Source organism: Patella vulgata, chromosome 2 (assembly GCF_932274485.2).
Source record: "Patella vulgata chromosome 2, xgPatVulg1.2, whole genome shotgun sequence".
Taxonomy (NCBI): Eukaryota; Metazoa; Mollusca; class Gastropoda; family Patellidae; genus Patella; species Patella vulgata.
In genome coordinates, this window is record NC_065880.2 from 68,789,885 (window position 1) to 68,907,239 (window position 117,355).

The 117,355-nt window shown below is 36.2% G+C and overlaps 2 protein-coding genes, 1 long non-coding RNA gene and 1 other non-coding gene across 4 annotated transcripts; all 4 read left to right on the forward strand.

Annotated features, from left to right (window-relative positions):
- The first annotated feature begins 19,320 nt into the window (after window positions 1–19,320).
- LOC130010933 (protein dachsous-like) lies at window positions 19,321–28,596 on the forward strand. The gene is made up of 4 exons (XM_056099192.1): window positions 19,321–19,328; window positions 19,972–20,053; window positions 21,848–22,351; window positions 28,588–28,596. Exons 1-4 carry the CDS (start codon window positions 19,321–19,323, stop codon window positions 28,594–28,596), a joined length of 603 nt encoding a protein of 200 aa, XP_055955167.1.
- Window positions 28,597–34,316: 5,720 nt separating this feature from the next.
- Window positions 34,317–37,166, forward strand: LOC126812573 (uncharacterized). The gene is made up of 3 exons (XR_008786070.1): window positions 34,317–34,351; window positions 36,561–36,633; window positions 37,004–37,166. It is a non-coding gene; the product is annotated as an uncharacterized LOC126812573 (transcript).
- Window positions 37,167–37,176: 10 nt separating this feature from the next.
- On the forward strand, window positions 37,177–65,506 carry LOC126811545 (cadherin-23; the record flags this gene model as incomplete). The annotated part of the gene is made up of 10 exons (XM_050537231.2): window positions 37,177–37,461; window positions 41,382–41,523; window positions 48,548–48,837; window positions 52,345–52,572; window positions 58,995–59,083; window positions 60,703–60,789; window positions 61,640–61,708; window positions 63,170–63,236; window positions 64,243–64,367; window positions 65,455–65,506. Coding segments are annotated over 10 exons (1,434 nt in total), but the record flags the coding sequence as incomplete, so codon positions are not given.
- An 8,450-nt stretch (window positions 65,507–73,956) lies between these two features.
- Window positions 73,957–80,652, forward strand: LOC126810362 (uncharacterized). Its single transcript, XR_007675184.2, has 3 exons — window positions 73,957–74,728; window positions 78,917–79,048; window positions 80,098–80,652. It is a non-coding gene; the product is annotated as an uncharacterized LOC126810362 (long non-coding RNA).
- The last annotated feature ends 36,703 nt before the right edge of the window (window positions 80,653–117,355 follow it).

Genomic DNA, 117,355 nt, shown 5'->3' on the forward strand with positions numbered 1-117,355 from the left:
ACGACAGTGATTTAAGGTATTAAAAACGGTGAAAGTATTGTTCGTCTCCAAACAGTATTGTTTACATTGTAAACGTTCATAACCTCGTTTGTCACTTAATTAGTTTTTCTACAATATTCTACTATGCACTGGTTAATTGTGCGTAAAAATTTCGCGAGTCATGACGTAAGGTTATGTAAACAATGTGGAGCTCTGTTTAAACCGGAATGACATTGTTACGCAGGTAGGCATTGGTTGTTAATCGGACTATTGGACAGTCATAATTTGGAACAGAAATTTGCTTTCATTACGGCAGTGCTAGAGCGGGATTAGATCTAATCAAACGAAACACGACGAGGCGTATGGCACATTCGCCAGTACAGCTCACAACATTATTCACGGATAGTTTTGAAACAGTCATTGTTTACACTTATATAAACTGTTTCGTTAATTTATTCCGGGGTTATAAAATTGCGAAATCGTAATGTCGTTATGTGTAATAGATAGAGATTTAACTTAATCGCCAAACATTGATTTTTTAGTATCACCGCTTTCTACCAGACATTCACGTGTCTTTTCTTTTTACCTTTTATTTCATTATGTTTACGAAGTATTGTACAATTTGCTATGCGCTTCATTATGTGTTACATTATTTCGCTTGCCCTGTAAATAATGATTCCTAAACACATACGCTACTGAAAAGTTTGGAAAAGTAGGGCTCCATTACCGATTACGATTGCACACCTAGTGGGTCATGTCATTGTGAATTAATCTTTAAACTATGACATAACTTCCTGGTAGATAACGTACAACAGGGTTGTTAGCATACACCAAACAAAATAACAAGACAAAATAGCAAGAATACAGCAATTAAAGATATTTTTCCTCGACAACAATAGTCAGGAAAATATACCCAAAATATATTATATCTTTCCCGAATTCAGTCGAAAAATTAAAAACATAGGCGTCATTGTATACTAAGTCTGTAAACATTAAGTTGTTAAATCCCCGTGGGCTTAAAATGTAATTTTTAATATTCGTGGTCGTTACAGATATTTCATATCAGATAAAATAGGGTTAATTATTTATACTTGTAGGAACCCTCAGTGTTGCATTTATAGGAAGGAAATGAAACGAAATGGGCTTTAACGTTTTTATTCTTTGCCTTTGCACAAACCAGTGTTCTGATCTTTTACCGGCACGCCGTCCTTCATGACAACGGAGACACGACGCTGGAAAATCCCCAGATAGTTTCTTGGTCAACACCGGGATCGAACCCCCTGTATAGTGAGCCAACGCCTTATCCACTGTATCCTTGTGGCTTTCAATTTTGTCAACTGCATTCAACTGAACTTTATTGATATTCAGCGCTTTGACTTTTAAATTTGGTATGAAGCATTGGGGCCATAAGTCGATGAGCCCCATCGATTTTAATCATTTTTCAAATTTAGTGTAAAGCATTAGGACCATAAGCCCTATCGATTGCCTGTTCATTCGTTAACAGTTTTCCTTTTTAACAAATGCCAGAGTATTTCTGGAGATATTTTTTCTAAATCAAATTTGGTGTTAAGTATTGGACCAGCGGTTGCTTCTCATCATGGAGACACTATCATAAGGTTTCGGGAAAACTGTAGATCTGGGGATATTATCATAATATGTCGTCAAGATCTCGACAATATTAACGAGAGATCTCGAGAAAATTTACATAGGATGTTAATGTCTCGACATAGAACTATCTCAGGAATATTATCAGTGGATCCCGTAAACATTAAACTCAGATTTCGAGAAAATTACCAGGTGATCTCGGGATTTCGAGAAAGTATCACAGGATCACAGGATCTCGAGACATTCTACACAATTTTGCATGACCCCTATACGCTTCCGTACAAGGCAACAGTTAACTAGCAGCATTTTTATTTTTCCACAGCAACACATCAAATTAGAATTAATAAATTATCTGCAGTCCAATCAGATTGAGCAATCGGTATTTTTCAAGATACACTACCTATGATACGGAAGCGTATAGGGGTCATGCAAAATTTTGTACAAGGTCTCGAGATCCTGCGATCCTGTGATACTTTCTCGAAATCCCGTTATCACCTGGTGAATTTCTCGAGATCTCAATTTAATGTTCTTGAAAGCCCCTGATAATTTTCCTGAGATATTGACATCCTGTACAAAATTTTGCATGACCCCTATACGCTTCCGTACTATGATCTTTATTCTAAAATGTTGATCGGTTAAAGGCCCGTTCTCACGGTGCGACTTGTAGTAACTACTTGTAGTATCTACATGTAGTATCTACATGTAGATTACAAAATTGTATATAAATGAGTTGATACGACTTGGAATCTCGCGATAATCTCGTCTTGTTTTAGCATAATGGCGTCATCAAGCGACGAAGAGACGCTGGCTATTATTGCCCTACATTTGATAAATAAGAACAAAAAAGAAAAAGAGAAAACCCAAATCCGTCTGGGTTAGACCCACTGCCGGCGCGTACAGTTCCCTATTACGTGAAATTGCTCAGCTTTGCTGAGCGGCTCTTGATGGGTGCGCTTCGCGTCCATGTTTACCAACAACAAAGTGAGAGAACTCGTGTTTGTACTAATACTCGACGTCTCTGATTGGTCAATATTATACGATCTGTTGACTGAAATAGGGAAGTTTCTATTTCGCTCAACTCGCTTTCAACTGGTTGGGAGCTTGTAAAAGTTGGTACGACTAGGGTGTTCTCACGCTGCATCTCGGGTCGATACTACAAGTAGTTACTACAAGTCGCACCGTGAGAATGAGCCTTAAGGAAATGTTAGAATTGTATCAAGTTTCTTAATGCAAGATGTATGAATAATGCAATTCAATATTTCCTTGATAAATTTGAATCATTTCAGAATAGTGGCTATTTACTATTATGTTCAGCATAATATCATTTTCTTTAACCGTGCTGTATTAGTGGCTATTTCAGAATAGTGGCTATTTACTATTATGTTCAGCATAACATCGTTTGCTAATTTAACCGTGCTATATTTTATTTTCAAGAAATATTATATATCATCCATAAATAATTCTTATCTTTGTTCTCTACAAATACTTTGCAAAACCCATTGGATATTTTAGTTTATGTTTGTATGTTGTTGTTTTTTATATACAGAATTAACAAATAGAATGGAAATGTATCTATTTTTGATTGTAGCTGTTTTACCTGGTAAGTATTTTTACTATCTATTGTTCTTTAGTGAATCTCTTATCAAATTCTCGAATTTCAAATTATGAACAGCTTTAGTTAAACGTACGTTGAATTCCAGCTTTTGCGAAATCATTTTTCTATTGCGGTGGCAGTGGTTGTGTGATAGCCGAATCATAGCGGCTAGCTCTATGTTAATACGTCATATAAGTCATGGACCTTATATAAAATAAAGAGGGAATGGCGAGATGTCCACTTGCGACTTGACCTTTAAGAATTAAAAATAAAACATGACATTTTTTTGCAAATCCACGATCTCGAATATATGACAATCATTCCATGACATACGAAGGAACGTGGCCCACATTGCTTTCTTGTTTCGTAATATCATAATGACTTACTAAAACCTTGTCTTAAATTATGTATGCACAGTTTGACATAATTTGACTACGGAGCTACATGTTAATGCTCAATTTGGCGCGGTTTGCTGTAAATACTATTAGCCACTAAACACAATTTAAGATAAATCTGCCGATATATAAATGTTTTAATTGTCACTTTAGTAGTGTTTTTTTTTAAGAAACTTAACGAAAACTGTCGCTAAATATTTTACACTAAGTAGGTCAGTGCTTGGATTTTATGTAATTAGGAGAGTCTAAGGTTATTTTTGATATGATATTTCTGCTAACTGTAGTGAGTCGTCCGTTTCTTCATTACATCGTCTTACTATAAATACCAACCAGGTCACATGGTGTTCATAAGGAGCTTATTCTGTCTAATATTCCTACATTTATTGTTAACATAAAACTGGACAATTATTATGTTGCTAACGACCATCTTGCATTCTTTGTCGTTTGTAATCACAACGTTTCTTTTAATCGTGGCTGTGGGATATCTTGCACAACTTGTTGATATTCATAGCAAAATCTTCCATTTATTTGAAACCAGTCTGTTTAAGAAAGGTCAGTCTCTGTAAATATTGCGGTTCTTTACACTGTCGTTAAATATATTGGAAGGGTACTCAGCCTCTCCACCCTCTCCCTCTTTTTAAAAGGGAGGTGTGATTAATCATGCAGAGATGGGAATAATCATATAACAGATAATTTATACCATGTTGAGATGTCAATACTCATAATAAATCATTTATACTATGTTGAGATGTCACTAATCATAACAAATAATTTATATCATGTTGTGATGTCCATAATCATTACAAATAATTTATATCATGTTGTGATGTCCATAATCATTACAAATAATTTATAACATGTTGTGATGTCCATAATCATTACAAATAATTTATAACATGTGATGATGTCCATAATCATTACAAATAATTTATAACATGTTGTGATGTCCATAATCATTACAAATAATTTATAACATGTTGTGATGTCCATAATCATTACAAATAATAACATGTTGAGATGTCAATAGTTATAACAAATAATCTATACCACGGTGAGCAATACAGGATTTAAGTTTATTCTAATAATATAAAAAATTATTAAATTGTGAATTCAGATTGTCTAGTTAAACAATACAAATACGGTTGTTTTTAACAATTTAAAGATTGTCATTCTGGTTGAAGTCTGGTTCCATATTTATTATTTGAACCAAAAGTATTATTAATTCCTAATATCATTCTAATATTTCAGGTATTACCGGAAATGTCATAAAAACTTTGACTCCGACAGTGTACGAAAATGCAACACTAGGTAAACAATATATCTTTTACATAGTTCACTGGGTTGTCTTATATTCAACGGTACTACAAGGGTCCACTAGCTATGTGAACTTCAGATAAAAACTGACACCAGGTGTTCTAGAAATAAGCGTTTCCTACCTCGTACATGACATCCATCACAACGTATACCTCGTTGGAGGAAAGGTTTATATCGTGATTACAGAAGTTGGTAACCAAGACAGTTCTACAGTCAGCCATATTCTGTGTTTCCATATTGGGATGTAATTTTTCAAGCCGATTGTGTATCTAATCATTGGCTTGAAAAGATCCACTGGTAGTTGGAATTCGAAGAAGTGTGGATGCAATACGCCCTTGTCTAGGAACTAAATGAAATGAAACTTACCGTGTCTCAAAATGACAGAATTATTGTCGCAAATCAGTTTCAATGTTACTATATTGTTAAACATGGGTATAACTTACAAATTTTATCTTTGTAGGAACGGTGGTTTCACAAATAACAACCGATGATGGGGATACGGTGGTAGCCAATGATGACAGCACAAGAAAAAATGTGAATATTAGTCATAGAACAGAAAGCAATCGCAATCAAACAGTATGGGACATTAAGTTAAACATTCCCTTAGATTATGAAGCGGTAAGCTCCATATTATGCTTTGCTTTTAACTAGTTACTATATTGTATGTTTATTATTGCTGTTATTATAACACCATTATGACAGATCTATTCGACCAACACGTGTGTTTGTGGTTACCAAATGTATTTGTCATCATGGTGTTATTGGGTGTCGTGCACGAGATAGAGTAAACATACTCTTTACGAGACATGCAATGAGCACACGTGCTCACCTAGTGAAGTAATATTACACAAATGGACTTAGTTATCTTTAGAATCCATGGTCGTTATTTACACATATTATTATCTCGTTAACCTGGAGGCCCCGTACTCGAGCCTCATTTTCCGGGGTGGTTTCCCCTGTCAAGGGTGTAGAGCGGAGTGCCTTGCAAGGGACAGCTTATGGGACCAATGGGGTGCACACAATAGAATTCTTAACAGTTGGAATTTGATATAAGAGTAGGCCGTAGCACCGCTGTCCTGGTAAATTTTTCCTCATAGCATACTGTATGACGTATGCCCGTCTTCATTATCCCAGTCGGTGCATGCATAACAGTAGGACGCTAGACCGATGTCATTTCATTTCACTCATTTAGAGGAAGCCTTTTTTCATTTAATTCTAACGTACTATCATAGGTTCGCCGTTCCTTAAGATCCACTCTATGTCCCACTATGTGAATTTAGGGGGTTGGGTGGCCGAATGGTTAACGCGTGCGCGTTGAATCATACGGTCTGTCATTGAGTCATGTGGCATGGTTTCGATTTCCCACTTGTAAGTGACAAGGAGTAGGGTCGCCTGTTCAACCTCGTGGGTTTTCTCCGGGTCCTCCGGTTTTTCCTCCCACTGTTAAAGACCCATACGCGAAAAGCAAATTAATGTGAATTAAATGGAACTATATTCTTAGTCTCGAAATGACCTACTTTGTGTCGAGTGGACGTTACCCCTCCCTCCCTCCCTCTCTCTCTCCTCTCTCTCTCTCTCTCTCTCTCTCTCAGTTTAATTACGTAAATTTATGTTTTAGGGACCACCAGTTCTGAGACTTTATTTCAAAATTACTGCACTCAACTTGGTAAGTACCGCTTCTATAACGCCACTGATTTTAGTTTACTGTTACCACAAAATTTCCGTAATTTAAGCAGCTTTTCGGATAAGAATTGATTGTAAATATATTAAATCGACAAGAGGGCCTAACACCATTCTAGCTTCTACTTTTACTGCGGGGTCCTAAAATATTAGGTGGCCTTGAATTTGTCACATATCAGACATATTATAGAATATTAATATCATGTGCACACTGGTTTTCTACATACCCTTTATTCTATAATGATTATAATGTCAGGACCACTGATCTGGTGTCGTGCACGAGGCAAGACATTCGTATTCTTCTAGAAAGACCAATGACCTTCCAATTTGACGCGTTTACGCTGCTGAGATTTTTTTTGTGTGTGTGGTGCATTATTACTCATCTTATCGTAAGACCTATAGTATTCCAGCAATATTCGCTCGAAAATCTGCTATTGACCGCATCAATGAATTTTCGATGAGTGACAGAGGGACCATGATGGATCTTTGCAACTGGTAGCTAACATCATGTTTCACAAGTTACAAACTGTATGACCTACTCGATTGGGGCATCAGATATGCTACGTGCCAATTATTGTGGATAAATTTCGATTAGGGAAATCCTGCTGAAATTCGCAAATTGTGCGAATGCTGTATTGATCATAGGAAATATTAGCATCGCCATTGGCTATTTCAGAAATGCTAAAAACAACAGCTTGTGTTAAATGTTTGGCAACCGAAACATTTAACACAAGCTGTTTGTGTGCACACAATTATAAATCTATAATTTATAGATTTTATTGATTTTTTTTTTATCAGGAATCATACAAAACAGTTTTAGTATTTATCACTGATATTAATGATGTCCATCCTCAATTTTTAAACCGTCCATATCTAACAAATGTAGCGGAGGTAAGTCATGCCTTTTATTATTCTTCTGATGTAATTATTAATATATATCACATAAGTACAAATGCATTAAAATGTTTCGGTTATTAAATTAGATATATAGCATTTCAAATTAATATGAAATTCTGCTCTCCTATACCGAGTTACATATTTACTAGGCATTACTTCCCCTTATTTCTATTTAAGACCAAATAGCTCTTTATTCAGTGTTCTTAATTCTTAGTTCTTAATTCATAGTCCTTAAATCTTATTTCTTCATTTGCTGTCGTATTTCGAAATTTGTACACTAAAATTAACATTTGTATCTTAAATTCAACATTTGTTTTACAAATCAGACATTTGTCATATCAGATTTGTAAAATGTATTTTAATTGTACATATAAAGATAAAATTTATTTTAGAAAATTAAAAATTAGCCTACATTTATATTTCATCAGAGAAATACAACGAAAAACAATAACATTTCTCCAAAAACATTTCTCGAAATCCATGGAACCGGAATATCATGACCATATGAGCGGAAATCAACCTGGCATACAATACGTCACCATACAATAATGGGGAATCGAGCAAGCGTCTACACAATATGCTCGATGACCACGACACTAGTGAAACCATGTGCGTGTGCGTAGTATGGCTAATCGGATCGGGCCTTCAAGAAAGAAAATAAATTGAAAGTAGTCTGTTTTCAGAAATTAGGTTTTGTCTGATAGCATCATATTTGTTTTCTCAATCGAAAGAGTGTTTAATCTCTTCTAAATCATGCAATCATGAATGTACCAGGGAATAAGGAAAATATTGGAAGAGGGATAAATAAATAAATACTTTCCGCTCATGCATTACACGATAACCCGTATTTTAGCTTTTAAATACCCGCCCCCCCCCACCCACTAACTTTATAGTATTTACCGTCATCCAACTGTACTACCTTTTCCAAGCTATGTCAATTTTAATGTGCCAGAATATAATTTACATTTCTGAAAAGGTAAATGAGACTTCTTTTCAGTGGTATTCTGTGTGATAGCTGGAATATCGTAGTATGACCCGTATTTTGACATTTAAGACCCCACCACCCCCTCTAAATCAATTAATAGAGTTTAATAGTGTACAACTTTTCAAGTTATTTTCTGGCACATTTATATTTATATACCTTGAAAAGAGATCAAAGTTCCACGATGCTAAACTTTATTAGGTGAGGGGAGGGGCGGTATATTTAAAGTTTAAAAAAAATGATCTTAATAAAAAAAATATCGGTATCTGTTCATATACAGCTGAAAGTATGTTTATTGTTTGCTGCAAAATGTAAATTATTTTCTTGCACATTTGTAATTACATATCTTGAAAAAAGAAAAAAATTGAAATGGCACTAACATGTATTAAATGAGGAGGGGGGGGGGCTGTTTAACGTCAAAATACGGGCCATGGCCCAAAATACAAGATATCGGGATGCATACCATTAAAAAGGTCCGAATACATTTTCAAAATTGTAAAATATTTTCTGATATATTCATATTTACGTATCTTGTTAAAGCAGATATAATTTGGATCGTCTGAACTCTATTTAGTGAGGGGATTGGGTATTTAAAATTCAAATTACGCGTCTTAATACGAAATTCCAGTTATCGTAAAATGCTTCACCGGAAAGTATTTGTCTATCGCTCTTTGAATATACGAGTATTAGCTATTTTACTGGCACATTCATGATTACATGATTTAGAAGAGATAAAGCCCTCTTTCGTTTGTCCAAAGAAATATGTCGCTATCAAATAATAACCTAATTACTAAAAATAGACTACTTTCAATTTATTTTATTTAATGCTAGATCAGATTAACAATATATTATAATATATATAACACGCACGCGATTTCAGATTTCACTAAAGTCACGGTCATTGAGCGATATTTCTTATTGTATATATTGTATGTTTGACCGATTCTCCTTTATTGTATGGTGACTTATTGTATGCCTGGTTGATTTCCGCTGTCGTCATATGAATTTCCAGAAATGTTTTGGGGGAATTGTTTTGCAAGATTTGTATTTGGAGATTAGTATTTAGAAATATGTTGTTCGAGATTTGTTTTTCGTTGTATGTCTATGATGAAATGTAAATGTAGATTATTTTTTTGATTTACTAAAATAAATTTTGTCTTTATATTAAAATAAAATTAAATTAAACAAAAATACATTTTACAAATCTGATATGACAAATGTCTAATTTGTAAAACAAATAATTATTTTAAGATATAAATTTTAGTGCACAATGTCGAAATACGACAACAGATGAAGAAATAAGATTTCAGGACTATGAATTAAGAACTAAGAATTAAGAACACCGAATAAAGAGCTGTTTGGTCGTTCATATATGTCATGATAGTACGAATTGAATTGAAGAAGTATGCTTGAATTTATATTGTCTGCTAAATTTTGGCCACGTCATGGTTTTTGGACGGCTGGGTCTGAAAGTAAACAGACGTGAATAAGGGAAGTCGCTTTTTAAAAAATGCGACAGGGTCTATAGATTCCGTTTCAATATTTTTGGTTGTGACATGTTGAGCTCTTTGTAGATATAGAGAAAACATTGGAGCCAAGTCGGAGGGGGTTACTAGCATGATTCCAACCACATAACAAGAGTTATTTTCCTTCATCTTTTCTTTCCTTTAAGAAACGGGTTCACAAAGAAAAGCAACAAATATCGTATACTTTCTACGATTGATTATTAAAACGGGCATGCAGTCCATCAAAAAAAAAAACACGAATAGCAATCATAATTTTAAATTCTCCTGCGAAGTCGTCATCACTACTAGCGTGATCAGCCATATTACTCCGTTTTTTTTATGTAGGCCCCTATATATCGTCGTATATTTGATTATTAAAATATGGAAAAAAGGGTATTCCTTTTACACTATTCTTGTAGGATACACAAATTGGTACTGTCTTGAATACATCTATTGATGCAAACGATCCGGATCAGGGGGCTGGTGGTCAGGTTAAACTTAGTTTGTTGGTAAGTCATGTTCAAACAATATACATCTATACACCTATCAATGATAATTATGTCTACAAATGTTCAATTTATATATAAAATTTACCCCAAATCAGAACGTTCTGAAATCCAAACTATACCATTGTTTGTAAACCTTTTTATTTTATTTTATTACTAGCAGGATACCCAGTTTCGCTCGTGGACCGATTCGCCCGGGGCCTCAATTCGCTGAGTGCCCCAATTCGCCCGGTGCCCAAATTCGACAGCCTGAAACATTCACGAGGTCATGTTGGTTAATTTGATATAACATATGCACTGGCCCGTCGCCACAATTCTCCGCGGGTCCAAATTCGATGGCCTAAAATATATTCACGGGGTCATGCTGGCTAATTTGATATCACATATGTGTAGTCCCGGGGCCCAAATTCGATGGCCTAAAACATTCACGGGGTCATGCTGGTTAATTTGATATCACATATGTGGGGGTAGAGCGCGGCGACGAAGCATGAATGGCTTAAAACATTCACAGTGTCCTGTGGTTAATTTGATGAGCGAATATACACACATGTACATACTTTGATTTTATTTATATAGATATTTATTGTTTATTGTTTATTATGTCTATTCTATGATGGGGTAGTTAAAATTGGTGGCCATTGTGATAATGTGATTCGTAGACCGCTATTGGGAGCTTATTTATTTTATTATTTTATTTTTAGAATGATGACCATTGTGATAAATTCCGATTGGTTGGAGTACATGACGTGGTACTTGATGGAAGCTTAGATTTTGAGGATACCAGTTTTTATGAATGTACTATTCTTGCCGAGGTATGTATCAAGATAAATAAAATTAATTTATTCAACTTTTTGAAGACAAGTATACAAGGTGGGGTGTCACATCAATTCTGTTTCGCTACCCAATGAAATATTGTTTATAGACATTTTTATTCTTACTTTTTATTCAATATGCTATTTGTAAACGAAAATATTTTTTAAAAAAAAATAAAACTGTACGAATTAAATCCTTAGTCTTATCCATTTTATATTTAGGATGGTGGTGGGTTAAACACAACAGCGCCGTTGTATATTACGATCACAGATGTACAAGATAGGCCTCCTTTCTTTAATGGCGTACCTTATAGTTGGTCGGTCGAAGAAAATGAATCAACGGTAAGATACGATGATTACGTCATATCCGCTTTAATTTTGCTGTTTAATCGGTTGAGTTACAAAACAGAGATATATGACGCCAACAATAGGGCGCATATCCTTTGTATACGCTGTAAATGCCACACATTATTTACTTTATTATAGGCCTAAATGGTACAAATTTCCTAGGAAATATTTTGTAACTCGTTTATCAGCCATTTGTGAAAAGAATGTCCCATTAACATTAAATAGAAACTTTAAACTCAATATCAAAATTTCAAAAACTGGCTAATGAACTAAGAAGATTATTTGTATTACACGTAAAGCATGAAAGTAGATTTATTTTGGTGAGTGTTTCTCATCTGGTTTTATTCTGTTATCTTTAATATTAATATAGGGCTATGTCATTGGTACTGTAAAAGCTGTTGATGGAGATAGAGGCTTACCCAACCAAGTAAACTATACCATTATTAGCGGTAACAGATTTCGATATCCTACCATTAGTTAAAACAAAAAAATAACCTGTAAAAAAGTCAAGCACCATAGCAATTCTACTGTGCGTTTCAAATAAACAAAAAATTTGAATCGTGCAAAAAGTATTCCATACATAAATGTGCATGCTGTACCCGGGATTAGGGCCGCATGCTATATGCAAGAACAACGCCCAGCCCACCCGTTTTCGATTTCTACATATATACGCACCTGAGAACATTGAATGGAGTGTGGTTGTTCGTCTTCATAACTGATATGACTGGGCGGGGAACTTTTTAAAGCTGCCCCTCTCTTCATATAAATGGATGAAAAAGTCCAAGACATGGTACCCGACATTCTGCAGATAAACGCCATCAAATTATTACGATTTCTAAACCTACACATGATCTGTGATTATCTGGAGCATAAGAAATAAATCTCTCCGTGGTCGTTATAATATAACACCCAAATCTCCAAACCTTGAGTGTGTTAAATATAAATTTGAAAGGGGGGGGGGGGGGCGTGAGATGAAGAGTCTTTTTATAGCGCAGATGGATCAAATTTTGGGGTCGCATATTCTCAGAGGATTTCTTTTTCGCAAGATTTTGTTACAAAAATAATATTTCAATTTCAGATAACTGCCATGGTATATTTATTTTAAACGATACTAATGGTAATATATCAATAGCCCATAAACCTGATAGAGATACAGGAGCCATTGCTAATAATAATGGCGTGTGTACCCTTTCAATTAAGGTAATATAGTAATACCTTTTAATATTATTAACTGCTTGCAAATAATGTATTTTATCCTATTCTGTACCTTAGAAATCGTGCATTTCTAAAGCTGCCAAAATCCAGTTACTTACTTCTAGGGGTTTCATCAATATATATGCACTTCAAGTACAGTTCCAGTAAGCCCATTTGAAATTAAAATAATATTTATCTAAATGTACCTTAAACAATCTCTTTAGATCATGTTTGAATGCATTGAAATGATCTTTACTAGGTGCATTTTAGTGAATCCGACTTGTTCATTATGCGTAGAAGGCTATTAGAATCCTTTATTATGTGCCTGTACAACTAATATATGACGATAAGTTTCTAGATTTCTCGTAACCTTCAAGCACCAGCTGCGTAACATAGTAGTCACATTTAGTGTGGTAAGTGATTGTCGCGGTTATCAAGTTACTCATACACCATTAAGCAAAATTATTTATCTCGTGATCAGCTAATATCACCACTTTGGTTCATCCGATACTATTACTCTACATCAGTTGATGATATTACTCTAGATCAGCGAATACCACCGTGCACTTTGCTTCAGCCTATACTATCACTCTAAATCAGTTGATAATATCACTTTCGATCGGCTGATACCACAACTTTGGTTCATCCGATCCTATTGATACTGTTCCTTTGATCAGTTTATGTTGTTACTCTAGATCAGTTGATGCGCTTACTTTGGTTCAACTTATTTATACGGTCACTCTAGATCAGTTAATGCTGTTACTCTAGATCAGTTGATGCTCTTACTTTGGTTAAACTTATTTATACGGTCACTCTAGATCAGTTAATGCTGTTACTCTAGATCAGTTGATGCTCTTACTTTGCTTCATCTTATATTACCCAAAATAACCTGTTATATAATATATTTCCAATTTGTAATATTATTATGGATGTATTTGTCAGGCACAAGAGATATCGTCTAAAACCATCAACAATACGAACACAGAAACAGTGACTATTAGAATTGCAGATAAAAATGACAACGGACCAACATTCGACAATGCAGCTTATAACGCAGAGATAAGAGAGAATATGCCAGAACAGATTCCAATAAATTTTGTAAACCCAACACAAATGACAGTTAAGGATATTGACCAGGTATTGAATTTTCATAAGAATATATCTTTAATGACAGCCGACGGAGGAGCTGACAAGGAAAGCTGTCTAGTCGTTCGGATGGGACGAAAAACCGAGGTCCCGTGTACACATTGGCGTGCACGTAAAAGATCCCTTGGCAGTTGGAATTCGATATAAGAGTAGGCTAAATTTCCCTTACAGCACACTGTATGGCGTATGCCCGTCTTCATTAGCCCAGGTTAGGAGCAGAACAGTAGGACGTTAAACTCCATTTCATTTCATTTTTTTCATTTTAATGACAGCCTCCTTTCAAATGACTAAGAGGAATAAATAATATTTATTTTTTTGTAATTCAAGGGAATCTTTAAAATCTAGTTGTACGAGTACTTAAAGATGCATTATGTAAGATTGGATAACGAGCTGATTGTTCTTGCTGTAACAGTTTAAAATAGCTGATGCAAAATAAAAATATATTGACAATTTCAGTCAATTTTCTTTATTAAGAGCAAATTTATGAAGGTTTGAAGTTTTGACAAGATATGACAGATTGTAAAGTCTCGGTTTTCAGTCCTTTTATTGTCCGGCGTCTATTTTAACGTTAACTAATTGTATGGCGCGGATGGTATAATCAGTTCAAAATATCAGCTGTCCGAGGGGCTAGAGAGTTGATTATGGGTTTAGCATGTAAATAGATATCTAAATAATTATGCATACATTTGAAGCCCGAAAAAAACGTGCAATATCCAAATGTAGCTGTTACATAATGCATCTTTAAATGTCTAAATGATAGTTTATCTAACATTTGAAGTCAGAAAAGAAAGAAATGCAATAGCAAAATTTAGCTCTGGCATATTTCATCTTTAACTGAAAGGTGCGATATTGTACAAATTTTATAATTGTTGACATATTTAATTACAGGGTAACAACAGTCGATTTAATTTAACACTAGCAAATTACGGCCAATATTTTGAGGTTGAGCCGTCAACAGTATTTAGCAATACACAGGTATTCATTAGGGTGAAAAATTCTTCCATCTTGGATTATGAAACTAGATCATACATAACATTAAAGGTTAGCTTTATTTTTGTATTACGATTTTAGTTTAAAGGTTAAAGGTACGTTCCTTTCAAACCAATGTTCATTTACATAACCATGTATTTGAGGTTATACCCAAGTTATGGAATAAATATTTTTCCTTATCAAAACAATCAAAAGTACATAGCTTACTGGGTATGCATAATGCATATAAGTAAAGTAGGATATTAAGCCTCACTTCAATTAAAAAGGTGATTATACCCCTGCATATTTGTAACGCTTGAACTACTGCTCGATAAAATCCTTATACGGCATTTAGTAATTGAACATATAATATATAAAAACACAAATTTATATAGAAAACAATCACTGAGTTTATTTCACACTACGTTTCAACAAGTTCCTTTTGTCTTTCTTACTTGAGAACGACAAGGGGAACTTGTTGAAACGTAGTGTGAAATAAACACTGTGATTGTTTTGCATGTAAATTTGTGTTTTTATATTACTCTCGATATTTATACCATTTTGGCAGACGCAAGTCAAATATTACATAGCCGTCTTCTTCCAGGATCATTTTCGTTTACATCGCTCTTTACATTCTGAGCATGTTTATTAGTCATGATCAAAATGTGGATCGGCACGTTCGTTCGTTTCTGGGGTTTTACGTCCACTTCCACCTAAGGTGATATCGTAGACAAGGATGTTTCCTAAGAAACTTACTGGAGGAAGCCGTATGGATTATGCTTTGGTCCAGTTTAATTTGAGACACAGTGTCTTAGCAGGGAATGCCCAAGTTAAAAATCTCATCGAAAGGAGCGGAGAAAGTTTTGGGGTAGAAAAGGGGTGGCGAGCGGGCGCAGTCTGGTCCGCTTGGCCATAAATGTTTCGATCGTTGTTTTGGGTGGGTAGGGGTAGGTAGGACTGTCAGCCGGGCCCAAGGGCCCCGCCGCCTGTCCGACCTAGGTTCAGGGGTGCAGCGATGCTTCCGGACCAGAACCAAGACAAAAAACGGCCCCCCACAGGATACCCGACATCCCTTCACTTAGGGACGTCCGACTAGCAGTAGCCCTCGGGATGATCACTTATGGATCCCGTCCGTTGGGTCTTGGGGTTGGCCCCCAAATCTTCACAGAGTAGAACACTCTTTTCGTCTCTGCGGGGTCACATCATCATATCAATGATACCGATCTCACACACGAATTCGTAGATTAACTCATAGATTTCGTGTTTGCTTACTTTTGGAAAAAGTAAGTTCGGAACACTGAGAGCCGTGTTAAGGGAACTCAGTTTATCCGTGAGAGGTTTCCTTTCAGCTGAGAGGCGAGCACAGTCTACTAGAATATGGGTAGGAGACACGTCTGAGCCACAGCTGCACCTTATAGGCTTAAATGTGCGATATCTGAGTGTTTCTTTCACCTTCAGCTTTGTTATTAACCGGCAGATTTTCCTGCTGGGATCTGGATCGGCACTACTGCGTAGCCAATTTGTATAATATGTAGTCTTAAAGACCACTTAAGATCAAAAATCTATATTTCATGTAAGTATAGCCCATGGTTACTGTATCAACTTTACGGGAAGTTCACACCAATCTGATTAAAATTAAGTCCGCTGTTAACGTTTAAGTATCCGACACGCCAAAACGCTTTTCGATTTTTCAATTACGACCTTAATCGGGTTGATTGGCTGGTGACGTCACAGGCACTACACATAGGATATACATTATCTATACAATATCTCACCGTATGTACAATATAGCACTATCAATACACACGGCAACTGGACAAGCGTCTATTGACGTCCAATTATCACGTGACTGGCCTAATCATAATCACCGAATTATCGTCTTTCATTGGTATAGATTAGACATTTGTGATTGGAATATTTTAGAGTGAATTTAAAATGCCATATCATGCCGTAGATCAAATTAAGCTGCCTTTGTCTAAATAGGCCACGTGTCAAATGAAGATGACTCAAGAAATTAGCGCATTTACCGGTAATTTGGATAACCCCATAATACTTGATATCCCAAACTTAAGTACAGAAATACAAATGGTGCCAGTCATTTGTCGATATATTCATTATTAGCTATATATAATAATAATAACCATTTCTATACATAAAGAACAACTACAGTGAATATGGAATTTTCCGATGACTATGCATAACATGTACAATAGATCGCACTCATTTCTCTGCCAATCAACGCTTGGTATCTTATTATCATGTACCGTTCCATGTACTACGGGTGTAGTAAATGAGGTTAAACTTCGCCGCGAAAATTGCACGGGATCATTCGTGGAGTTCCTGGTGCCGTTTGGTGAGTGATTAAACTGTCAATGCTGACGTTGTTGTTGTTTATTACAAATTTAACGTCCAATACATAATGCATGATATTATGGACAGGTTGATTTGATTAAGTTATTTACTTAAATAAAAAATAGAAGTTAGGTAAAAACACTAAATAATAAAAAGTTCTTGTATATCTAAACGTCACTTTAAAACAGATTTAAAATAATTAAAAGTTCTTGTATATCTAAAAATTACTTTAAAACACGGTTTTAAAAATGGCTTGAAAATCGTTGTCGTGGGAAGAGAGGGCGGGTCATCTTCTCACTTTGTCATAATGAAAGTTAAAATAGGAGATGCAATTGTAAAATACTTTTATTATAAAGAAGATAACCGATGTTAGACATTATAACCTAATCGTATCAAAAACGTTAATCCATCCATCAATTAAATGTTGTTTAAACGCCAATCAACAAACAATACGAGGCTACTTGATTAAAAAAACACCGGTGAGCAATAATTATTGGGTATATAGTATTTTTAAACAACTTATTAGTAAAACTTAATTTATTTTATACAATTAATGTGTGTGTGTATGATTCTACCAATAGTTCGTTCGTGAGGTATTACATACACGTTCCACTGAGAGTGATGTCTTTGATCTGGCCGGCGTAAAAAAAAGATAATTACCTAATCAACATTCTTAATCCCACTAACACTCACTGCTAACACCAACTTGAAATTAATTTATGACCCATGCCTGTATAACTTTTATAGTCGGATTGATTAATTAATGACAGATATTAACGACACTACACTTTATGTGGAAAAGCTAAAACCACATAACTGGACCCGTATATTTTTTACATATTAAAAGTGTTCGTCCAATAAGTTCCATATTGTAAAAAATTAATTAAGAGTTCAGGACTTCAAAGTTTAAAAGTTGTAGGCACTCTAAATTGGATCTTAAATTAAAATGAATTACAAAACAAATTATTCCGTAGTCAATTGTTTTATTTAATTAGAGGGATTAAGGAATCCTTCAGGCGTTAAAGAATACACACGCCGGCTGTATATAGGTAATTAAGGAATAAACATTCCGAATATGCATTCGGTCACTGTGACGTCACTGGCGCCTGAGGGGATTAAGAGTGTTTTCGATAATTGGCAAAGCCGTTTTTACGGAAGGTCTATTTTTACGACTTTGAATGAAGATAACTGAATTAATTTCAACCAGATTGGCGTGAACTTGCCGTAAAGTGGATATAGTAACCATTGGCTACACGTGTCTCAAATCTTTCGGGACCATCTTATGTGCACTTTAAGTATTCATTTTATGGTTTTGTTGTTTATTGACCCATTTCTTTTATACAATATCCATATTCATTATTGTATTAAGCAGAGGTGCCATTCATGCATGTTCCCCATCCCTTTCAAATTTTGAATAAAATATTATTTTAGAAAAAAATGGTCAAATTTACTGATAATATTACTTCTTGTGTTATTTATTGTGAGTTGACTTACTACAATAGTACTATTTTGTTTGTTAAAGTTAGTGGCACGAGAGATCTACACAACGGACAAAAAAAGTAGTACGGCAACAATTAACATGACTATTATAAATGTCAACGATCACGACCCGGTTTTTATATCAAGTACACCAGATTTATACATCCCTGAAAATAGCCCCAATGGGACTTATATTTCTACGATAGAGGTATGTTATTAAAAAAAAATCTTCAAAATCATAATAATTTGTCTGGCTGATAATTTTAACGAGTTTCAGTATTCACCAAGGATATTATACCATTGTGAAAGATAGTTTTAAAGTTATTTTCTTAGCTATAAATTAGACTAAATATCGGCAACGTTACCTTTTTGTGATCACTTCGTTTTATTTAGGCTCGGACGTCACAGCTATTGGTGACCGTGTGTTCGTTGTTTGATAACCTATGTTTGAAATTGTTTGTATTTTTACAGGCCACAGACGAGGACTTTGGCCCAGTTAGATATTCATTATCTGGAAATGTGTAAGTCAATTACAACAACTTGTATTTTATGAAATAATGATAATGGCAATGTAAATTTCGGCTTCCATTCAAGTGGGGGAAAAGGAAGCAAATTATGCGTTAGTTATTCTTTTAGAAATCACACTGTGCATTACATTGCGTTTGTCAAAAATATCCCCCCCCCCCCTCCTACCCTTTGTTTGTGCTGTCCGTTAGAACGTCTTTGAAATGGCCTCATCCGAATCTGGTTTCCTTTATTTACCGTCACCAGTAAAATGTTTGGCATTAGAGTATTATGGATTTATTTGTATAACAGACTGTTTAACGAAAAGATGTACTACTCTACATGTCTAGACCTTGGCAGACCAGGGTGGCGTCCTTACTACGCTGCTACAGCGACGGGAAATGGTCTCAGAGGGCGTCAAGATCGCCATAAGCGTGGTAAAAGCATGGTAAAAGCATGGTGGAAACGCCAGAAATCGTGCTGTAGTCTCTATGTTCGCCAATAATCGCCGAGCCATGGCGTTTATTTTGAGCATGTTAAAAACAAACGCCAAGGTTCTGCGATCTGCCCTGGAAAGCTGTGAGAAAGCGACTTTTTTCAAGTTTGTAATTTTATGGGACATTTTCTCGTCGCCGTACGGTCACAGCAGCGCAGTAAGGACGCCAACCCGGTCTGCCGGGGACATAATAGATACAATTTATATTTTGTAGTTTTCGAATAGATGAAACCAGTGGAAATTTAACAGTTTTAAAGTCATTGGACAGGGAAAAGAAGTCACAATATTTTTTAACAGTAGAGGCTGTGGATACTGGAGGACGAAGAACAACTAAGTTTATTACAATCAATATTAACGACACAAATGATAATACTCCTTTATTTCAAAGAAATGAATATGAAGGTTTCGTTAATGAAAATAAGAACTTCACTCGTAATGTTCAAATTACAGTAAGTGGCTGAGTCGTCTACCGGTAATACTCGCACAATAAATGAACAATTTATTATTGCAGAGCTTTAACCACATCATTTTGAAAGCTAAATACATAATTACCGTTGTTTTCCAATATCTAGATTTTCATATTATGCTTATCCCAAAGATATATAGTTTCTATTTACAACTTTATATTCCTTCTAGTTTGAAAATGTCTTTCAATCTATGATTAGATATTTAGGACCTAGTTTTCAACAGATAAAAAAAAACGCGCCATTTTATTCTTCCGGAACATATAATATCACTTTTCATTTGAGTAGTTCAAGTACACTCTGAATGATTCTAATTTTACTTAGGCTACTGACCTTGATCTAGAAAATACACCCAACAGTAGAATCACATACAGTATAGAATCTTCAGAACCTAAAGGACTTACAGCCAATTTTACATTGGATCCAAATGATGGGACATTGTATCTTGCACAGTATTTGGATTATGAAAGTATTAAATTCAAAACGAGCGGCACGATAAAATTAAACGCAGTGGCCAAGGACAACGGAATTCCAACAAATTTGTCAAGTAACACTACAATAATTCTATACGTAACGGTAAGTTGACATTTATAAATTTTATCATTATAAATTATATGGTCCATATAGTTCATTCTACGCGGATGTTTTTTTTATCATTTTGTTGTTTGTGAATTAGTCATTTTTAATTACTTTCGCATTGTCTTCTGAGAAATGTTTTATGTGTGTTTTTTGTTACATTAGAAATCGGACTTTAAAATATTCATTGTTTCCTAAATATAGGATATCAGTATCCCTTATTTTCACGGTAAAGATAACAATATCGATTGAAATGGGCCAAAACTGAATTCTTATTCGTGTTTCTAATTTCGAATAGTATTGATTAATATTGAGTTAGGGGTTCAACTCCTTTAGTTTGCTTTTTGTTGTTTTTTCACTTAGGATGAAAACGAAGATGCACCAACATTTAACCAGTCATCTTATATAGTATCGATATCAGAAAATGCGAAAATAGGTAAACATTTGGCTTAAAGTATCCTCACCTCATATTGTAATCATACAATCTCATGCTAAAACTTTAGGAAAAGCATGGTTTGGGATTTAATGTCTTGTAATATGAATTTTACCCGTGCAACAATACAATTGCTAGAACCCCAACTGTCACGTGATCTTTTTGTCACTGCTAATTTGGTACCTTGCATGATTTTTCGTCCAATCCGAACGATTAGCGGCAGTGAAATATGGAAAGCAGACTCGAGAAATCTTTTCGGAATTTGAAATCTCTAAATTATGATTATGAGTGCAGTCTGTAAATAAAACTGTCGATTGAAAATTTAATAGAACTCACTATAATACATTAGTGTTGTTTATGACAAAGTATATTCATTAGTCCCGAGGACAACGAATATTTTTCCTGGACAAAACAGCTCCTTATTTGTATGCTCTGTCAACGTCCTTACGGAAATCCTTATGTCTTAGGTTGAGGGGGGGGGGGGGGTCACCTTGTATTTCAAATATACAGAATCGATAATCGATAAGTGGTGGACAGAGACAGTATTTCCGATAAGACACAGTGTAGACTGGACATGAGAATGGTTACTATTTTGCCAAGACAAATATTTATTGTAGTCATGCAACGACAATATAATCTGGAAGGATCGAGACTATATATTTATTTTAACTATCCGTCATTTTATAGATGGTGATCTGATAACAGTGAAAGCTGAGGACCTTGATGCTAGTTCACCAAATAAAGATGTGTTTTACATCATCAAAAGTGGTGGATCAGACAAATTTTCTATAAACAGTAGTAGTGGTGAGATTAGGGTAGCTGGGTCTTTAGATAGAGAAACAGAAACACATTATGGTCTGGTAATTGAAGGTGTTGATAGAGGAACACCAGCTCTAACTGGTACCACTACTGTTTCTGTACAAGTCACTGATATTAATGATGAATCTCCCACCATTAATCCTTCTTCTGATCGAGTTTCAATAAATGAAACTAATCAACTTGGTCTTCTTTACACCATTAAAGCCAATGATAGTGATTCCAAGGCTAATCTGAGTTATACCTTGTCAGATTGCTATGGTTACAATGAACGACAGGAACGGATTAATTCAACTTATTTACAGGTAAACTACTTTGTCCGGAGTTCTTTTTTTTTACAATTCAAACATTGTTGTTTATTTGACATATGTGACCATTTTGATGCAGTTTTACAATTCATGAAGTTATATATAGATTCCCGTTGACTGTATTTACCACTGAATCACTGATATGGAAATAAAGGCCATGTTAATACGGAAGCTGTTCATGTCGGGTCCAGTGTTTATCATTGATGGTCATGTGTACGTATAATGTTTATAAATAATGATCATGACGTATAATGTTTATCAATGTTGGTCATGTGTACGTATAATGTTTATCAATGTTGGTCATGTGTACGTATAGTGTTTATCAATGATGATCCTCCCCTGCTCCATATCAAAACCCATAACACTTCTAGTGGTATGCAGTGTCGAACAGCCTTTAATTATATATCAACTATATACATTATATACAAGCAACATTAATAACTTACAATGATTACTATCTTACACCACTACACAGACATAACTCTATGTCCTACACCGTACCTTATATACAAACATTATTATAATCTACAATCATTACTCTATATCTTACATCACTACTCAGACATAACTCTATGTCTCACAACCTTCCTCCATCACCGACAGCCCCGCCAACCAGAAAAAAACCTAAAAATACCCATTGGGAAAAATAGGAAATCTGTGTCCGCCTTCAAGCAATAACTGTCTCCGGAGCTATACGCGGACGTGTACAGTTAAATATTTAACAGTATAAAATTGCAATTCCATTACAAATTGATAAATAAAATATCAGAATTATCCCAATAATTATATATTATATCTCACAACGCACAGTACATCAGATTACTCAGTTGTAAAAATAAAAACGTCTGTTGAATCTGGCGACTTCGACCTGAATGACTCCGTAAGTCTATTTACTGACAAATAGTACTTCATACCCCATATATCACTACGCATATGGAGAGAAATTATTTCCCTCCTAATTCAGTTCCCTCAACCGCAGGAAAATATATTTCTCTTCCTCCCCTGCTCCATATCAAAATCCATAACACTTCTAGTGGTATGCAGTGTCGAACCGCCTGAATATCAAAGAAAGGCCCAGTATCATAAATCACAATTTAAATTACAGATTCGCCTTATAAACCCAAACTCAAAGACACGCTTAAACGTTGTTTCAAATCGTCCTTGACATAACCATCTTTAGCATTTTCAGATTTCCATCTCCCATGACGTTTGAACAAACGATCAGGAATACCCCTATTTGCACATGCTGTCGCGCCTCCCGCACGCAAACTATGTAACCCATATTTTGAACAATCTTTTACCCCTTGAAACGCTTCTTTAAACAATTCTAATAATCTAGTATAACTAAGTGCTCTATTAATACTCTTAATACAATAACCCGTTGAACACCTACACAAAGCCTGAAATAAATACATGTCTTCATCTTTATTTATCCCAGCCCAATCCAAATAGCGCTCTAAATTCTTAACAGGGCATAATTTGTTGCCCGTTCGTGCTATTACAACCCATGCACCATCTCTATAAATATCAGTCTTACTTTTCTCAAGAAAAATAGACAAATGAGTGTCGTCAAAGCTTAAATCCGAAGTAGATAGGTTTAATAGTTCGGCACTACTAAGAAAACCAATGTACGCCAACAAACAAGCACAAATTATTCTTTGTTTATACGCACACCCGGAAACAAATGTTTTATCATACATACATTCTAAATGTTCTGCGGTAACAGGAAGCTTTTTATTAACAGGTTTCGCTAAACGACGTTTCCCAGCTTGTAACACATTAATCACTAATTGAGAATTTGTAGGACATGTCAAATTAGCTAACGAATGAGCCCACTTTAAACTATATAAAGCATGAATCACCGGACTTGCACTATTCTTTTCTTGTATCAAAGATGTTAAATATAACGCAACATGTAAAGGATTAGCAGGTAAAACATTCCCTTGCACATTATTACATCGAAACCAATTCTTCCGGGCTAAATAACCTCGATAATATTTCACAGTTGTAGATTTCGGTTAATAACTCCGGTAATACATTCACAGATGACGATAAACTTACTGCTTAGTCGTCTAACTCTGTCCCATAAGCAGTTCTAAAAATATTTAAAAACCAGCAATAATTAAAATTATAACATGACAATAGTGACATACAAAATATAATATTATTATATGTGATTGGCATCAAAATTACTTTATCGACCACATCAATAAACAGAAAAATCTCAGTTATACTATAAATATCACATCACATAATCAACCATTAGTTATCTCAACTAATCCAAAGTCACCTCGACTTATCTCTAGCTTTCTCAAGCTACAATTACCGTATCTAACTACGACAGTCAATTCTTAATGCCAACATCCGAAACGTTAAATCTTTCGTGACAAATATGCTATCATAATGCAACGAGGACTTATAAAACTTTTTTTCCCCGTGGTAAATCAACCCAATCTTTAAAAACTCGCCGATTTCCATAACTGAATAATTACTGTACCATAAGCTTTACATTCAACCACATATTTCAGGACACGTGATATCAAACACACGGGTGGTACAATAAAACAATTTCTACCCTGCCATGATAAAGAAAATGCATCTATTCCTGGGGAATTTGGACTCCAATATCTAGAATAAAATACATCACACTTATGATTATGTTCTGATGCAAATACATCAATTTCGTAAGGTCCCCATATATTACTAATATATTTAAAAATCCCATCTCCAACGGCCCAATCATCATAATCAACAATTCAACTTAGACAATCTGCTCTAAAATTCCCTGTTCTAGGTATCCATTCTATCTCTAGAATAATTCCGTTTGCTAAACAAATGCCAAATATCTCAAATGCAATACATTGCAATTCTGTCTTCATACTACCTTTCTGAACAATAGAAATCACACTCTGATTATCTGAAAACCATTTCAACCTTTTGTTTTTTAAGATATGTGCTATAGATTTAAGAATACGTCGAACGGCTTCTAGTTCTCTCCAGGTAGAGCTCTTAACCGCTTCCTCAGCAGTCCAAAAACCATGAACAACATCCCGAAAAGCTTGTACACAATAGCCCCCACCCTTCATTACTAGCATCTGAGTACACTATTCGTTCACAGCCAGGCTGAAAATTTAAAACTTTAGAATTAATTTTACTTATATTTTCCTTCCAGAAAAATAACTGTTGAATACTCTGTTCCGAAATACATACTTTAGAATCCCAACTAGATCCATTTAAAATATCAATAGACAATGATCGTGTCATGATTTGGGAAATACTTCCAAGAACAATAGACATAGATATAATCTGACCAACAACACTCCCTATCTTTTTCACAGCTACTGCCTTATTCAATATACATTCACGCTGAATTTGACCAATACATCGCAAAACTTTATCTAATCGTCTTTGTGGAATTCTCAAATTCGCATTTTCAGAATTTATCACCACTCCTAACCAGAGTACCTCTTGTACAGGCTCCCAAGTTGACATCTCATTTTTAGGAACAAACCCACTAGCTAAAAGATCTTTCTTAACACCTTGACTAACCTTATGTGCCATATTATAATCGTCATGTACACCAAAACCATCATCGATATACATAACTATATATTTACCTTCACTTCTCCATTTCTTAACCAGAACTCTGCATAATTTAGTAAATATATAAGGTGCTGTACTTAAACCAAACGGCAGCACCAAGAACTTATATTCATCACCCATGAGAAACCTAAAAACTGAGTGTGTGCATCACAAATCTCTACATGACGATAAGCAGCATGTATATCATATTTGAACATCCAAGACTTTTCCTTAACATATAACAATGCTGTACGAATATCCTCATATTTAACCGTCTGCTTGCCGACAAATTTATTAACCTCTCTCAAATCTAAAATTAATCTTTTCTTGCCATTGCTCTGAATAGACACTGATAGTGGATTAACAACTCTTGAGAGAACTTGACATCTACTCACCAGACCCCTTACCTCTAAATCTTTAATAGCCCCTTCTACAAAATCTGAATTGTCTAAGGCAGATCTATTATTTTTTTAAGAACTTAAAATCTGGAACATTATTAAAAGGAATCTTATAACCATTTTTAATAACATCTAATATATACGAATTACAATTAATATCTTTCCAGAATTTTACATTTTTTCGTAACCGGCCTTTAACTAAAATGTTAGCTTGACCCTCCTCGTATTCGAAATAATCATGCGTAAATCTTTCGACGACCGGCTGATCTAGATTACAATCATTAATATCATGAAAATACTCATCTTTTATACAAGTTGAAATCTCATCACTGTGTTGACTTAACGGTTGTGGTGTTGTTGTAAGAGTTAGTATGGGGACAGTCTCTTCTGTAATGATTAAATTCTCCACAGTTGAAACAAGACCCTCTGTTTTGTTGGGGACGAAAAGAATAGTTCCTACCCCCACCACCGGTTGCAGGAACACAAGGAGCCAAGTTAGATGAACTTGCTGTCACCGAACTGCCATTGTTATCATACAATCTCCTTCTCTTCGGAACGGAAGATCTACCTTTTAACTCCTTCCTCTTCTTCAACGCTCTCTGTTCAGTTCTACTAATCCTTCTCTCATCTTCCGAATCACTGGCCAAGGGATTAGCTACATACTGGTTGACAGTCTCCCAGCCACCTGCAGACGAATCAGCTATTTTAATCAATTTATTTCTTTCATTTAGTTTACTCAAAACCCCAACTAGTCAACCATCTACAATCTCTCTGTCGTCATTATTAACTGCATTTATAATATGTTGTATCTTATCTACCAGTTCTACGTTAAAACCAAATTGAATCTTATTTCCCTTAAACTTCCAGTCATGATCTTGATCTGTCTTGATCTTCTTCACGTCAGATGAGAATTTCTGCACAACCCCTTGTAATTCTGCCCGTAACATATCAAACCTCTTTTCTGTCTCGATTCTTTGATTTTTCACTTCATTTAAAATGTCAGCTAGAGATACAGTAGACTGATTGTTGTGTTGATTCATTAGGATATCGTAGATAAACACCTATCAGTCGTAACATACACGTAATGACAACAAAACAGTGTTCAGTTGTAAAAACGTCTGTAGAATCTGGCGACTTCGACCTGAATGACTCCGTAAGTCTATTTACTGACAAATAGTACTTCATACCCCATATATCACTACGCAAATGGAGAGAAATTATTTCCCTCCTAATTCGGTTCCCTCAACCGCAGGAAAATGTATTGTACGTATAATGTTTATCAATAGAGACTTTTGGCAAGCGTAAATTTCTGGTCCGTATCGCGTATCCGTATGGATTTTGCGTTTGACGTCATCAATGTGTGTGTATTTCTCATACGTGATACGGCACACGGATATGGCAGCTCGTATCGGACAGCTTTCACACGGAAAAGGTCCGTATAACATTGTCGTCTTTTTTGCTACTTTTAGACGCTGAAATGTTGTATCATAGCGTTTTTATGAATCTTTGTGTATTCTAGAACACGAAGGTGTATATATGATGTGATTTTAACCACGATGGTTGATCTACGTGCTAAATTTAGGGAGGCGGAACCTTGCAAATATGAAAATGGTTTTATTCTGTGGTAAAGGGGGTATAATCTTCCTGAAATAATACATTAGTGAAACAAAAATTACAGTCGAGTCGAAGTCGAAGATTTTTAATAAGATTCGACATTATTATTTTTTTTTTAATAACTCAGCGACTGTCCAGCGATTTCACTCCCTCTGGGAAATTGTAGGCTAGCACTTGACTAGTACTGATGGTGATCTTGATAGATATCTGCCATCATGCTGTAATAGAGCCAAGCTGCCAAAACTACGATACGGATACGTGATACGGATGGGAAAATTCCGCCAAAAGTCTTTAATGATGATCAATGATGATCATGTGTACGTATAATGGTTATCCATAAAAAATATATTTCGTGTTAACCTTGACTTCTGATTTAAATTCAGGACTTACTGGAATTACATGAAACAACCGGAAACATAGAATTAAAGAGAGATTTAGACAGAGAGACAATACAACAAATAATATTAAATATAAAAGTTACTGATGTTAATGGCCCCGGGGTACAGACAGCTACAGGTACGTCATACAGGTTTATCCAATGAAATTGATAGTTGATGGCCTTGTCTTAGTCTGACATTGGCCCTGATTGTAATTTATTATATGAACTGTAATAATTGATGTCTTAATTTCGTTATGTAGGAACTGTAATAATTGATGTATTAGACATTAATGACAACAAACCAACCTTTAGTGATAACACTTTAACAACGAACGTTGCTGAAAACATGCCTGTAGGAATTCCACTCGTATTTGCTACAGAATTACAGATAAGAGACAAAGACAAGGTATAGTTAGTTTTACTGCGACACATATTGTCTTTGCAAAATGAGAAAAGTTTGAATCAAAAATAAGGGGGTGTGGGTGGTCATAAGATTTGTTATTGAGTCTATTGGCATGGTTTCGATCCCATATGTGACCATTTTTCCCACCTCTAAAGCGAATTATTGAAATAAAATTGAACCCTATGTTAGTCCCGAAATAACCTAGTTTGTATCGAGTGCGCGTTAGAAGCCCCCCACATTTCATTATTGGAAAATGTATAATAAAACAAAAGCGCATTTGGTCCCTTTTCCTTTCTAGAAGTTCCACAACTCAGTTAACCCGTCATTTTCTTCCTCCTCTAGAATTGGCTTGGTTTAACATACTTCTGTTATAGGGCCAATTTATATGTTCTAAATGGGGAAACAGTGAACAAGTCAGGTAGATTGTTTACTTTCTTTTAAACTTGTTGGAGGCGTAAATTCTGATTGCCGGGGTGACCGCGTTCCGTTAGTTCTTTTTGTTCATGGGTGTTTTAAAGACACGTTCTTATAAAATCTATTCTATTAATAGGATCAGAACAGTTACTTTTCTCTGCGTATAACAGAAAGTGAGGATATTTTTGAAGTAGTTCCAACAACAGCAAGATCCTCAGCTACAGTCTTAATTAAAATCAAAAACAATACCAAACTTGATTATGAAAAATATAAAAATTTTACAGTTAAGGTAGGTTTGAAGTAATATTCTGGATATATTTATACTTTTAAGTTCCATTTTCCACGGTTTTGTCGTGTGATTTATTTTAAGTATATTGAAAAACACGTGGTGCCACTTCCTATTTGATGTTACAGGGTGTTGTATTTCCATATGGGCAAGTCATGTATCGAACCATTAGGTATTGCATGTTGGTATAGAAATTTAGCCTCCGTTTTCGGCGCAGTTTAAGATGGATTTATATATACTCTTCAAAAAAGTAATGGATATTGAAATCCAAATACCTATGCATGTTGTGATATGATAAATAGTCATGGACACTTGACATGCTTTGAGAGTATGTTCACAGATGAAGATCTTATCGCCCCAACAGAACCACTGAGCTGCAAGTGCGACATACAATAGCGCCATACACGTGGGAGGGGGTTCATTGTCAAATTTGACACTTCAAGGAAGGGTTGATGAAAACTGCCGCGTGCTGGTTTATCCTATCCATGTTTGCTTTCCTATCGGTTCTTGCATAAGATATACTGTTTAACGTATCTTTGCTTTAGTGTTTTACGTTTAATTTGCAATGAGACGTCTTCAACATGATGAACGTCTACGTGCTATTGGCATGCTTCAAATAGGTTCTACACAGCGAGCAGTAGCCACATACTTAATGTGTCACAGTCTGTGATCAGCAGACTGTGAAACCGGTACCAACAAACACACAATGCTAATGATCGACCTCGTTCAGGTCGTCCTAGAGCCACTACACAAGCTCAGGATCGATACATTCGTACACAGGTCCTGTGAAATCGAGGACAGACGGCCAATCAGCTTTCTGTAAACTTGCACCAAGTTACAGGAATTCGAGTTACACCCCAAACGATTAGAAATCGGCTACATGCAGCCCATTTTCATGCGCGCCGACGGCGTGTTGTGCCTCCATTAACTCGCCAGCACATGGCAAAAAGGCGTCAATGGTGTAGGCAGCGTAGAAAATTGGGTAATCGTCGATGGGCGTGTGTATTGTTCTCAGATGAGTCCAGATTTGCTCTGGATTTCACCAATAGGCGTGCTCGCGTTTGGAGACGTGTAAATGAGCGTCGCAAGCTAACGTTAACGTCGGACAGCATCACAGATTCGGACGTGGGTCTGTTGTGGTGTGGGGAGGAATCACCATGACTGGCAGAATGGACTTGCATATTGTTCAAGGAAGAGTCACTGGTGTGTAATACCGTGACCACAGCCTGGCACCGATAATTCTGCCCGTGCAGGTCGACCGCGCTTGTGTCGTGAATGACTACCTCCAGCGCCATCATATAGTCCATATGCCTTGGTCAGCCATGATTCCTGACCTTTCCCCTAGAGAGCATACCTGGGAAATGATCGGGGATGTGTTCGTCAACGTCAACCGACAACACTGCAAGAATTGGCCGTGGCACTGCAAGCGGAATGGGTCAAATGGCCCCAAATCGTGATTGGACGGTTGATTAGGAGCATGCCACGACGAATTGCTGAATGTCTGAGGATTGGTGGAGCAATTACTCATTATTAAAACAAAAATCAAAAACGTCCATTTTCACTTTTGACAGTGTATCTCTTTGAGAGTGAAATGGGGCCACCCATATGAATTGTTTATGTTCATGTGTAGGCAATTGGCCCGTTATTAACATACACTGGTTACCTCTAATAAAAACAGCAGTGCATTTCCGCAGTTTTGTATTGTTTCTAAATATCCCAACTTTTTTAAGAGTATATATTCAGAAAATAATATTTGTTTGTTATATTCGGTCTTAAAATTATTTGTTGTTTTAATTGCGTTATTATTTTAGGTTGAAGCCACAGAAACAGTAACGGGTGATAGAAATAATTCTGTTACAATCAATGTAGAAGTAGAAGATGCTAATGATAATGATCCTGTTTTTACTAATAATAGTTATAATGCTCAAATACACGAAGATGCTCTTATTAACACAACAATTATAACAGTAAACGTAAGTCTTCGGAATCTTTAGACTCGCCGTCCGGTCTTGAAATGTTCTCTTTTATTTTCGTCGTGCCTTTGGTCAGTCTTCTAAAATCTCTTGTTAACACTCTTTCGATCTTGTTTAAACTTTATATACATTATGCACTTTGCTTAGCTTGCCGAATTGTGTCTACGCTCTAGTGCCAAAGTGTATGACTATCCGATCTGCATGTAATGTATGGGAATTGTTCAGATTAGTGAAATGAAATAGACTATCGAATTTAACAATATATGTTATTAATTTTGGTCCCAGGCTTCCGGCACAAAATTTCCGTTAATAACTGCTGGATTCAGCGCCTTTGAGTTAAACCTAAACTACTGCTGAGGGCACCTTCCCTCAAGGCAGTATTTATAGGTTATTAATTTCCTATATAAGTATGGCATTGGATTGGTACTGGATTCCTGAAAAACACCCATGGAGCGCCCACTTGACAAAACTGTAAAGTTGTCACAAGCTGGCAGCCTGTCTGCTCGAGTGACGAAAGGAACGCTTATTATGTGTTAATCTGATGGCTAATGGACAGCACCTAATAGACAAGCTGAAAATGGATTTTCCATCAATCAAGTCATGTGAAAAGCAAGGTGATTAAAATCAAATTTTGTAGCATGGGTTAGTTTTCTTCCTATTGAGATGTTTGGTGGTCTTTGGAGCAAACTTAGTTTGAATATGTTTTTAGTCCAAATAGTTTGTACCTGGAAAGGCATCTTTAAATGGTGACAATATAACTTGTTTTATAGGCCACAGATGCAGATTCTGGTAACTATGGTAACATAATGTACGGTTTACAAGGCGGGGAAGATAGGTAAGTGTTTATTCCATGTTGAGACCCTTTAAAGGTGCAATATGTAAGAGCTTACTGCAGGTCTTCTCTTGGGTTTCAAATTATTATTTATACATTTACTCAAATACTCAAATAGACTATCAGATTTTCGCAATTTTTAATGGATTGAAGCCCGATCGTCATTTATAATTCAATATAAAAATGGATAAACTTTGTATATTATCGCAACAAAAGTAGCAATGAAAATCGAGACTAGCTTTTCTTATTTAAACTTCAAACACTGATGACCTCGGTCAGACTACTGTAATTTGAATGAAGTGTTCATTATCTATTTTGAAACTTTTATAGCCAGAACTGTCAAAATATCAAATTAAGTAGGAATAAAAAGAGGCCCATCAATTTTTTTAGTACAGATTTTAGGTGGCGTTGGCTTGCTTTGACCATATCCCTTTTATATCATTTGTTACGATGCCGAATGGGGACAACTTTTCAACCCATCATATCTTTGTAAATACTGAAAGGAATTAAACCATTTTTAAGAATCCCTCAACTTTTAAAGGCATGTTTCTGTCTTAAACTGAATTAGACTGGCGTCATGACCAATCACTTGTATTGTGTACGAAATAGCGCGATTATCCAGCGTACTGTTCCACATAACATATTAAGGGAAACGATAAATACAAACAGCCTTATGAAAGTATTTTCTTTTTTCCTGAGTAGGTTTGGCATATGGCAAACTGGTGAAGTATATGTGAAACGAAATGATTTAGACAGAGAGAAAAAAGATGTATATTACCTCACTGTTTTAGCTGTGGATGAAAATGGTTCTGGTAGACGTCAAACGGCACCATTACAAATTAATATTAAAGATGTTAATGATAATGCACCAATATTTAAAAGAGTTTCGTATGAAGGATTACTTATAGAAGGAGAGGCTGGTTTCGAAAGACCTGTTCATGTTGAGGTATATTAAATTTAATGTTGAAACTTAGACAAGTAACTCTCGACCTTCTCTACTTCAAATTCCGGGTTTTTTATCATTCGGTATCAGAATAAAAATATTTTTGAAGCTTTTGAAAATTTTGAAAATTACTGCATTCTAAGCGGAATTATGGGTATTAATTTAAAGGGACAATAACACTCTTGCTGGCTTGACAGCTCCAGAAAATAAATAATAGCCTTATTCTAAGTATTAGATGTTTAAGTATCCTACCTGTTGTGTAAATTATCCATTAAATCCTATTTTACTTGTCCAGAGGGTTCGAAAATATTTTTAAATCAAGTCACATTTGAAAAGCTTTACGTTAGGCTTTCAAATCATTTAGTTGAATTTTTCCAATTTTTTTAAATTAGGTGTGTTAAGATGAAATTTGTATCATCAATTAATTGGAATATTGTAAAATAGTACAATTTGTTGACCAGAATAAAGATTGGGACATATTATTCAGTTACAACAAGAGTGGTATTGGGCCTTTAAAGAATAGTGTAGTCTTGATTATCCATTTATAAATCAAATTATTAAATGGCGATCGTATTTGAATCCGTTCAAAATCACAACCATCCGATAAGTATTGTCATGTGAATAAAATGAAATGAAATCAAATGGGGTTTAACATCCTATTACCATGTGAATAAATGTCTAATTAATAATTTATATAATATTTGAGGCCAAAAGAAAGATCTGCAATAGACAAATTTAGCTCTTACATAATGCGTCTTTAAGTGTTCAAATCAAAATGTGAACAAATGTTGTATTGAACTTTAAGTGTTCAAATCAAAATGTGAACAAATGTTGTATTGAACTTGTTTAAAAGTTATGCTCAAAATATGTCTATTTTCAAATTTATATAAACTAAAGTACATGAGTTGTTCATTGTTTTTAAAGGCTGAAGATGGTGATGAAGCCGGTACTAATAATAGTATTATAACATACCACATCAACAATAACAACAATCCTTTAATAAACAATTTTACACTGGATTCAATAACAGGAGAATTAACATTAATTGGAACAATAGATTATGAAAAACTTAATAAAACATCGAAGGGTAAAATAATTCTAGAAATTGTAGCTAAAGATCAGGGTTTACTACAGAGGACATCCAATGTTTCTACTGTATCAATCACAGTCACAGTAAGTATTTTACATGTCTACTTTCATTTTATACACCCATATTATATGTTAGGTTATAATTATTGTTGTCAACCCTGACCGTCCGTTGTTCTGTTGACAACAAGTTAGAGCTTTTGATAAATTTTATTTTCACGCGTATTCGAATTGTTCGGATAATCCTGCAGAGAAACACTATCGCACAACGATTTCAAATTGCCACCCTTGTCAAATTTGCTTTTGCCCAAAAGCTCTCTAACATGGTGTTTCATAAAGATATTGTCTGCTGCGGGTTTAAAACACGTTCTATATGAAAGTTTACTTACGTGAAGCGTTTTCACTTGGGTCCTGCGCACAAGGAAGACGCGAAAATAAAAGCTCAAAATGAAAAATTGTTTTGAATCTTTTTTTCTCATTTATAAAGAGGGGTTCGTATGTCCGCTTTAGATAGGGTTGGGACAAAAAGTATTTATTCATTAAATCTCCCAAACACATTACATTTTATGAGGCGAAATGGGCAAATTTCATGAATTTGGTTGGGGCAGGTGTGAAAATTGAGTTTTTGGGTTGGGGCAGCGGCCATTTTCAAAATTGCGGTAAAAATTATTTTTTGCCGTTATTTTCGCTATAACTTGCGATTATCACGAACATAAGAACGAAAATAGGCGTGTCATATGTCTTTTTATTCGTTTTCCTGGGTGCTGAGTTCAAAAAGTGATGTTTCGGCAAATTCCAATAATTTTATAATTTATTTTATAATTGTTTGCTATAGTATTTGTATTATTATTCAATACTGTCGTCACTTCTTGATTGGTCTTCTGCGATTTTGAAATGATAATAAAGATGTGATAATATTTTAAATGAAAATTTACGCGAGATTGTTTTCATTTCCTAGCACTTTTGCCGCTATATTGGAACCAAGTTTGCAGCCTAGGGTGACAACGAAAACATAAATTTTGTCTGATACACGGGTCCAGGTGGTATATCTGGAGGTTAGGTGCACTGACTATGCCCACCAATTTTGAACAAAATCGTATGATTCTCTAAGGGTGTCAGCCATTTTGGACTTTTTCCTTTACAAAAATGAAGGCCTAGCAGGACATTGTACTTCCCGATTTCGGAGTGCCAATTAGTGTCCATTCTCGATATCTACGGGGTCGATTTACTAAATTATTTTTTTTTCAAAACATCTCTAGGGCCAACCGTTCAAAAGTTGTAGCCACTTGAAGTTCTCAGCAACCTCATCCCCAGGAATCTGAAAATTGCTATAAACGAGGCTAGAGTCAAACAGAAACGCCAGAAACGTTCTAAAATACTTTCTATAGATTTTTAGAACGTTTCTGGAGTCTTTGTGTGACTCTAGCCTCGTTTATAGCAATTTTCAACCACCAAAACCTACAAAAAAACAAATTAATGGCATGAAAACCGAATAATTGAGAAAACATGTTTAGTTAGACATTTTGGCCGCCATATTGGATCCAAGATGGCGGACAAATATCGGAAGGTGTGAAAACTTTTATTTTTGAAATCGCCACCTCTCAAAACCTATAAAAAAAACATATTATCCGTCATGGAAAAGGAATAATGACGAACAAAGTGCCAAATTTGCCATTTTCGGTGCCATTTTGCCGCCATATTGGATCTGAGATAGCGGCCACTTATCTAATTGTACCGGACTGCCGGAACATACTTTTTTGAGCTGACAGCACACCCGAAATCCCATAAAAAAACTTATTTCATGGCATGAAATACGGTTAAATGAGAAAAAGGGGTAAAATTAGACATTTTGGCCGCCATATTGGATCCAAGATGGCGGCCAGTTATCGGATTGTGCCGAAACATCATTTTGTAAACGTAGCACCCCAAAAACCTGCAAAAAGACATTTGACACGCCTATCTTTGCAAGTTATATTGATAATATAATAACTGAAAAAATAGCTTTTTGCAGCCATTTTGGCCGCCATTTTGAAAATGGCCGCTGCCCCAACCCAAAAACTCAGTTTTCACCACTATTTCGACTAAAATCATAAAATGTGGTCTATTTCGCCTCAAAAAATGAAATGCGTTTGTAGCCGATGTCGATTGTCCCAACCCTACTTTAGATGCGTGTCGTTATTTCGACAAGGATTAGAGTCACCTGATAAATATTTGACCCATGAGCGCAAATTGTCTGTATACTTTTTTTTAAAAATATGTTGTTATATGGTAAAGAATGTTTTCTGTGAATTGACAGGACTCCAATGACAATACACCGTTATTTAATAGCAGCCAGTATTATGGAAGTATAGCTGAAAATTCAACTGCAGGTAAAGACTTGTATATAAACCATGACAGACACACATCCCACCACTCAAACAATACAAATTTATTCCTAAACAGAATAAAAACAAGGAATGCACAGAATTCATTTAAAATCAATACAATGGAAATTTGTGACAAAACATTATGTGCAGGCCTTTAATGAGCATTACATAAAACAAAAAAAGCGAATGCAAAAAATCGTTTAAAATAATAAAAAAAAAATAATATGACAATGATATAATGGAAATAATAGTGGACATAAAATAGTTCGATTCATTTTGTTCAACTGGGCCCCTTTCGCTTATCTAGTTCGTGTCCAAATGAATTAATAGTAAGTATGGCGTTGGGTACACATTAAACCTTCTTTATTTTCAGAGACACTTGTTACAATAGTATCAGCAACAGATTCTGATGGCAGTTCACCTAATAACGAAGTCTTCTATCTGATAGAAACCGGAGGTTCTGATAATTTCAGAATGGAGAGCACCACGGGGAAAATTAAAGTTGGTCCGGGAGCCCAACTAGATAAAGAAAACCTACCAAATTCAACATTTTATCTGACGGTGCTGGCTGTCGATCGTGGAAATCCACAACCGAAATCCAGTTCAGCTACTGTGATGATTCGGCTGACGGATGTGAATGACGAATCTCCAGAATTTCTTCATGACGGAGAGAGTGTAACTGTTCCAGAAAATAAAACAATTGGTCTTTCCATTTTTGCATTCAATGCGACTGATTCAGACACAGATCCGTCACTTTATTATGAAATATTGTGGGATCAATGTAAAATATACGACGAGAAAGATAAAGTTGTTCCTAGAAATAAAGTTGAGGTAAGTTATGGTTTATTAAGCTTTATGCGAGATTTACATGTATTTAGTGTAATACACTGTTAAAACTAAATGTAAAATTACAGTGAAAAATATGTAATTTCTTTAACATAACGCTGTAAAAACACCACTGCATGTTTTTATACTATAAATTTACTATATTAGTGAGGTAACTTGGGATTACTGTAAAAAAAAATTGCTAAATTAACAATAAAAGTGTAGTTTTACAAGTTAGAACTGTATTTTTATTACATGTAACCCGTATTGATACAACTATGTTGGTTAAAAGTACATGTATGCGTACGTACGAAAATTAAATGGTAGCTGGTAGGGTTAGTCTGTGGTTCAGATTGTACATGTATGTTGTACTTTAACGGTTTTTATTGGTAATAACGCTGTAAAAACACCACTGCATGTTTTTATACTATAAATTTACTATATTAGTGAGGTAACTTGGGATTACTGTAAAAAAAAATTGCTAAATTAACAATAAAAGTGTAGTTTTACAAGTTAGAACTGTATTTTTATTACATGTAACCCGTATTGATACAACTATGTTGGTTAAAAGTACATGTATGCGTACGTACGAAAATTAAATGGTAGCTGGTAGGGTGAGTCTGTCGTTCAGATTGTACATGTATGTTGTACTTTAACTGTTTTTATGGGTAATTCTTCTATTCAAACATGTTAATTACAGGAAACGTGTAATTGTACATCTCTTTAGAACTTTAACATTGATAGACCTTTTAAGGCTTCATTACTTTTCGTCTATACTATAGTCCACTTATGAGGGGATCACGGTGGCTAAGTGGGTAAGACGCTGGCTTGCTAGCCTGGAGGTCGGGTGTTCAATCCCTGCATTTGCCGATAAAGTTCATCCAGATTGTCTGGTGTGGTTCCCCCTTGTCAGTGATGCAGGACGAAACTCTGAGTTTCCGTGTACACGGAAACGATCCCTATTAAACTGTTAAAATTCTATGTACATTTACAGTTATAAGTATACTTAAAATACAGTGTCCGGTTTGTAATATCACATAGTTTGTTAACTTACATTTAAAACGATGTAAATGCATATGAATACAAAGCTTATGTAATGAAATGAAATGAAATGGGGTTTAACGTCCTACTGTTCTGCTCCTATACTGGGCTAATGAAGACGGGCATACGACATACAGTGTGCTATGAGGGAAATTTTGCCCGGGCAGCGGCACTATCGCCTACTCTTATATCGAATTCCAACTGCCAGGGGATCTTTTACGTGCATCCAATATATACACGGGACCTCGGTTTTTCGTCCCATCCGAAGGACTAGACAGCTATCTTTGTCAGGCCCTCCGTTCTGTACCACTGACAAGGGGAAACCACGTCGGAAAATCATGATGAAGCTTATGTAAAATTACATCAAACTTAATGCAGAAATACAACCATATGTGAGTTTACATTATGTGAGCTGTATATTAACAGAAATTAACAGAATTGCCATTTGAATTATTATTTTACAGCAAATTGTAAATGAACTTTCAAATAGTGGCCACACTGGTTATTCCCTCTTTAGCCACATGTAAGATTACATCAAACGTAATGTAAAAATACAACCATATGTCACTTTACATTATTTGAGCTGTATATTAACAGAAATGTCATCTGAAATACTTTTTTTACAACAAATTGTAAATCTACTGTCAAAGAGTGTTCAAATCGGTTATTCCCCTTCGACCACATATCGAATTTTGTGCAAAATATTTACTGTTATATCAGTCAGATTAGTCTATTTTAGAGAAATAGGTTATTCAAAATCTGAATGCACCCATCTGGCGTATGGAGACAGTGATATGCCAAACATAGGTTGTGTGGGACATTTTGCTCCGTGCCATGCCTCCCACTCTTTCCGTAAGAAGCAGAACAGTAGGACGTTAAACCCCATTTCATTTAATTTCTTTCCATTATCGAATGATGTTTTACTTGCTCGGCTCAACGGTCAGCAAAACTTTATGTGTTGGCCAAGATCTAACCTAAGTCTACTTAGCCGAGTGGGGACAATCACATTCAAAGTATATTTCAAGTAAATATATACTGAGCGCCATGGAAAACGCATCACTTAGTTTTTCGTATAACAAAATGATCCTGTAAACAAATCTTATTTATTTTGCTTCTTATTGTGAACAATATTCAAATGGGAACACATCAATAACAACACATTTATACACTTATGGATGGTTAATCTGTAATCAAGGGTACAAAGTCAGAGGGGTCAAAACCAAAAGTACGACACATATGTCAGTAGCGCGTGTGTCCTCCACGGGCCATCATCACGGTAGGCTACATTACACTTCCCCCACCCCATCAATTCGTTTCGAAGACGCATCAGTCTGCAAGACGTTTCCCTAGACGTCTCCACACACGTTGATGGCACTTACTGGTCCTTGTCTTCCGACGACTGCTGCACCTGTTCGAGTCGCTGGGCGGAATCTGTCACGCAGATGAGTGACCCGGATGTAGCGGTCTTGAGCCTGGGTTGTAACGCGTTGTGGACCAGGACGTTGACGGTCACGTATTGATCCAGTAACTCGAACACGTTCCACCAACCTTACAATAGTGGACTGATGACAATTGAAGTGTCTGGCAATAGCAGGTGTAGACATGCCAGCCCTGGACATTCCCATGGCTTTATTCCGTTGATTTTCAGTAAGTCTCGGCATCTATAGCTCGATTCCTTCACACGTCCAACAACAAATTACGACAGATTTACGTTTCACAGTTCATGTACTGCACATTAAGTTGAAAACATGCTTTTAAAGGGCTCACACACAATGCTGCACGTGAATATTTGGTTTTTCATGTGCATCTCGTGCAATTTTTTTTGTGCACACGGGCCGATATTTTTTGCGTTTGGGAGCATTGTGTGAAACAATAGTTCATAGTATTGCATAATATTATACATACAAAACCACCTAGTAATAAAATATTTGGGAAAACAAAGTGATGCGTTTTCCATGGCGCTCAGTAAATACATTTCAAATTGTATTTTTAGCGTAAAATGACTGGCAGAAAGTTGCCAGTAAAATCACTGTATTATAACACTGACTTGTAAATGTACCCCTAAATGGTAGATTTATATTTACAAACCCCAGGTAAATTTAGAGTAAGTGTAAAATAACTTTGAGGTAAATTTACAACCACAATATAAATTTACAGTGAGTGTAAGATAACTTTGAGGTAAATTTACAACCACAGTGAAAATTTACAGTGAACGTAAATTTACATCACTTTCTATTTACAAGAATAGTTTATTTAACACTCACTGTAAATTTACATGCTGTTTGTAAATCTAAATCTACCACTTAGGTGTAAATTTACAAGTCAGTGTTTATATACAGTCCATTTACTGGCAATGATAGATGCGCGCGCATTAGTCACATTCGATCATTTGTTTGATAATTAGTATAGAATTCTACGCCAAGATTATGATTTCTGACATAAAGGTTGCTGATTCAAGAGCCGAATTACTGTGCGTCGAGTTCATGTGTCCTTGGGTAATAAACTTCGTCCCTGTGTTCCAGTCTACCCAGCTGTACATGGGTATCCCTAGGATGGAGTATGCAACTACACGAAGAAAATGAAAATGTTAAGCTCTTTGGGCAGCATAGTGGGCTCTTACTAAGATTTAAAGAGTGGGGGGGGGGGTAAAGGGAGGTAATCAGACTTTATCTGCATCCTCGGGATGGCTTCGGACTTATCGTCTAGTAATCTAAACTGGGTGACCAGGAGAAAACCCACGATGTTAGGTGTTATCTGGTGAAAGATGGTTCGGGTTAAAAATCTCTCTGATCGAAACGTCCTACATTCAGTAAAAGGATCATGCGCATAAATGGGTGAATTGCATAGGGCTATAATATTTGATTTGATTTTTTTCTTGTTGACAGCACTGGTTTAAAATGGAGAATACGACTGGGAGTATAGTAGTTAATTCTAGTTTAGATAGAGAAACTGCTGAAAGAGTGATTCTAGTTCTGTATACTGAAGATAAAAATAACCAGGTCCCTAATACAAATCAAACTGCTACTGGTATGTATACAATAATTTAGTATAATTCCGAGTAGCAATGTTCTTATGTTGTAGGAATACTACTGTCAGGAAATTGGACTAGAATTTCTAGGGTTTAAACCCCCTTGAAAAAGATCTATCTCGGTTAGTTGTGCTTGGCTCTGTGCTCGCTGACACTGCACGGACTATGCAATGGTTAGTTCTAAAGTAATTAAAGTATTTTCCCATGGTAAACCTAATTCATTCCATTAGATTGTTATCGCATGGAACTGTATGCCTCAAATAGAAAGCAGGGGAGACTACTATTATAGTGTAGATTCAGGGGCGTAAAATGGCCATGTCTTTACCAATGGCAATATACTTACTTCGCTAAGAATCTGCCTTCTCTGTTTGTGTACGAGCAATAGCTATTCTGAAATTAAATACGCTAACTTTTTTACGATTTTAGCACCACGGAGTATATACCCAAGTTCGTACACGCATGAAGAGAATGGGCGATGATCGTCATAATTTAAAAGGTCCCCATGCCCTTACCAATGACTTACTTTTTATATAATTAAACTATTTTAAAACCGTCTCGTACCATTCGATATCCGCTGCTTTTCTATTAAATAATTATTTTGGAATATAAACTAAATATTCCTGTCATTAACTATCTCAAAATAATCCTCACAAACTGCACGACTTATCCTGTATAATATTGCTGTGTATGCTATTTACAGACACTTACGATCCATAAATTAAATTGTGTCTAGCAAATAAGTGTTTGAACGATTCATTAATGATAATAACTTTATAATTACACTTTGTGATTTCTTAACAAATTTTGAATTAAGTGGCCCTAGATACATGTTTAACATTCAGTTAGGAAAAAACCCGACTTACTACATTTTTCATGATTGTGTTGGATATTTATGGCTATTAAATTGTCATCTGCAACAGCTATTGAAGTTTGTTTTTTTAGTTTTATTTAACGTTGTTATCCCACGCCGTCAGGGAGAGATATTGAAATGAGCCGTCTCGACTTTGTTTCTTGAGCATATATTATATATAGACCGTTCAAGATATACATTAACTGTGCCGATTGCTAATTTGTAAAGTCTCAGTAGAACAGTTTTTGTGTTTTGTGAACTGGACCAAACCGGGTACCGAATGAAACCACGACACCGGGCAGCCCATTGCCATTGTGTATTTGTTTTTCTTGCATCCTTTTCTACATGTTTCAGGTACCCTAACTATAATTCTATCAGATGTTAATGATGAAGATCCAGTTGTAACGGAAGGTTCAGATGTGGTATTAAATATATCAGAGAGCACGAGTATATCAACAGAACTAACCACATTTACAGCTACAGATAAAGATAAAGAACAAACAGTTAAATTTACATTGTTAAATACAACATTCTTTACTATAACTAATAATGGTAAGAATATTAACATGGCGACTGTCAATACCCACACGAGGGATTTTTAATCCACCGCAAATTATACCATATTATGAAAGACGAATATCTAGTCCAAGCGGGGAATCGAAACCACGCCACTTGACTCATTCACACAATGACAGACCTTGTGATACAACGCGCACGCGTTAACCATTCGGATCCCCCCCCCCCCCAAAAAAAAAGTTTTATAAAACTAGTGTGAGTCATGATCGGCTATAGGCTACATGAAATATAAATGTAGGCACATTGAAGGAAAATACCATTTATCTGAAATTTAGTAAAACGGCCAAGTAAAAATTAAGTGGCCCATGTAGTATTCAAAAATAGGGGTCAAAACATTATAGGCGTACAAAAGGATTCAAGTTAGGGCATTAGTCCTTAATTTATATAAAACATTAAAAAAAAACAAAAAAAAACTGAATACAAAGAAGCAATAGGAAAACATACGACTAGTCCAGACTGCGGTCGTCTGCTGAATGACGTTAAGCCGGTAGTTTGCCACTTGACGCTTTAAGTTAATGTAAATTATACCAACAATAAAAAGGGCGACAATCCAGATAAGACAACGCTAAAAGGGTTTAAACTAACAATTCAGCAAGAGACAGGTATTCTTCAACTGTTTAATTGCACAAAATACAACAAGTCAGACACCTGTAAGAGATACAAACAGGATATATTGAAGAAATGGAACTATCGAAATATATTTGAGTAAAAGTGTATAATAAGGGCGATAATCCAAATCGAAATCCGGAAACCGTTTAAATTGTAACAATTAAGGAACAGATAGGTATTATTCAATTATACCATTGCACAGAATGCATTCTATTAAAATGCGTAATTGTGTCCCGCCCTATATGGTTACATATTGTCCAGTGTGTGACAGTTGGAATTAGACGATGTATGGCAAGATTCCTTCATCATTATCCTGGTTGGTGACGATACCTATGACTTAACCGCATCTCATCTTTCTGAAGATTTCTTGCAAACCTCTTAACAGATTGGTCTTTTAATTCGAATGTTCATTAAGTTGTCATATACAACTGGCGGTAGTTTTTTCTTTAATGTGCATAGAAGTTATATCTCATATCAGCCTCTCATGGCACTCTGATGGCGTTGATGAAATATTACAAAGAACACGGAAATCAATTTTTATTCTTTTTACAATTACAAATGTTTATGGTACAGTTTGTAGCATTCAGTATACCGAAATAGAAGGTGTACTTATCGGTATATTTAAATCGAACTCAGAATTTCCTTTTCAATTATTTCTCGGGAACAACCCGCTTAACGCAGTAGGTCAAATCCTTCTCTTAACACACCGAAAACCTTCCAGGTTCACTGTGAGAAATATCGGAATACATTGCCTTTTGATTCAAATTTCCATTGACTTTTAGACTAGCAACTAGTAGATCCTCACCGGAATTTGCATTCGCATCTATTTTCGTTATTGGGCGGAAATTATCGAGCAATTATCAAATTATTTTTTTACTTTAAATGAAAGGATCCATACAATTTAAGGACGATTAAAACTATGGCGTTGTGTAATGTCGGATTTAAATCTTTTCTCGTGTCGTACTCGGACGATCAAACGGTTCGAGGTGATAGAATGTCCATCTTTTAATGCCTTCAATTCATATTTAATGGAAAGAAGTACATGTCTTTAGTCACGCATCGCAATAATTTGAGATCCAACGACGTCGCATTATTTTCAGCAAGCGACATTTCGATAACTAAATACTTTTAAGGGCTCCAAATGTAAGAGACAATAAATGAAATGAAATGAGGTTTAACGTCTTACTTTTCAACTAATGAAGACAATGATGTATTGTGTCATGGGAAAAATTTTGCCCGAACAGCGGCGCTACGGCCTACACTTATTTCGAATTCCGACTGGCAAGGGTTCTTTTACGTGGACGAAATGTGTACATGGGACTTCGGTTTTCCCACCATCCGGACTATTATACGCTGTCCCGTGCAAACCCCTCCGTCCTACATCACTGTCAATGGGAAACCACGCCGGAAAATCCCGATGATCTATCTCGGTCAATACCGGGTTCGAACACGGGATTTCTAGGTTAGCGAGCCAACATTGTACTCACCGAGTCACTGCGACTTCCATCACGGACTATAATATAATTATATATTCTGCTATCCCCTATCTGCCCCTACCCCTATAATGCGAAGATTATCCTGAGGATTTTTTCTACCCGTACCTGTTATGCTGAAAATAGTACAATGCGTTTTTTTTTTCTATCCTGTATGTAGGTAAAATAACTCTAGCAAAAGTAATGGACAGAGAAAAAAAGTCACGGCATGATTTTGAAGTTATTGCTACTGATAGTGGAATACCACAAAGAAGTTCTTTGGTGTCGGTCCACGTTAATGTTTTAGATTATAATGATAATCCGCCAATTTTTAATATGACAAAGAAGACATTCAGTGTTCCAGAGAATGCTACAAACATGACAAGTATAGTCAATGCCACTGTTTCTGATGATGATATTGGTGCCAACGCAAATATAACCTTCAGACTTTTGGAAGAGATTGATGTGTTTAGAATTGACTATCTCACAGTAAGTTATATTTGGAAGGGGTTGGTGGTATTTAATTATTTTGTACCTGTAGGTCCTGGAAGGGGTGTGGTGGTGGTGTGTGTGTGTGTGTGGGGGGGGGTATATGTTTTGTACACCCAGGTAGGTTATTCTTTTAGTGCTTATTCGGATGTCTTCAATGAGGTTAGTCCACTGGGGCGTAGGAAAGTGGGACTTTGAGGTCGCAAATTTAAACATTTTAAAATCATTGTTCTTCGGGCCTATTATTTAGTATGTCTTTACAAAACTGCAGCTAAAACAAGTTGTTTGACCAATAAATGTAGCTGTAACGGTTTTGAGAAAAAGTGGAGTGGTGTGGAGTGATTTCCTATTAATGGACTGATAGCCCAATTGGTGTAGAAAAGTAAAACCTTAAACCCCAATTCATTTGTAATAATTCTTACAATATTCATAGTTTTAATGCTGTCACTTATATTTGAGCAGAAATATAAATCTGAAAAAAGAGCATAATTATTGATTAACCTGGGCTAATGAAGACGGGCATACGCCATACAGTGTGCTATGAGGAAAATTTTGCCCGGGCAGCTGCGCTACGGCCTACTCTTATATCGAATACCAACTCCCAAGGGATCTATTACGTGCACGCCAATGTGTACACGGGACCTCGGTTTTTCGTCCCATCCGAACGACTAGACAGCTGTCCTTGTCAGTCCCTCCGTCCTGCATCTCTGACAAGGGGAAACCACGCCGGAAAATCTGGATGAACTTTCTCGGCCAATGCAGGGATCGAACACCCGACCTCCAGGCTAGCGGGATTATAGGCGGAATCCAAAGGAATAAGTGCGTCCCTTCACAATCATTTTGCACCCTGTTATCTATAAGCATTATAGGGTGTCGTGCGTGAAGCAGGATAAGCTTAGGAATGTTGTTGGTGCTATTATTTATATATAAATGAAAAGTACCCGAAGACACCCCTTCATACTTTTACCACTCGTATAATTGATTTGTTTCTTTTGAATTATTGTTTCTTTTTATTTCAATATTCATTTCAGGGAGAAATATTTGTTAATCGACCACTGGATAGAGAAGAAAAAGACAATTATATAGTTCGTATAGAAGCTAGAGATAATCCTATTAAAGAATCAGAGAAAAGCAATAAAGCTACCCAATCAATCACTGTACAGGTTACTGATATTAATGACAATGCTCCAATATTCAAACATATACAATACACTGTTCTCATTCCTGAAACTAAGAACATAGGTGACGTGATTAGAGATGTAAAACCGGAAAATATTATAGCCGATGATGAGGATGCTGCAGAAAACGCAATAGTCATTTATAGTCTTGACAATTCAACAAATTTCAACATATCCTCTAAATCTGGAGAACTCATAGTTTCCTCCTCACTAAGGGGAAGGTCTGGTATATATAATCTCACCGTGTTTGCAATTGATCAAGGTCCTGGTAATCTTCATTCTAACACAAGTCTGGTAATTGAAGTACAAGATGAAAATATAAATCCACCAGTATTCAGCGATTCTGGACCAATACCAAATATCAAAGAGGTTAGTTATCTATTCCTGACGTTAAGCTCTTATCATGAACTATCCCTGTGCTTAAAATATAAATTAAAAGCATATTCACTGTATAAAGCCGTAATTTTATTTTACTGTATATATTGAGGTCGCGTTCCTGCGTGTAGGTAGAGATAGGCTGAAAATATTAACAACTCGTTACGATTTTTGTCATTATAGAATTTGTTCTTTAATTTTTCTTGTCTTGTTTTTTAGTGTTTGAATATAGGTGACAAAATATATGTGTTTAAAGCAATGGATGCCGATAAGGAATTATCTACAAATGGCAAAGTTCAATATAGTTTCGACAATGAAACTTTAACTGACGACTGGAAATATTTCCATATAGACGTAAATAGTGGAGTCATGGTTCTAGCCAAAAAAGTCGACCGTGAAACAAAAGCTGAATTTAAGGTAAATTGGACCATGCTCTTTCAAATATGAAATGAAATAAAATTGGGTTTAACGTCCTACTGTTCTGCCCCGACTGGGCTCATAAAGACGGGCTTTCATATTATGACGTACTATACATTTTGTTCTGTTCGTATAACGACAGTAGGAGGGGGGGGGGTGTTGGATGGTCGAGTGGTTAGCACGTGCGTGCTGTATCATAAGGCCTGTCCAACCACGTGGGTTTTCTCCGGGTCCTCCGGTTTCCTCCCACTGCTAAAGACCCCTACGCGCAAGCGAATTATTGAAATAAAATCAAACCATATGTTAGTCCCGAAATGACCTAGTTTGTGCCGAGTGGACGTTAAACCCCATCTCTCTCTCTCTCTCTCTCTCTCTCTCTCTCTCTCTCTCTCTCCTGTTTGTCAGTTGCCCGCGCTTGTCTTTATAAATAGCTTTTCGGTACCCTACTAGAATTCATAAATGTATATCTTTTTCAGATACGAGTTATTGCTTATGATTTAGGCTTACCTAATAGATTACAGGTGAAAACTGACCTTCTTACTATTAAAGTTCAAGATGTCAACGACAATCCTCCTACTTTCAACTCCAGTTCCCGAGCTGATAGAACTTTCAAAGTCCGGGAAAATGAAGAAAACCGCGCGGATCCCATCGGATGGATTCAAGCGGTTGACCCAGATGAAAATTCAACAATTGATTATACATTGGAAGGTATCCGACATTGCATTGTAATTTAATATCGTAACTGTTTACAAAGACTTTACAAAGAATTCAACTTGGCTATTAAAACTTGCAGTAAATTCTGGTTAATGAGTTTGTTGTGATAGGTGTGCTATGAAATCAAAAGAGGAACATAATATCGACACTTTTCCTCACAAGTTGTAGATTCGGGCATAAGGGTATATTCAAGAAATGGCTTGGGTGTGAATAAAGAGTCAAAAATTTGCAATTAACGAAAAATAATTTAGCCTCTAATGGTGGTGACAAAATACGCCCATCGGTCTAAAATTAATATTAAAAATCAGCCTTACTTTAATTATGAATTTAACATCTTCTCTAGATAGCCAATGGAAGGAGTATTTTATAATGGAAACCGTAGGTGAGAGGGGTAAGATAACAGCAGTTAAAGCATTGGATAGAGAAAAGGCTTCCACAATTACACTGATTGTAAAGGCAAATGATACCTCAGTCATTGGTTGTGGTTCTGAAGATCGTTACAATATATCTAAAACGAGCGTCTTTATAAACGTTCTGGACGAGAACGACAATGCACCCACTTTCACCAAAGATGAGGTATCTAAAGGTTTCCGTAGCACCAGCGACTTTGGAACTCTTGTGCTGGATCTGAAGGTAAGAAGAACATGGTTTAGGAATCAGTAAGTGTGTTCAAATTAAAACCGGAAATATTTTCAGATGTTCAAACTTCAAAATACAATGTACAAATAAGATTATTACAATAAATAGAGAGAGAGAGAGAGAGAGAGAGAGAGAGAGTTTAACGTCCACTCGACACAAACTAGGTCATTTCGGGACTTACGTGTGGTTTAATTTTATTTCAAAAATTCGCTTGCGCGTAGGGGTCTTTAGCAGTGGGAGGAAAGCGGAGGAACCGGAGAAAACCCACGAGGTTGGACAGGCGAACCTACTCCGTGTCACGTACAACCGGGGATTCGAAACCACGCCAGTCGACTCAATGACAGACTGTATGATACAGCGCGCGCACGCTAACCATTCAGCCATCCAACCCCCCCAATAAATAGAGTAGTCACTACTACTGTCAATGAAGTACAAACTACTTACCACCAAAACTGTTTCTTACCCTTTTCCATCTAGTATCTTTTGCTATTAGGTTATTTGAAAATCGACCCACGTCTAAATTGTACCTTTCTATGCGCCTCTCTGGTCAGTTGTTTTGGGACTAATTGTTCCGATAACCAGTTGTTTCGGATCGCCTTGATTTTCTAAAATATTAAGCGGGGGTTGGGTGGCCGAATGGTGTAACACGTCCGCGTTAGATCATGAGGTCTATCATTGAGTCAAGTGGCGTGGTCTCGATTACCCGCTTGTACGTGACAAAGGGTAGGGTCCTCTGTCCAACCCCGGTTTCTTCCCACAACTAAAGACCCTACGCGCAAGCGAATCATTGAAATAAAATTAGACCATAAGTTAGTCCCAAAATAAACCCCAATTCGTTTTCTTTTTCTAAAATATTAAGCAGTAGGAAGCGAAAATATTTTGTACAGATAAAGCTGTTGGCGAAGGAAGACATTTCATTTATATTCATAAGAATTAAACCAAATTGATTACAGAAACGAGAGCAATCTCTACATCTGTTTTCAGTTGTGATTTTGTTTTTATGAAAGTAATTCTCTACATAAATCTTTACGCAAAAATACGAATGAGACTTTCAAGAACATAAATGTGTATAAACCACTATACCTGCTAATACACATATATCCGTATTTTTTTAATTATTAAATTGACCCCAGATCGCGTTCTTTATGGAAAACCATACAGCTCTTTATTCAATGTTATTAATTCTTAGTTCTTAATGCATAGTCAATAATTCTTATTTCTTCATTTGTTGTCGTATTCCGACATTTGTATACTAAAATTAACATTTGTATCTTAAAGTCAATATTAGTTTTACAAATCAGATATTTGTCATAAAAGATTTGTGAATTGTGTTTTGGTTTAATTTAATTTTAGTTATATAAAGATAAAATTTATTTTAGAAAATAAAAAAATTAGCCTACATTTACATTTCATCAGAGACATTCAACGAAATACAAATCTCGAACAACAAATTTCCAAACACAAATATCCAAATACAAATTTTGAAAAACGTTTCTCGAAATACATTTCTCCAAATTCATCGAACCGGAACATTATCACGACATGAGCGGATACAAAATGACATACAATAAGTCACCATACTATAATGGGGAATCGAATGTGTATATACATTAAGCAAAATCGCTCGACGACCGTGACTGTAGTGAAACCAGTAGTATGGTTAACCGGACCGAAAAAGAAAATAAATTGAAAGTAGTCTATTTTCAGAAATTAGGTTATTGTCTGGTAGCGACATATTTTTTTTGTTTAGGCGAATGGGTGTTTTATCTCTTCTAAATCATGTAATCATGAATGTGCCAGGGAATAAGTAACATATTGAAAGTGAGATATAAAATACTTTCCGGTCATGCATTACACGATAAATCGTATTTTAACTTTTAAATACCCCCCTCCCCCATACACACACATTAACTTGACCAATATATGCAGAAACATATCTCTACGGATTAGCCATAACACAATTAAACAACTTACAAATCTTTTTAGTTAGTTTTTTTATAAGCCTACATTTCAGTGTGGGCGTATTATGTCGTCAACCAGTCCGTTGGCTTGTGAACGTGATAGAAGCTACAGTTTTTGTCGGATTCTTTTCAGATTTGGTGTGAAGCATTGTGGTCATGTGATCATCGTTCCGCGACCTTCCGTGTAAGAATTATCCCCACCCCCTTTGCGAAAAAATTTGGTGTGAAGCATTGTAGTCATGAGAGGACGAATTCGATATTCAGCGTTCCACGATCTTCCGATACAGGCTTTAGTGTTTAACGGATTTTTTTCAAATTTGGTGTGATGGGAGGACGAACCCTTCCGAGTTATCCCCCTTTGTAGAAATATCAAATCAAGTCAACAAGTTTAGTTTTCTTTTCGGATAAGCTGCTGCCGCGAGATAGTTGCTCTCTGAGTGTTTTTCCACGCTACGTGGCTATCTTTCATTTTATCGGGTGGGTATTTCAAAATAGGTATTTCGAAACGTATTGTCATAATTTATTGGAAAACTTTATGTGTTCGTTTAACTTGCCCCATTTATGTACGCTCACTTTATATATGAGTGCGTGTGTCTGCCGTCAAGTGTCCGTCGAGTGACGGTCTGTCGCCCGTTCGCTGTTTCTTGTAAACACGTACTCGATTACAGAACAGATTTATTTTTCAAATTTCATGGGATAGTTATCCAAATTCAGAATTTCCAACATATGAAAACATCGGAACGCGATAATTTGTTTATAAGGAAGCAACCTGTCGAATTTCAATTTTTTGAAACTTCAATTTGACAGAGTTATCTTTCCGATCATATTTTTGCTCGTGAACTCGACACACGGAAGAACTCTGTCAAAATTCGAACTTTTAACACGAAATACAGAATTATTATTAAAACTTGGTTGATATTGTTCATAACTCCATTTATGTTTAAATTCATCCAGAATGAGATACCGAAAACTGTTATCTATGGAATTGTAGGGTAATTTTATTCCTAGTACAAAGGACTTGGCGATTAGTGAGGTAAAAAGACAAGAAAAGGATATTTAAAGATACACACACTACATGTATACACATGCTAACAACTAGCCGTGACCGATACCCCACCTCACCCTCAAAAGGAGCAAAGTTAAAAAAGATATATAAAATTATAATTCAGTGTGTTATCATCTTACAGATTTGAAACTCCCCAGAAAAGGTGGTACTGAAAAAGGTTTACTGAGCAGTAATTTGGGCATAAAATTAAGAATAATGGAATTATGGATACATATTCAGTAAAGATCACATGACATCACATCTTCATGTGATAAATACGATAAAAGATCGCTTGCACAATTATAACATTTTAGAGTTAAAACCTTTCTGAAGAAAATCCAAATTATCAAATTACATTTAATGAAATTCGACAAACAATTGCAAGCTGTCCTGTTTCTGATTGATAAAAATTTGAAACCTAAAAGTCACATAATCTGCGATGGGTTCTATATTATCTCATTTTAAAGATCAGATTTATCTATTGTAATTTTATAGGAACTCGTAATAGATGAAGATTTACCTATCAACAGTTATCATCAATATAAAGTAGTAGGGGAGTTGACTATTGATACGAATGTCCAGGCTTTTACATCTCCACCAGTTAATCTATCAACAAATGGAACGATAACAACCAACCTCAAGTTTGAAACCAGTACTGTTGGTCAAGTATCATTTACTGTTATGGCTTATGATATGGCAGGAAATGACACCATTGATGTCTTGGTATGTATGGAAACAGGGAGCCATTAAATTCTTACATCCGGTGGCCCACGCATGAAGTTCCTTCTATTAATTATTGTCTTTCTCTCTCCATTTTCTCCCCTTTTACATGGCAGGTTGTGTTGACTTTTTGGTCTAGAATCGAAGAAGAGGGTTTGCCTTTATTTGGAGAGTTGCGTGGTTGAAATGTAGGGAGGATTGTTGCATGTTTACTAGTAGGTAGAAAACGTTCAACCCAACGTAAAGGTGGGGAAATCTTAGAGCAGTTCAAAAAGAAGAGAAATATCAATGGGTAAAATTAATCGTAAATGAAATGAAATGAAATGGAGTTTTATGGCACGTCAGTTGAAACAGGGCTATGTTGCCCCAAACATATGGTGACTTTAACGAGACAAATTAAAAGAATATCACCGACATTTATATATGTAAATAAAAACAAATATCATAGAAAATATAATTAAAACAACTATTAAATCTTTTACATATACAAATATTTAAAACGTAACGCATGATAAAATATATACAAATAAAATTTATTATAAAATTTTGTCTCCTTTAAAAATGTTAGCAATTTATCATATAGCTCCGGTTGAGCAAATAGCTGACGTACTGACTGGCAAAGGTAATATTTAGATCTAATATACGTGAGAAGATTGCACTCAATCAAGATGTGTTTTCCTGTCAAAGGAACATGACTGTGAACACATTCTGGTTGGGGCTCTCGCTTCAAACTGAAAATGTGAGTTAAAAAGGTATGACCAATGCGGGAGCGAAACAAAACAACTTCATCCCTCCTGCTGGTTCTATAGGAGATTGGCCAGTCTCCCAAGAGAGGCTTGATGTGATGAAGTTTATTTGTTGTAAGATCCCAAGACCGTTGCCAGCGGTCATATATAAAAAAAAGTTGAAGGAAGATTTAAAATCGGTGAAAGGTAAAAGAAATTGTGGTATGGGAAGATCTAAAGCAGACTTGGAAGCTAAGTCTGATTGATCATTCCCTTTAATATCAACATGACTGGGGAGCCGGCAAAGGACGGTGTCCTTACCGTTAAACTCGTGTGATAGTAGCAGACGAAAAATGTCTGCTACTAAAGGGTGTACAAGCTGTTCATTGTTTATTTACTGTAAAGAGGACAAAGGATCAGTGAATATAATGTGTTTTAAAAATAAAAAGGATTGAATGAACTCCAAGGCCTGAAAGATGACCTGGAACTGAGCAGTAAATATGGAAGCAGCAGATGGAAGTCTGACAGAAATGATTCCAGATGGCGTGACGGTAGCCGAAGCTACCCGATCACCATCTTTGGAACAATCTGTGTAAATGGGTGCATAATCACCATATTTAGATCTTAACTCTCGAAAGGGAGACTGAAACACCGTGGAACTAGTATCTTTATTTGTGTTTTTCGTTAGATCTAAATCGATCTTGGCAGGCGATATAGTCCAGGGTGGAGTACTAAATAAAGGGGTATTCGCAATACTGTCATGACTGATGCCACCCTCTGACAAAAGGGGATGGATGCGAATACCGAATGATTAAATAACGTTAGTTTTCAGTAAATACAGATGTTCATGATATGGTCTAAATATGATATTAAATGATATATGATTAGGCAGAGATGCAATTTTTGTAGCATCCTGCAGTGACAGTTTATCACGTCTGTCGTGCAATAAGGGCTCATGAGCCTTGAGGTACAAACTGTGCACTGGAGATGTACGGAATGCTCCTAAACTGCTCCTAAGGCTTGGTGTCAAGCTCTTTGAGATGAGACTCGCGGACCGACCCATACACAATGCACCCATAATCGAGTTTTGATCTTATTAATGCTCGATATACAAGACCTCACGGTCTGCTCCCCAGTCAGTGTTTGATAAGACTCTCAATATTTTGAGAGCTTTCAGACATTTCTTCTTGAGTGTTTTATATGAGGGATGAATGATAATTTCTTAACAAATATCAAACCCACGAATTTCGTCTTATCTACAACTGGAATGGGATTACCACCCAGTGTAAGTTCCGGATCGGTATGTAAACCTCTTCTTTGACAGTCTTAGATTTCGAAAATCGAAATCCATTGTCAGTTGTCCATCGTTGAATAGAATTCAAGAAAAGCGTTCCTTAAACGACCTATCTTCTAAGAAATTGGAATTAAAGATAAGCAAGCGACCTCTGAAACCTAGGTTATGGAGGTCACGCATAATACCATATTTCCATGTGGCATCGTAGGCTTTCTCAAGATAAAAGAAAATGGCAACTAAGTATTGTTTCTCAATGAAAGCGTCCCTGACGAACGTTTCAAATCTAACGAGGTGACCAAGAGTGCTCTTTGGGGGCCGAAATCCACATTGAAATGGGTTTATTGGACTCGAGGTACCAATAAGCCTTCAATTGATCAATCTCCCCATGGGTTTGCAAATTCAGCTGGTTAAAGCGATCGGACGATAATTGGTAGGGTTCGTAGGATCTTTACCCGGTTTAGGGATGGGAATTATTGTGGCTTCGTGCCACGAAGTTGGGAATTTCCCATCAACCCAAATCAATTTATAAAGATCTAATAATATTAAGAGAGTAGGAAAAGGTGATGTTTTAAAATCTGGTAGTGAATTTCATCTGGACCAGTTGTAGTATCCCGGGCTCTCTTAAAAGAGTCACGGAGTTCAGCAATAGAAAACTTGTCATTATAACATTCATCATTATGGGACTTGAAATTAAGTCGCCTTTTCTCCGGTTGTTGTTGTTTAATGCCCCGAAAGGCATCCGAGGAGAAATTGGTTGATGAATTGAATGAGAAAGTACTGGCCAGAGAATAAGCGATTTCATGAAATGTTCTTAGGATGGAATTTTTAACATTTAGATGGTTTACTGATAATGCACTAATTTTACCTTTAATTCTACGAATCCTATCCCATACCGTTTTGGAAGTGGTACGGGAAGTGATCCTAAGACATAACCCTGCCATGAAGACTTCTTTGCTTGGCGTATGGCTCTACGGGCCTTCGCCTGGACCATTTGGTATGCTGCAATATTCTCCATGGAAAGGTGATACTCAAGGTGTCTTAAAATACGATAACGCTCTCGTAGAGCGGATTTGCAATCGTTATTATACCATGGTTTATTGAAACGTTTCTGTTTAGTCGTAGTCCGTGGAATCGCCTGCTCTGCTACATCTTGAAGAATTGAAGTGAATAAGAGAAAAGACACAAAGATTCAAAAAGAGCCCAATCAGCCTTATGCAACTTCCACCTCTGCAGTCGTTCGACCGGAGAGGGACCATTATTATCAATCAAGATAGGAAAGTGGTCACTACCACATAGATCTTTATTTACTCTCCATGTAAAATCCTGAAACAGGACCGGAGAGCAAATCGCGAGATCAAGAGAAGAAAACGAAGCTGTGGCAGGATGTAGATAAGTAGGCGAGACATTATTTAATAAGCACAAATTATTAATGTTAATGTAGTCAGCTATTTGATTACCTGTGATATTGTAACAGTGTAAATCTTCGGTAATAAATACCCACTGGAATTATCCGTTAAACTGTTTAATACCGGAAAACATAAAACATCAGCACGTCCGACAGGCAGAATGACTGTCCTAGAAACGAGATAAAACCTAGAATATTGAATGAATGTACAATTCAGTATTTAAAGAAGCTAGTATCTAAGAATTAAATTAAATATACACAATTAGCAAATGTGGGTAACAACATTAAAGACAATAATTACAAATAATAGAAAAAAAGGCTGTCCACCATCAGTTACCAAGTTACAAGATTAATGGCTTCAGGTATTAAAATAAATCTATTGAAATTTAAATAAATTATTAAAACAACACAATGGACATTAAATGAATAAATGAATTCATAAAGGAGCGAATGAATAAATACACGAATTATATCCCCATTACAATATTATCATCAGGACTACCCCAGAGTGAATGATGACCATTGAAATCTCCCATAATGATAAAATAGAGAGGTAGTTGCGCGATCAGGTCATCAAGATCCCTGGGGTTTAGATTTAAACTTGATGGTAAGTACAGAGAGCACAGAGTAACGGGGATATATATGTAAAGTCACCCTTGCAGCCACAGCCTATAAAGGTGTGGTTAGGGGAACTTGACTATGGGACATCTCCATTAAGAATAATGGAAACACCACCACGTGCTCTACCATCATTATTAGCAAAATGATGATAGGCAACAAAATGTTTATATAATAATTTATTAGAAGTTTTAAGAAATGTTTCTTGTAAGCAAATAGCTAATGGATTGAATGTTTGTATTAGGATTTGGAATTCATTAAAATATGGCTTAATACCACGACAGTTCCACTGAATTATGGAATATGCCATCGTCAGAGATGTTTAACAGGACTTCTTGACTGTTATTTGGGATTGGGGCGTGAATCTCCACAACAAAATCCATTATATTGTCCTGATTACCGAACCTGTTATAGGTCTGGACAGGGTCATCTTCAGCCTTCCTGCTAGGGAAGTATACAAGTTTTGAACCGGCCTTCGATTTAAGGGGTTTTTTTGGTGGTACAGTGGGTGGCGTTCCACCATTTGAAGGAGTTTCTGGCACAATCCCCTCTGCTGCCTCGGGCACTGTAGACGAGAGTAGTGAATTCTGGTTTCTTTGGTATTTGAGGTTTTGGGGAAGATGATCCTATTCTTTTCTGTTTTTATCTGTTGCACCTCTTTCTTTTTTTCCACAAAGAACATTCTCTTGAATAAGCAAAATGTGGTCCTTTGCAATTTTCACGGTGATGTTTTAGTTTGCATGTTTTGCTTTCGTGGCCATCTTGGCCACACCATGTACAAATCGGTTTACTCTTACATAAATTTTTACTGTGCCCAAAGCGTTGACATTGAAAGCAACGCAATGGGTTAGGTGTGTAAGGAGATAAATCCAGTTTTGATGGTTTTGGGCAATTCTGGCTTGTTGAATGTCAGGATATAGGTGTTGGTTTCGATGATATTACCATTACGCTTGATGGAAATATGTTTAACCATACTTACACCTTGTGAGGAGAGTTCGCTGAGCATCTCTTCCCCATTGCTGCCTTCTAAATCCTGAGACCTAATAACACCCCTAGAAAAATTTAGACTATTATGGTGTGTTACTTTAATTGGTATGTTCGCTAAAAGGATCGATTTTAATAATGACAACGAATATTGCTCTTCCGTGCATTCAACCGAGAGGGTACCACTTCTCATCGTCTTAACCCTTAGCAATTAAGAAAGGTGATTGCTTACTTAATGCGGTTTCATTGCTTCTTTCAACCTATACCACGTTCGTGAAGATTTTGTTGATAATTCGCAAATTTTATCTGTCGGCCCGCGTTTCGGCGGGCAAAGTCTTTTAATTTGGGAAGCCCTATTGTTTTTTTTAATTAATCACTGACTGCTCTCCAATCACCAAGGATTGCAACATCCGTACAGGCTACGCCGAACGAGAACATCCAGTTATATACTCAGACGAAGTTTAGAGGATATCTTTCACTTCATCCAATTGACCCAAGCCGCTTCCAAGAAGATGCTGCTCAAGGACACAAAGGTTTAACTGTATTAAACTAATAAAACAGTAGGGATGGGAAAATTTATCCTCTCTTCAGCTAACACGAACAAGGCCTATTGATTAGGGTGAGCCACTCTGACCCCCCTCTAGATGAACCATTGGCCAAAGTAATGTGTTGCAGAGAAAGGGCTTGCAAACCAAATCCCCACGCAATTACCAGGATTTCACTCTCCACCGACACGGGTCGCATCGCACGGCAAACACGTTGCCCCATTACAGGAATCCTTTTAGTCGCCTTTCACGACACGCAGGACATACGAAGGGTATATGGGTGGTCTTGATCTGGGATCAAATGGGATTTGGTTAACACGTTGATAGTGTAAATGGAAACCTAGTCTGACCCTATTATTCTAGAAGATGTTCACATGTGTATCCGTGCAGAGAAAGTGTATATGGAAAACGAATTTGGTCCATATTATTTTTTAAGTTTTTAAGTCAGTTGTATTCCCTTCATAACTTTGACCTTAGCCAGCTTGAATGACCTTTTCTGAGAAGAGGTCTGACACTGAGTGTAAATGGTTGCATCCCAAGAACAATTCTGACACGGATAGTGTAAATGTGTACAACTCTAGAACGGTTCTTGTACTGATGGTGAAATGGGTAGAACTTGTTGAATTGTATGGATTCGGTAGATTTTTATCGGGGACCAGAGTAAGTGGGGTATATGCATAAATGTCAATTAAGAGAGCAATCTATCTTCAAATTTAAAACAAAAATATGATATGCCATACAACATAATTTTAACTTTGTTACACTAGCCCAGTCGAAGGAAAAAAGTAGTGCACTAAACTCCATTTCATTCCATTTCTGTACAAAAAAGTCTAATATTCTATTAACATTTACAGATTTATATTATTGGTGATAAACAAGTACTGAAGATAACTCTATTTAAACTTCCAGAAGAAGTTCGATTACTTCAAGATGAACTAATAAGGTAATAACTAACCCATTACATACCAAACAGACAGTTACGTTTGGATTCATTAATTATTCGCGTGTGTCATCAGCAAATGGCTGCCGTAGTGAATAGTGACAATAGTGAGTTGCATGTCCTACCAGATTGATATTTAAAGTTTCTCAGAAAAGTACATTGAACATATGCAACCAAACGTAACTATTGTTGGAATTTATGTTTGCGTTTTTGTTGGGTTTTTAGACAAATACTTACAAAACCGAAAAACTTATAATTTATGTGATGCCCTTTCAGTTTTCTACAAAATAAACATAAGGTCCAATATTTCAGTAATAGACAATAATGTCCATTATTTATGTAATATACAACAATATGTAGTTTTATAAGGTTTTAATCAAATTATATATACACTGATTCTTGCGTCCCACAAGGTCTGCACAATTAGACCCTGGAACAATTTATTGGAAAATAATTATTAAAACCTCACAATCTTTTATTGTATTTCAATCGGATTCCCTTTTAGACCCTCCGTCCTGCACTACTGACAAGGGGAAACCACGTCGGAAAATCCCGATGAACTTTCTCGGCCAACACCGGGAGCGAACCCGCGACCTCCAGGCTAGTTAGCCAACGTCCAGCCAACGTCCTGCCCACTTAGCCAACTGGAAATAGGAAAGCTATTGTTATTCATTGTCAGAATTAAAAAATAAATTAGGAAATTAAATAATCACATATTTTACAGTTGTATTAGATATTCAAAAGTGTGTTTAAAGTATAGTTGTGTAGATGACGATAACTACCATTATTATTTTTTTATGTCACCCTAGATGTAATTTTATGTGGTGATCCTAGGCCATGCCACTTACGATGTCACCTATCCGCCGACACCGCACTAAAAAACATATAGGACACTACGGTCCGAATGTGTGACACAATTCTGGTCTCCCTCAGCCGGAAGTATGCCTTTCTACGAACGCCCAATGGTGTCCTGATACACGTAGTCTAGCCCGGGGCTTTTTCAAAGGGGTTAAATGAATAAGTCATAGACTGACCCCTAGATATTACGAGGTACTATGAAACACCACGTACTAATATAGACCTGCGTGCCTAATTTTCTAAGAATTAGCTCATGGGGAGACAGACTCTCTCGTGACTTATTGTGGGAGCACCAGGCATTCTGAGGTGCATGACACCTAATTAACGCAAATTCGTATGTCCACACCAGGCAGCCCCCGGCTACACTGTAGCCTTAAACATCGGTCATCACCCTCGGCTTTGCTCAATTTTGTTTAAAACACATTATCTCCCCGGCCCTAATCCACACCCTGAGTCGTGAGGGTGGGCCTCATAAAGTGGAATAGCCTAGGGCTTGTGTCATCATCTAGATCTGGCAATGAACTCTCTATACTATTGCTTAGTTTATCTGTTTTATTGGTAGGCAGAGAATTTCTAACTTTTGAGGATTGTCCAAACCATTTCAGTTAATTTTAAAATTATTGTTTAAATTATACGTTAACGCGCCCCGTCTAGCCGTTTTGGATTACTAAATAACGTCATGTTTAACTTTCTATTTTAATTACTAGTTGATGGCTGATACCATTTCGTCATTTAGCATTAAAATTTATTTTGATATTTTACAGTGTACTAAGAAATTATACGGGAATTAAATTCGTGGTAGACGAAATATTATCTCACATAGATGATGCTGGAAATGAAGTCGGTTACAAGTAAGTTTATCTAAACAAACAGATCTATAAATTAGATGATATATAAGTATTTAGTTCTCTTTCCGACCAAGTTAATTACAGATAATCAAAATAAAGAGAATCATTGACAGATGTAAAAATATCGACTGCATTTACAAATTAGAGTAAATCGGGACAGATTTAAAGTTGGCGTTACGTATATTTTCCACAAAAGCTGGCGGCTATTAAAGTAACGATGTGCCATTGGCATTTGTCGCTAAACAAGTGATTTCTTGCTATTATATAATAGTTCAAAAATAAATAATGCAAAATTAATATATCCAAAATTACTTTATTCTGAACGACGTTATCGCCGTATGAAGGATTGACAAGATGTGATGTAGATTGTTTTTTATCGTAATAACGGTACTGGGTATTCGAGACTTAGCCTCGTTCGCCATTTTTAAATTAAATCATTACAGTGTTCTTCCTATATTCTACTTATATAATGTATATGTTTTGTAGTTTAGGAGTGACTTCCCAAACTTCCCACTTTAAAATGCTATTGCATTTCAAATGATTTTGAATTTATCCTGATATTACATGTATAAATTATGTCTTTGTAGCTTAGGAGTGACTTATGAAAGATAGGGGTTTTTTGTTTGCAAACTAAATAAGTTGCTTCATTAAATAAAATTTATTATTATTATTATTAAATTTCCGCCATCCGGCAGTCTAGATTGTTGATTATGGGCTTGTCATGTGAATACATGTCTTTATAATAGTTTATATAACTTTAAATGCCAAAATAAAGACCCGCAATAGGCAGATTTAGCTCTTACATGATGTATCTTTAAACAAAACGTATTATATCAATATGAATACCTTTCAGGACAGACCTGTTTGTTCATGGTGTTAAACCAGAAACTGGAAACATTTTAGACTCTACCACTCTAAGAAGGTATGTACACAATCAGTACAGAAAGTAAAAATCGCAACCAATTTAGTAGTCTCGGTCATTCAAGACTCAATTGTCCGGCTATCGTAATTTGAACAAAATAGCATCCATTGCGTATATTGTAAATCGCTGGCGCCATGGCTGTTCAGGCATGCAATTCATACAGTGGCTCATGGAAAATGTTTTTCGCAATGCACCAGTCAACGGTGCATTTTGCATAATTTCAATACAAGGGGAATGTAAATTTTTGCCTCAGCCAAATGAAAGACATACGAAAATCTCATGACATTTGACCTTTGAACTGTCAAGACTACCAATCCAGCAATACCAGGGTCCGTATTCAAAGAATGATAAATGATCGAAAACAAATATATCCTTGACCATTTCGGTGGTGTAACCGTTTACAATATTATTATTATGGCGCTACAACATCAAAGCTGCTAATTAAAACAAATGAGGCCAGCTTCGCTCGGCGAGATTGTCCTCGTTTCAATCTCAGCGCCCATACTTTTAAAATCGCCCTTACCAGCCTGCTGCAACATTGTGTACTCCGGTTAAAAGAAGTCATCATAATCTCACTTAACTTTTAGGTACCTCCCATATAGGTCAATTAAAGTTTAATCACATAAAAACCAACCTGTGTGTCCGGTACAGAAGTTTAAAACTTGCCACTGGAAGTCCAAAATAGTTCAAACCTAGCTATATTTAAACGCCATCTAAAAACCCTGTATTTTGCCCAAACTTTTGAACTTTAATTAAAATGCTTAATTTTCCATTATGTATATTGTAACATGACTATTCCTTTGTATTCTTTTGTTTATTTGTATATACATGTATGTCTTTTTTTATAGTGTTCGATCCCTGCATTGGCCGAGAAATTTCATCGGGATTTTCCGGCGTGGTTTCCCATTGTCAGTGGTTCAGGACGGCGGGCCTGGCAAGGACAGCTGTCTTAGTCATTCGGATGGTACGAAAAACCGAGGACCCGTGTATATATTGCCGTGCACATAAAAGATCACTTGTCAGTTGGAATTCGATTATAATAGTAGGCCATAGTGCAGCTTCCCCGGGAAAAATTTCCCTGAGGGAAATGTATGGCGTGTGCTCGTCTTCTTTAGCCCAGTCGGAGCAGAACAGTAGGACGTTAAACGCCATTTCATTTCATTTCATGTTTTTTATAATCATATTTACATGTGTATTATAAAGCGCCACAGAGCAGTCAGACTGGCTGAATGTTCAGCGCTAAAGAAAATTGCCTTTGAATACCACTTGCTCTTAACTTACAGGAAGTTACGTATATTAAGTGAAATCTAGTAGTTAAGCGACTGGCTTAGACTTAGGTTTCCTTTGAATACGGACCCAGTTGTATATTTTTGCATTTGCTGTAAACAATATACATGTATAACTACGAAAAAAACCAACGGATTCTCACATTTGTTTTTGGTTTTTTTAACTTTCTTGTAGTTTAATAGATAAAGCATCTTCAGAACTTGATGTCATGCGCAGTAAATTTAAAGTACTGCAGGTTGATGTAAGTAATACTTTTAGTCAGCCCTCATAACCCGTGTCGTACACCAGTATAAAAGTGGCGGGAAAACGATTTTTGAAATATATTCAGATTTTTTTCTCCAGTACATTATAAGACAAATGGTGCCTCATGTATTTGTCCCCCTAACAGTGTAGATTTTACATGCCGACATATTAAAGATGCACTATGCAAGATTTGGATAAAGAGCTGATCGTTCTTTCTATAACAGTGCAAAAATCGATAATGGAAAATATTGAAAATATCATTCAAATTACTTTATTCTGAGCCAAGTTATGGCTGTTTGAAGGTATAGCGTGGATTGTTTATTATTGTAGTAACGATACTGGACAACGATTATCCATTTTATAGTTAAATCATAAAGCGATTTATTAAATCGCTGATTGTCAACTCTTTTTTTAAAGGGGTGGGGGGGGGTCAAGTGGCTGAATGGTGAAGACATAGTACATTCCGTCGTGTAAATAAAGCCGTTATTAATAATTACATTGGTGACAGCGTGCGAAGGTTGGGTGGCCGCGTGGATTAACGCGTATCCCTGAGATCATAAGGTCTGTCATTGAGTCAAGGGACGTGGTTTTGATTCCCAGTTTGTATGTGACAAGGACTAGGGTCGCCTGCCTAACTTCGTCAGTATTCTCCGGGTCTTCTGCCCCCCCACCCCCGTCCGCCCACCCACTCACACTGCTATAAAACCCTATGCGCAAGCGAATTATTGAAATAAAATTTAACCATACATTTGTCTATTTGAATCACAATGAATATATATTCGATTGTATTGATATGGGAATTCTTATTGCGGTATATTTTTATAATTTTATGTATAATGTAACAGCGCTGAAGAGCAACTGTAAATATGTATGCACTATAAAATTATTATTAATATTACTAGTTTTAGTATAAGTATTATTTAGCTATGATTTGATCAGGAGAAAGTCTTTTTGCATAGGTGTGACGCAATGTAACGGTTGATTTTTTAATTTTCTGTTTTCAGAATGTTCTGAAGGAAGAACTGAAAGCTGATGACACGAAGAAAGAATATATTTTAATAGCTGTTGTTATATGTTTGGCACTTGTCCTCGTTATAACCATACTTGGATTCATGAGTAACTTTAACAGGTATTGTCTCACCAGGGGGTGGTGGGTTGGGGTGGGGCTTAAAGAGAGAGAGGGAGAGAGAGAGAGAGAGAGAGAGAGAGAGAGAGAGGGGGGGGGGGTGTTAACGTCCAGTCGACACAAACTAGGTCATCTCGGGACCAACACATGGTTCAATTTTATTTCAATAATTCGCTTGCGCGTAGGGGTCTTTAGCAATCTGATTAAAATACAGATCTATATTTCGTTTCGTTTTTTTTTTACTTTCAATGGCCTACACTACATGAAGATCTGACCGGTTGTAAAGATAGGTTGCGTCAGAGGTCATACGAGCGGCTTTTGACCCTATGACGTCAGACATGTGATTAACCAATCAGCATTGATATTACTAGTGGATTACCCACAGTTCCGTGCAAAACACCCATAAAGCTCGCCGTAACAGACCGTTTCATTGGCTAAGCCCTCACACCATTCAGAAAACGTCAATGATAACAACTCTTCCAGATCCTAGTGTAGTAAAGACAAGTAAAACGAAATTTTAAACTATAAAAACGAAACGAAATAGGATCAGATTGGGTCTGTAGCAGTTGGGGGAAACCGGAGGACTCGAAGAAAACCCACGAGTGGCTAAGTGGGTAAGACACTAGCTTGGAGGTCGAGAAAGTTCATCCAGATTTTCCGGCGTGGTTTTTCCCTTGTCAGTGATGCAGAATGGAGGGCCTGACAAGGACAGCTGTCTAGTCGTTCGGATGGGACGAAAAACCGAGGTCCCGTGTACACATTGGCGTGCACGTAAAAGATCCCTTGGCAGTTGAAATTCGATATAAGAGTAGGCCGCAGTGCCGCTGCCCGGGCAAAATTTCCCTCATAGCACACTGTATGGCGTATGCCCGTCTTCATTAGCCCAGTTTAGGAGCGGAACAGTAGGACGTTAAACCCCAATTTCATTTCAGAAAACCCACGAGGTTGGACAACCGGGAAATCGAAACCCCGCCAGTTGACTCAATGACAGACCGTATGATACAGCTCGCGCGTGCTAACCATTCGGCCAGATTTAATCTCTATACTATTATTATTCAAATCAAATCACTTTCCTTGATGTTTACTTCAGATTTAAAAGAAAATTAAAAGCTGCTGCTATTAATGTCCACAATAAAGGTTAGTATCAATTTTATCATTAAAGTTAACCGACATAAACTTGCTACATGATAGTCTGGCTTACAAAATTGTTTACATTATAAACATTTTATGTCTGATATATAATTATTTTTGCGTGTATAATTTACGGTTTACAAGCAACAGAATATTCATCTCAATGATTATCTTTCGTCAGCATCTTTACATTTGTCCCAAAGGATTATTTTCTGCTCAAAATTCATAGTTATCAATTTTTACATAACATTAGCTTTAAAGATAAAATATAGTTTTATCTCACAGTTGTGTACTTAAATAAAATATAGTTTAAATTCACTGTATTATACTGATATAAAATATAGCCTTAACCCAAAGTATTATACTGAAATAAAATATAGCTTTAACTCACAGTAGTATACTGAAATAAAATATAGCTTTAACTCGCAGTAATATACTGAAATAAATATAGCTTTAATCCACAGTAGTACATTGTATACTGAACTAAAATATAGCTTTAACTCGCAGCAGTATACCGACCAATCTGATTAAAACACAGATCCTATTTCGTTTCGTTTTTATAGTTCAAAATTTCGTTTAACTTGTCTTTACGTAGGCCATAGAAAGTATAAAAAAACGAAATGCTATATAGATCTGTATTTTAATCAGATTGTATACCGATATAAAATAAAGCTTTAACCCACGGAAATAAATAAAATATAGCTTTAACTCGCATTAGTATACTGATATAAAATATAGCTTTAATTCATAGTAGTATACTGATATAAAATATAGTTTTACCTCACAGTAGTATACTGATAAAAAAAATATAGCTTTAACCCACAATAGTATAGTGAAATAAAATATAGCTTTAACTTTCAGTAGTATACTGAAATAATATAGCCTTAACTCATAGTAGTATACTGATATAAAATATAGCTTTAACTCAGAGTAGTATACTGATATAAAATATAGCTTTAACTCGCAGTATTATACTGAAATAAAATGATTGGCTATTTTCAGGTAAAGACAGTACAGATTCGAATCCTTTATATCAGAAGACATATAGAACGTAAGTATTATGATATGATTTATTTTTATGATCTAAATACATACTAGAAACATATTTTGATATCTCCTTGTCATGCAGTTTGACAGTTTAATTTCGTAAACGATATTTCGGTTACGTTGTAATAAGACACTGAAAGATATTTCCTTTACATTGTTATCTCTTCACTGAGGTTTTAAGTATAGCAATTAATTATAAATTATAGCAATATTTTGATATCTGGACGTCTATGTTTATCTGAAGGTAAATTAATGTTTTCAGATTAAATTATTTTATTCTCAACACGTATATGAATTCAAGGCCTTTCCGGTCTCCTTTAGACCCACATCTTCAATCACATGTCTTGTTATTGCTGTCAATACCCCATTTTTTTTTTTTTTTTACCGAATTTGAGTATCCTAGTAATATAACGTCTAGATAGCCGACGGGAAGAATTCTAAAACTGAATGGTAACGATATCCTCGATAAAAACCACTATTTTTAATTCCGTCATTAAATTATAGAGTTTTTGTTTTCAATCAAATTAAACTAAGGGGTTAGTTTTGTGTCGTACATTCGATCAAGAAAGTTGAATGCCTTTGAAAACATCATAATAAAACCTTGACCTTGGTTACCTGGTCAAACAAATGTCTTGATAATCGGATAATCGGAATTTAAAAAAAAAATGAAATTGGGTTTAACGTCCTACTTTTGTAACATAGAATCAAAGGACCTACTGATAACGATGACTGTAGATTTGACTTCTTTATTTCAACAATGCAGGAACATACATTAAAAGTCATTATATCTCTAATTTTAACAACCATTACAGCACACAGGAACATAACATATCATAACAGATTGTAATCTTTACGGCCATCGTCCTAATTCATGTCTGCCTCCACTGTCACATGCAGGCGTTCTGTCTTGTACAGTGGTCGGTCTGGTTTTCCGAGTTATGCTCCTACCTGATATCAGTTATAACGAAATGAAATGAAATGAAATGGGGTTTAACGTCCTACTGTTCTGCTCCTAACCTGGGCTAATGAAGACGGGCATACGCCATACAGTGTGCTATGAGGGAAATTTTGCCCGGGCAGCGGCACTATCGCCTACTCTTATATCGAATTCCAACTGCCAAGGGATCTTTTACGTGCATTCCAATGTATACACGGGACCTCGGTTTTTCGTCTCATCCGAATGACTAGACAGCTGCCCTTGTCAGGCCCTCCGCCCTGCATCACTGACAAGGGGAAACCACGCCGGAAAATCTGGATGAACTTTCTTGGCCAATGCAGGGATCGAACACCCGACCTCCAGGCTAGCGAGCCAGCGTCTTTCCCACTTAGCCACGTGATCCCCGATATCAGTTATAACGGTCAAGGTGTTATCAACAAACTTATTAGTATTTAACAGCCATTCACAGGTTATAATAAATATATATTGGTAGCCTTCATTTAACGGGCAATCATATAATATTATCTAATAATATGAGGAGATAGTGACCAATTACTTAACTTAATTAATGCATGTGTAACACAGACAAATACTTATTGTATCTCCAACTCACTCTAGCTTAATATTATGTAATAGTTTCCCTCTCCATCTGGGTTAATGAAGACGGGCACGCGCCATGCATTGTGATGTTGTGCCACGGTCTACTCTTATTCCATCTTTCCAGGGTTCTTTAACGTACACGCCAATGTGTTCACTGGACCTCGTTTTTTAATACCATTAGAAGACTATAGTAAGCACTATTTCTTGCAAAGGACATCTGTCCTGTATCCCTGACAGGGGGCAACCACGCCGACAAAAAATCTAATTGGATTATCGAATCCTTTCAAAGATTTCGCTGAATTGTCTGTATTGGGAGTTTTGAATGGTCGGTTGAAATGAAATCGACATTACATGTGTGGAAGTAACAGACGAAAAATAAGATGGGGCAAAATGTTGATACTAGTCTAATTTGACTGGATATTTATTTTATTTCAGGGATAATCCAATTTTTGAAAAGGATATTGATATGGAACCCTCGAATGATAATACCAGGTACACAAACAAAACCACTATATATAAAAATAATCTTTCCAAAAACTTGCACAATTGGATCTACACCTATATGAATATAATGGAATGAAATTAGGTTAGGCGTCCCCAGAGCTCTTTACTTATTTTGACTCTAATAAATGAGTATTTGTTTATTTATCACTTATAACTTTGTCGAATTTTGTCAGTATCCTTGTGTTAACTAACTCTACGTGATCAATCAATCTGATTAAAACACAGATCCAATTTCGTTTCGTTTTTTATAGTTCAAAATTCCCCGTTACTTGTGGAGACGATCGAAAGTATAAAAAACGATACGAAATATAGATCTGCATTTTAAATCATATTACGTTATCAATATATAAAAGGTGGGATTTAACAACACTATAAATTTCAAAATTACAAACGTATATACAAATATAGTTATAAGATTGGGTGTTAAACATGTTATTACTTCGTTCGTGTGGCAATGATAATACAGATGTACAATAGCTTTAAGATTCGATGTTTAATACCATATTTCTTAGATCCAGGCTTAGTTCGTTCAATGTGCAGAACTATTCGCTTGTTTTAGAGTTGTTAACTAGATGTTTGTTTTTATTGTAATATAACCGATCTGTACATATTTTATTTACAGTTATGTAAGCGATTCTATTGACGCCAATGAAGTATATGCTAAAGTTAAAGGTACACATGAAACTGGTGAAGAAGAAGTGACCCTTGATCTGTATGATGAATTAGATAATGGAGTATCTCCAGTTTACTCTTCTGTATTTTTAAACGCAGCTTTACGACAACACGAAAAAGAGAAATTGGCCAAACCTGGTCAGCCAAATCGAACTGTACATTTAAATATGACTAGAGATGTCAATCTTGCTGATCTGGAATCAACAGAAATTTAAACGTAAAAACATATAACAGAATCATAGTTTGCTTTCTTTTTGTTTCTATTGATGAAAAGAAAAATTACCGCCAGATTTTATAGCTTTAAATCAATATTGAAAACTGAACTTCATCGGCGCTCATGATTTTAAGGCTACGACAATTTAGCGTTTAGTATAAGAGCATACACTATTAAAAGTAGGCCTACTTTTACTGAGACTATCATAATACAACCATATGTAGACCTACTTGTATTGAAACTATAATAATGCAACCAAATGTAGATCTACTTGTATTGAGATTATAATAAAACAACCAAGTGTAGGCCTACTTTTATTAAAACTATAATGATACAAACAAAATTACGTTATTGTAAAATATTTTGATCAATAGATGAATATACAAAACGATTATTTCTAACTGATGTTATGGTTATTATATGTTTATGTTGGTTTCTATAGATTTCACGCAGCCATCTTTATTTCTCATGGACAAATACAGTATTAATAACTGTGCCGTCTTTTTCGTCAAATCCTGCCCTTTCTACCCAAAGGTCTTTCTGTACTCATATGTGCTTCTCATTAAAATAATGCATATTTTTGACTCTCGTCAAAGGAGCATATTTCGCTAATTACCGTGTACATAACCGAGACTTTCTCGCACGTTTTCTGTATATTCATTAATGCACACTATCAGGGTTATTTGTCGAATTCCCATTGGCCTGCGGTAATACATTCAATTAAACAAATTACGATGGTCTGGTAGACGCTAAAGTTTCATTCTGAATAGAAAACATGTACCTTCTATCGTTCTTTTTGGCAAAAACATTACAGGTCTGTCGAATTTTCATTTGAAATTGTCTTAATGCATTTTCGTGCATCGAGAACGTTGTTAATAGTTGAACCTCTACAGCCATGTGTGCAATACAAGTTCAACAGGAGCAACCAAGACATAAATTGTAAATCTAAACATTGATGTAAATAGTAGAACATACCAAAATAAGTACCTACATGTCAATCCGCGATACGATTTAGTAATCTGTGTTCCGGGTTTGCCTCTGCTGTCACGGTTGCCGGTAATAGGGCTTGGGTACAACACGGACCTTATAATACATAAGGCCCATGGGTACAATTTTCATCTCAACCGATTGGCTCCGGCGTTATGTTTGCTATATGCGTTACATTATGTAAGATATAAAGAGCTGGTCGTTCTGTCTATACTAATTACAAAATAGATAATAAATATATAGAATATTTCAGTCAAACTACATTATTCAGTTTTGACAACAAATAGCCATAAACAGTCACAGACGATGCCGAGAATTGCCGATCGCCTGCAACAGGCAGATCGACATAATGCCAATTAATACGGGGTTTACGACGGCTTTAACCTTGATACAACAAAACATCTGAGTTGCTAAATATATTTCCAAATGCAGGATTTTTGATAACAGATACGGGTTATTTAATCAGATGATAGATGCCACTATATTTAGCCTTCCATAACAAACTCACTGTACAACAGAACGCTTAAAAAAAACATTGCCATGACACTGTAACGGCGACAGCCAATTTTCGTACACCGACGAAACTTCCCCCAATAAAAAATCACATATTGTGCGCTATCACTGACAGATACTCTTTGGTGTGTGCAGATCATTTGGAGGCAGACCGCCATTAATTTCCATTTGACTTTAATGTTAATTCTGGTCTCTTTGTCCGTCTGAACACTCTCCACCACAGACGGAACACCATCTAGTCATGGCATGTCTTGTTTCAAACTTTATGAGGTTGGCCATAGAAAGGGTTTTACATATCACTACATTTTATGTACATATACGATTTATTTTCCATTGTCAGCATTACCTTACAGATAATAAATAAAGAAATAAATGCTTAGATTTTCCTCTTTTTTTCTTCACTATATCGAATGATAGCGTTGTAGTACACTGGAAAGTCCCCAGTGGTCGTCACAATTGAGCAACCAAATCCTCCGTTCTAGTGTGTATCTAAACATACTGCAAGTAAGGAGAAGTACTTTTCGAACTTTTCTAGGGGAGGGTATCTGGCGACCTGTCCCTCAATCCGCCTCTGGTCAGGCTCCGTCGGCTTATGACCAGAGGCAAGGCTGTGAGAAATAATACATATCCGTTGATTAAATAACGAAACAAAACTCAGGCAAGAAGCTCCTTGGGATTATCTAGATGGTTTGATTTGCATTAAAGATACTGTCTCAGATATATTTGTGTGAAAACCTCATAGAAACCGTCATCCTGTAACTTCCTGAAACATGCCTGATTGCACTTATCACTTACTTGAAGGGCTTACGTGTAGCTAACAATAAATATAAGGAGTGACATGGGAACCCGGTCGACTGGGTTGGAAATGAAATGAAATGGGGTTTAACGTCCGACCAGTTTTAACATGTGGTCCTCAAAAAGCATAATTTGCCAACCTACATAATTCGAGCGACATTTTTGAGGTATGTACTCATCTAATTCATCACATCACTGGTTACTTGACGCCTTTACAAAGGATGTTTCGGGGTTTGAAGAAAATCTAACAGACAGAAAATATTTGGGGCTTACCATAAAAACTTCACTCATCAACAATGGAAGTCTGACTATGTTTGATTTTTGAGGATATAACCATTTGGACATGTATTTTTAAATTGCTGAAAATATGACCGGCTATGATTATCAAGGGAGTTAACTCTTAGTGACAAAACGAGTTGTGGTTCTTGGTTGCATTTTCAAACTTTTCTCTGTAACGAATACTTATTCGGGATTCTTCGGCTTTTTAACGTACGTACAAATAACGATAGAATTTAATGTTTGTACGCATGGGCAGCCCTTAATTTTGAACACGAGAGAGAAATGAAACTAAACAATCCAAATATCAATTACATTTATCAGATACATTTTCGGCTGATTTTTATAAATGCACTAGACCAAAACTTTCGAATAACGGAAAAAATTCGTAGTTTACCATATAAACGCAATATGCAGAAAGTTCTTCCGTACTCATATTGTAGATGTTAAATATCCTTTATAACAATCATATTATGTTTCTAATAATTATCACAGCCAAACATGACACACACACTAAAAGATTAGAATTCGAGCGCTATGGCCAGTTCCGTAATTTTACTTTAACATACAAGTCTGGTTAATACATTTCGTTCAGTTAATTTCCGGTCTCAATATTTTTGCGTATTCTGAAGCTAGCATTAACGTAACTTTTAAACTCACTAAGGTGGCAACTAAACAACACAAGGTTTTATGGTTAAATAAAAGTAAATTTCACAGTCTTATAGTGTCGATAAGTTGCTGCGAGAGTGAGTTTAAAAGATATGAAAAGCGACAAACTACACGAATTGACTCTGAACCGAGAACCGTTACATTATATACGTCATTGGACAATCAGCTAAATAAGAAATAAAATCGCCGACTTTGCTCATTTACCTTGTGGCGATTACACACATGAAACAGGCTGATAAGAATGTCAGTTTTTTTAGCACAAATATTTGAGAACTGTGAACCACTCTACTTTAGATTCACTTGAAAGTTTTCAGACCACGGTAAATACTAATAATCACTACATAAATATACTAGAAAATGACAGGAAACAACAATTGCCCCCATCCCACCCCATAACACACTCACACACACAGATTTAGCTCTTGCATAATGTATGTTTAAAGTCTGACATCCCGCGCAGCGCCACTGAATATAAGTTGTACAGAATCTCATATTATTTTTACCTGTAACTATTTTCTTTCAGAGGATTCTACATTGTTTTGATTGCTGATTGGCCATGCAACCTGTGGACATCCTCATTTTACTGTACTTAGTTTAATCTTGGTTTATGTGATTTAGTCAGTAATGAACTTACCTGGTTTGTGACGATGGAAGTTCAACCGCATTTTCTCCCTAGATCTTTGCCTTCTGTTAGTAATACAAAATCAACCAATGACCTACTTCCGACCATCTCTGAACGGTAAATCACGCGTGAGAACTTAACAATGAAAGGGAAAAAACGAAACGAAATATTAATAATATAGTTATGTAAGGACTATATACATTCAATTTTTGATTGATACAAACTAAAAAGAAAAAAAAAGAGATCACTGTTATGGTTTTCGTACAACGAATAATATCCACGCGTGATATAGAGTAACCCTTAATTTGACCTCCAAATATTTACCCTCATTTAGATATAATTCACTATGATTGCACTCGTTATCCGAATTCCAGTCATCGTAGCTGCTGAAACGCCATTTAAATTTAATATTGGTATGATATTAGATGAATATTTTAGTATTTATTTTGGAATTCCAGTCATCGTAGCTGCTGAAAAGCATTTAAATTTAATATCGGTATATTAGATGAATATTTTAGTATTTATTATGGAATTAATTACGGATATAGCGATTAATTATGTTGACGAACCTGGTGATAATGATGATAGATACTTATTATTATGATGGTCATATTATCGGTGAATTAGACAAATTGTGATAATCAATAATGGCACTGTGTCGATCAGTATTTGTGGTAGTTGTTATTTTCGCATTTGTACTGCAATGAAAGTGATATCTGTTCATTTTTTAGGACAAAGTTAAACTATTTTAAGTGCTTAGTAGCATTACCCTTCGACAAGATATCGTGAAAAGACAGAGAAATTCGATTAAAAAAGGGTTGCAAATAACGAAAACGGGTGGAGAATTACTCTCTGCCACCCGGGTGGCCAATATCCTCTGCCATCATTTAAAGCAACAATATTATTAATTTATGGAAACCAACTACGTCAGACTTTAAATGGAGTTAAAACATACTATAATTTGGTCATCCTCCTATTGAATCGTGTTAACCTCCATATTTCTCAAATACAATCTGTGTAATTTATAGCTACATAAAGATTCCTTATGTGGATTATTATGAGGCGTAATTGATCAACAACAATAGCAATCTAAATATTGCTATACCTACTGCGTAGACTTTATATTAAGTAAAAAAGGAAAGGTGGATCATTATATTTTATGCCAGATAATATTTCTGTCTTTACGTGATTGTCTGTGGGCGAGAAGAAAGGATAAAAGACGCTGTTCTGATTGTAACCGCCAATTTCAACCTCCGAGTTACGAGTTTTATATAAGTATATGGTTTATTCGAAATTGTTCAGCTTCAAGATGAAAGTGAACACTTTGACGGGTCTGGGTTTACTTCAAATAACATTAACTTTACTGGTAGTAGTCAGTAGTGAAAAGAGATTAAGGGGTAAGTTGTTTTTGTTTTGTTTTTTTATTGTGGTTTTTCCTATCTTGATTTAGTTATGTTTTGGGGAACCGATATCAGTTTATTATTTTAAATCGTGTTTCTGGATGTCGATTTTGGGGTTGTTTTCAGTTTTCTGGGTTATCAATACTTCTGCTAAAAGCCATAGACTGGTGCGGGCCTTCCGAGCATCATTAATACTTCGTTTCGGTTTAATCAGGTGAAACGTGCGGGTGTCATTTGACTTCATCTCTTTCACTCCAGTTTCCATAAAAACGGAAATTAGTCCATGATTATAAGGCAACTATAGTATTATCTTGGAGGTCAGTATAAACGCTGCCATGACGTTATTTTATGACATTTATTTTATTGATGAGAGTTTGTTAGGCGGTGTCAGGTCACTAAAAGGCATGACAACAGAGACGTTTCTGTATTTAATATGAGGTATGGATATTCCTTGTTGAACGAGCGCCTTATGATAGGTTGTATCTATGACTGCACTCCACTAAGACTTAATTAACTGTTAGATATCAAATCATTATATATATTGCAATCTCAGAAATTGTGTTTGATAATGACAATATGGAGGACACTGACAAAAGAACGTTTGTTTAAAAGTATACAAATGCCAAAAAATGAAGCGATAATTGCATTTTTAAAATAGGCCAATGTTAAAATAAAGCCTTCAAATAGATGGCGGCTATACACAGTCTTACCTTGTTACAGAATAATCCTATTAATCCTTTAGTTCACTAGTGTTTGATTTTGAAAGCTTCATTTTAGCCGTCATAATAAATGACGTCATTTATCAAAACAAGGGAGGTAATTTTGCTTCAGTTAAACAAATAACATTATCTTTTTCTGTGTGGGCGAGTAGAAAATATTTCATTTTTTATGTGAATGTTTTAAGTGCTAGAATGAATCCTATGATTGTATAAAGGTGGTTTGGCAACCCATTAAGCAACATATATAAAAATTCTTGTTTTCACTTCCTTAGAAGGGTAAGTGAGTAAGACGCTGGATTTCTAGCGTGGAGGTCACGGTTTCGCTCCCTGCGTTGGCCGAGTGAATTCATCGGAATTTCCAGCGTGGTTCCCCCTTGTCTGTGGTGCAGGAAAGAGCGACTGGCAAGGGACAAAGTATAGTCGTTCGGATGGAACGAAAATCCGAGGTCCGTAAAAGATCCCTCATAACATTTGATATTCGATAAAACAGTAGGCCGTAGCGCCGCTGTCCGGGCAAAATTCCCGCCCTCATTAGCCCAGTCGGAGCAGAACATTGGGACGTTAAACCCCATTTTATTTCTTTCTTAGAAAATATGAAATTATCGCTTTAAAGCTTCAGCTCAAATTATTATGTCATTTGGAAATGACTACGTAACTCTTATAGAGCGTTTGTCTACAATTTTATCATTTTTTAACCTGATAATACCGACTATTTGATACCTTTTGCAAACTTTACAAGAGGTAAAAGAAATCACAATAGACTGCAAAATTCAATTTTTCGTGGTTGGGTCTCTCCACTGCTAAAAGACACCAACGCCAAGCGAATTATTGAAATAAAATTGAACCATATGTTAGTCCCGAAATGACCTAGTTTGTGTCAAGTAGACGCTAACACACCCCAACTGTGGCGGTATATTAGATTCAAAATTCTATAATCCAATTTCTTTATTTGATTTGTTTAGCGTAAATTTTGATTCTATTTCATTTTATTTCTATTATTAAGGCGAACAATGTCTTCTCCATTGAAGCTTTACATCTTTAGTGGAGCGGCTTGGTGAAATTTATGTTCACATCTGGCAGAAAGGCTGAAATTTGGCACAAACATAGCCTAACACCTACTAATCATAAAACAAGCAGGAGGCAACAGTTCCTCAAAGTGCATCCTGCTTTTTTGGGACAAAAATGCAAAAATTGTGTTTTTCACGTAAATAAATTTTTAAAAATTGTTCACATCTGGCAGAAAGGCTGAAATTTGGCACAAACATAGCCTAACACCTACTTATCCTAAAACAAGCAGGAGGCAACACTTCCTGAAAGTGCATCCTGCTTTTTTTGGGACAAAAATGCAAAAATTGTGATTTTTACGTAAATCTATTTTTAATTTTTTTTTATCAAGGCTTAAGACACCTAATGAAGACCAATTATGAAAATTATTAATTTAGGGATTATTATTAGGCACTGAGGAAGTAAATAAGTGATGTTACTCACCACAAGTGCTTGATTTTACTGTGCACATTCTCCAGAACAGGAACACAGGTGTGTGCACCGAAGACCTGCTTTGCAACATCTACACTGTCCACTGCAGTTGGTCTTGCATCCACATTTGATCAGTATTTAGGAACCCATGATGTCTCTTCACGAGTCCAACCCCAATCCGATGGGCAAGGAATGACTGGGTGTTTGTCGAGAGTTTGTCCCCATATGTGGCCACTCTGGGAGGCTGCTCTTTTGGCATGCTGGATCAATGCGTCCTGAGTTGGTGGAATGTTTTCAATATTCCTATCACCTTGGGTGAACGGACTCATGCGTGCCTCATTCACAGTGAGTATGGCCAAAGTGTGTTTGTACATGGCCACAGTAAATCGCTCTAGCTGACACATTACTGCCTGAACATAGAACAAATTTATCTCCCACTTGCTGTGGTTAATTATGACTGTAGGTTGTAATTATGTTCTGTGAATAGCCACGTTCTATTATGATCTTCCATATGAAAAAGAACAAATACATAATAATATATGAAAATGTCATGTTTTAAAAATGGCTTTATTGACTCTTATCTACGTTCTGTCTTACGTGGTTTTGAAACTGCAGTCATTTTTGCTCTAGAGTGTGTTTTTATTTTATATAATCTGGTTTGGGAACGAGATATTTCAGTGGAAGTGCAAGTCGTTGGGTAATTAAGCCGGTGAAAAGCAATCTAATTATATTAAAATATTGAATAATTATTGTTCATTCATTAAAGTATTATATAAACTGTAGCTAAAACGGTTGACAGCAGGGTTGTGTACTTGCACTGTGTACCATAGTAACCTTTACCCGACAACATTGTAATTCATATGGGAAATAATAATATGTCACCTACCTTGTCACTAACGAGAAAATATAGGATATAGTACACTGACTTCCATATTGAGTAAATCGACGATTCGCGCAAGATTTGGAGCCAAAATCAGCCTCGGTGAAAACAGTTTGCAGTTCTGGTCGTGCATTGCTGAAACTATTTCAGATTAAATAAAAGAAAATATAATGTCAACTAGAAAATCTACATATTAGGCTAGCCTTATTTCCCAAATATTTCACGGCATTATTACGACTATCATGGGAATCGTTCACTCTGCGAATCATTTCTCATTGATTGTTTCGATTCAATATTAGACGAACGGGATTTGTGTGTTACTTTTCACTTCCCCATTGACATTTTGCCTCGTGCATTCAGGCCCGTAGTTAGTGGGGGGGGGATTGGGTGCGCCAATTTTTCCAGGGGAGACAGCTTACCCTCTTGCCCCACCCCCCACCCCCGCTAGCTATGTGCATTCAGACCCGTAGTTAGTGGGGGGAGAGGTGGGTGCGTCAATTTTTCCAGGGGAGACAGCTGACCCTCTTGCCCCCCCCCCGCTAGCTACGGGCCTGGCATCAACCCGCAACCACCCCACCCCCAACCCGACTGTAATGTCCAAGAATGTGGATGATACTGAGTTTGAACTTTACGCCCTTTTAGTTTCCCAGTGTTGCTGCCCGGTGGCCACAAACCCCAGTCACTTTCGCCTACGCTGCAAAAGGTACATACATAATAATAAACTTTAAACACGTTTTATAGATATATGAAATTCAAAACAAAATGACAAAGAGCAAATGCGGGCGCAAGAAAATGAAATGTTGACAGCCAGACACTATGAGGTTGTTTTGCTACATTAAATGATAGGAACCAGATTTTGTGTCATGAATTTCAACTAAAACGTAACTGCTATTCCATCGAGAAGTGCCCCATGTGTTATTGGATGATTTTTATAAACAATTCGGTTCTACTAATCGCCGACAGGGCTAGTGGTTTGTTTAGTCAATGGGGTTAAATTTGCTGTAGTGCCCACTGGTTTCTATTTATATCCAGACTGTCTGTTTACAGATATGCAAATATCCCACTAGTTGAACACATTATTTATGTTCCATGTTTATTTTTGTCTTTCAGCAACCACATTAAATTGTGTACAGTGTAATTCTATGTTTGATCCAAGTTGTGATTATAATTATATAAAAGAACCAACACCCTGTGCCCCGACTGATCACTATTGTTCCATGTTTGTCGTGCTAGTTCAAGGAGGTAAATAAACATCTCATCATTATGGATAACATCTGCATTCCCTTTCGGGAGATCGGTGGCCCAGTGAGTAAGACGTTGGCTCTCTATCTTGGAGATCCCGTTTTAGAATCCGGTGTTGGCCGAGAAACTTCATGGGGATTTTCCGACGTGCCCCCCTCCCCCTCCCCCGTCAGCGGTGCACGACGGGGGCCTGGTAATCGACACGTTGGCTTGTACGTAAATAACCCTTGGTAGTTGGAATTCGATATAAGAGTAGGCTGTTGCGCCGCTGTCCGGGAATCCTTTTTCGCATAGCACACTGTATGGTGTATGCCCGTCTTCGTTAGCCCAGTTGTATGCCGTTAAACCCCATTTCATCATGTTATTCCCTTCCATGCCAACAAAAACAAGATCGTGCTTGCTAATAGAGAGAAATATTTCTTTATACCTAACCGTCATATTAACTTTTAGTTGACATATCTGGAGAGTAAGGAGTCAATGACGTCATGAAACAAGAAGAAATCTGGAATGTCGAAGCATTGGCATAAATTATATGAAATGTGATGTTGCCAAGGCGTTATCGTAAACTGGTTGGTCAATGTGGTTTAGCATTCATTCCTAAAGGGTACTGTAGTCAATACCGTGCGTGTCAAAGCGCAAAAAAAAGAATCTGATTTTACTGCCTTGGATCTTGTTTATTACAAATTTAACGTCCTGGGCCCTGTTTCTCGAAATCTTAACTAAAGATAAAATCCAAATTTTAGTAGAGACTTCAATTCTGATTGGCTAAGCCCTAAAACCAATCTAATATTATCCAATCAAATTACTAAAATTTGGATTTTATCTTAGTTAAAATTTCGTGAAACAGGCCCCAGTACATAAGGTCCGCGGATTTAGCCCGCTTTTATTCCTATATACGCAACTGGTGTCATGACAACACTACGCGGATTTAATCCGCTATTATTCCCATATACGCAACTGGTGTCATGACAACACTACCCAGAGAACCCACTAAATAAAATACATGTTTTGTGAAATATATTCAAACGTATTTATATTGTATATTTTAGATCGTGCAGTTGTTAAACGATGTAACACTGATGCTTATACAGGCTGTGTCATCAGACGAGTTGGAAGTGTCAACGCCACTGTGTGTTATGAAACTTGTGATTTTGATGGTTGCAACAACAGCAATCTTATGAACAGAATATTTTAAGCACAACGATTTTCATTGGTATAAATTTATATGTAAACATGAGAAATAAGTCATTATGTTACCATAATACATTCTTTCGGAATACATTCCATTTTTAACGCCGATCTTAATAAAACTAAAATTAATCATGTCAGTCAATTGGCCAACTCAAATCATTTCGAAACATTTTCTAACTCTTCAGAATACATCTTTATTCCAGCGAGCTTCTTGCTATATATTTTTATTGTCTCAAATTGAAGAACTCAGGATATGGAAACAAAAACAGCTCGTTTATTTTTACTTAGATATTTCTTCATTATATCATGTTTCCTGTACCGTTACATCTGTGGGCATTATAGGGATTCGTAGAGAGGAGATCTATATGTACGTGTACGATTACCATATGTAATTTATAAATACCTATTTTTGATTATTTAATAAAATATATAGGCTAAAATTTAGTCTAATAATTCAATTGATAATAAATCTGTCTTTTTGTACTAGCCTAGTAATATCACTCTGTCGGGTATGTTAATATTCAGTAGATGTAACTTGGTTTATGTGCTACAGTTGACCCCGAGAACGTCACCAGAGAAGATTTTTTTAAATGTAGGTTAAGACACAATGAAATCCAATGCCTTCTGGTCGGTTACCATTTATCAGATCAGAATGCAACTCAAGTCACTAGAAACAAGAACCGATTTGGAGCACTTAAGCATATATGTACCGAACAAAAATACCAATCCGTTGAACCATCTCAATCCTGATGATAACTAAAGATATATTGCTGAAATATATTTAATAGTTAGTACAGGGGTGGGGTGGGGGCACACCACACACAAACAATTACACAAGACAAGTTTACTGACAGGAAAAAATATACAGACGCCGCAAACGCACATATCAGATCGGGTGAATGAGTCCGGTGACTAGCCGTTAGTGTCCATTGCGATATACAATCCCGGGCCTGTAGTGATACAGACTTCACTTCAAACGTAAAACAAAACAGCAATAAGGGACACAACTCAAGAAAAAAGTTGATATTTCCGAAACGTTGTATCATACTAGTTTGAGTACTGGACTTCGATTTTCTAAAAGAAATCTCAATGTAGGCACACTGGATATACGTGTAAGGGCAGCGCGGCAACTGCCTCGTGCTTTTGAGATGAGTCGGCCAGCGTGTTGATGGGAGGTGTGTGTGTGTGTGGGGGGGGGGGGTATGGGTACTGTAGCTTCTCCGTGCATCTCTAAATATGGGTAAGACTTGAAAGTTTGTTTTTAATGGCGAGTCGTCAAAATTCTACTGGGTTTATTTTGTTCCGTAAAATATGAGTTGTCAATAGGAAATAGAATTTAAGAAATATTTAGGAAAAAGATGCGCTTGAAACTGAAAACAAATGTTTGGGAGTTTAGCTCTTTCGACCCAGAATGAATGCTTCTGTTGATAGCTACAGGGATAGAATTGCAAACAAATTGCAAAATATTTGGGGGGCTTATTAACTATAGAATGATAAATATGTATTTGATTCCACAAGTAGCTTTTAAAGGCTCGTCGAAATAGCAAATTATGAGTTGCCAATGGGAAAAGAATGTATAGAGCCTCGCTGGCTCACTTTGTATAAGACACTGACTCTCTAACCTGGAGGTCCGGAGTTCAGCCTTGTTAATGTTCGAAAAAGTTCCCCAGGTTTTCCAGGCCGGTTTCCCGTTGCCAGTGGTGAAGGGTGGAGGGAAATGAAATAAAATGAAATGGGGTTTAACGTCCTACTGTTCTATTCCAACTGCCGACTGTGCTAATGAAGACGGGCATACGCTATACAGTGTTCTATGTGGGAACTTTTGCCCGGACACCGGCGCTATGACCTACTCTTATATCGAATTCCAGCTGCCAAGGGATCTTTTACGTGCACGCCAATGTGTATGCGGAACTTCGGGTTTTCGTACCATCCCAACGACTAGACAGCTGCCCTTGTCCGGCGATCCGTCCTGCACCACTGACTAGGGGAAACCATCGGAAATCCCGATGAACCAGTGGAGGGGGGGGGGGGGTACTGGCAAAGGTAGGCCTACGACGAAACTCTGAGGCCCAGCGTACACGTTGGCGTGCACGTTAACGAACCCCTGGCAGACGAACAGTAGGCTGAAGTGTCGTTGTGCAGGCAAAATTTAACTCATTTCACACTTCCTGGCATATGTGTGTCTACATCATCCCGATGGTACAGAAAAGCAGGACGGTAAACCCCACTTCATTTCACTTTACTCCCTATACCCCGAAAGATTGCTTCTTCTGGTAGCTTTAAAACATACGAGTTCAAGTTCACAAAACGTTTCGGTGCTCTACAACGACCCATATACCCCAGCTGTAGACTCCGTTACAAGATCTTTCATCCACCACACCCATTAGCACTTCATGCCGCGACCGTCCCACCAAGCCACTGTCCGCGTGCTCATGTGGCATGGACAGAATCAATACAGAAAACCGAGAAAACTGTTTGGACTAAGCGGGAAAACAGTTTGGATTAAGACTAATAATTATGTAGTGCGAGTTACAAATCGACAATTTTCCCCTTTTTTTCTCGCCTTTTCCAACAATTTTGGGTTGACTTTTCGGTCTACAAATGGAGAAAAGGGATCAAATTTGCAATTTCACAGCAGGTTTAGGGAAAACTTATGCAGCGGCTGGATAAGGGGTGTAAAGAGTCTTTGCGCAGAGCAATCATTGCGTCGGAAGTGAGATTTTGCCCCATTCAGCATCAAATCCTCCTAGGAAAAAATCTAAACAGTCAACCCTCTACAAAATTATAATGAAGATGGTGCCAAATGCGGTCCTCTGTGTGCCTATAAAGACTGGAAGCAACGGAATGTTGAGCAAAACGTTACAGCTTGTGATGTTACAACCATTAAACGTTGAAGTCAATGGGCAAATAATTGATAAAATTCAAAATTCTCATCTTAACTTTTAAATGTCTCCATGACCAAGCACCTCTTTATATTTCAGAACTACTAACAACGTGGGTTCCACAGGGGTCCACTCGTCAGGCTACGTTTGAAGGGGAGGGGTTAGACTAAACCTTATACCAGAGTATATCGGGTGTGACTTCTATGGATCCCGTGCTTTCTCTATTGCTGCACCCACTCTTTGGAATAACCCGCCACTCAACATTCGCACAATAGACACTTTAACCTCTTTTAAAAGGGCCCTAAAGACCTTACTTTTTAAAGAATATTACTCAGTAAATTTTTATTAAATGTTGTAAATCATTTTATTTAAATCTCTTATATTGTAGTACTTATTATACCTTTCTTAACTTTTATAATGTTATTTATATGTTTTATCTTGTATATTTTTGCATTTTATTTGTATTTTACTCTGTAAAGTCCATCGAGGTGTATATGTGATTGACTATAATCAATAAATTATTATTATTCTAGTCTGAATCCGTTTCCAACTAAATGAAGTTACCTCCCTTTTTATTGCACTTGAATTCCAGTCTATTTTACACATTTTTGAAACCAAACAGTTCACAGCTTTGTTTGCCAGTTTGCTAGGGGTGGTTTACGGACCCTTTTTAGTCTTGAATTTTCGTAGTTTTGAAATTTGAATACAGTGTTCATCTTCGTAGTTGACTATTGAGTTCAAACGGAGGCATTGTGGTTCGTCTATTTATTGCAATTCTCTCTCTGTCCCTTTTCTCCCCTTTTGCATGTCCATTTTTGTTGATTTTTTGGCCTAGAATGGACGAAGAGGGTTTGAATATTCCAGGATTTTGAGGCGGAAGGATAACACAGTTACGGTGATATATACGGCGAATAGTTACATGTTTTTAGTATGCTTCTTCAAGTTTGTGTATCTCAAAATTTTGGTAAACAACCTAATACAAATTTTGGTGCAAAGACATGACCATTTGTTTCTCCGTCTGTAGTGAAAAGCATTCAGTCCAACGAAACGTTGGAGCTTTGCAAAGAGGCCAGAATTAACACTGGAGTCAAGGTTGATTCTTGGTCTAGAATGGACGAAGGGGGTTTCAATTAACATTTTCTGCCAGGTTTTGGTAAATAGACACGATTTTAAGGCGAAAGGATAACACGGTTATCAAATTGGTTACGGTGATATGTACGACGAATTGTTACATGTTTTAGTATGCTTCTTTACGTTTGTGTATCTTAAAATTTTGGTGAACAACCTCATACAAATTTTAAAGCAAAAACATGACCATTTGTTTATCTGTCTGTAGTGAAAAGCATTCAGCCCAACGAAAAGTTGGAGCCTTGCAAAGAGGCCAGAATTAACATTGAAGTCAGTGGGGAAATTAATGGTGGTCTGCATCCAGACAGGGACTCCTAGAGTTATGTCCCTTGTTAGCAGCCCAGAGATTACACTCCTCGTTGAATCTTACTTTATATAACTGTGCAATGAAAAGGTCTATTTTCCTATTAATTCTCAGTTTTATACTTCTGCATTATGATTTTGTAAATTCATAAGCTCACCCTCTATTTATTTCCAATAACATTATAGATTTTGTGCGGGGTTTGAGACGAACCTGACAATTCCTTCACGAGATACAGACGTTTTAAGTACAAGTCCAAATATTATTTGATTGATCTACTTTCTTGTTGAGAAATAATGTATTTTAAAATAATAAACAGCGTACACTAATGGGCTGACCTATAAAGAATTATTGTTACATGTTAATATTGCGAATAACAATTAAATGTAATGATGCGTGTAATTAATTTTACGCTGAACTAATTGTTGTGTTATGTGATCGCATTTCGAGAGAACATCTCTCATTAAAAATGTATCTTTGGAAACATTTCAAAGTGTTTTTCCACGAGAAGTTCTGGTAGTTTTGTCTCTAGACAAAATAATTTCTTTTACCGGTCTCAAATTTGTCGATATCTCTGTTTAAATGATTAAGATTATCAGACCCGATCGTTCTCATGTTTACTATTTTACTGCAAAGGCAGCTTTTGTTATGTAATTGAGCACATCTTGAACCAAAAGATAATTGAATTAATATCACTTTATTTGCCAAAGACATGGTGGCTTAAAATCAATTGGTTTCAACGTGAAATCTAAATAGCCAAAACTTTAGTTGTAATTGATCGGTTTGAATAATATTTGGGTCAAAATGTATTTGTGAATGTGTTTGGTATTAAACTCTTATTAAACCTTTATTCTGTCAAACGAGAAATCCGTCCATTCTAGTTTTGTTTATATAGTTTATTCGTTTCTTGTTTTAAACTTTCCACTGGGTACAGCCCGGGCCATTTCCCCCGTACTTATTAAATTAAAACACCGGATGTGACGTTATGGGTTAACTGTCAGACACTTTTATAAACAAAGTTGATAAATGCACCAAGTAAAGTTGTTGGGATAATTATAACGAAAATATCTGCATTTCGGGTAGAATATTTATGATACTATTTCAATTCTGGATAATAAATTAAATACAAAGAATTTCTTACGGACTGAAATTCTCCTTGAACTGAAAGCTCTCTGAATCGTATTGAAAAATAATTGCGTGCAGTACTTTTCTATAGAGTTGCATTTGACTCTAAACCAAATATAATATAATTGAGGAAACCGGAAGACCCGGAGAAAACCCACGAGGTTGAACAGGTGACCCTACTCCTTGTCACGTACAACCGGGGAATCGAAACCCCGCCAGTTGACTCAATGACAGACCTTATGATACAGCGCAGACCTTGAAAAGAAAAAATACTGATACCTGTCATGTGGATTTCTTATACGAAAAGCTAACAAAATGGCGATTGCGAGAAAGAAGTTTTTGATGAGTGTAAGTCTAGAAAAATCACTTCGTGTTCAAATATACTTTGTTACTTTGAAATCTAGGAAATCGGACTAGTATTCTTTCCATATTCACTTCAGTGCAGTTGAGTGGCTATAGAAAAGTGGGCTCAAGGCAAACGTGAACACTAAATAACAGATGGAAAATGCCACTGTCAGAGCCGAATATTCCTCTCTCTGACACTGCAAATGTAAACGATTGTAATAAATACTCTGCTGCGAATAATAATCAGATATACATTTCAAATCAAAAATCTTCTTTCAATATGTGTATGCTATTATTTTTTTTCTCTTTTTGGTATAAAAAATCTAATTTCCATAACCGTTATACTTGTTGGTTTTACACAGAGTGTATCAACTTTACAACACAACGGCTTCATACGATTGAGAGCGCGCGCTTCTAGTATAATTATTACCATAAAGGTCACGGGGTTTCTTGGTCCTAGATACAAAAATAATTATTCTCTGCGATGTTCTCACAAAACAACAAATACAAAATAGGTGTACACAATGTTCTCACAAAACAACAAATATTTTACAATATTCTCACAAAACATCAATACTTTACAATATTCTCACAAAATAACAAATACTTTATGAAAATTTTTACACAACATTGTCACAAAACACCGATACACATCTACTCGATAAAATTTACACTCTTGGATAGGGCATCAGTACTTTTAACACATATGAGTTTGTATTTAACAACATATAGGGGTATAAAATAAAAATTCGATGAAAAAATTAAGAAAAGCCAGTGGATCATCAAAATGAAATAAAAACACATAAAAAAATGCAGTCTCTAATTCCCTATTGAAAGGTCCGTTATTCTAATGGCTTAGAAACATTAGAATATTTCCCCAATCTCATTAATATTCCTATTTTTGAAATGCGCAAGATCATTCCTAAACATCTGATATATCTTTAATTTCCACTTATATATACTCAAGGCGATTTACAGGTTTTTGGTAAAAATAAAATATAAGTGGAAATTAAAGATATTTCAGATGTTTAGGAATGATCTTGCGCAATTCAAAAATAGGAATAGTAATGATATATATTTATATGCGCGCACCAGGAAATCGTTTCGATCTGTTAAAGTTTACGAACATTGGTTAACTCTTATAGCAAATAAGTAAACAAGAAATGTTATCTTTCAAGGACAATACTGGGATTCTTAAGAAATATCAACTAGAACTCTAATAATGAAATAAGGCTGGATATCAGTGATTTGCATAAATAATGTTAAAGTCATTAACCAGTAACTTATGTGTGCATGACTTATCATCTTTACATGTTGCGCAGATTGTGCACGTATACGTGTGATTCTTAATTACCCTTATTTCTATGGCACTTTTTACCGCCTTAACACTAAACAAGCAACATAAAAAAGACACCAAGGTCTAATTATTAAGGAATGTCTCAACAATCTATGCGTCTCAACGTTTATCTTTACATGATCTTAGGTAATCACTATAATCCAAACAGGTATGGCCGTTATGTTAACTAGGGGGAGAATGTTCTATTTACTATATCTCCCCACAATTCCAAAGCACTTAACGACGTTAATCTTTCTTCTGGAACAATCTTGCACAAAGACGTCATTGTTTTAAAAATGGCGCCGTTGTCTCGCATTTGGTTTTCGGGGACATGCAGGTGGGGATGAATTTCATTAGATATCTGTTGTTCTACAATAGAATTGACTTCACCTTCAAATTGCGGTTTACCACGAATAACGAAATATAAAAGACACCCTAAGCTCCACATATCAGCCCGCATGCCACAGTGTGGTTTATGTAACAAGATCTCCGGTGCCAGATAGGAATTTTGTCCCAGGTAATCCTCACACAAAACTAGATTTCCACATGCATCGTGACATTTTATCGCCAGTCCGAAATCCGCTAATTTCACGCACTGGTCATTAAATATAAGAATATTGCTGGGATTGATGTCTTTGTGAGCTATATCGTTGGAATGACAATATTCGACAGCAGACAAAATTTGTTGAAATGAAGTCATCATGAATCTTTGTGACAATGGTTGATGCTTTAAGGTAAATCGTTCAAGGTTTCCATAAGAAGCGTATTCCATGACAATACATGCAAAATTATGACTTAAAACAACGTCATACATTGTAATAATATGGGGGTGTTTCAATTGGAGCAAACTTCTTATTTCTGCAAGGATATACTCGTCCTCTGTCATATGCCCACAGGCTTTAATGGCTTTCACCGCGAAGATTGTGTCGTCATTGCGTTTACGCAATGTATGAATCTCTCCAAAACTTCCCGAGTCGATGCTGTCCAATACAATGTAATCCTTATCCATTAACAACTTTCTCCAACCATCCATGATAACAGCAACAGAATATAGACAAAGTCCTGATCCTGCGAAAGCAGATGTTTACATTTACGTAACATGCACATTTAAAAACATTCGAAACAAACTAAAAGTCATATAAGATCTGTAAATCTTTGAACACAAAAGTTACAAAAACACAACATAGCGTAAAATAATAAACGTTTGACGTCTTTAAAAAAAAAAAAGTTGCTTCACAACATAACTAAACCACAAGTCCCTCGAAATAAAAGTTTCAAAACAAAACGTTACAAAATGTAGCATACAATATGAAGTCTTTGCAGAGCACGGTAAAGGAATAAACATATAGACCGAATACCATTGAAGCGTGTTTTGTGTTCTTTAAATCGTATTAGACAGAATTACTGAAACTAATCATATTGACTTGCCAGATGAACGCCTGAGGAGCTAATGAGAAAATATTAATCGACTGGCTTCGGTCCTGCCTCAAATTATTCAGCCTCTCGTAAGTTGTATGGTTAACAAATGGCGCGGCCAATCTGCTTTTCACAGCCTAGATTACTGTGCAGTTATTTTTATATATCTGATTTACCTGTCTCTCTATGATCAGTTCTTGTCTGAGGTTATCAACCTCTCTAAACATACAGCTGTTTAAAAGCAGAAACTTTCTCCTCTAATTGAGAGAAGTCTAGATACCTGTTTGTCAAAGATATAAGTTGTTATTATATTGTATATCAAGTCTATACAACTGTTTCTCTCCAATAATCATGTTTCAAAGAGATTCAAAACATGCGATGTGAAAGAAAACCATGGAGTCTGGAGCAGGCAGAAGTTCAAATTCATAAAAGACTGCTTTGTATTTTGAGATATGAGAAGAATCTTCTTGAAAATTTTAACTAAACTAATTATCCATACCTGCGTATTACTTGAATAGTTGTCCTTAGTGTAGGTAAGCTGGTAAACGGAGAGTTATCGAAGTACAATAGGATGCGCTAACTTTTTTGGAACACTTGATTGTTTTGATGCTTGCTGCGATAATATTTTGTGTCTGAGAAATGTTGCAAATAAGGCGACACGACAGCATCTAATCGGTATACATCATTTAGCTATTCCGTAACAATATATGCGGGAAAGCTGCAATGACACAAAAACATTGAGGTCGTTCAAACGCTTATTTTAAAACTAGATTTAAAATACCGGGGTTTGAAACGGGGTATTTTGCATTTAGACCAACTCGTTCAGACGGCCACTGCAAACCAGCTTTTCAAAAAAGCTCCTCCGAAGACAAGTAGAGAGCTAAGATTTTTAAACTGGTTTATTTGTATCACCTTTGCATTCAGACGACAAAGTTAAGCCTGGCCGTTTGGATTTGTTACCAATGGGTCATCTGTGGTGTTGGTGTTTGGTGGGTGGGTGGGTGTAAGTCTGTATGTTGCGTCATAACCTCACTCAACGGAAACAAAAAAGCATAAAATATATACAAAACATCACCCAACACTCAAATATATACTTTATGAATCCGTTTTGTATTGGGGTATTTATTTTTTTTAGACGGAATGGAGGATGGGTGTGTGCAAATGCTACCTGATGTTGAGTATAGTAAGTACGTCGCTGACAAGAATGTCGATTTCAATAGCAATATTATGAACTCTGTATCAATTGTTCATACTATTCAGACGCATCGGGGAACGGGAAGGTAGAGTCGAGTCGTGTACTAGAAAGAGGCATTTGGTCCAAGTTTTCGCCCATTCCATCTGATAATACGCGAACAGAAACATGGGTTTTATTTCGTTTAATTCGAACTGATTATTTAAAATTGATCGCAGGGAGTTTAACGAATATTCTTGAAAACTAATTTACCAAAAATAGGTTATTCTATGTGTGCTTTGTGCGTATAGTGATGTACATTGGTGCCAGGTTCTTTTAGTACTACTAGCCTGATGGAATCAAAACAAAGAAACCATAATAAAACTAGTCTATTGATTTAGTTGTCCTATCTATCAACCAACGTTTGTTCATTTTACAACCTTCCGTTTTATATATCTCCCGAAACAACATGTGGGGTAGGCTATTATGTTATATGCGTATTTCCATGTGTGGTATTCTATAAACTTGGTTGTTGTACTCAAATAATAAGCTAATCAAAACTGACAAGTTATTTTGAAAATGCGTCGAATGCTTGCTATTTATTTATAGACATTCCAAATTTGTGAATATGCGAAATTCCAACATGTAAACATGTCATATAAAGATAAATATGACTGATATTATAATGTAGAACAGGTTTATTATCTTGTTTAAGACCATTAAATGGCAATCAATTACAACATTTTGAATTTTACACAATATGGTCTTTATCGCATGTTAAAACCCATCGTTAACAATTTACAATCTGTCACAGACGAACATATACGTGTATAAATTAAAGGATCAATATTGTTATTACTTTATAAAACAACCCTTGGAGTAATACATACTTTAGTATAGCTAACAAAAACTATCTGGGGGCCGCCGTGGCTCAGCGAGTAAGACGTTGGCCTCGCTAATCTGGCAGCCCCGTGTTCGATCCAGATGTTGACCGAGATAGGCCATTAGGATTTTCTTGCGTGGTTCCTCTTTTCAGTGGAACGGAACAGGCAGTATGAAAAAGGACAATGTATCCTCTGCGGTTGGGTCGAAAAATCGAGATACCGTGTAGACATTGGCGTGCACGTAAAATAACCCCTGGCGGTTGGAATTTGATATAAAGTAGGTTGTGGTGTCGCTATCCGAGCCAAATTTTTCCCATAGCACACTGTATGGTGTATGTCCTTCTTCATTAGTCCAGTCGGAGCAGAACAGTTGGACGTTAAACACCATTTCATTTCATCAACAACTATAGCTGTATCCCATATACCTCATATTTATCAAAAGTAACGCGCTTAAATTAGTAGGAAAAGGTAACCATAATGGCGTTTGTTTAAAGTAAACGACACTATCGTACATGGAGAGATGACAGCCTTTCAAATACAAAAACCACAGGCATCGGACAAAAACAGCCCCGTGTGTGCGTACCAATCCAACCCCGGAGTATTTGATTACATATTGATAACTATATCTGCATTAAAATAGTACATATTGGTCACTTTATACACATATGAATGATCTGAGATATACGTGAACGATCTGAGGTATATGTGAAAGATCTGAGATATATGTGAACGATCTGACTTGTTGTGGCTTAAATATATGTGTTCTTTGATTTGCATTTAGTAATTGATTGAACATTTTAACACAAGGTACAAATTTATGGATACACAATTACATTGTTTAGTTTTAAACCCAGTAATTGTGTATCCATAAAATTATACCTTGTATTAAATATATGTGCACAAACAGGTTGATGCTTCAAAGAATCAATTAATCAGTATAGTACAGTATAGTTTTTGGAGATAACATACTAGACATTGACGACTATAAGTGTATTTAGGAATATGGATAAGGAACCAATTGCCTTGGATATGTGAAATGGTCACACACTAGTGAATGTCTGTTTAATTGACTAACTGGCAGATAAAGGAACTTTTTTTATCAACAGATCAGAGGTTATGATTAATGATGACAGTCAGAAAAATAAACCATTATACTATATAATTGATTTACAGTCTGTTGTTATTGTTTACTACTTATCACTGATTCTCTTATAAACAAATATCTGTTTGTGATGTTTATTTGGTTTAAGATGAGTGTTCCCATAACTTGTATGTGGAGCTCCAGTCTGTTTAGAGGTTTTAACTTTGCACTATGTTTTGTATGTCATTTCGGGACTAACATATGGTTCAGTTTTATTTCAATAATTCACTTGCGCATAGGAGTCTTTAGTAGTGGGGGGAAACCGGAGGTTGGACAGGCGACCCTATCCCTTAACACGTTCAAGCGGGGAATGGATACCACGCTACTTGACTCAATGACAGACTTTGTGATTTCGCGCCCACGCATTAAACCATTAGGCCATTCGACGTCACGTTTTGTGACTGAGCTATGTACTTTTTCTGTTAAAATCAAAAAGACAGCTTTCATTGTGTTTCTAACTCTGTTACTTCATAGTTACTGTAATACTTTTTTGGCTCAAATATGAATCTTGGAATTCTTTTCAAAATCATTATTACAATTTCAAAATTGGATAAGCTCTTTATGTTTACTCATGTTCGAAGATGTATTCTTGAAACTGCATTAAAGTTTGTTCTTCCGAGATTATATCATCACGGTTTCAACGCCAAACCTCTCAACACAAGTCATTATGAAAAATGTAGGAGGGGGGGGGGGACTTAACTTTTATCTTTGTAACTTAAAAGTTTTGCAATCACAAAAGAGTAAATTCTGGGTCTAATGGGTTCCGTAAAATCGGGATGATAGAAGCATCTCCGTGAATCAAATTACGAACAGGTGAGTTTCTGTAAAATCGTGATGGAAGAATTATCCACATGAATACGAACAATAAATCAGCAAAGGTGAACTATCAAATTAACTTAATAGCTTCTTCACAATTGGCACCCAATATATCACGCCACAGGGTGAAGAGTTCTGGCCAGTATTAAAGCCTGCTTCGTGTATATACCAGTGTAAGTAAATATGACCTTGATATTCAAATTATCAGTAAATATCACGGCAAATAGTCCTACGAGGGCTTTCCTGAAACGTTATAAGCCTGAAAAGGATAGATCAATTGGGTTGAAACAATTTTACAATCAACAAGTACTATCATTGAATGAATCATAGATATAAGAAATGCAACTGTGGTATTATTATTATCTTCGTACCAGATAATCTTCTGAACTTACACATTGAAATCACCAGAAGGTACCTGCAAGTGAAAGAACAACCCCCAACACAGATACATGCCGACATGGTCTCCACTTTAGGGGATGATGCCCCTTCCTTTTCACTTTAAAGAAGTGAGCTGCGGAATTGCAGCGTGGCAGAGAGCCTTAATGATGACCCGTGTCCTGGAAGGCCATCGACAGCAACCATTCAAGAAAACATTACCCGGGTGCATGATATCGTGATATTGACCACTCGATATATTGCCAGTGTTGAGGCCGTGTCTCGTGAGAGATTTGAGCACACTATCGCCAACGAGTTAAGAATGACAAAAATGGGTGCCAAAGATCTTGACTGTCGATCATAAACGTGTTGGATTCTTAACGGCCTGCGGCAATCTGCACTGTTTTGAAGTAAATCCTCATAATTTTGGTCAGATTTGTAACTATGGAAGCGACCTGTTTCCAAATATGAAAAAGGAACTAGTCGGTCGTAATTTTATTATCAGCTGAAGAAAATTTCATCCTTAGCGGCTTCATCCAGGCCTTGCAACATCGTTGGCAAATTTCACCATCTCGGTAACATGTAGTTCTTCTATTTATAGCAATTCTCTCTCTGTCTCTTTTCTCCGCTTTTGCATGCCCATTTTTGTTGATTTTTTGGTCTAGAATGGACGAAAAGGGTTTGAATTAACTTTTTCTTCCAGGTTTTGGTAAATATTTATGATTTACAGGCTAATGGATAACAGAGTTCTCATAATGGTTACGGTGATATGTACGGCGAAAAGTTACCAGTGTTTAGTAATAGTATGCTACTTCATGATAGTGTATCTCAGAATGTTGGTGGTCAACCTCATACAAATTTTGGTGCAAAGACATGACCATTTGTTTCTCTGCCTGAAGTGAAAAGCATCCAGTCCAACGAAAATTGGGGGGGGGGGTAATTGGAGCCGGGAAAAGAAAAATAATTAACATCGAAGTCAATGGGGAAATTCATAGTGGTCTGCCTCCATTTACGTTGTCTAGAGTTATTTATTCACAAACGCTTCAGGAATGAAATCTATTTAGATATACAATTTATATTCGGATTAAAAATTACAAGAAGTAAGTAAACAAATAAATAAATTCTTGGGCATAAAGAATGACATGAAAAAAGGTTCATGTAGGCAGATAACATAAATACTGCGCAGTTCGAGTCGATTGAAACTGATAGTGTAGACCTTCCTTGCCTGAGAGCTCTATCTTGAGAAGAAATATTTCATTAAGTAAACCCTTCACGACTAACATGATATATTGTAATTGTATATTTAAGAGGTTTGGTGTGTAAGATCTAAGATACGAAATTTGGTGAAAATACATTTAACAACAACCATGTTACTATTTATAACATTGTAATTAGCTGTCAACAATTATATAACATTTCCACATCGTGTCTAATGCAATTATTTTCTTTCAAGAAGCATCCTCTTCACTTTTTTTTTCTCGTTTTGTAAAATGATTTATTAATATTGTCAATGATATCTCATGAATTCTTGGGTAGATATGAATTCTTGGAGCCGGGAGGTTTTAGTTTTAAATTGTCTGGGGTATTCTCTGTGAAGAACAAAACTGAAGCGGACGGTAATATTAAGATCATAGATATAACTTAAAGATGCATTATGTAAGATTTAGAAGGGATATATTGAAAATTTCCTCCTTTAAATTACTTCATTCTAAGTTTGAAGAATAGCATAGTCTCGAGTTTCATTGCTATCATTGTTACGATGATAATCAAGCTCTCGATTATCCATTTGAAATTAAATTTCTAAATGGTGATAGTGTTTCGATCCGCTTGGGGCCAAAAGAAAGATCTGCAAATGGCCTAGGGGGATTTAGTTCATACATAACGAGATGATTTCTGAAAGACAAAAGATAAATAAACTCATTTAAGATGCGAATACATGACGATTTTTCTGTCTTCATTATGACAGTGATACGATCCCCATTACCAAAAACATTAAATCTCATTCGCTAACTAATTATTAATTGGAGATTACTAATGATTGACCAAAGACCATTGTTGTATTTACAAAAACACAGAACGATTTGTATTTATACATATATTGTTAGTAACGTTTATTTATACACATAGTTTTTGTAACATATCAATTATTCATGTAATTATTCATGTAATTAAACAGATTTCTCTTTAAATACCCAGATTTTTTTACAGTGTAGAAGGAATGACATTAGTAATTGTAGTTCCTCTATTCATACCCCCCCCCCCTCACTCCGACTCCTCCCCATTTCCGTCTTTTTGCATGGTAATTTTTGCTTGAATTTACACTTTCTGTCTGGTTTTGGTGAATGTTCATGATTTTAGGCGGAAGAATCAGGTAATAAACAGTCGTGAATGAGGCTTATCCTATCGCCTACGAAAATGATGTCGCTGACCAGGCCTAGCAAAGAAATTGACCCCTTCAACATTTTTATCAGGTGATTGTGACATGCTGGGTTCTTTGTGATTATACAAAGTTCATTGGAATGCTCAAAAATTATTATAGTTCCATTGATGTCAATAGGGTGAGAATTACTAGTCTTGATACACACATTCATAGAGTTTATCATACAACCAATTTCCACGTCGGAACGTCCGTAGTCCACAATTGCAGGAAGCTGACTTTGAATTTATACGCTGTGTTTGAAAAAAAAAACCTTGTAGAAGCTCAAGATGATAAAGTTCGCTTTGGAGTGTGTTTATGTTCATGGTATGACGCGGTAGCTACAATTACAAATTTTAATTATTTCTGATGGTTTCTTAATGGTTGTTACTCTTGGTACGTTTTTGGTGATTAAATATGCGACAACCGTCGGACGTATGTTTCGTTGCCAGCCGGCGAAACGTCTTCCATCAACTGCTGATATTGTGATACCCAGAAACGTCTTCCAACAATAATTAAGCTTACTGTCATGTTCAAAGAAAATACCGTATTTTGTTAATGTATGGAAGATTTGAAAGGAAGATTGTTCTAATATAGGTACTATCTGTTATGGTATAGTTGTCTCTAGGGCGTGTATTAGAACAGACCAACATGCCTTGTTTGTTTTATTACCAAATAAACCACGGCATCTTCCTCCATCAAATTCTAACTAGTTACTTAGCGTACAGCTGAAACATAATGAAACATAAACTAAGAAACACAGCCTTGTAAATAAAGAATGTAAATGCACAGACGAAACGGTTCTTTTCCTACTTTTGTTTGAAGTTCAAATTACGAATTCTTCTGGAAATCGTATCAAAGCTTTTAATTTTTTTGGTCGCCTGAAGGTTTCTGACATTTTTCCAAGTATGCTTTCTGCTTTCTCTATTCATGTAATCTATAAATTATTTTTCTTTCCAAAATGCGTTATGACTAATTTACTAACTATTCCTTCTAATATTAAATACCATTTAAGATAATTTTATTGATATGGAACTACATATAATCGCAAGGGTTTTTAGAATCAAATTATTGAATATTATTTTGAAAGTTTCGTGTTTGGATAAGCCCCCCCCCCCCACAACACACACCACGCGGTTGGTTGCCTTGGGGCACAATACTTTGTTACTGCGTCTCTGGTTCTCGTATCTTACTTATTAGTTTGCACAAAACAATGTTTTTATGTTTCTTGTGTTTGCTTATTCTATTATAAGTGTTATCAGATAGAATGATTAACATGCAAACCTTAGCCAAACATAAACAACATTAATGTTCAGATTTTTATGAATATTTGTATGGTCTTTTTTTATTGAGAATATTCTTGTCTTGATCGTAAAGCATCCAAGAAAAAAAAGTACTACTGTTTTCTTTCGGTCATTACAAGGTTGTATGCCGTTGGTGGAATTAACCGTACACAATGTTTCACTACTCTTTGAAACTTAATTTTAAGTAAAACTGTGAAATATTTCTTTCCATTTTAATGTTTAATTTGTATATTTAACCCCAATTTGATCAACGTGTTTCCTGTGAAATCAGGAACTTCCCCTTTAATGACCAGAATAGTAAAACCATATAACTATTTCTCAAACGAGAGAATATATTCAGAAATATTTCAAGGTTCTATAAAATAGACCAATACGCCCTAGTATTATATACGAGCTAAATCTGCACATTGCAGGGCTTTTTTTGGTCCCAAATGTTATATAATAAATGATTAATTAGACATGTATTCACATAACAAACCCATAATCGACTCACTAGAACATCGGATGGCTCCGAGTTTAAATGGACTGAAACACGATCGCCATTTAATAATCTAAATTAAATAACTAGCCCTAAAAAAAACAAAAAAAACAATTTGACTTGTGTCATGCGGGGGCCAGCCGTCGCTGGGGTAATTTAATGGATTATGAAGTAGCTTGTCTTTCCTTTATTCTACACTCAAACCCACCACTGTAGGTTGTAGTAGAGGTATCCAGATCAGCAACTTTATATAATCAACTTATTTAATGAATATATTATTTGAAGATGCCGTATTGAAAACAGACATGTGAGACAATTATGGCGGGAACAGAAGGCAAGTTATCAGAATTATTACCGAAACCTGATATTTAACGGTACGGACAGGAAGCAGACGGCTTCTGGTTTATCGCTAATTCCGCTAATTACTGTTTTGTAACCAAATGTTTCTTTAGCAACTTTCGCCAGCTTTTCTAATCAGTTTAGCTGAATCTGTTCAAATCAGTTCACCAGAATGTTTTAATAAACTCAATACCAGTTTAGATTAGCCAGCAATAATTAGATTTCCTCCAAATCCATTGGTTAATTTATCTTAGGAAAATCTTTGCCAAATATTGGAATGGAAATACAACTAAGTCTGAAACCAGGATAAAACCAAGCTCTTCAACACCGGCCAAAAGATTCTTACTTTCAACACGATATAGTTTAATTCAATTGGTTTTATGGCAGCATATTAGATTCAAAATTCTAAAATTGTTATTGACGGGCTATCGTCTAACTCCTAACTTCGATTCATGTAATTTCTAAATTAAGAAAATGTTTAATCTAACTAATTTAGTCGTCCTCGTAAATGGAGCTTCTAATCTTGCTATCTTTATTTTATTTCATGTTATTTCTAATTTGAAAATCTTCATTGGCGCGTTATGAACATTAAACAAATTTAGAATAGTATAAAGTTGTTTGGTGTCGCCACTACCTGCGCAATTTAGTGAGTGAGCACCAGATCGAGAACATTTCGTCCCATCCGACCACTATAAGTTGTCCCTTGATTAATAAAATAATATTTAGGGTATCCGGGGCTTACAAATGAAGGGAGTAGAAGTTCTTATAATAATAGAAAAGACTGTTTCTTCCCATTTCAAAATATTATGTCAGATATTATGACGGTGTTACATTTTACTGTTTATAATATTTAGCTGTGTGTGTATTGGTGAAAAAAGTACATTTCTTAGGTAAAAGTGGTGATAAAATATGTTTTTGCCTTGACCCAGATACAAAAGTGCCATAAATAATGATACACAAATTGTTGATAAGTTATTTAAACACCATGAATGCAAAATGGATATAAATAAATTATCTCTAGATTTAATTCGTTTATCTTAGAATTTATACCATACTTATCTTGAAATTCTTACACGTGGAGTCAGTAAGGTATTCCTTGGTGTATAAAAAATAAAGTTCCAGAGGCGTGCATAGAGGAGAGCGCGGAGGCGGGGGGGGGGGGGGTCACGGCCCCAGACATACAATCAAGGAATTGGTCCCGGGCTCCAAGATGTCTATGCACATCACTGTATAGTTCTGTTATCATGTACTATTGGAAAGAATGTTAAATTTCATCTAATTATCAAGGGAGTCGACTGGTCCAGTGTTCGATCACGGTTCTCCCTTGACAGTCGCGGCGGGGGAGGGTGGGGGCCGGGAAGGGACGACATATAATCGCGCACATAGGACGAAAACCCGAGGTCCCATGTACACATTGGCTTGCATGTAAAAGACACCTCGACACGAACTAGCTCATTTCGGGATCAACACATGGTTCAATTTTATTTCAAAAATTTGCATGGGCGTAGGGATCTTTAACAGTGGGAGGAAACCGGGGGACCCGGAGAAAACCCACGAGGTTGGACAGGCGACCTTACACGTACAGCTGGGGCATCGAAACAACACCAGTTGACTCAATAACAGACCTTATGATACCATTCGGCCATCCACGATGAAAGTACTAGCCAAAAATTTAATTTCTAGTGTTTTTCCTCTAATATTTGAATATTACTTATATGTTTAACTGAGAGTTAGATCGTTTTATATAGTTTTTTATATATATAAAGCACGAGGTTTGACAAGCGATCCTACTCCTTGTCACGTACAAACGGAGAATCGAAACAACGTCACCCGACTCAATGATAGACCATATGACTTCACGCGCACGCGTTAAACAAGTACCCCCCACACACACACACCCACACACACACACACACACACACGAGAGAAAATAATAAAATAAATCACCATGAGTAGGACTGAAATTTTGAACAAAATAATTTAGAATCATCAACTAAAACACACAGCAATGTAAAATCAACAGTAAATTGTGTAGAACGTTAATTATAGAATGATTAGGAAATGCCAGTATTAAGTAAAAAATATAGCAGGTGAACTATTAAGAATATATAGAGCTATTTATTTATCAATGAAAACTTATAAAGATTCTCAGCTGTTCAAATATATCAGTTTCCACATGATATACCTGCTAGATCACAAACCCACAAATTTGTTTATCTCGTTTCTCTTGGTTACCTGAGGACAATATACCCAACCACTTATTTAGTGAAGCCTGCATCATTACAGACCCGGGACTGTACAACACAGTGGATGCTTACACTTGATTTGATATTTATTGTTTATTCAATGTAATGTTGATGTAATTTGTCTTGTCCACAAGTTTGTCTTGTCGGTTTTGTTTTGCATGTAGTGCGGTCCTCCGGTGTGACACTACAGTCAATTAGGAACTAACTTTGACTTCACGTTGTGTATAAAACTTCAAGGATTAATTGGGTCTGGAACACTTTGTTGGTTAACTATGTTTTTATATCTTTATAACATCCATAATGCAAAGGTTAAACACAGAAAAATACACACACAGCTAAATATCAGCTAAATATACGCGTGTTCTGTGACGAGAGACTTTCCGGTCTCTAAGCCAATGAGGCTGTGTGTATGATGTTCCCTTAGGAACTCCGAACGATGTCTCTCCCGGGATCTCTAAATTGTGCCTGTTTCCCAGCCTTTCGACCGAGGAGGCTGTGGGAACGTCTTTCTGAGAATACTAAATGACGTCTGAATGGAAATTTAACCTCGCTCTTTCTTATATTGTAACACTTTGGCCCTTGAGACAATTTTGGGTCTTTATAAAATTGTCTCTTCAATTTTGTCTATAAAGTCAAATCACACGTACTTAATGAACGTGGATATAGTTATTCGTAAAAAACAGTGATATTTTGGTCAAATTATAATCATTGTCAAAATAGTCATCAAATTCTGGCTGTTTATTGACCTATGGTTATTAGACCAAATAAGGTAATATCTATCTCTGTTAGTGGTGGGAAATAAACAAGTTTATTACGTATTTTCAATGGAAAAGTACCAAGGACATGCCGAAATGAGATAGGTATAAATTGAAGGGTTAAAGTGAGTTTTAACTAGACTCTCACCAGATTATTCCAAGAAGCCTTATATATTTGAGAACGAGGAACCTGCATAGTTATTCCAGTTTACCAATAAAACTGTGAAACTATTATTGCTGTTGTATTATTTACGATCACAAGGAAACACAACAAATAAAGAAGTCCACAGTACTACAATATAGAAAGTACAGATGTATCAGCTATAAGGGCGGGGCAAATAACATTTTGGGGTATATCCCTACGACTGTTTGGCTTTCTATGGTCAATTTACTAGGATAGAAGTACCTACCTAACAACGACCATTTCCAAGGGTAATCCCTCCACCTGGAAACTTCCTTTTCTTCCAGGGAATTCCTCCAGGTTCGATATCCTTACGTCAACCGCACCAAAAAGAGAAGACTGTGACAATACAGTCAATTAGAAACTAACATTGACTTCACGTTGTGTATAAAACTTCAAGGATCAATTGACTCTGGAACACTTTGTTGGTTAACTATGTTTTATATCTTTATAACAGCCATAATGCAAAGGTTACATAAAGAAACTACACACAAAGCTATGACATTAAATATAAGCTAAATAAGTTCCCTATCACTTAGCGCGTGTTCTGTGGCGTGAGTCATTCCGGCCTTTAAACAGAGTAGGCTGTGGGTATGATGTTCCCCTAGGAACTCCGAACGATGTCTCTCCTAGGACCTCTAAATGATGCCTGTTTCCCAGCCTCTCAGCCGAGGAGGCTGTAGGAACGTCCTTCTGAGAATACTAAATGGTGTCTGAAGGGAAATATACTCTCGCTTTTTCTTATATGCAAAGTACAGATGTGTCAGCTATTAGGGCGAGGCAATTCATTTATAGTATTACACCAGTACTTATTATTAAACACCTTGATACTGATACTAGATTATGCTCCTAATTAAACAGTAAGTTGCTGTAGAATAACACGATACCATAAGTAATGTTTTGGTTTCGACCGCATTCCTTATTTCGAAGTATTAAATGAACGTGGATAGCATTTTGAAAGATTAAAAGGGGTTTCACAGATTTCTCGGAAATAAAACAATTTGTTTCAGTATGCAAATCTAACCTAAAAATGTGAAGAATTGGCCCATTTAACTGGTCTGAAATTCTTCTTCAAAACAATGAGCACTTCGGAAATGTTAACAAAATAGTTTATTAGGGTTTCGGAACTCTTGCCTCCGATTTTTCATTAATAGACCTCATAGTCGCGACTATTTGGCATCGTTTGTTAGCTTTACTAAGAGCAAATTAATACCAGGAATGACTTACAAAATGCCATTGGTCCCTGGAAAACAACACGACAAAATCGGAAATAATAACGGCTAGTTGTTACTGCGCGCTCATTATAGCTATAGACAGGATATTTCAGGCGCAAGTTTATTGCTAACCAAAAAGCCCGTGTCCAACTTCACCGAACAAATGGATGTTTACATTCTTTGAAATCGTATAAAATTAGGAGATTATATGTATCGGAGAGCCTTCCACTTACCATTAACCAGGGTGTTTTTCCGTGTTTCGGTACCTTTGGTACGAAACACTATTGTTTTCGTAAGAGTTTTTATATTTTTTCTTTTTGTTGATTTTAGTCAGAAATTGCAGCCAAAACAGAGACCTTGTTCGATAACATTTTCAACCGTTTGACCGCCATTTTTATTTCGATTTTTGAATTTCGATTTTGTTTACTTCCGTTTTCACTTTGAAATTTTTTCGACTTTTGACCTACTGTCTGCTGACCTAGCCGTTCAATGGCCGTTGACCTTTGCATATATGATGACCCTTGCATACATAAAGACCATGGCGTCTACGAACAACTAATATCAAAATGTTCGATCTTGAAGTATAACTTCCGTTTTTTTCGCTTTACTCAATAATTCATGGTGTAACTGTATTGTTGACGTGACAAGGCGTAACCTGGGGTGACCTGACGGGATCTGGCGTACCGGAACACGTCAGTACTGCTTTTACGCAGTTCTGGTTATTGATGGGTTGGGGTTTTTTTTGTGGGGGGGGGGTGTTTGTTTGTTTGTTTGTTTGTTGGGGGGGGGGGGGGTAATTTTTCACTGAAATAGATCTGGGATTTCTCCTTTAATGCATCGTCAGCCAGGAATTAACTTGCTCTATCTAACCTTTTTTCGTTCTGAGAAAAATTACGGATTCTATATTTCTGTTACGTTTAGAAATTTTAATCTGGTTATTTACATTTGTTGATACCTGTAACCATACTAACTTAAATAAATATAGAATCCCGAATCTATAAACATATCTAAGAGCTAGAACTAGTTAATTCTCAGCCTACGACATCTGCAACAGCTATCGACAGCTTCTTTAAGATAGATTTAAATGAAGAAAATATTTTTAGCTTTAGTCTATGATTGGCATGCCTGAGTGACGTATAGCTTATTGGCGCAGATAAGCAATTTCGTATGTTTTGTTTAGCGCAATACCGGTTGCTTGTTGGCCGTTGACAACAATAACTTCACCGAATATTAACCTATTATTTAGGTTGATACGTCTTGTGCAGTACCATGGGTCGTTTGTCAGACGTGGAAAGCGGGACTTCGACACCCCGGTCGCCACATCCGGCGTGTGACCCATGCACTCTCTTCTTATTACATATTTTAATAGCCTTGTGATCATATAGTATTTGTAATTCTCTTCTTTGATTCATTTTTACGCTGTGTATTTTCCTCTTACTATCTCCACCGTTAAGACATTCATTCTGGTTCCTACGGAACCAGCTATGTTTAGGTTTTATAACTCTTTTATGTGTAAATCCGTCACCCATTATTTGAGTGCATGAGATCTGGCTTCTATAGAATGTGTCAACCAAGTTATTAATTAAAGATAGAATATGAATAATGCTATCATTAATTTAAAGAGAAAAAAATTATAGCAATCTTATTACACTTGTAGACTTTTGGAAATATTGTTTACGTGGGTTTTCATCCGGAAACAATTATAATTTTGTGATATAAACTTATGGGGGGGGGGGGCAATTTGAATTTTGAATTTGCAAATCTGTTGTCGCTAAAATATCAAATTTCTCACTACTTAATCCACGCTAATTATGTACTCTGAGTGATTATTTGACCTTTAATTAGGAAACAAAACCAGGCCTATTATCAAATTTTCATGTACAACACAATGGCGGCGGGCTTATTGCAGCATAGGTCGATGAGATTCCAATTCGACATATCTTTGTAAACACTGAAGACAATTGAACCATTATTAGACTGATTTTCTTACTACTAAAGATTGATCTGTCACAATTCATATTGCATAAAATGGCGTATCGGGATTTTAGCATCATTATCAATATTACAGGATAACAAAAGTATACAGTGATGTGCATAGATGTGTTGATGCCCGGGACCAAGTCCTTGATTGTCTGCCCCAACGACTCAAGTATATGTCCTACTATTGACGAATGTGAGAAAGAAAGAGAAAATAAACTTTTATTCAAATTAAATATAAATCAGACACATTAAATTGCGTTATGTAAGATTAGATAAAAAGCTGACAGTTCTCGATATAATAGTTAAAAATAGATAATGAGAAGGGAATGTTGAAAATTTCAGTCGAATTACTTCACTCTGAGCCGAGTTATCTTCGTTACAATAACACTGTAGCCTCGATTATCATTGCTGCCGTTGTTACGATAGTAAAGTCTCATTTATCCATTTTTACCGTAGCCGCATCAACCGCAAAACGTATTTAAATCGTGTTTTGGTTAAGGTCTTGGTAAGTTAATTAATGTCTAATTGATAATTGATATTAAGGCCTAAAGAAAGACCTGCAAAAGACAGATTTAGCTATATACTGCATGTTTAAAGATACATTATGGGAGATAAGGTAAAGAGATGGCAGTTCTCGCTATAATAGTTAAAAACTAGATAGTGTAAAGGTAATTTGCTGAAAATTTCAGTCAAATTGATCCACTATGAGCCGAGAAAGAAGCGGGTGAAATTTTTGCATAGTCTCGGTCATCATTACTAAAATCATTAATATAAACATCATAGTCTCGATTATCCACTTTTATTTATTTAATTATCAATAGCCGTTAGCGGCATATAGGAATCTAATCCAGCCAACATCGAAGGCTAGCCTTGACATCGAGAGTTTATTATGGTCTGGATAAGTTAATTAATGTCTAATTGATAATTTAGATAACATTTCAGGCCTAAAGAAAGAATTGTAATAAGCAGATTTTGCTCTTGCATAATGCATGTTTAAGTTCGATGCTCCAAATGAGATCTCATGTCAGAAAACTTAATTTTATTTTCTCTCTTTGATTTGATATCCATCTGAAATAAATTCTCTTGGACGTCGAACTATTTTTGAATTGATATTCCTATTTTAGATTCACCTTTCACAATACTGTAGGTTGCATGTGATTCCTGTTGCATCAGGATTTTAATGAGAATTATCTAAACTCTAAAAGAACGGTGTTATCATAGACACAGGGTACATGTATGTATGTGTTTATTATATTATTGGGTGCCAACTGTGTTTTTCATTTTTTGTATGCGGATGTGTCAACACTCTGTATAATATATACATATATCAATGGAAGCGACTGGTGGTATCATGCGTGGAATGTCAAGGCTGTCGGTACACAAATAGAAACCTGGAGTATTTTTACATATGTCGTTATGTGCGAGTATATCAACAACTGCTAATTTATTTGTACCTTTTCTGTGTTAAGGCCAACGAGGTTTTTACGTGTAGCTCGGTATGGTTAGACCTCTAGTATCCAAGATAGCTTTATATGAATCGTTCATGCTGAATTAGTTTAGTTCATGGCCTAAATATATCTAAAAAGAAGTTGTTGCAGATGTAGGCCTATTTTATTGAATCAAGCGGGTTATTTCTGCATAGGAGATCCTCAAAAACCTATATCCTGGTCTTGTACAACAATCTGTAGCTCGGTGCTACCTTTTCGCAAAACACAAATATTTCACGCTTTTCACGCTATCGGCCTGCATAGTTGAATGTCTAAGAATTGCAGAAGTTAAAGTGGTAAGTGATCGTCACTGATATACAGCTTAAAACCCTTGAATTCCTGAGCTTATGAATCCATACAGTTTGCCGTGAGGGAAATTTTGCCCTGATAGCGGCACTACGGCCAACTATTATTTCGAATTCCAACATTCAAGGGTTCTTTTACGTGCACGCCAATATGTGCACGGGACATCGGTTTTTCTTCCTATTTGAACGACTAGATGTTGTCCTTGCCATACCCTCAGAACAGCTCCCGTTGGAAAATTCAGGGGAACTTTCTCGACCAATTACGTAATCCGTTGTGCAAATCTAGTGATCACTTCCGGGCAGCTCGGTATTTTGAGCATAATATTTGATCATTTATTCATGGTTTTATAACAGGATTAAACCCTGCAATCGGCGGCTGGCACTTTAATAATATCTTGTGCAGGCCAGTATCCTCTATTTGATGGTCATTTTTTTAAAAGAATTTTTGAAAACCTGGTTATGCCGTTTTCTTTTGATAATCAAATACCCCTTTAACGGTCAAAACAGCTGTCAAATAGCTGTTGGTGAAAGCTAAATAAATTTAAATCTAACACTTATAGCATGAGGTAAATGAACCATGTTCAATCTCTCACCAGTGATTTACTTTTAGTATAGTATTACAGGGAATTGAGTACAATGGTGAAATGTGTACTCATACCACTCTCATCAACTAACTTAAAATAAATCTTCAAAACATACAGTTTACTTCACATGTTAGTGTTTTAATTGATACTCAGGAATTTCTGAAACAAATTTATTTACGATAACCAATGTGAAAACATTTATATAATATTGCAGTTGGGAGGAAGGCAACTCAAAACATGCAAGCTCATTTTTCGATCTACATTCGGATCTGGCAAAGACCAACTTATTGTTTGAGAATCAGTAGTGTGTCCAGAGAGGGGTCCTGCATGGGTCGAATACGCCTTGTAAACCATAAGAGACAAAACAAATGTGGTGAACAAGCAAAAGTCGTTATTCCACCGATACAGATATTTTGTTATTTCAAATGAATCTTCTCTGGACTTTTTGAGTGAAATATTTCGAAGTATCCTGAATTTTGTCCAAATAAATGTAAGTTGAACGGTTTGAGAATAGATCATCTCCAGAGAGAGGGAGAGAGATGGGGATAAACGTCCACTCAACACAAAGTAGGTCATTTTCGGGGCTAACATATATTTCAATTTCATTTCAATAATTTATTCGCTTGCCCGTAGGGGTCTTTAGCAGTGGGAGGATACCGAAGGACCCGGAGAAAACACGTGTGGTTGGACAATCGACCCTACTCCTTGTCACGTACAAACGGGGAATGGAAACCACGTCACTTGACTCAATGACAGACATTGTGATATAACGCACACGTGTTAAAACATTCAACCAAACAAATCACTGGATTTTATGGTACGGTGTGATCTACTAATATTAAAATTCTTCCCACCGGACACATCGTCGAGAAGGGGAAGTTCGATTGACCAGATTCCAGGTCAGTTTAATGATTTTGGTTGGCCGTACCTTATGTCTTGAAATTTGAATTGAATTTCAGTATTTTCTAGTTAAATGGGTGGTAAATTAAATCCAGACACCATTCTAATAAATACAGGTAAAATAATTAATTACGTAATCACAGGTATCTAAACTATCTATTCAAATCATAAAATTTCATGCTATGTTTTAAACCAATCATAAAAACTTTCCTTAATTATAAGGCAATAAATAGAGATAAAACAAAGTTATTATGTAACCGGGGGGTTGCGTGACCGAAGGGTTAACGCGTGCGCGTTGTATCATTAGGGGTGTCATTGAGTCAACTGGCGTGGTTTCGATTCTTCGGTTGTACGTGACAAGGAGTAGGGTCGCCTGTCCAACTCGTGGGTTTTCTCCGGGTCTTCCGGTCTGCTCGCTTCTACTGCTAAAAACCCCTACGCGCAAGTGAATTATTGAAATAAAATTGAACCATATGTTAGTCCCGAAATGACCTAGTTAACTTGGTGTCGAGTGGACGTTAACACCCGCCCCTCTCTCTCTCTCTCTCTCTCTCTGTCTCTTGGGTTAGCCAATCACCCAAATTCAAACTATACAAAGTTTTTCAAGATGGTACGTCTATTATTCACCCAAATTCAAATTATACAACGTTTTTCAAGATGTTTTGTCTATTATTCAATGAGATTCAGTGTGATTTAATAAAATGTATAGAAACTCATCATGTGTGTCTAAAAGATTTAAATCTTGATTTTTAACTTTAAAGTGCTGCTAGCGCCATATCCATCCGATATGAGCCGATTACGAACACTTCTCTAGGATAAACGTATAATACGTATAATAAATTCCTCTTGGGTTCATAAATTGGTGGGAGTTTTCAATCTGTGTATATTTTATAGCCAGGTGTGTATAGAATATTCAACATTGATTAGACTTTATCAGGAACAAACAGTATTGCAGAATAAAATTGAATTATAAGTAAATTATCTTGTCGACGCCATTATTTATTAGATTATTATGCAATTTGTAGACACCATAATTCACCAAAGTCATATTATTCGTTTATTTAATGCGGTATAAAGAACAGGAGTAAGTGTTTAACATCTTTAATGAATCAAAAGATGAAAGAAAATATCTGAGGGTTATATGGAAGTCGCTAAGTACCCCCTCGCTCTTTCTTGCTTCGCGTTAACTAAGTGCCAAGGCGAAGCCACCTCGGAGCAAGATTATAAATATTCCGCTTCTTGGTTTCACGCAAAGGACCGCTTCGAAAAGGCTGGATCCGCCCCTCCTTGATATACATTACCTCTCGCGTAGCTGTATTTTTGTTTCAAACGATTTACCTGGAAGCATTTAATGCTGAAATAATTTACAACTACATACTTTCTGATATTGCTGCCAAAATAGATTAGGCATGTTTCCGTATCGTCGGGACGTTGGATTAAAATACATTATATTTATACTGTTTCATGTTTTAAAAATAAATAGACATCCCTCATATGGAACAGATGTTTGATATAGAATAATATACATTACAATTCTACAGCTTTCTTTTAACGTAACAATATACGTAATATGGATTTAAAAATCCAGACGGTGGGGTTGAGTGGCCGAATGGTTAATGCGTGCGCGTTGGGTCAGACGGTCTGTCATTGAGTCAAGTGGCGTGGTTTTGATTCCCAGCTTGTACATGACAAGGAATAGGGTCGCCTGTCTAACCTCGTGGGTTTTCTCCGGGTCCTCCGGTTTCCTCCCACATCTAAAGACCCCTATACGCGCAGGCGAATTATTGAAATAAAATTGAACCATACGTTAGTCCCGAAATGACCTAGTTTGTGTCGTTTGGACATTAAACCCCATCTCTCTCTCTCTCTCTCTCTCTCTCTCTCTCTCTCTCTCTCTAAAAACCCAGACAGGTCCAGTTTCAATGTCGTATTCCCTGACTTGCTTCTCTGACAAACTCTACGGATTTATCCCCCTTGTTTTATCAATTTAAAGGCACAATATCCCACGCAAATATATAGTTTAAGAACAAAGTCGACAATATATATGAAATGAAATGGAGTTATCGTCCTAATAAAGACGGGCATAGGGTCTAATGAAGACGGGCATAGGGCATACAGTGTGGTATGAGGGAAATTTTGCCCTGACAGCGACGTTACGGCCTACTCTTTTTTCGAATACAAACTGTCAAGGGTTTTTTTTAAGTACACGCCGATGTTTACACGAGAAGTCAGTTTTTGATCCCATCCGAACGACTATACTTTGTCCCGTGCTAGTCCCTCTCTCCTACCCCACTGACAAGGGGGGACCACGCCGGTAAATTCCAATGAACTTTCTCAGCCAATACCGGGATCGAACCTGGGACTTCCATGTTAGCGAGGCGGTGTCTTACTCACTGAGCAACCAAGAATCCCACTACATAAAGAACCATCTCGTATTTTCCAGTGAGTTTAGTCAAGTTGCGGTCAAGAACAGCTGATTCCGGTCAATAATGTCAACATAAAGAGGAGACGAGAGAGATGAGAAGGAACGCGAGTGGCGATTAGAAACCGTGGTATAAAATGTAGTATTGACAAAAATTATATTTGTCCAAATTAATAAAATCGATCAGTCGACATCTAAAGGCTTCATGCAATTCCTGTCTAATGATTTCTACTAAACTAGTTTAGATAAACCCCCACAAACAAACAGAACCACAGACGAGAAACCCATGGACACATCACCTACGAACAATGTAAGTAAGAAAGAATAAAAGTATTATCAAATCAAGTGAACGGGTCCGGGGGTCGGCCGACTTCACTCAACGTGAAGATAAACTCCCAGGCGCCTCTAACATGGAAACTCTCTTTCAAAAATAACATTAAACTTGGGCTAATAGTTATGTCTAAAGTTCGTGTTCGTGTTCTTTATAAAATTCAGGAGCAAATAACTCGTCTGAAAGCGAGTCTTTATCGGGCCTTAGACTACTAATTATCTTCCCATGACATTTCTTAATATAATATTGGTGTCAGTCATTATCTTGTTATAGAACTGGTTAAACACCTTCCAAATATAATTTTACCACAGAGATCATTGCTACGATAGATGCGTTATGAAGTTTCAAGAAACGAAAGTGACTAACGCAAAAGGAGAACAGTGTTTATCCTTCTGTATAACTGACGAATTTCTGCTCACTAATAATTCCTTCGAAGAATGAAAAGTTGTTATATGAGACTGTGGGGATATCTGACAATTCGAAAAAAATAATTGACTGTCACTAGATAAGAGAACACGAGAAAAAAATAGAAAAAGTCCGTGCATTTCCATGTTTTTATTCATTCTATACTTAATAAAAACAAGGGAATGTACGGACTATTTATATTTTTCTCTTTTTCCCTTATCTAGTGACATTCAATTACTTTTTTTAATTATCAGATATACTCTCATAACCTCACATAACAACTTTCGGTCTTAGAAGGAAGTATTAGTGAGTAGAAATTCGCCCGTGTATCTGTTATCACTCGCCACTTCAGTCAGTTATATAGAAGAATAACTAGTATTTTCCTTTTGCGTTCGTCACTTCCGGTTCTTGAAATCTTCATAACGCATCTGTCGTAGCAATGATCTCTGTGTTAAAATTATATTTGGAACGTGTTTAACCAATTCTATCACATATTATGTGATAATGACTGACTCTAGTATTGTCCTTTAATCACAAAGAGCCCAAATTGTCACAATCATCTGAATAAAATATTTGATGGGGATTGGCCGCTTCGATGTTTTCCTAGTCCTGGTCACAATCATCTGAATAAAATTTTTAAAGAGGGTTCACCGCTTCGATGTTTCCTAGTCTTGGTCAACGGTATACATGTAAATAATCTTTGACGTCATTTTAGTAGGCGATCACCCTCATTTTTGACTGTTTACTCCCAACCTCGGTATTCCCAGTGATATCGTTCCGTTCTGCTCCACTAAAACTTGGGTCCATTCACGGGGTTTTCATGAATTCAAATTATCTGCCATAGATCGTAGGTTGATTCTACGAACCAATAAAAACATAATTTACCTACCAGTCTTAGCGTCATTGTTTACGTTCAATACACCGATTCGGCTATTTCCCTTCGCCCACTCGATTGGGCGATAAAAATAGCACAAGTATCAAGAGCGGATAATTTGACTACGTGTCTCCTCCGTGAATGTACCCAGGGGTTAGTGAAGTAGAACGGAACGATACCACTGGGGATACTGGGGATGGTTTACTCCCTGATCCGTCCGCTTCAAAATCATGAATATTCACCAACACCTGACAGAAAATGGAAATTCAATCACTCTACCAAAAACTTCAACAAAAATGCCATGGAAAATGAAGGAAATGGGAGAGAGGGTGAATTGCTATGTAAATATTCGAATTCAGAGGAGATAATAACTAGTCGCAGTCCTTCACGTTTTGAATAGAGTTTTCTCCCTTTGGCTTTCTGAAGGAAACTGGCCACATACATCCTTCTCCGAACGGGGGTTTAAAACATTTTTGAGATCTGTAAACAACCTTTTGATCTGCATTTGTACTGTTGCTGAGTAACAGAGACAAATTATAGTTTTATAATAAGGTTTTCTCGGTATTAGTATAATCATCTAAATATGATGTCCACAATGAAAAGATCAGTCACAATTGGACACGAATATTGTTACAACCCAAATTTTCATATTTAAACAGATTGAAACAAAACAAATAATAAATCTTGGACTTCCAGATGGTCCAAAGTATATATTCCATTATGTTGATTAACATGTGGATAGAGGGGGGGGGGGTGATTTTAAAGTGGGTTTATATTATTCCTTTTCTTAATCCGTTTAGGGGAGGGGAGGGGTGGGTGGATGGCCGAATGGTTAGCGCGTGCGCTTTGTATCATAAGGTCTGGCATTGAGTCAAGTGCCGTGGTTTTGATTCCCCGGTTGTACGTGACAAGGAGTAGGGTCGCCTGCCTAACCTCGCTGGTTTGCCCCGGGTACTCCGGTTTTCTCCCACTGCTAAAGACAACTACGCGCAAGCGAATTATTAAAATAAATTTGAACCACATTTTAATCCTGTAATGACCTGGTCTGTGTAGAGTGGACGTTAAACCCCATTTTTCTATTATTCTGTATTAGCTATGTTTTATACTGTTAGTTGTGTCTACGATTTGCTCAGCAGTTATCGGCATTATCTATTGGCATAGACGAATACGCTTTTGTGAGAGGTTTGGATGATTATTTAAGAATGAAAACACTCCTATATTGGACTGCCCACGCCAACTCCCCCAAAAATTAGATATTCAAACATATTAGATCCGGATTTAAACAAGGTTGGTTTTTGTGAGTCATATAGGATTACAAACGATTCCTATTACATACGATGTCTTAATGTAAAACTAGAACGCTTCACACAATTTGACCCCTATTTATTTAAGAGGGCGAACATAATATTTAATATTTCATAAACTATAAATGGCTCTGACTAAACGTATAATATATGGGTCTGGTCAGGATCCACGATGGGTTGGGTGGCTGAATGATCTAACGTGTGCGCTTTATATCATAAGGTCTGTCGCTGTATCAAGTGACGGTGTTTTGATCTCACACTTGTACGTGACCAGGAGAAGAACGCCTGCCTAACCTCGTTGGTTTTATCTGCGTCCTTCGGTTTCCTCTCACTGCTAAAGAACAAGTGAATTATTGGCTCGGTGAATAAGGCACTGGCTCTAACCAAGAGATCACTGGTTCGATCCCGGTATTGACCAAGAATATTCCTCGGGATTCCGTGGTGCAGGATGGGTCCACTCGCACTAGTTGGCGTGCACGTAAAATAACCTTTAACAGTTGGAAATCCGGGTCCAAAATATCCCTAGTATCACACAGCATAGCGTATCCATGGCCGTCTTTGCGATCCCGGGTAGTACAGAAATGTATAGGGCGTTAAACCAAAGCAAGGATTTATGTATCCACTAATTTGTTTGTTGTTTGAAGACCTACTATAATATTGACATGGTTTATAAGTAAGTTATATTATCTAATGGATTGTATAATTTCCTTTATCTGTACTATTCTAGTAATACTGAAACAAGAGCGGGTAGTCGTTATTATTTCCTCTATGTATCTAAACGATAAGAGAAAGTAAATTATCTATACATGTGCATGGGGCTACGCGCCATTTGTCACGTCCACATATTGCACAGATTACCTTACGACGTCACATGGGTAACCCCGGAGCATGTTGTAGGGGTGATCACATCTGTTTGACTGGTATAGTATATTAGTAGTAAGTAATTTATATCGTAAGATAGACTGAATATATGGTCTCCTTATATAATATTACGACTGGATTTATTTATATGAAAAATAGCCCGCCTGACTTGCTAAATTTAGAAACAATAGATGTATTTCGAGAAATCTTCTTTTAAACCAGTTTCTAGGTTAAATGTTAAAAATGTAGTTTTAGATCTAAAAACATTATCGTTATATAAAATGTCGTATACTATTTAACTTAAAGTTGGTGGATATCAATATCTTGAAGTAAAATAGTACGTTGTAGAAAAAATGTTCGTTAGCTAAAAACATTAGTATTCTCTATTATCTCAATTTTAACGTAAATTATTTGCTATAGTCGTAGCAAAAGCACATATAGAAACTTTATATATATATAATACTTGTTCAATGAAGACGGGTTAATGAAGACGGGCACTGTCCTTGCCAGCCCCCCCCCCCCACTCCCTCCCACTACATCACTGATATGCGGCGGGAGAGTATTTCAGTAAAATAGCCGACAACACTTGGAAGAAGACTTTCATTATTTTAATAAACATACATGTATATTTTACCCATTAAATTGTTTTTATTCTTTTACAAATATCGATATGCTAATATATTTATAAACGTTTTTAATGATTTATTTACTATTATGAATATGAGATAATCCGTCGGCCGGGTATATACTTTTTTTTGTAATATGATTTTCCTTTATAGATATGACAACACATCCAGTTTATAGGTTATTCATTTCTACAGTTAACATCTGTACCATAACCCTCTTGTTATGATAAATGAAACATTTCAGAGATCTAATTGTTATACCTGAAAATAATTATCCCACTGTTTTGCAAAAGAATACTACAAACTGTTGTCATGGTTAACATAATATAAATGTTGATAAGCTTGGCTAACACTAGCAAATACTGGCATTGCTAACAATAGTAACATTATAGAAATATTAAACTTGGCTAACACAAGAAACTATTGGCATGGCTAATATATAGAAGTATTAGCATGCTTTACACTAGAAAATACTGGCATGGCTAATATATTTTATATAGAAATATTTATACGATTGACTAACACTAGAAAATATTGGCAAGGTTAACATTATAGAAATATTGACACTAGAAACTACTAACACTATAAATATATTAATATATCCGCCTAACATAGAAAAATGGTTACACAATATGCTCAGTATGGTCATATTAAAAAGGGTATTTTATAAGCCTTCGGGGTATGATGAGTAATGTGGGTGACTGAAGATTACCCTGCTGACATCGCCTACACAATGATAACAAGTGGGAATAAACAAACACACGATGCTATTTGACAAGATTATGTAATATTTACTACCTAAACACTACCTCTACATGGTCAAAGATTCAAATCCATTGACTAACCACCTCCATATTTCCTTTCTCTAAGTTTTTACAAATTTTCCTGACCTTGTCCGTGAAACTATGTTAACAACATGCATTTTGTTTAATTCTTTCCATCAGTAAATTGAGGGCTTTGTTCTAGAAAGGCAGCTAAAGCATTCACATGAAACAGTTTCGCTGACCCCTCTCCAATATTATTTTTTGTTGTTCTTTTTCTTTATTCTTTAGTAGTTTTGTTCTGTTAAATTTGTGTGCAAGCGTCTATTTGCTTTCAAAGTTTACTGTGAAAATTTGATTCGGCACAGAATTCGAAGACAACATGCACCTGAAATCTTTGTTTTGGTAACTACTTGAGATTCATCTAGACAACATTACCTATTTAGCATCCGTGTTTTTAATTCAAATAAACGCTATTTAATTTATTTTCCCTTTGCTTTTAAAGTTTACTGTGAAAATTTGATTCGGCACAGAATTCGAAGAAAACATGCACCTGAAATTTTTGTTTTAGTAACTACTTGAGATTCGTCTAGCTTGGTATAACATTATACCTATTTACATGTAGCATCCGTGTTTTAATTCAAATAAACGCTATTTAATTTCTTTTCCCAAACAGAGATTAGTTGAGTTAATCAGATTGATAAAGATGCAATGAAATAAAATGGGGTTTAACGTCCCACTGTTCTGTTCTGATTAGGCAAATGAAGACGGGCATACGCCATACAGTGTGTTATGAAGAATATTTGCCCGGACAGCGTCACTACGGCCTACTCTTATATCGAAATTCAACTGTCAAGGGATCTTTTACGTGCACGCCAATGTATACATGGGAATTCGATTCATGTAATTTCTATTTAAGACAATGTTTATTCTGACTGTTTCATTGTTCCTCGTAAATGGAGCTTCTAAACTTGCTATCTTTATTTTATTTCATGTTATTTCTAATTTTAAAGTCTTCATTGATGCTTTACGTGGTTAGATTGAACATTAAACAAATTTAGAATTGTGACCCTTCTACCTAGTATGAGGTTGTTTGGTGTCGTTGTCGCTTGCCAATCTTGCACCATTGACATGAGGGAATCACACCCGAAAATCCCGATAAACTTTCCCCTTCAACGCAGAATAAGATACAGCATATAAATAAGGGATCTGAAAACAATCCGGGGCTATATAAATTTATCTCTCGCAAGGCATTTTTACAGAAATAAAATACCTGTACATTATTTAAAATTATGATTATAAATTATAAAGGCTTAAAATACAAACAAAAAACTGCATACGCCCAATGTTGCGATTAGTTAAAATCTCATCTCCAATATAAGGTTAGTAATTTCGGTAAGTACAAAAGGATTAGATAAAACCAACAGGACACAATAACGATAAGAGACGGTAAGTAAAAAAAGCAAGATACGAGAACGACCAATCAAGAAAAGGTAAGTAAAACTAACAACACACGACACACTTTTAAAGGCGCATTATGTAAGAGCTGAATATGCATATTGTAGATCTTTCTTTTGACCCCAAATGTTACATGAATTAGACATGACAAGCCCATAATCAACTTTCTAGACCATGGTTATAATTTTGAAAGGATTGAAAACGATCACCAAACTAAAAATGGATAGCAATGAAAATCGAGACCATACGCTATTCTTCAAACGTTCATAACTTTGCTCAGAATGAAGTAATTTTACTGAAATTTTCAATGTATTTCTTTTCCATTATCTATATTTAAACTATTGTAGCGAGTACTGATATTTCTTTATAATTTAATTGTATTTGATGCGTTGATGTTCGTTGCGAACTGTGTATACATCTAAATTTAAATTTGTATAGGTTCACAGAAGGAGACAACGTTGAGATATACACGAATTTGTTTTCCACTGGCGACAGTTAAAAAAAAATTAAAAATGAACTGACTTATTTAGAAATTTTATCGTACAGATTTGTCCTCATCACAATCGATATAACAAGTCAATTCAAGACTTTTTTCAAGATTTGTATCTTTAAAGAATCAACCGTTCGTCCGCTTCCACCTTAGGTGATATCGCAGACAAAGAAATCAACCGGCACAAGACCTCTTTTGAAAATTAATGTTCTCTGAAATATTCCTGGTGTATATTTAGTCGCGTTAATAGGTCTGTGTGCCTTTATTGTTAAAAGGAGTAGAACTATTAGAGAGCATTATTAGGAGGTGTAAAACCTAGTGTTCCCTTTAATCTTTAATCTTCCCAAGGTATCGTGTTAATCGAATTTAATCTGGATTAAACTACTGATTGTCTGTCTATTGTTTTAAGGATAGGTACATTGACATAGTGCTTCCTATAGATAAATACTTCTTTACTCAAGATACCATTGTACGG

What these genes read in the sequence shown, in the direction of transcription:
- LOC130010933 (XM_056099192.1), top strand. An exon ending in AGTCACAATATTTTTTAACA is followed by an intron (nt 20,054 to 21,847) that starts GTAGAGGCTGTG and finishes TATTTATTGTAG; the next exon opens with TCATGCAACGACAATATAAT.